The 144,179-nt window shown below is 41.3% G+C and overlaps 1 long non-coding RNA gene and 1 pseudogene across 1 annotated transcript; one reads left to right on the forward strand and one right to left on the reverse strand.

Annotated features, from left to right (window-relative positions):
- Positions 1–26,497: 26,497 nt before the first annotated feature.
- LOC120638247 lies at positions 26,498–97,099 on the reverse strand. The gene is made up of 5 exons (XR_005659808.1): positions 96,889–97,099; positions 83,383–83,454; positions 66,473–66,583; positions 27,971–28,135; positions 26,498–26,785 (listed from the first exon to the last, which is right to left on the reverse strand). It is a non-coding gene; the product is annotated as an uncharacterized LOC120638247 (long non-coding RNA).
- A 45,483-nt stretch (positions 97,100–142,582) lies between these two features.
- Positions 142,583–142,709, forward strand: LOC114810982 (annotated as a pseudogene).
- Positions 142,710–144,179: the final 1,470 nt, after the last annotated feature.

Consider the following 144,179-nt stretch of genomic DNA (forward strand, 5'->3'; position numbering starts at 1 on the left):
CCAAAAGTATAACTGCAGACCCTAATGAATGGGCTAATTTGAATTTTATACAGAGGCTTTACATTTGGTGGTTGACAATGACAAGAGATTCTTGGGAAAAAGATACCAAATATGTCATTATTTCATTTTTTTTGTGGGGAGTTAAACCAATTATTCCAAATCCATTATAAAAGCAACAGCCAATGAAGCTTTTAGTCTCCTCCTATTCCTGGTGGGTTCAGACCAACTCATGGCATTATCAACGCTGCCCATATACGGTTGAATTGGTAGTCCAAGCCCAAGTCTATCTGGTCTTAATCTCCTTCAGAGTCTTACACATCTTCAAAGCCTGCTAAAATAACATGTTCTCCAAGTGGCCATCCCCAACTAATTGCTCATATCCCCACTCTATTTCCTTTCTCTATTGCATCACTCAGGCATTTTAGTCCACAATTCCTAAACACTCAGGTACTTACCATGTCTTGCAAATGCACTTAGGCACATTTCCTTTAACTCTGTTGCTTCTCCCACTTGTAATTGATTTTAGTATCAGTCTGCCCTCTTAGGCTATAGGCTCTTTGAGGACAGAGATTGTGTCTTCTTCCTCTGTCATACTCTCCCAAGTGCTTAATAGAGAGAGCATTGCTCTGCTGAAACCACACTGTCAATAAATATGATTGATTGGTTTGTTTAGAACTTGTCTACAATAAACAAGTGTATTTCCCTTAATTTTCCACAGTTTTTTTTAATTTTTGCTACAATTCCACCCAAGACATGTCATGCTCTTGGTGCTTTACAAATGCCTGCAGTAGGCAGACCAAGCAGATGCCAGACTTTTCTTGGGGTACACACTATTAGCCCTCTTCAGCACAAGCCTCAGGCCCCAAGCACACCTCACTAACCTAACTCTGTTGCTTCTTTGGGTGACCTCAGTGCAATCCCAGAAAACAAAGTGACTGGCAGCAGAGTCAAGGGGAAGAAGTAGAGCGGAGCCTATCTCAAATTCAGATATCACCTGTCATTCACACATCCTCCTGGATCAATCAGGAAACATTCATGAGAAGCAATGCTACAGAGTAACCTTCTTGTCACCATAAATCCAAATAAGTGATCCCAAAGTGGCTTTAACTGGGGTGAATGTTCCAATTACCAAACCCCATTTCTTCTATTGAAAACAAGGTTATTAGGAAGGAGTCAAGATCTACTGACATGTTTTTCTTTTTCTCCTAGGCTGGGCAGCTCACCTTATTAGGATTGTGATTTAAACAAATTTCATCACTAGCCAAACCAGATCAAGAAACTAGTAGAAAAAAAGTGACTCCCCAGTCACACTCTTGTCATAGATTAGGAGCCTGAAAACTGAGAGACAACATACCCAGACCCTACCTCATTTGTACTTCCCATAAGTCCTTGTTCCAGCCTTAGTAGAGGAAGTGTGAATCACTAGTAGCAGAGTGTTGGGCCAGTTGTTCCTTTAAAATGAGGTCAGAAACCTTCAGCACAAGAGAAAAGCCAATGAGACTTCCCATCAGTACCTACTCCAGCTCAGGAAGTGTGATTTAAACACTAGCATGTGAGGCCTTCTCAATCTTCAGACTGATGGGAAGGATGTGGCTATGGCTGCAGCTGTAACTGATGATTCTGAGCTGTGAGGAGGCTGAAACTCTGCTCCTATAACGATGGCGCTACCTTCATCCTTTTAATAATGATGGTATTTCTTAAGTGCTTACTATGTGCCAATCACTCTTCTTGTTTTTACTGATCTATTAAAATGTTTTAGGACTGTAGTATTTTCACTGTGTCATCTCCCCTCTAGACTGTAAATTCATTGTGGGCAGAGAATGTATCAACCATCTCTATTGTATTGTACTCTTCCAAACAGTATAGTGCTCTGCACACAGAATGAGCTCAATAAATACCACTGATTGATTGAGTTCCCTGTGTGTCTGTTGCCAAACCCCTCTTAAACTGTAAAGTTCCTCTGGGGCCAGAATGGCAACTAATTCTTCCCAGAATTAAGTACAATGCTTCCACGTTGTAGGTGCTTAATGAATACTATTTCTACTACTACTATTATTACTTAGAGAGCAGAACTCTCTAGATTGAAAAGACTTTGACAAGGATATATCATCTTGGGGCGAGAATCCAGAAGAGCAGCACCAATGATCACTGGTGTAGAAATCTGACTTGTGATGAAAGTCTAAATAAAGAATTAGGTTCATTTTGTTAGAGAAACAGACAAATTTGATTGATTTAGCAATCAAAAATGTGCTCTAGATTACTCTGGGAAAGATAATGGACACTTTCTCCCTCTTGGAGCTCCTTGGGGGCAGGGATCATGTCTAGCTATTCTATTGTATTGTACTCTCCCTACACTTAGTATAGTGCTCTGCACATTTTAAAGGCTAAGTCAATGCCGTTAATTTAATGATTGAATTTTTTCCACTGTAGCTCCTCTAGAAAAGGCAAGGAGTTCTGGGTTTAAAACATAACCAAGAAAGAATGCAGAGATGAAATATTATAAAAAATAAAAGTTTTACTTCAGTTCAGCCAAACATGGAACAGTCTACCTTAAACATTGGTTATGCCATGGAGCACCAAATCACTTGCTGATTTTTTGTCTGTGTTTCGAGGCCAGTAGATTTTAAGTTGAATGCTTTGATTTGTGGTTAAAACCGATCTACTGCACGGATCCCAGAGGTGTATGTCTAGGCTATTCCTCCAGAGACCCAAGGAGGCTGGTGCTCTTGGGCTCTTTCCAGAGTTCTGGTATAGTAGTCCTCATGGCCTGAAGATCCAGTTTAGTGTGGAATCCTCTGAGCAACCATGGATTAACAAAACTGTAAAAGTGTTACCTGCCCACTTCACTAGTGCCTGGATCTCTTCCAGTTTTCCCAGAGTGCTCTGGTCCAGAATGACCTCCAACACCACCTATATTAGAGGGAACTGTAGGGATTATTCCCTGCTGAATGCAACTTGGAAGGTTTTTTGCCCTGAGGCCTCTAAACTACTAATTTCCAACTCCTGGTTGGGCATCTCTTAGAATTTTTCTCAGTGAAGATGTTAAAAAGTAAGTTCATCAGGCATGCAAAATGATTGATGCAGATAGAATGAATTCTTCTCCTCAGTCAAATAATAATGATAATAATAATAACTGTGGTATTAGTTTAGTGCTTTTTATATGCCCAGCACAGTACAAAGCACTGGAATAATAACAAGATCCTCAGGCCAGACACTGTCCTTATTGGGGCTCAATATCTAAGTGGGAGGGAAAACAGGTATTTAATATCCATTTTACAGGTGAAGAAACTGGAACACAGAAGTTAATGACTTAATGTCACTCAACAGGCAGGTGGCAAAGGCAGGATTGGAACCCAGGTCCACTGACTCCCAAGCCTATGTTGGTCTTCCTTAGGATAGGTTGCCAAATTTGTTTCACTTCTATTATGAATTTCTTCTGCCCCAGCCCTGTGCCTTGTAAATACTTAAAGATCTCCCAAGGATTCAAAGATTAAAGGTGAATTTACCAGCTCACTCAGGTCTAATCTGCTCCAGGGATGAGGTCTGAAAATTATTTTAGGTTGGCTATAGGCTGGCAGCAATTGGGCTATTGGCTAGGTGCAGTGCACAGCTGTAAAGTGTGAGGGACTTGGAAGGCATTGTGTCTCCCACACTAAGGGATTGAATGTGACTTTACATGGCTGAATAACTTGTTTGTCACTCATGTGAATAAAATGTGGAAGTAGATCGATGCTTCGCTCCATAATATGGGTTCTCTACTGAGCTCAGTAAATCTTCGTCGCACTACAATGATGTGAGACCATTCATGCCATTAGTTTCAATGAGACTGAATCTATACAGTGTGCAGTGTCCTGCTCTCTTTCCTCTCCATAACAAAGCCCGATAGTGCCAGCTGCCTCTTGAGTCTTGAAAGAGGGAGAAAAAGAGAGACTTTTATTTACCCTGTTTAGGATTGGTCAGTTTCACTCTATTATTTTTTGTTGCTTCCTCCCATATAAAAAATGCTTTGTTGGTATAAACTAGCACAGACACACACATACACACGGAGCAGCTCCCTTAACAAACAACCCTGAATGACTGGTCAGTCCATCATCCATGACAGCTAAATCTATAGGTTTATATCACTATCAGTGTCATTTTTTCTAAATCTATCACAAATTGGATTTCTTGGTGGTTGCTGCTGCTACTATCCAAATTTCCTGAGCATACACACTGGATGATCTGTGTGTGCATGTAGCAGTTGGGTTTTACGAGTGGAATATTATAATTATCCTTGTACAAGGTTGGCACCTGGATAAAAGCCACAGTTCCGCCAGCTATAGATAGTGATGAATTATCTCTCTAACGATATAACTCAGGTCTATTCCAAACCATTTTTATAGCCAGCAGCTTTAGTGCTATGTAATTTTCTGTAACTACATTATTAGCACTGCTGTGAATTGGATGGTGTCAGCACCTCTCATGAAACCTTATTTGTGAAGAGGTTGTTATAACTTGTTCCCAAAATTATACTCCAGACTGAAAATTAGTGAATCAAATCTCCCCCAGGATAGTGGTGTTTTGAAAAGAAATTCTTGGATAGGAGAGAAATCCATTTCTCTACTTTGAACATTAAGGTGGGTATCGGAACAAGGACTCCACTTAAAAGGGCAATCCATGGCTAATTCCCAAATTTTGTTTAGTCAGTAGTTTCTTTCTCTTCTCCCAGGAAAACTTTTATCAGAGCTTCTTGCAGCTGGACTGCCTTGGCGAAGGAGCTCAAGAGTAGTGAAATTGCTAAAAAGAGGGATGATGAGGAGAAGAAGCAATGGGAAAGCTGGATGATCAGGTTTAGGAAGGACAAAAGGAGAGGCATGAAGCTAAGGTGCTTAAGATTTGTGTACTCTGGCATGAACAAGCATGTGGGTGGTATGTATGTCTCTGAGCGGAGCCCTCCTGGTAACCCTCACCAGGAGCAAACATAGAGGACATTCTTTAACATTTTAAGCTACCTTTTTTTTTTAATTTTCCTACATGGGGAAGTCAATCAATGGTGTTTACTGAGTACCTAAGGTGAAAGCACTACAGTATTTAGAATCTGGAAGACTACAAGGGAAGAAGTAACATTTTCCCTGCCCTAAAAGAGCTTACAATCTAATGGATCTGGCATACACTACACTAGCCGTGAGAATGCATTCTATTGTTCCATGAAATTTTGTGCACTTAAACTGCTATAACTATGCTACAACCTAATCATTTTCAAGATGGTTTCAATTTACAATTGGCACTTTATTAGTAACTAGACAGGGAGATGGATTAAGGCAAATATGTTTTCATTTCATAGGACAGATAGGAGAGAAGATATATTTTAGTTTGTAACCAAATTTATTCTACCTACTTTTGTACGAAGGAGCTCTTTATACCCCTGTGCTTTCTTGCCTTAAAAGTTTAGAAGTGTTCCCCAAGAGACTTCATAATTTTATTGAGTCAATTATCTTCAAAGAATTTTTATGGGGCATAACAAAATTTCCAGCTCTGTAGAAGTCCTCCAACCTGGGAATGGGAGATTTTTGATATTTCCGTGACATATCCAAAATAAAGTTTTCCCATAAGCCAAGATGCAATGGTGCTTTGGACAATCAGAAGTAAAATTCAACATTTCTAAAGTGCCTGAACATTATTAACTTCTAGTAGCCTGCAACTAGCATTTTTTCAGTACATAAATTCTGAAATTTGTCCACATTGCACACTATGTATTTTCTCACTAGACCGTGGCAGCTGTGAGGGAACCATTAAAATCTAAGGGGTAATATCCTATGTACTTTTTTAAGATTACTATGCATTCCATGCTGCATGATAAATTATGTAAACACACCTTTGAAAATGCCAAAATTCTTCAGAAAGTTCTGAATAATGATTCATGTGGCTCCCCATACACTGTAAACTCATTAAGATCAGGGATTGTGTCTGCTAATTCTTTTGTATCTGGGCAACAAAGTGACAAAGAAAGGAGGGATAACCTACATTTCCCCAGAATATCAGAATCCCCCCAGGACTGTTCAGTAAGATCATGGTCACTCTAGGTATTGCAAATGTACTACAAGGGAAAGGCTCCACAAATAACTTACAATTTGGCTGTCCTGTAATCATAGTAACTTTACAGATTGCTCACATTTCCCTCAGAACATCCATCTTTCATGAGTTACATTAGATGATTTCACATCTGGTATCTGCCCTTGACACAGAGGGTTGAATATGGGAAATGTTCAAGACCAGGTAATGGGTAACTTACTTGGGTCTGCCTTTTTTGGGATTAGAAAGAGTTTCTAAAAACAACTAGTGGCAAACATTCCTCATGTTACTAATATAAATCTGTAAAGAGGGATGAGTTCCCATGGACCTTCAATGATGATACCCATAGAGAAACCCATCAAAGAAGACCCATGTAAAACTCATCTTTATGAGAACAAAATGAAAATGTGGCAGCAGGTCCCCAATTTCAGTTTCCATGGAAATAATTAAGATGGCCTAAACAGCAACAAGTGAATTGGAGAGTATATGACTCTTTGGTTAATTTGATCACAGTAGACAGCTTAACCGTTCATCTGACCAAAACAGAATCCTCTTTGATCACATCTACACAGGGCAATCATGTTCTGACCTTACAGACACATAAATGATTTCTTTTGCCTCATTTTGCTTTTCTGATTGGCAAAGAAGGAATGGAAGAAAAAATATTTAGGACCAATCAATGGTGTTCCTAGGAGTGCTAAATGATTGGAAAATGGCTCCTAGAAGTGTTCCATATGGCACTACAAGCAGGAAATTCAGCTCTTTTAGACCAGTTCAGGGAACAGAAAGCCAAGGGAGACCCTTTCCAGGTAGGGTGGTCCATATCACTTACATTTTGTGTCCTTTGAGCACAGGAAGAGAATGCCGTCTCCAGCAATTGAGAGAGCCATGATGATAGTAGAACTTATTTTGTTGTAGAGAAGCAGCATGGCTTAGTAGAAATAGCATGGGCTTGGGATTCGAAGGTCATGGGTTCTAATCCTGGCTCTGTCACTTATCAGCTGTGTGACTTTGGGCAAGTCATTTCACTTCTCTGAGCCTCAGTTGAAGACTGTGACCCCCACGTGGGACAACCTGATAAGCTTGTATCTATCCCAGCACTTAGAACAGTGCTTGGAACATAATAAGAGCTTAACAAATACCATTATTAATATTATTATTATTCCCTGCAAAAATGACTTTTTGGCATTGTGTCTTCACAGCTTAAATAACCTAGCTGTTTCAATCCTCTCCCAAGCTTCTCTTTATCTGAAACACTACACCGAGCAGGCGGCAATCAAATTTCACTTTGAAATGCTTGTGTCTCCTTAACTCCAAAGCTACTGTCTGCTTTGGTAGAGTATTTAAATACTGTCTCCCCAAGATGTGTTGATGTCAGTGGGAACTTTGCCTGAATAAAGACAGCCAAAAAAACTGAAAGTTCCCAAGGCAGAAAGGGAGCCCCATTTTCCTTGAAATGACTGAAATGAGAGCATTGGAAAGTCAATGGTCGTAGGTGGTTTGTTTGGCTCTGGAGAATTTCAGCTCCAACTTGCCCCTCCTTGTGTGACCTGGAACTTTCTTCGGAAATCTGGACACATCAACCAAATTTAGATCACTTTGTAATTTTTGGCCTTCGATGGTTATATATCAGTGGTGAGCATTTCTGAACATATGAAAAAACCTTAATCCTTGACTAAAGATGGCTCAGGACAATCATGCTTAGCTGTTTCATTCAGGCAGTCTACCTGGAACTAGCCCCATGAAACAACCAAGTCTGAATAACATTCATAAAACACTGGAAAAATATTTACTCATGCATATTGATTCCCCCGGGGTGTCCCTAAGCTACATGAGCAAATTCAGCTTTAAAAGCAGAGAAAAATTAAGTTGACTGTAAGGCTCCTTTATGACTGGAAACTATTACCAATATGTTTCATTTAAATAGCTCCCCAATGGCGAGCATGAAGCAGTTACCACATGTCAGAGTTTTAGTGGACAAAGGCTAGTTGGACTGACCATTTAATAGTGCTGCCACTTATAACAAAGTACTTCCTCCTGGATTTTGCAGAGAAGGGATGTTTACCAGTTTGCAACTGGCCCATATCAAGATTCTGACCTCTCTTTACTAGTGGACTGGCTATTTGATCTTTCTTTTCTCCCTGGTAGTCAATAGCTAGCAGACACATTATCAACATTTTTATGCTGGCTTGGAAAGAAAATAAACAGGTCTGGGAGGTCCACTGAGGTACATATATCTACTCACAGACACTGCTGTTCCACCCCTGTTTAACACATGCAGTCCAGCCGAGTGGTCACAGAGAGAGGACAGAGCTGAACAGTCAATTTTACCCATTAGGCCACTTTGCCGCTCTAGAAGACAGGAATTAGAGAGAAGATTAAATGGGTTGGTCACGGTTTCCTAGGTCTAATATGATTATCTCTTACCTCTCCCAGTGCTTGATATAGTGCTATCAGTTTGTATCTCCGTAGCATTACACATGGTAATTTGAAAAATCTTTCCTTACATATGCAGATTTTCACTAAGACTTAGAGAGCACTTGAGATGATAATGAGAGAAGGAAATACACCCATCAAATTTAGGATTTCTGAGGCATATTTTGCTTTAATAGCCCTGCAGGAAGCTGTCATCTCAAGTTGAAGTCATAACAAGGTAGCCTGATAAGTAGCAATTAAGCATTTAAAATAAAGAGATAGACAGTGATAGCTTGTGTAGCAGAGATATATTATTTGAAAACTACACTTTTTCTTCTGACCTGAAATAACCCCTTTACACTGGTCCCCCAGTTTTAGACTCCCTCCCTACCCACACTAGACAGACCACAGCAATCCTCACAATTCAAATTCCTTCTAAAATCCCACCTCCTCCAACAAACTTTCCCAATAGATTTTCCAACACTTAGAACCATATTATCCCTTCAGTTAACTCTAGTACATATGAGCTTACTTACAACTCCTCAGCACTCTTTTAGATAGTAGTAATACTATTTATTCGGTGCTTATTGTAAGTAGAGCACTGTATTAAGCACTGGGAGAGAATACACAGGTGTGAATTAGACATGGTCCCTTTCCCTCCCAGGTTCACAATACATATAGGCCTGGGAGTCAGAGGACGGGGGCTGTAATCAGGGCTCTAAAACCAGCTCTACCATTTTACTGCTGTGTGACTTTGGGCAAGTAATTTAACTTCTCTGGGACCTAAGTGCTTAACAAATACTACTATTATTATTATCATTATTCATTCATTCATTCAGTAGTATTTATTGAGCTCTTACTATGTGCAGAGCACTGTACTAAGCGCTTGGATTGTACAATTTGGCAACAGATAGAGACAATTCCTGCCCAATATCGGGCTCACCATCTAAAAGGGGAAGACAGCAAAGCAAAACAAAATAAAACAAAAGACACATTGTATTCATTTAATACTTGCTATGTACCAGGCACTATACTAAACCCTGGAGTTAATCAGGTTGGATACTGTCTCTGTCTCACATGGGGCTCACAATCTTAATCCCCATTTTTTACAGATGTGGTAACTGAGACAGAGAAGATAAGTGACTTGCCCAAGATCATACGTGGTTGATTAGAACCCAAGTCCTTCTGACTTATTTGTACATAGTTAATAATTTTGATCACTCAGCTTGTAAATGTGCTGTGTCTGTGTCTCTTCTATTAGAGTATAAGATCCTTGTGGGAATAGAAAGTGTCAACTCATTATTCTGCTCTTCCCAAGCACCTAGTACAGTGTAACTGCAACAAGTTGGTGCTCAGTAACATTTCTCCCACTATCACTACAATTATTTCTATTACTGCTGCTACTAAAATTACTTGAAAGTGCTGAATTATTAAATTCTAGTAAACCTTTGATATTGTCATTCTTAACATCTTAACAGGGATAATAGCAATTCACCTTTTGTGGCTTTTCATGTTTTGCTCTTTGTGAGGTGAAAGCTAATGCTTTGGAATTTGCCCTGAAGATTCCATCCAAGGCAACAGTTCAATGGGAAAAATACTCGAGAATCGTCTTTCTCCACATAAAATCCGTAGAAGCCACTGTCTTTCATCCCCATCCCCAGTTTGTCACTACCAAAGCATGGAGGAGAGCAGATGACATTCCCAGGCAATAAACTGTATGGAATCCACTGATAAGCATCAAAGGAAATACAATCTGCATAATAATATTGAAAATGCATTTCTCAACCAGAGGTTTTCAAATCCTTTACAGATTTTTTTTTCAAATGTCCCAAATCACCAATGACAATAATATCTTGAAATAATAATTATAATTAAAATAATAGGCTTTGAAATAATAAAAATAATATACTTTTATTCTCATAGCATTTTCATACTACTTATAAATATGGCATTTGTTAAACACACAATATTTGCCAGCCACTGTACTAAGCATTGGAGCAGATACAAGATCTTTAAGTCAGATGCAGTCCCTGTCCCAGATGAAGCTCACATAGCAAGAAGAACAGGTATTTAATCCCCATTTTAAAGATGAAGTAACTAAAGCACAGGAGAGTTAAGTGACTTATCCAGTGTCCTCTGATTCCCAGGCATGTGCTCTTTCCTCTAGGCCAAACTGCCTATTTCATTTATGACTTCACTACAGCCCTATGAGGTAGGGGAAGGCAGGTATTATTATCCTCACTTTGCAAATGAGGAAACAGAGGAGTAGAATGGCTAAGTAATTTATCCACTGTCAGATAGCCAGGCAGTGGCAGAACTGGGATTAGAACTTGGATCCCCTGACTCATGGACCCATCTTTTCTCACCATGCTGTTCTCTACACAGTACTCTTCCTTTACATAAACAGAAATGAAACCATGGCAGGGACATATGACTTAATTACCTATCCTTCATAGCTAGATTTTAGATGAGCTGGAAATTCAATTTAAGAATTCTGGCAATTAATTGTTGTGTTACAGCACCAGCTGCAGATGCCTTTCCCAATTGAATATTTGATTTTTATATTTGTTTTTCAGGAGACTTTTGCATTAATTGACATAGTTGGCCTTTTTTCTTTGGTGCAGACATTGAATTGTGAGTAGGGAATGAGTCTGTTTATTGTTGTTTTTTACTCTCCCAAGCACTTAGTAAAGTGCTCTGCACACAGTAAGCACTCAGTAAATATGATTGAATGATTGAATGAATGAAAATGCCTTGTCACATTTGGAGACACCATTCAACATATTGAAAAGAAGGGGGAAGGATAGGGGGAGGATACGTTGGAAGGGAGGAGAGAAGTGGGGAAGGAGAAGAGAAACAGAAATCAGAAATTAATTATTCTGAATTTCCATCCTGGGTCACCAAATGATTCTTAAGTCAATATCGAGGACAGACTAAAGTTATGTCTACATGGCAATACAATCTAGATTACTTATGGAAAAAGAAGCAGGTTGGCGTAGTGGATAGAGCATGTACCTGGGAGTCAGAAGGACCTGGGTTCTAATCCTGGCTCTGCCATGTGTCTGCTTTGTGCTTGGGAAGGTCACTTAACTTCTCACTTACCTTATCTGTACAGTGGGGATTAAGACTGTGAGCCTCACAACCTGATTAGCACGTATCTACCCTAGCATTGAGTATCGTGCGCGGCATACGGTAAGCACTTAAAAATACCATTAAAAAGAACAAGGTAAATCAGTTGGTATTTACATGACCAATATATTTTCACACTGAAAAAAGTCATTGGTGGGGGTTTCTAGAAGACCAAATTGAACTAAGTCTGTTTTCTTTAGCATCTCTTCCCTATTTCAAAAGACAGAATAAACAATTTCTCATTCCGGTCACAACTACATGAGGTGGTGTGTTTTGGGGAGCTCATTTTTTCAGAAGCCTGAAATAACTGGTTTGTTGGCTAGCAAACACTCAAGCTTGGTGCTGTTCCAGTGGTGAGCCAAACACCATCAGATCAAGGCTAGTTAGGAACCAGAAATCCTCATGTCAACATCTTAACCATACTCTAGAAACAGATAAGCACAACACATCGGGATTTTTCACTTCCACACCAGCCCCATTTCCCCATGCTCACAATGGGTCCCCAGGGATTAAGGCAATTGACACCAAAGCGATTGACTGTGCAGACGCCCAGGCCAAGCAGGAAACCCAGACCTAATGTCTTGTCTGCACTTTCTAACCAGCCAAAAGTGTTGAATTGTGAGAAAAAATATTCTTTCCAAATCACCTTTCTTTACCAGGCAAATGAAGCTGCTAGTGTCTGTGACACTGAACAGCATATGGGATTCCTGAATTTTCCTTTTTTGTTTTAAAACTGACATACAGTTTGCCTTGGGGAAAAGATGCATCCTTTGACAATTTATGAGAGGAGGATATACGACAGTATTCTAGCATAATATACCAAACTAGAGATGTTTCTGTTTTATTACTGCAGGGCCGTGATATGCAACATCGTAATGTCTGTAATACAAGAGCAAACTCATGTCAACATAACTCATTCTGCCATCAAAAGTTTTCAGCGCACAACCTGTGAATGCTGATTTATCATGGCCCCCAGACCTGAAGGAAGGCAGGTATTATGATCAGAGTGGTGGATCTAACTATGTCCAACAACACTAATTTATCTTCAGGAAGTTATGCTACCTGAAAATGACAGGTTGACGGACTTTATTTTCAGGTTGGGCATAACCTCAAGGTTTCTGAAATGGCACCTCTACACATTATCTGAACCTTACTCTAGAAATATATAAGTACTCATTCAGTGTCATGAGAGAGGAAGCTTAAGTTATACGGTCTTAGACAATACAGATCTCTTTTGGTTTGGATGCCAATATTATCACATGGACAGTGATTTTATAATAGTATGAACTACTGTGCACTTGGAATTTAGTTGAAGTTCTCAGCATTTATCCAATGGCTAATCTCTTTTGCACCTCTTCATGTGTCAGACAAATACAAAAGAAAATAAATTGAAGTCATGCTGTGTGCTTCCCCCCCTTTCCTTCTTTCCATAATAGGCCTCATTGTTTATTTTAATCTACTGTAATATGTGAACTCATCTGAAAGCCAGGTATGGAAGAAAGCAGTAATTTACTTGTAACTCAACCAGCTGCCTCAAGCAAATCTCAGAACTATATTTCAGTTCTTTTAGAGAACAACCAAGGCTTATTTTGAAAGAGTGTGTGCGCGTGTGTGTGTGTGTGTGAGAGAGAGAGAGAGAGAGAGAGAGAGAGAGAGAGAGTGAGAGAGAGAGAGAGAGAGAGAGAGAGAGAGAGAGAGGGAGAGAGAGGAGTGTGCACATGCCCTAGCTTTGGTAGATCTATTACGGGGATAATGAAATATCCCTCCTGTGCATGAATCATTTTAAATCTCAGCTGTGCTCTAAAATTCACCAATTTGGGGTGATTTTCCAAGGAATGACTGGAAATCTAATGAATAACTTTCCCAAATTCCAATATGTAATGAACACATGCTTCATAAAATATAATAAATTTATAAAACTGATTCCATGTTTGGGACATGTGTACCTTTCTAGAATTCACTAAAGTCAAAATCACATTTTTTTTGGTAGAATTGTAGCAATGCCCTACTTACTCTGAATCACATTCATGGGTGAAATCTCATCACCCATAGCTGGAATCAAATATGAGACCAACAAATGTGTGGTGATTAGATATTTATAATTCATCTTGCAGTGATAGTTACATAAGCAGCCCTTTATTTAAAGTGTTCATAGTAATAGAATTAAGCTAGCCATTGCACCAGAGGTCTATGTCTGGTGGTGCATCTGATTTCCTGGGCTATTTTGAATCTCATCTATCTCAATTTTTCTTTCTGCTTCTAGTTACTAGTTTTTGTTTCTCTGTACTTCAAATCAGTAGTACAAAATGGGTGACAGTAGAAATTATGAAATGTTTCATCACTAAAAGAAATTAGTAGTAAAGAGAGTAATTCATCTGTAGAAACATTGAGTATTTGTATCCATATAAGACTGCTCTAATGGGCAGAGATTGGAAAATAGAGACTGAGAAGGAAATAAAGAAATATAGAGGAAGATACAAACTTGGAAAAATATGAAAGACAAAATTGAAACATATATGGAAAAGTTCAACTGATATAATTTTTTCTTTTTTAAAAGTATTTTACAGTATTCTTTTGCACTTTATGCATTTGTATTTTATAATTTTCTTCCTCAGGATTTACTAGGAAATCCATGGAAAAAAGTGAGATATTTCTGGATAAAGAGTGGGAATTTGGGGGGGGGGGGAATCAGAAATGGACCCCTTGTTATTTCATTTCATGCCAAAAATACTGGACATTGAGTTGAAATGGGCTAAAAATAACTTAGCCTCCATCCCCAAGTCTTAAACTGACATCAGGAGAGGGAATTCCTGAGTCTCCTTAATAGGGGAGGGTTGGGGGAAAAGTGGAGATTCTTGGGACCCTACTTGAGTCCACAGATCTGAAAAAACCTAAACATCTTCCTGCCTCTCCTCTGATGAATCCAATATATTTGGGTATCTGAGGTACATTTGGTCCTAAACATTTATGTTAGTTGAGAGACAGTTATGTTTGATAAATAAAAAATTATGGGACAATTCGAATAGAAGATCAAGACATATTTTTGATAAGGCAGGAATTTTGGGGAAAGATGAATTTCAGCTGAAAAATGAAGGGCTTTAATATCACAAAAATCTGTCTGACCAATCTGTAAAATATTTAGTGGAAAAATTTATAAGGAAAAATGAGATTCTGAATGTGACTGATTTTGAATGTGACTGTGCTTTGAATGTTTCAAAAGAATAGTCTGATGTAAGAATAAAGTATTTTACTCATTTCATTGTTACTGTGCACATAGACTCATGGCATATATCTGTCTGGTTCACTAGACCTGCTCAAAAATTTTATTAAAAATAGGGAATAACTTTCAAAAAACTTATCCTTGTCATTAAACTAATGCCCTGGCGACCAAGAGGTATTTTTCTATTAATATAAGCCTCTGTTTTCCCTGACCCAGTGACATTCAAAGCTATATCCCAAAGGTTAAAAAAAAGAAAAGGAAGCGTGAAAAATGTTTTTATAGCATTAAAATGTCACAAGGATTCAGTTTCATTAACAAATAAGCTTCTTGTCGAAAAGCTCTTTCAATCTTTCGTACTTGGGTGGAGGTTAAAACATATTGGTCTAGACTTGGCATTAAACTATAGCTAGATATAATATTTCCACTTCAATTGTAAAAGAAAATTCATTGCACATTTTGAGTTATTTTCCTTCCAGTTTAGCAACTTTTTACATAACAAGGTTAGATCCATTATGTGGCTGTTATTGGGCTTAGCAATACCTTTTGTTTAGAGATATACAGTAGCTAACAATCTAGCCAGGAAAAGCTATGGATACTTCCTCCATTATCTCAACCCATCATCTCTCCCTTATGTGTTTTAGGAAACAGGTGATCAGTGGAAAGAACATTTATTGAAGCTGTTCCAGTTTAGAAAAAAGGGAGTCTTTTAAGGCTGTTAAACGTGTTGTGTTTTCTCTCCTAAAAATCATAATATATGTAAATAAATACATACATACATAAATAAAAGTAGGAGGGCAGGTGAAACTTTCTGCCAAACTAGTAGTAGAATTTGTATAGTAGTACTAATTGTAAGACTTGTAGTAGTAATAGTGATTAATAGTAATAGGAAGAAGAGGAGAAGAAGATGACAGAGGAAGAGGAGGAGGAGTGGTAGTAGTAGGAGGAGGAGGAGGAGTAAATTTGGGGAATCCTTGATCTACCTTCTTCACTATCTGATTAGGTCCGAAAACAGTTATGCACTTTAAAGACAACTGGTCTTTTCAGGGAACATCCTTGCAAACATGCTAAAATTCAAAATAGTGAAATAATAGTAATGGGAACAGTATTTTTCTAGCACTCTCTGACTGAGTGCAATACATTACATTATGCACTGAGGAAAGTGTAACAGAAGCATGAGAAACGTTCCTTTCTATAATAAGCTTTCATGCTAATGGAAGACAGTAAATCATCTACTTGAAGCCAGAAATCTTTACCTTTGGCTCTTGGTTTTTGCTTCAGTCCTGTCCAAATTACTCTTCTTTGATTACATTGGCTAAGTAGCCAGGAGACCAAAAATAGAGAGGGTAAGACAACAAAGTGATTCTTCCAGAGACTTAAATTTTCAAGACAAGTGGAATAGATTTTCTTTGTTTTGAACTGCTCCATTTATCTGCCTCACAGTTAGAAGAAAGGCATGCAAAAACCAAGCCCTCATTTCAGTGCACACAGTTTTTCTTAGTCTCATGAGCCAAATATATTGCATCTGCACCCTTATTTTCAACTTTTATATTTATTACCCCTCCACTTGTATGTCACAGTCAGTGATGGGGGTTAAGGAGAGATGGGCTACTCAAGTTTAGTCCGAATACCCCTCTGGTTCCTGGAACATCTTTGGGGAAAGCACATTCATTGCTGCAAAATACGTTACTGTTCCTTCATTTTCTTCTTATTTAATAACAGTAATAATGATAATAACAGTGGTGTTTGTTAAATGTTTATTATATGCTAAGCACTGTACTAAGCTCTGGAGTAAACACAGGATAATCAGGTCCCACATTGGGTTCACAAAGTAAGTAGGAGAGAGAAAAATCATTGAATCCCCATTTTGCAGCTGAGGGAATGGAGACACAGAGAGGTTAAGTGAGTTGCCCAAGATCACACAGCAGACAAGTGGCAGAGTTGGGATTAACTCAGTCCCACCTTTTAAGGCTCTGAAACAGTCCATTTATTACATGATAATAATGAGAAAATAATTTTGTCTTTATATTCCACCTTTATTCCCAAAGCATGCTCACATGCACTTCTTTTATCATCTCCGAAAAAACCCTCTAAAGTAGCACCAACTATGATTATCTTTATTTTCCAGTTGAGATAACTCAGGACAAAGAGTTTAGTGATTTGTTTGAGTCACTCAGGTGGAGGGTAGAATGTGGGTCTCCTGACTCCATGCTCAGTGTTACCTCCCTAAACCCAGTGCCTCTGGCATGTTCCATGGGTAAATCCACCTTTCATAGATGAGCAATTTATTACTAGAGAGTCATGTTCTTCCTTGGCTCATCTTCAGATCAACCTCAATCTCATGCCCCATATGCAGCACAAAGGTTGAATCAAAACGCTTGAGAATGTATGCATGATCTCCCAACTTCCTCTGTATAATATTTTTCTTGGGCCTTTCATTTTAGATCCTTGTTCCACATTGTTGTCTTTTTCCTTCAGGCTTCAGCAGATAAAGAGCCACATCAATATGCCACAGGTGAAAGGGAGGAATTGTTTAGGAATGGCCTTTGATTTTTCTGTCAAAAAATTGTCTCTGCCTTGAAAATGCAGCCCTATGACAAATGCCATGGCCCAATTTACTACATTAGCTAGTACAGTAAACTGGACAGAAATCAAGCAGAACACTCACTAGTGAATTGTAGGCAGAGAAAAGGAAAATTTTAGTCATTAATCCTAGAGAGCTGCTGATATCCAAATACATATTCAGCAATCGGTCAAAAACTGAAACATCACTGGACTCAGAGGAAGAAACAATAGAAGCAAATGCAAACAGCTAATGCGATTCATAACCTAAACTAGGTAAACATAGCAACTCGCATCTGTAACTTGCACAAATACACTCCAACTTCATGAACATATGGACTCTAAGCAAAACTCAAACTTCTTGAAGCAGCGTGGCTCAGTGGAAAGAGCACGGGCTTTGGAGTCAGAGGTCATGGGTTCAAATCCTGGCTCTGCCACGTCAGCTGTGTGACCTTAGGCAAGTCACTTGACTTCTCTGTGCCTCGGTTACCTCATCTGTAAAATGGGGATGAAGATTGTGAGCCTCATGTGGAACAACTTGATTACCCTGTATCTACCCCGACGTTTAGAACAGTCCACATAGTAACCGCTTAACAAATACCAACATTATTATTATTATGTATCTTGTGGGCCCCGTATCCATCACCTCAACTTCATTCTGCATCACCCTTGCATTTGTATTTCCATCCTTTATTCACCATTACCTCAGCCCCACAGCATGTATGTACATATCCATACTTTTTTATTTAGCTTAATTGTCTGTTTCCCCCTCTAGACTACAAACTCATTGTTGAGCAGGGAACAAGTCTACCAACTCTGTTATATTTTACTATCCATAGCATTTAGTAGAGAGCTCTGTATATAGTAAGTGCTCCAGAAATATGATTGATTGGTTGAATTGTCTCCAACCTATAAATTAGTTTATGTTATGAAGATGTTGCATTCTGGAACATAATGTTCTCTTCCGGAACTGTGTGTACGGGATATATTTTTCTATATTGCAAAGTACACTTTTTATGGTATTTACTATTTTATGGTATTAATCACTTAGTATGGGTGAGCACTGTTCTGAGCTCTGGGGTAGAAGCAAGATAATCAGGTTGGACACAGTCCACAGGAGGCTCACAGTCTAAATAGGAAGGAGAACAGGTATTAATTCCTCATTTCACATTTGTGGAAAGTGGGGCAAAGAGAAATTAAATGACATGCACAAGGTCACAGAGCAAGAAATTGGCAGAGCCAGGATTACAACCCAGGTCCTCTGACTCCCAGGCCCATGTTCTTTCCATCAGGTCATGCTGCTTCTCAGTGGAGCTTTCTGGAGTTTGGACATACTCAGTAGCTTCTCTGAAAAGGAAGTGGTTAAACTTCACCGTTGACTTTGTAACTCATTTGCATCATCTCTTTAATTGGTGAATGGGTGGTCCGACCCCCATCCTGGAGGCTGAGGGTTACTGATGGTGTATTTCTGGTTCCTCTCTACCCAGTTTCTATTTGCCTGGCAGAGTTAGGGATGGCAGAGTTCCTGTTCACCATCCGTTCTCAGAGATTGAACACCCGGCTCCCTTCCAAGCCAGTCCTACTTTCCCATCCAGATTTATGACAGTCATCAGTGCTTCGGATATGACTATTAACATTTGCTAAAGGGAACAAGACAATATTTATTTAACCCTCCAATGGCTGTGGCCCTTCGTTACCATTCAGCCCAACACGAATAGCTATGCAGGCATCACTAGCAATCTAAGAGTTAAGAGAAGCCTACTAAAAGTCGATATTTAATTTTCAATTGTAAAGAAGTTGCCTATTGTTAATTAATCTTGTTCTTTCCTTCTGGTGCATAAAATAGCAGGTTCAAGTTAGAAACAGGAAAGTGGCAGATCTGGTCAAGGTTCCCAGAGTATGAAATGTCACCCTCCAATGACGACTACATTAACCTAGAAGAGCTAAAAATAAACACTCAAACTCACTCTGAAAATGAAGGTTAAATCAGGACAGAAATCGCATTCTACAGATTGAGCTATGATGTATTTCAATTGTCATGTGGCAATAGATAATTCAGAAACAGAAATAAAAAATCCTTCAAACACATTTTAAGGTTGGAACAAATAGTCCCTTAATAACAAAATCAAATATAATCTTGATTTATTTAGAATCTCTACTATGGCCTTAATCATTTCATAGGCTTTTAAGTAGACTTCTTGTATAAAATCCAAGAAAAGATGCAATAATCAAAGCAGCTTATAGTAAAATGGTTTACATGTAATTGTGAAAAAGGAAACAGTACTTCCAAAATGCCCATAATCACTAAACTCCATCCTTTTCTGAATGGTCATGACATTTCTATGGTGATTCTAACCATGGCATCTGCCTGTTTGCACAGAACCCTTGTTACATCCTCCTTAAACTGAAATCAGAGACAAAGGGTGTGACCAAAGGAGATTTGGGAATGAAAGGGAAGATGCAATGCATTTTTTATACCAATTTTATGGTACATCAAAAAATCAGATCATTTCATGGTAGCACATATAAATAAAGCCTTTGAAACTTTTGTATTAGAAAGATAAAGTAATTGGTAACCACTGTCTGTAAACAGAGTGTTTGGCAAACTCAGGTAGGGCTTTTCTGCTAGTCACTGCTGCATACCTTACATTTGTTGAATGAGTTCCAAAACTGAAGTTTTCCCATGGGAAGGCAAAGAAACAATAGCAATTTCTTCTGAATGAAACTCACCTCAAAGCCAAAGAGTAAACATTCAATATAGGGGGCTGAGAGTTTGTATTTAACTGTAGAAGTGGATAATTACATAACCAACTACATACCTTGGAAGAGAATTCATAAAGCAGTGGATTTGAAATGACAAAAGCAGGGGAGTCAGACCCATAGAGGTAAGAATGAATAAACAATTACGTCTGTTTGTCTTTGAATGAAAATTGGGGGATTTTTCTGGATAGGCCCCTGAAATCTGATGTGTCCTGCTTCTGCTTTTATGAGGATTTGATGGAGGGCTTTTGATAAGCCACATCCTATTACAGGGAATAAAACAAACCCACAAAAATCCTCACTTATGGAATCCAAAGGATGGAATGTGCCTGCACCAGGATTACCTCATGATCCACATTTCCCTCTTAACATCAAACAGTGAATTACCTTATGGTTCTTGGGATGGACACAAAGAAACCCCCTTCATTGACCTTTGCAAGTGCATGGGAAATCTTTGACCACTTCCTAGAAAAGGCATTACAAGGCTGAATCTGAAATTTTCTTCACTTTTGCAGATAATAAGCAAAGATATAAAACAATAGGCAACGCTCTTTTGTATTTCCTCAGGGGACCATTGCTGATTTTCTTACTATATTGAAGTCACCGTTTCTTTTTCCTTATGTTGGTTTTCTAGAGGAGCCTAGCAGTGCAGTCCCAATTAGATAAAGAATATGAAATGATGGGATAACTGAGCTCTAGTTTGTTTCCCCACCCAACTTAGAATGCACCTAAACCAATCCAAACAGTTCATTGTCTAACCTGCTCGTAGTCTAACCTGTTCATAATCATTTCATAATCAAGTTCCCTCAGCAGCCTGTTCCAGATTATTACCCCCCTTTCAGGTGGAGTCTGTGTGAGGGACAACACTGCTGCTCCAGCAACTAGCTTTCAGTAGGAATGATGAGTTTTAATTGTGCTATTCATATAGGGCAAGTCACTTCACTTCTCTGGGCTTCTGTTTCCACATCTGTAAAGTGGGGATTTAATACCGTTTTTTACTTCGACTGTGAGCCCCATGTGGGACAGGGAATGTGTCAACCTAATTATCTTGTAACTCCATAGCTTAGTACAGTGTTTGACACATAGCAAGTGCTTAACAAATATTACTATTGTTGTTGTTGTTATTATTATTATTAGTCAAGCACTGCATTAATCAGTGGCTTGAATACAAGATTATCAGATCTAAGTTTACAGAGGATTATAATTTACCCTCCCCATCTTTAAAGCCAAGAGGCCTTCCCTGGCTAAATCCTCATTTCCTCTTTTCCCACTCCCTTCTGTGACAGCCTGACTTGCTCCCTTTATTCACTACCCCCGCTCCCCACAGCCCCGTGGCAATTATATACATATCCGTAATTTACTTATTTATATTAACATCTGTCTTCCACTCTAGACTGTAAGCTCACTGTGGGCAGAAAATGTCTATTATACTGTTGTGTTGTATTCTCCCAAGAGCTTAATAAAGTGCTTTGCATAAGGTAAGCACTTAAAAAATGAGATAGATGAAGACTGCATTTCTAGTGCTCTCACCCTCATTCCTATTTAAGCTCACAGAACCAGCAATGCCATTCTCACTACATTCTAGTTATAGACTACTAAGAAAAGAGGTAAACTCATTGTGTGCAGGGAATGTGTCTGTTATACTGTTGTTTGTACTCTCCCAAGCACTTAGAACAGTGCCCTGTACACAGTAAATGCTCAGTAATTACGGTTGATTGATTTCTCAGTTGGGTTTGCTGAGTGCAGCCTGATCAGTGAAGAAAATGATCCAGACCATGCAATATTAGTGATAACATACCTGGAACAATACAAACAAGGGTGTAGATGCAGTGCTGGGGTAGATGCAGATTAACCAAGTTGGACACAGTCCTTGTCCCACATGGGGCTCACAAACTTAATCCCTATTTTACAGATGAGGTAACTGATGAAGTAACTGACTTGCCCAAGGTCACACAGCAGACAAGTGGGAGGGAGGGAACTGGAACCCAGGTCCTTCTGACTCTCTGGCCTGCGGTCTATTCACTAGGTCACACTGTTTTCCTAGTGGAAGGAAGCATGGGCCTTGGAGTCAGGGGACCCGAGTTCTAATTTTGACTCCACAATGTACTTGCTGTGTGACCTAGGTGTTAACATACATTTTCTTTTGTTTCTGAAATTTCTTTATGTTTCATATATTTCTTCATTCAAGGGGTGGAGGGGGTGCTATGGCCTGACAAAGTTGCTGAACAAAAACAGCATGCCTGACCAGTAATTAGCATAATGAAGACTTAAGGAGGGCTTTACTGTTACTGTTCTGTTTTTGTTGTTGTTGTTTTATGGTATTTGCATAGCACTTACTATATGCTAAGTGTTTGAGTAGATTCAAGGTAATCAGATTGGACACAGTCCCTCTACCACGTGGGGCTCACAGTCTCAATCCCCATTTTACAGATGAGGTAACTGAGGCACAGAGAAGTTCAATGCCTACTTGCCCTAGGTCACACAGCAGGTACATAATGGAGCCAGAATTAGAACTCAGGGCCTCTGACTCCCAGGCCCCTAATTCCTTCCACTAGAAAAACAGAGTGGCCTAGTGAATAGAGCACAGGTTAAAGAGTCAGAAGGACCTGGGTTCCTGTTCCAGCTCTGCCACTTTGCTGTATGACAGTGGGCAAGTCAGTTACCTCACCGGTTACCTCATCTGTAAAACGGGGATTGTCTGTGTGCCCCATGTGGAACAAGGACTGTGTCCAACCTGGTTAACCTGCATCTATCCTGGCACGTAAAACAGTGCCTGGCACATAGTAAGCACTTAACAAATGACACAATCAATTATTAGGCCATGCTGCTTTAATGCATGAAAATCAGTGAACTCAGCACTTGAAAGAGTGCAATAGAGTAAATAAATATGATCCCTGCCCTCAAGGAATTTACAATCTAGCAAGGGAGGCAGACATTAAAATTAGAAATTACCAGAAAACTTTGTAGTCAACAACAGAATAATGGGGCATTTACCTACTGCATATGAAGTACTTTCAGAACATAGAGAAAGATGTGGTCATTTGACCAATCATTTAAATTGAATATTCAGTGAAAGAATTGGGGATTCTTTTCAAGAACCCTGAAGGGTTTAATAAATATTAATCGATTTCCAACAATGTCCATACTCCCCTCATGGGTTATAATTTAGGCAACCTTGGGTCCGGATTTTCTTTTCTAGGCTATTAGGCTACTACTCAGTACCCTAGTCCTTGGAAAACATCACTCTCAGGGAAAGTAATGGATTAAAGGCAAAAATTCAAGTTTTTCCTCTGCACAAGCTATATCACGAAAGACTCCTTCAATAGCTACCTAGCACTGTAGCCAAGAAAATATGTTAATGTTACATAATTACATTGTCCTGAGCTAGTGAACCCCATGTTGTTACCATGTAAATAAACAATATTTATCTAACACAGGGAACAATTCTGCTTTGTCAGGGAGAGTGAACAAGATGATCTAATAGGTCTTATCCATCTCTAATTTCTATTATTCCATGATGTGCACATCCTGTTACAAACAGCATTGCTAAAACTCCTTGAGATATGTACAGTAAGTGTAATTTAATACCATGGGAGAGTCAGCAGAGAGCCTGTTCAATTGCAGAGTGTCACGTTGCATGAAGCATCCGCAAAGAAAATGACAGAAAGTGTATTGCTCACACTCAGGTGGCTCCAAAGGAAGTAAATAATACACCTCTAATAATATATGTAGTATTCATGCAGAAAATGTAGCATGGGGCCCAGGGAAGCATGACTTGATGGGTCCCTCAGAGGCTTCGATGCTAACCTTTGGATCAATTACATAGAAAGGAGACAAGCCCAATGACCCAGGCCCAAGCTCTACTCCCAATGGATTAGATAAATTGAGGGCACTGACTTGCCTGCCTCACTTTGCTCTGCTGCTAAGGAATTTCACCTCCTGTCCAGAGCAACAGGAAAGAATGACAGACGAAAATGTTTCTTCCTATGGCCAGTGGAAAGGGCTGCAGAGTGTCTAACAAAATGTTTTTCAGTAAACCATAGGTATGATCAATAACTATCAATTTTGCACCCAGATACTGGCCTTGGGTTTTCCTTTATCAATTTTGCTTTGGAAGGGACAGTTTCTCTCACATTTGACCCCCTAGAGTCCTTGATGTTTGTTCTCTGGAGTCACAATAAACATATTTTTCTTCAGTTTCAGAGTTTGGTTTTTCCAGTTGATTTTTGAGAGGGCAAAGTTCTACAACACAGGGGCTTATTTGCAACTGGATTCCCACAGTTCCCCTGGGCCCAGTGTGAGAGAAAGAACTTATTCTCTGGGGAGACAAAGGGATTGGAAGAATAAGGCTATCACTGTCCTTTTTTCCAGAATGGGGCATTCCAAGCATTTTCCTCACAAACATTTGGAAATATTGTGGTGATATAATGACTATTTCCCTAATGAATGTGACTCTGAAACTGGAACAAAATCTGAAAATAGCTCAGTATTGCATAGGCTATAGGACCTACTGCATCTCTGTTGGTCAGTATATTTGGTCAGTCTTGCAATTTGCTCAGTTTTAACAATTCCCCTGGCATGTCATTCATCAGCACTCCAAGATTTACTGGTGTGTACCCGAGTCAGAGATTTGCAAGGGTTTTCACTGCTTTTAGCTCTGGGAAACAAACTGCCTCTCCAAAAACCATGATCTCCAAAAATGACCCTAGGAAGAGGATTCCCAGGGAACCTTTCTCCCTCATTCACCCTTATCTTACCTTTATGCTTACAGGAGTTGCTATATTTACTTCACTGATTGTAAGCAAGGATAGAAGCATGCCTGGAATACCTGGTACAGTCGTCAAAGAGCTCCAACCCTAGCAAAAGGGAGAGGGAGCAGGAGATTGAGACGTACCCCATAACTGTCCTGAATAATAGTGTGCCAAGCACTCTATGAATTCTGGGGCACTTATAAGATAATCAGGTCAAACACAGTCCTTGTCCACATGAGACAGGGACTCAGTGTCTAAATAGGAGGGAGAACAAGCATCAACTCCCCATTTTACAGACGAGAAAGCTGAGGCACAGAGAAATTTAGTAAATTGCTCAAGGTCACACAGCAACAAGTGGTAGAACTGGGACTAGAACCCAGATCCTTTGGCTCCCAGACCTGTGCTCTTTCCTCTAGGCTAAACTGCTATGGCCAGCAAATTCAGGAGATCAGTTCAATCCCCTTTGTTCTGGGGAAGGCCTTTTTCCCACAGACACCAGATCAGAAGAGACTCTAAAAGTTAGCACCCCAAAGAACTGGCACTTGGTAGTCAAGAACTTGGAGGACAGGAAGTCAGGACACTCTAGAACCATTGCTTTGTCTTCATTTTGTCTTCACTTTCAATATGACCTTGAAATTCCTTGTAGTTCAATTTCCCTATTTAATAATAATAATAATGATACTTGTTAAGTGCTTGGCACATAGTAAGCACTGGAGTTAGATACAAGTTTAATCAGGTTGGACACAGTCCCTGCCCCACATGGGGCTTACATCTCCCATTTTACAGATGAGGTAACTGAGGTCCAGAGAAGTTAAGTGACTTGCCCAAGGTCACACAGCAGACGTGTCAGAGCTGGGATTAGAGCCCAGATCCTTTTGACTCCCAGGCTCGTGCTCTATACACTAAGCCATGCTGCTTCTCCTGTCAGATAAGTCAACATTATATTTAAGTACAATCATAGACACTTGGAAGAATTTGACACAAAGAATTCCTAGCAAAATCTTTCTCCTGGGTCACCTCCATCTGGGCAGGTAAAGACTTTAAAAATATATGCTTGACTGCTTTCATATCCTGTCCACTCAAAAACTTCCTTAGAATTTCAGTTCAAGTAATTGCTCTCATTGGGTAGGTACAATTATAAAACCAGGGAGTGCAAGCAAAATGTCATAAAGACAGAAGAAAACTAATACACAATGAACGGAATAATTATCCAGATAAAGACTAGAAATCTGTCATCCCCTTAGCTTGGGCTGGCTTATCTACTCTCCAAGTATCCCCTCTGAAAAGTGTTTCATCTGAGATCCTATACACTGTGTGTTTCACTATTGGTCATGTACTGTGTTCTTTAAAAGGCACCAGATGTATTTCTCTACAGGTAGAGTTCACACTTAGTGAACTAATCCCCGCTCTGCCACTTGTCTGCTGTGTGACCTTGGGCAAGTCACTTAACTTCTCTGTGCCTCAGTTACCTCATCTGTAAATTGGGGATTAAGACTGTGAGCCACCCGTGGGACAACCTAATTATCTTGTAACTACCCCAGCACTTAGAATGGTGGGTGGCATATAGTAAGCGCTTAACAAATACCATTGTAATTATTGTTATTATTCAATATTTATGCATGAGTGGTTTTATTTTGATGTCTCAGTCCGCAAGGCAAATCATCCTTTTGCAATTTTCCATGCTTAAAAAAAAGTGATTGGTTGATATGTAGGCATAATGCTGAGGAATACAGTGATAAGCTGCAGCATTATGAATTAAATACCACATGGTTCAATATCTCTATCCAGGAGTCCAGGGTGTTAATCACAGCAAGGTTGGTCCGGTCATTCAAAACCTAAAAAGAAAGCAACCCTGGGCACCCTTGATGGACCTGGTAATGAAGAACACCTGCTGAGTGACCTGAAACAAAAGTAAAAATATGGGTGATTAAACACACTTGCCAAACAACTTTTAAGAGCAATTTAAAGTCAAACAAAACACTGCAGAAGCTTTGAACTGTAGGAAACAGATGCCTTCATTACTGTGACATGCATTTCCACCCAGCAGGTCTATGGCCTGAAATCCGGTCCCCTCACTCCACTGATGAAGAATCAATGTTCACTGCTGTTCGGGAGAAGCCAGTAATAATAATAATAACCCTTTTGTATATAATTTCCTAAACTGCGGTTGTTAGGCATTTCCTTTACATCGTCCTGTCTTTTCCTAAAACAATCTGCCTTGGGGATCCTAGTGTGGGTCAGTTCTCATATGTGGCTATTTATGCAAATATTTGCCCAAGGACCAGTCTTTTTTAAAATCCAATCATTGAACTACTATCATCTGTCCAGGATTTTATTAGCTGTTATCATCAATACTTCAATCATTTCCCAATCACTGGAACAGTTATGCTGATGGTTAGAATTCACTTAGTTCAGTCATGTTCTACATATTTCCATATAAATTAAACTGTAATTCCTTGTTGGTTAATGTACCACTATGTTCATTTCATGCTTCTCCCAATTTCCACCATCCTGGATTTCCTCACACACATAGACAAACACACACTCTGGCCCCGCACCCACTGCTCTCTGGTACACACTGTCTCTAATTATTTCCCACGGGAAAGAAGGGGTATTGATGGTTCACTACCTGGAAGAAGCATGAAAAAAAATCACCGTAAGGAAATAGAAAATACCTTAAATGTCTAGACCGTCAAGATCTGAGCAGAAATAATTGCCAGTGGCAGTTCTATGAGACGTTTAATAGAAATTCATCCATTTGGGGTAAAATCTATAAAGACCCACACAGGACCACATCCATTATTAACATATTCAAGAAATGTTTGATAACGGCTTCTAGGATTTGCCTTCAGAAAGTTGCAAAATTTGCCTTTCTGAAGGCCTTTACATAGAGAAGGAACTAAGAAGTACAGAAGATGTGGTTGTTTAAAAGAGCACACTGCAGGAGCTACTTGGGCTCACATTCAATAAAGTTCAGCATCTGTGCCCAAAGGTGACGTGCCAAGTCATTCTGGCTAGCACATTAGCCTCTGGCTTGGCTCAGGGCACTGACACCCACGCTAAGGCCCATGCTCGGCTCACACACTTTGTGCTGTACTTCTGGACTCCATACAGCTTAACCACCACTCCAATCTTCCACTGCTGTCTCTTCTCCTTCCTCTTCCTCCATCAGCTGATCTCCTTTTCCTGCCTTTCCAATGGTTTTCCATTAGGGTCAGGGATGGTGGCCAAATTTGGAACTGCTTCAACCCTTGAGGAGACAACAATTATATCAAGACACATAGCCTAATGAGAATCTGGTATACCCGCTTTACCAATGGAAAAAATAATCATAAAAAATAGTGATTTTGTTAAGTACCTACTATGTGCTAAACATGTGCTATGTACCAGGTAGAGACAAGATAATCAGGTCCCTTACCCACGTGGGGCACCCAGTCTGAAGAGCAGGGAGAAAGGGTACTGAATCACTATTTTGCAGTTAGGAAACTGAGGTACAGATTTGCTCAAGGATATACAGAAGACAAGCGGGGAAACCGGGGTTGGGACCCAGGTCCCTTGACTCCCAAGCCTGAACTCTTTTCACTAGATCAAGCGACTTCTCTATAAGGAAGCAATCAATCACTTGCATTTATGCTTATAATGAGAAAGTGGTCAGGTCTGTTGGGCTAGTCTGGAATAATCTTTATGCAATGGAGCCACCTCAATCCAGAAACAAAATTTCTCTAAAAGATTCATTTCAATTAGGTATAGCATTCATTCAGCACTTACTCTATGCTAAGCACTATGGTAGACACAGGATAACCAGATCCATCACAGTCCCTGTCTGATACACTGTTCACCAAAAAAAAGAGATATAGACAGTAGGCATCTTAACACCATTTTACACATGGGAAAATTGTTTGAGACCCAGGATGATTAAGTGACTTGCCCACAATCACATACAGCAAGCCAATGGCAGATCTGGGAAGGAAATTCTGCCTTCCAGTGAGTCAATCAGTTGTATTTTTTGAGAATTTACTGCATGTACTGAGTGTCTAGGAGATTAAAATAGAATAGAGTTGGTAGACATTCCCAGGTCCACTAGGCCATATTGCCTCCAGTTACAATCTCTTAGTTATACTTCAAGCCAATTAAATTTAGTTCATTAAGACCAAAGAGGGTAGACAGGATGTAACAGCCCTGCTTGTCTGTGAGAGGTCAGCCATGACTCCGGGACTGATGTATCCTGGGGGAATGGAGGGCTTAACGTGAAAACAGCACTCCTGCTCCATTGGACACAGTGCTGCAACTAGAAAATATTTCTTACCCAAAGCCCTTGACAACACACGCATTATGTGGAGCATGCAGCCTTACTGATAAATGTCACAGTCGAGGTCAGAGGCCTGGGCCCCTCTCCAGCTGGGAGCATTACTCCCTGCTGGCCAAACGGACCCCCACTGCTGCTGCCATCGCAGAATAATTTGTCATAACTGGAACGGTGGCTCCGAGACTTTCTCTGTACCACAGCCAAGTTCCAGCCCATTCCATATTACTTCTTTCACTGCTTAAACATTTCAGTATTTGCTCTCTATTTGATGTTTCATGAGTGATCTCACATTGGCATTCGAAAATTAAGGTATGAGGCCAGGAGTGAAGTTGAGAGTAGAGTCCCGGAAAAAATAGAAGTCTCTGCTGTTAATGTTCATAGAGATATGGAAATCATGCCCTTACAGATATGAACCCAGATAAGGCAAGACATAAAGGCAGGTTGCTGACAGAAGATCCTTTTATTCAGTGTTTTTTGGGAAACAATGTAGCCTAGCACAGAGTGCAGACCTGGAAGTCTGAAGATCTGGGTTCTAATTCTGGCTCGGCCTGCTGGGTAACTCTGGGCAAGTTGCTCAACTTTCCTGTGCTTCAGTTTTCTCATCTGTAAAATGGGGGTTCAATACCTGTTCTCCTTTGTACTTAGACTGTGAGCACCATGTGGAAGAGGAACTGTGTCCAGCTTGATTATCTTCTATCTATTCCAGTGCTTAGTACAATGCTTGGGATAAAATAAGAGCTTAGCACATACTGCAATTATTATTATTACCAAAATCATGAGGAGTTTTGAGCTAGTATATTCTCCAGGGTAAGTTTAACTATCTAGGGATCCAAGCCAAATATCCCTATCCCCTCTCCCTCTTTAGGTCATGCAATGGGACTATTTTCAGTCATGGCACAGGTATGGGTGTGGTAGTTGGTGGTAGTGCCGGCCCCTACGGACATTTTGAAGCTAGTGGACCGTAGGCTGCAGTCATAATTTTAGGATCCCTGGGTACCCACAAAAGGGTGGAAAATGGAGCAAAGGAACACAAAAGAGGCTACTATTGAACTCTTCTAAAGAAAGTTGTCACAAAGAAACGGAGACCATACACAGGGCAAAAAAAAAAAAATACACACAGAAATTGTCTTGCTGACCTTGTATATTTATGTCTTTAGTGGAATCCCTAGATAATAAAAACTGAGGTATTTGTGAAATACTCACTATGTGCCTAGTACTGTGCTAAGTCCTGGGGTAGACACAGTACAATAAGATCAGGCAAACATAGACCCTCGCTCACCCAGATCTTTGGAAGAACTCTGCTGTATTGCACTCTTCCATGCACTTAGTACAGTGCTCTGCACACACTAAGTGCTCAGTAAATACAGTTGATTGACCAGGGAAGAAAAAGCACAAAGAGTTGAGAAACCCCTGATTCAATATGAAGGTAACATTGCTAGTGGAATTCCAGACCCGCAGCCCACAGTTTAGGGCAGGTATTTTTAGTGGGCCATTGCTGCATGTTAATGCACAGGTTTATATCTGATATTTATGGTATGTAGTTCTGGGGCTGATCCCATATGTTGGCCTGGGAGGCAGGGGACTGGGGTTCTAATTTCTGCTCTGTCTCTTGTTGCTGTGTGACCTTGAACAAGTCATTTGATATTTCTGTACCTCAGTCTTCTCATCTGCAAAATTAGGATTAAATACCAGTTCTCTCTCCCTCTTAGACTATGAGCCCTATGTGGTAAAAGGACTGTGTCTGACCTGTTTAGCTCATGTTTACCTCAGCTCCTAGTGCTTGTCACATAGTAAGCACTTGACAAACACCACAACGATTATTTGAGTCACCCTTTGGGATGTGATTATGGATGAAACCCACTCTCACCCCTGGGTTTTACATTTAACCTGAAAGTTCAATGAAATTCCTCCTTGGGGTGTCATTCCCACATGCTCCTCCTTTCATAAACCTAGGTTTATCCCTGGCTTTCACCTCCTTTAATGTTTGACAGCAACACAAAAGTGCCTAAGGGTTGAAGCCAGGATACTTACCTTGAGCAAATAGAAATCATTCATAATCGTGGTTCTCTGGAATTTGCAGTGTCTATGGAACTTGCAGGTTTCCTGGGTTTGTGAACTATATTGACATATAAGTGTGAAGCTGAGCTAAATATCTGGAGGAATAGAATTACTTGAGGACAGTCCTAGGAAAATGGCTACAGATCTTGGATGCTCATCCCAAAGATCAGGAAAATAAAATGGCAGAAATTCACTTTTAGCTTTTGGTGTGATTTAAAGACACCTGCTATTTTCCAGCCTGGAATCCTCAGTCCATAAGCCATATTTCTGTTTTAATGCCTAATATTATGTCAGGGTCCTCCTTAAAGGGTATAACCCCTTTTGGGGGGGGGGGCAGTGAGGGAGGAGGGGCAAGGCGTAGGTGAAAGGTTCAGCTTCAGTTTATCATTGAAAAATCCTGTTGGATGATTTCTGCAGATGAAAACTGCCCAAGTTACTCTAATATTACAGTGCTCCTCATTTCTTCTGGATAGAAACTGCTTTTCAGAAAACAGAAAGGGATCACAGCAGAACTCCCACATCAAGTGTCAGCTCAGTCTGCAGTTCTGTTGGGAGAATTCCCTGTGATCCCACACAGCTAGGGAATCAGTGGCCCGAGAGTCCTGGTGCTGACTTCTGTACATTCATCCAGATCCAGAGGCCGCAATAAACTACCATCCAGTCTATAAGTTTCTCATTTGACAGGTTCTCTGCATTCATTGTATCCCTTGGGAAAATGTTCACTTTTCTTCTTGAATGAACATCTGCATTTTGTTACTTCTTGCCCTGGTTTCCCTCTTTCACCCTCTAACCCTCATTTCAACCTTCAGCTTTTCACTGCTATGCTAGGGTCACAACAAAAACCATTTCTAAACAAAACCTTGAAAATCACCCCATTGTAAAATAATAAAAACCAAGATGATATTTAGTCTTCCTTGTAACCCAAATAGCACTTAATCTATGTAAATGTTCTGTAAAAATTTATCTCAATACGGCTATAGCATAACCCCAATTTTTAACAAACATTGTCTAATAGAAGATGTAAATGGTAATGATCACTCGTCCAATGTTCACAAGAACACTATACATACTGAAGGGTGTATCTGCTGAGTAGGGCCTTATCGGTTAACTTTTTTAAAATAAGAAATAGTTCCTGAGTTTTTAAATATGTCCACTAAGCAATTTACAGGTACTATATTACATGCCATAATTGCCTGAACTAGCAGCAAACAACCCTGAAAATTCCTTATAGCCTGCTGACTCACAGTTAAGCTGTTTTTAGATTTTTTAAAAGCCCAACTTAATCATGATGTAGGGAAAATTTGATAAATGTGTTCTTACTCATATTTCCAAGTAGCAAGTGGTGAAAGTGATCTGGTTCCTACTTTTCTGAATAACTGTACTTTTTCTTGCCAAAAGGATCTCTAATCATCCTTGCCTACTTTTTACACAAAAATATAAGTTAATTTCCTTAAATCACTGGTCATGGGGCAAAGTCCTTTCCCTCAAACCTAGTTCAAAATGGAATCTCTCCCGGGTGCAATATTTATTATCATCAATAATAATAATAGTGGTTAAGCACTTACTATGTGCCAGGCACTGTACTAAGAGCTTGGATGGATACAAGCAAATCAGGTTGGACACTGTCCCTACCTTACATGGGGTTCACAGTCTCAATCCACATTTTACAGATGAGGTAATTAAGGAACAGAGAAGTGAAGTGACTTGCCCAAGGTCACACAGCAGACATGCGGCAGAACAGGGATTAGAACCCATGACCTGCTGAATCCCAGGCTCCATTCACTACGCCGTGCTGCTTCTCCAATTATTATTATTTAATCACTCAGGAATGGGCTAAATAGTGGCCTTAGCTGACCAATTCAAGATCACATAAACAGTTACAAAAGAGGAGTTAGCAGACCAATCATAGTCATTTCCAAGACCAAATCTCCTCTACAGTAGTGTAGCTGACTATAGTAAATGAGTGAAGAAGAATCCACTACATGTTTGGATTTCCTCTGATGGACAGGTGGGTTGATTTATTTCCTACTATCTCCTTCCTTTTCCCTAAATTTCCGAGCCATCACAATAACACGTGTACAGACCTGTGGCCATACATTGTGCATCTCCGACGTCTAAAGATTCTTTACATAGCTAAGGAAATGCTGCCAAACAGCAATCCATTCTCAATGCCTGTGCTCCAGATGTGGCCATAGGACATTCTCGTGTTATTCATCCACATAATATGTTTCTGTATATATTTTACCCATCTCATTTCCCTTGTATTTCCTGACCCAAAATACCCCTTCATGTTTCACTCTGCTACTTTGATCTGTGCTGAGATCCCTTTCTATTGATTCAGCATCTAATCTGCTTGAAAATCTGATTTGAAAATAGCCCTTCCTCATACTCTGTCCATTTTTCTTGTTTTCCTAATCCTTCATAAAGTACTTACTTTATCACAGCTATCCAACTACTTTTTTCCCTTTGAAATACAGTTTGCTTTCTCCCCTCTTCTTAATAATTACACCTGGAATTTAATGTAATTTCAGAAGTTAGCCCTAAACAAAATGTCTTAGGCAAATAAGACTGCAGCTTCAAACTAATAGGACAAAGGACATTTTAGCTTGAGTCTTGGCTCCACCTTTCTATCACCCTATTCACTGGGATAAATCATCAAACCCTTTCAAGTAACTGATACTCTCTATTTTCAAACTTTGCAAACCTCTCTCCACTACTCAAAATCCCCCAGTAGTTGCCCATTCCTCTCTTTATCCAACAGAAATGCTTATTTGCTTAAGAATACTAATCTCGCCTTCTTCCTTATCCACTCTAGCCTTCCATTACCCCCCAGCTCACACTCATCATTCCTCTGAACTAGGTTAGCCTACTCACTGGTACACATTCTTGTTACAGTGCTCTGCATGTGGTAGTAATAATAATTACGGCATTTGTTAAGTGCTTACTATGGGCGAAGCACTATTCCAAGTGCTGAGGTAGATGCATGGTAATCAGGTTGGACACAGTCCCTGTTCCATATGGGATTCACAGTCTTAATCCCCATTTTATAGATGAGGTAACCTAAGCACAGAAAAGTGAAGTTACTTGTCCAAGGTGACACAGCAGACAAGTGGGAGAGCCAGGATTAGAACCCACGTCCTCTAACTCCCAAGCCCCATGGTCTTGTCACTAGGCCATATTGCTTGATTGACTGATGTATATTGTTACCTATTCCACTATTGAAAAGGCCTTAAACTTGGCGACACTAGGGTGACTCATTATCAGTCTGCTGCTTCTGGAAAATGTGGCTTTTTTAGCATTTTTCACGGCATTTATGATTTGGCATTTTTATGGTATGGTACCAAGTACTGTTTAGGTAGCAATTTCTTGATTTAGATAGTAATTTCTTTGCCAGCAAGTGCATCTATGAGCCTAGGCAAAAAGTAAATGTAATTCATTTTAGCTCTGTTTTGTCTGTGGACATCTTGGATTGTCATTCATACTTGGTGTAAGATTTTGGTCTCCTCCAGGCTTATTCAATTTATGCTACATAGACTTTATTGACTACAAAACAGCTCGTACTCTTTGGCTATGAGAGTTGAACGAGTTAGTAGGCATAACATTTGTTTTATTGATCTGCTTAATCAGTGTCAACCACAAGCCTTATTTACATGAATTGGCAAGGGAAAATAGACATGTTTGAAGGAAGAATGGTAACTATTGCTGATTGATAAGTCAAAACAAAGCAACAACAAACAGGATGGGTGGGGGGAAAAAACTAAATACATACTGAAGCACAACTTCAAGCACTGTTGGGTAGCTGAGGAATGGTGGGAAATATCAAGGCAAACCAGTGAATACAGTTAGAAATGAAGGAATTCTTTGAGCAAATATGTAAGGCAGCCAGTGAACCTATGCGATAGAGTTGTGAACAATGCAAGCAGCATCCATTTGTCCCCCGAGTGGCTGGGGCCACAAATCAAAGGTCAGTTTCTGTGTACATAGGATGGGAAGGACTGATGGTCACACAACAGCCTTTAGAGATAACAAGCACCATCACAGGGTCAGATATGAAAAACAGTGATAGCGTGGTAAATCTGAGAGTAGTACTTGATCAGGACCTACTTCAGAGGGCTGCTCTGCTATTTCTGTCTATAAAATGCTTTGAGTTTACTTAAAAGGAAATTATTTTAAATAAGACATAAATGTAGATGTTTAGATTTAAAATGTTCTTTCATTTTCAGGTGCAAATGCTGAAAAAGAAAGTAAAGAAAGTTATCAATGTGTGTGTTTATAAATGGCTGTGTGAAGAACAAGATTAAATAAATGATGAACAAAAAGTCATAAACCCTGGAATTTAGTCTCATGTCTGTCCCTGATTGCTTGGTGTGTTAAAAGAACAACAACAACAACAAAAACATTTTAACTCTGTTCTGCCATTATCCTTTGAAGCAGTAAAGTAATACATTCAATATACTTACTATTCCTCTGGTGTCTTAAAAGAGTTAATGTACTTTCCAAATGAGTTCTATTTAGTCTTAGGGATTATTTTAAGGCAAAGGAAGGATCAACATTACAATATCTACAGTAAACAACAGGCAAAGCGACCCCTTACATCACTGTGTTTTAATTAGAATTTTTGAGATCATTTATCTTTGAAGTGAGGGAGGTGATAAAAGCATTTTGCTTTTAATTGGGCCATTTCCCTTTGAGAGAGTAGGGGGCTGACATATAAACAGTCTAGGATTTAAACCAGTTTGGTTCTGATGTGCTGATAATTTTGGGAACCACTAGCCCCAGGAGCAAAAAGAGGGGTTTGTCTTCCATACACTCCCTCCAGGTAATCCACATGCAGTTTGACCTTTCATGTAAATAGGTGGAGGAGAACTGGCAATGAAAATATTTATTAATGAGGATGAATGATCATCTGTAGGTGTTTTCTCTCTCTCTCCCAAATGAAGCTAAGAGTGAGGAATACTACATACTTTATAGAGAGCTGCTAAAATAACCTTTGAGAAAATTCCATCTTTAAGTGATGGCATTAGCTTTAAAATATTTTGCTGATATTTCAGAATCACTTCATCTAAGGATTCCATAAAGTTGTGCAAAAAATGACCACTCCTCTATCACAGCAGAGAAGAGCTGTCATTGTTGCTCCTGTGACAAAAATGATTAAACAAAAGGACAGATAAGTGATTATACTCCAAGTTGCACAATCACTTGAAGGCCACTGAAGAAACTCCTGAATATTGATTCTTGACCTTGCTTTAACATCCTGCCTAGCCCTCCTCCTGAATGTTAAAATGAAGAGGTACAGCATAATTTAGAAAAAAGGAAAAGACCTAATACATTTCACTCAAATACTCAGGAGCCTGCACAGGACAGCCTGCAGTCAATGGGACTGTTTTGCAGCTCTGTGTGGTCTAGCAGATTAGGGCCAACAAAGGTAATCTTAAAATAATCTTCTTTCAGTTCTGAGCTGTGAAGTTTTATGGCAACACACTTCACATCCTAGTAAATATGACACTCCTATTTTATCTTTCACCTGCTCTTCTATGAACCACCGTAAGCCACTGAGGGTGATTCTGGAATACCTATTTCAGGGTCTCCCTCATGTTATTGCAAATCATTCCTTCTTTATCTCTATGTCAGGCAGGCAACTGAATGATAAATGTATAATTAAAATGACCCCCAATCTAAGGAATTGCACCCCAGAAAGTCTAGAGGCATGCGTATGCAGTTCAGTTAATACTACTATACAAACAACTTCTGAAACCACAAACGCTGTTTATCAGGAGACCTCAGAGTGCTGATATTTACACCAACAGGCAAATTAAAGCTATCAGCTGCATTGGATCGTGGGAAAGAAGTTTTTATAATCTGATTTTTAAAAAAAGAATTTAATGTTTTCGGCCACATAGCAGATACTTCTGTTCTATGCATTTCAAAAGGGAGGAGAAAAAATATCTCTCACACTTCAAATTCATAGGAAATAATCAAAATATGTCTGTCATTATCATGAACTTTTCATTCATAAATCATTCATTGCCGGATGATATTAGGGCAGAAATCACCAAAACAGAAATGTTAATAGCAACTGGTGTTGATACAGAAAGTTGAAAGTATGCTCACATGGTAGGTTCATTTCTGCAGAGGAAATCCACTCAGTTTTTCCAGGTCAAACTCCCTGATTCAACAGATGGATGGTCATCAGGTGTTACTGAGTTTTCCTTTCCTGCTGCATTTCTTACTGAAGAATGCAACATGTATGTCCTAAAAAACCTTGTCCACACCCCAGGGGAATGTATTCCTAACGTTAACACTCCTAAAAAAGGGTTCAATATATTTCTTTAAAGCAACATGACTTTGTGGAAATTCTGGGAAAGAGTGAAACACCTGGTGCAGATTATATGGTTACAGATATATTGTTCTTCTGAAGGTCTAGAATCGATTGTGGCCCTTTGATCTCTGAGTGAAAGGAATTTTGTAACCAATGGATATACAATATTTCACTTAATAAAACAAATATACCCTGATGCTCTTTAACATTTCTATTTTGTTATGAACACTATGAAAGGATGAAACAGAAAATATTTTTCCTTGCCATTAATTGCAACCAATTCAATGCTCTTTTTTCAAAGGCCTTTTTTTAACAGCCTAAGGGAATGCATATGGTTTCTTTATAATTTAATGTAATTATGCCATAACCTGTAATATTCAGTGTAAAAGCTTTGCTTCCCTGCATGAAGAATTTTTACAATGTTATAAGTCCTGGAAATAATGATCAGGAAAAAAAATTCCAAAGAATATTCTGAATTCTTCTTTCTTTCAGGACAAAACAGAGATGATACTGCCCTCCTTTCCCCATCCAACCTTTCCCAGAAGACCTTGGTTTTTCTGAAACATGTGGATAAATGAGGCCAAAAATCTCCTCTAAGACCTGAATTATCCAGGTAATTTGCTGATGTTCTGACCTTGGTCACTAATGGCTTTATTTCTGAAACTACAGGGTTGGTGTAGTCATTATTTATTATATGCTGGCTCCTCTGTTTTACTTTAAGCATTTGATATTCACTGCTTCCTCAGCCCCACAACATTATTTACATGTCTGTAATTTATGTATATTAATATCTGTCTCCCCTTCTAGACTATAAACTTGTTGTGGGCCGGGAATCTGTCTAGCAAATCTGTTGCATTGTACTCCCAAGTGCTTAGTACAGTGCTCTGTACCCAGTAAATGAATACCATGTATTGATTGATTGATCGATTTACAGATCTGAGTTAAAATGACTTATTCAAGGTGAAAAGGCAAATTGGTGGCCAATTCATGATTAGAATTAATAGGCTTTTCGTTTCCAGGCTATTGGGGGAGTGTGTTCATGCCTGCATAGGTAAACAACACATAACCCCCAGGACTGCACATTTTCCTGTCTTCTTGGTTTGCCTACCCTTTCTCCTCCCCTTCCCTGTATCTCCTTCTCTCTCTCTTTTCCACCCTGGTGAACTTCAAAAGCTTTAGTGATTGCCACTAAATGCCTCTCCAAGAACATGGTCTCTCGGGACTTGAAAAGTGAGGCTGGCCGATTCACAAGGACAAGTTTTCTTACCTGATTTTTGGAAGTGACTGACCTGGAAACTCACAAAAGAAGCCCTTCTCTGCCAAGTTAGGCATTCTACCCTGATCTTCACAGCAGTGTAGTAAAAGCTTTACACTCCAGAGACTGCTTGAACCTGCTGTTTGGTTGAAATGGCAGCCATTTTTTTGCATAGATTCATTGGCTTCAGCCAGATTTTAATTCACAGTGGGTAATGGTAATGCATATATCACCAGAATTAGGGATAAACCTAAGGTTTCTTAAGTTTATCCCTAATTATGGGGACTTAAAATGTTCCCCAGTTAGTCAAGTTTCCAATGACCCATCCAAAATATCAGAGAAGGCACCATAATGAGGTAAAATGCCTCGATTGTCCTGAACCTATATTAAAGTTTTACTTGTAGATGTGAACTCTACTTCCAGCTCTGCAGCTGGTGTGTATAACCTTGGGCAACTCACTTAACTTATCTGTGCCTCAGTTTCCTCATCTGTGAAAAGAGGATCAAATGCCTGTATGTGGGATAGGACTGTGATCTGATTTTCCCATATCTATCCCAGTGCTTAGCCCAATGTGTGGCTCACTGTTAGCACTTTATAAGTACCATGATCATTATTAATGCTAATATTTCATTTATAAAATAATAAAATATGGTTTAACTGTGTCCATTCCCAATCTACAAGGGATTCAACTGTCCAACAAGCAAAGAGATTTCACTAAATGAGAAAAAATCCTCAGGATTCTCCTTTACTTTTTTATGGTGTTTGTTAAGCACTTACTCTCTGTCAAGCCCTGTACTAAGCACTGGGGTAGACACAAGATTCATTTATTCATTCATTCAATCATATTTAATGAGCCTTTACTGTGTGTAGAATACCATCCTAAGTGCTTGGGAAAGTACAATAAAACAATAAACAGTGACATTCCCTGCCCACAACCAACTTACAGTCTAGTAGGGAGAAGACAGACATCAATACAAAGACATAAAATTACAGATTTGTACATAAATCCTGAGGGGCTGGGAGGGGGGAAGAGCAAAGGAAGCTAGTCAGGGCAATGCAGAAGGGAGTAAGAGATGAGGAAAACTGGGACTTAGTCTGGGAAGGCCTCTTGGATGAGTTGTGCCTTCAATAAGGCCTTGAAGTGGGGGAGAGTAATTGTCTGTCGGAATTGAGGAGGGAGGGAGTTCCAGGGCCAGAGGCAGGATGTGGGCTAGGGGTTGGCAGTGAGACAGGTGAGATCGAGGCATAGGGAGAAGGTTAGCACTAGAGGAGCGAAATATGCAGACTGGGATTTAGAAGGAGAGAAATAGGATGAGGTAAGAAGGGACAAGGTGATGGAACTAGCTGCTTATTTTATTAAGAAATTTGACACCATCAGGTGTGAGCTCCCTAAAATTGCCCCTGTCCCTCCTCAGTCCCTCCCCCTTCCAGTCCCCTCTTCAACTCTCCCATCCTTCTCTGGAATATCTCTAGAGGAGATCTCCTGCCTCCTCTCAAAAGCCAGCCCCTCCAGGTGTGTATCCTACCCCATTCCTTCACACCTTATCAAAATTCTCACCCCCTCCCTTCTTCCTTCCCTAACAGCCAACTTCAACTGCTTTCTCTCCAATGGCTTCTTCCTTACTGTTTTCCAACATTCCCATGTTTTCCCTTTCCTAAAAAAAACTCCGTGACGCCATGACTCCCTCCAGTTATCACCCCATCTCCCTCTTACCATTCTTCTCCAAACTCCTTGAGCGAGTTGTCTACAGCCTCTGTCTCGAGTTCCTTTCTTCAAATTCTCTCCCTGATCTCTTCCAATTTGGCTTCTGTGCCCTTCACTCCACAGAAACCTCCCTCTCAGAAATAATCAGGTTGGACACAGTCCATGATCCATATGGGGCTCATTTTACAGCTGAGTTAACTGAGGCATAGAGAAGTTAAGTGACTTGCCCAGGGTCTCACACAGCAGACACACTGCAGTGCCGGGATTGGAAATCGAGTCCTTCTGACTCCCAGGCCCATGGACTTTCTCTTAGACCATGCTGCTTCTCTCCCTTTTTTTAATTTGCTGTTTTCTGCAATAAGACATTCATTTCACTTGCCTTGCTGTAAACCTCACAAACTTCAGTGGGGACCAGATCCATTTAACAGTCATCTGGACAAACCTTACATCCCTTTCTTCAGTAATAATGAAACCAGAATGCTTCTGTATAATCAGCGTGGTCATTGTTTAACCGGCAGACAATATGCGGCAGCAAAGTTTACATTGTCAACCTTGAGATGGTAGTGGCCTTTCCCTAATTTACACAGTCCAAAGCATAAGTTGGGAGGGGTATTATGATAGCCCTTTGAAGATCGGAAATGACTGAAAAAGTTAATCTTTAAATGGGAGGAAAAAAATTCAATAAATCTATTCCTGTTGTTATTTCTGAGGCAGCCAATGGAGGAAATAGGTCAAAGTAGTCTCTTTTGCAAATTAGAAATCAGGGCATTTATCCGTCTCAACCTTTCTACAACTTTGCAGGTTCACTGTGGGAAACTAGGTCTAATTAGAAGGGTGATAATGTGATTTGATAATCATCAATGATTACAGCACTTTAAGTGCATTGATTACCTCTCCCAAGTTACATAAAACACTTAAAGGCAAACCTTGATAGTGCACTAACTTCAGTACTGTTAAACCTATATAAACTCGGGGCTCCACTCTCAGTAGGATGTAAGACCTCGGAGTAACATGTTGGGAAACTCACATCATTAAATACTTTTAGATGAGGTGGGATGGGGATTATTAGAAGTGGAACCACATCCTGCGTGGTTTCTTTTGGGGTTGGGGAGATCCACTTCAGAGTTCAGCAATAAGCAACCATCGACAAACAGCAAGTCGATGGTATTTAGAGCACTGACCTAAGCCCTGGGGAGACAATGAGAGGTAGTAGATATTCAAAGGCACTTAAAAAAATGATACTATCCCTGCCTTCAAGGACCTAAGGAGCTAGAGGAATTTACAAACTAAGCATCGAAACTGAAGAGGGAGTTGCCTGGACTTTATGGTGGGGAAACTGAATGGTCACTGTATCTCTGCACTCCAGGCCACAATGATTCCAAATAGAATGAGGTGATTTGGGATATTTCTGTTCCAAAAGTGTTGTGATAGGGGAAAAACTTCATTGCTTTTAGAATAAAGAGAATGAAGTTTGGTTGTTTGGTTTTTTTCCCAGAGTCTATATTTGGTTAGGGATTATATTCCAAAATCATAAAATGCCAAGGCTAAATCACAAGAAGTGATCCCCTTTCTCCCTTCAGTCCTGGTTAAATGCAAGCCATCCAGCTAAAGGATGTGAAAAGGAGGTCTCTTCAATTCTTGAATCACTCAAGGGAAATAGATTCCTTTGGTGATGTGTCTTAAGTCAGACTGGTTATTTGTATATCTCTAGACTTTAAGCTCGTTGTGGGCAGGGAATGTGTCTACCAACTCTGTTATATTGTACTCTTACAAGCGCTAAGTATAGTGCTCGACAACACAGTAAGCACTCAATAAATACATTTGATTGATTTTTGCCAATCGAGAAATAAAATATTAAATAATTAAAGAAAATGTCTAATTCCTAAGTGGGAAACCACTTTCTCTATTTCCTACTGGGGTCCAGTAATAGAGGCAGTAATCAGGTAGCACTTCGTCAGAACAAGGTAATAAGGAAGTGATAAAGGAGTAGTGACAGAAGGTTTACCCACTTAAGGAGGATGATGAGTTCAGAAACTTTAACTAAAGGATGGGATATTCTGCACCCTTCCTCTCTCTCTCTGTCTCTCTCTCTCACTCTCTTTCTCTCTCTCTCTCTACACCTACTGGCATGCTGCATTCCAATCGTCTCATGAAGGTAGTTGCCTGCCCTCTTTTTAAAAGCTTCCCGAGTTGATACATTCTCACAACACATTCCCTAGTCTCTTCCCTAGTCCTCTTCCCTAGGAAGTTATTCCTAATGCCTAAATCCTTAAAGCCTTCCAACTGCTTTATCATGTAGACCAAGATGCACCCACAGCCTAGGATTAAATTCAATCCATACTATGCATACAAATAATAAAATTTAAACCTTAGAGTGAATGGGTGTGTGGAGGGTGTGCTATCAATGCCAGCTAATCACAAAGTCCAATTTGTAAATGATATGCAGTATGGGGAATTCATTATCACTACCGTTAAGCATATTTTTTATTATATCAAATTTTAAATAAAGGACCTAGGAAGTGTATCCCCTATTTCGCTGCTTCTTTATTTGTTCCTTCTCCACCTCTTTCTTTTTAGAATACCAGATGCCTTTGTGACCTTTGGATGTTCCTGCAAACTACCATCATTTTTTTTTTTTGACTACATTTAGATCTCCAAAGCTTCAAGCCAGCCCGAAATCTGGCAATTTGCCCTCTCTAGTCCTTCCTGAGCACCAGTTGCAGCCACCAATTTATGGAAAACAATGCTACATCATTTTTGAAGGCTACTTGGATTATTTTAGTTGCCTTTAAATTAAAATTTAGATGCAATGGATATTCACTGCTGGTTAAAAGGGAATTCAGGGCAGAGGACTCATTCTTTGGAGTCTCCAGTTTGCTGTGAAGAACAATAGAGGGGTAATTCATTGAATGGATCCTTCTGATTGAAAATTCCTGGAGGGCAAGGGACTCCATCATTTCTAGGGAAGCAGCATGGACTAGTGGATGGAGCATGGGCCAGGGAGTCAGAGGGACCCAGATTCTAATCCTGGCTCCGCCAGCTGCCTGCTGCGTGACCTCGGGCAAGTGACTTAACTTCTCTGTGTCTCAGTTGTCACATCTGTAAAATGGGTTTTAAGATTGTATGCCCCATGTGGGACAGCAATTGTGTCCAACCACTCAGCTTCTATCTATCCCAGAGCTTAGAAGAGTGTTTGACACATAGTAAGTACTTAACAAATATTATTATTACTATTGTTGCTATTATGGTATTATAGAAAAAGAATGTCTCTATTCCAGCAGGACAGTTTTGAAATTTGGGGCAAATGTTTCAACAGGTTTGCCTCTTCTAGTGGGCATTCATTATTTGATCCCTGGACTATGAAGGAGCCCTCTTTTCTGAAGGCAAGAAGAATAGTGATTACCCACCTCCAAACTCTACTGCCCCCATCCTTTTAAGTGGCAGCATGTGAAAAACCACTTGTTCCTGGAATTCCCATCCTGAGTGTTCCTTGGAAAATCTCTTAGTCACCCGGGTCTAAGTATTTCTACTCTGAGACAAAGTTTAAGATGGGAGCCAAACTGTATGTTGGTTGAGCTAGAAGATTGAATGAACTGTGATATTCTTCCCATATTTATTCCTCCCATTCTATGGAAAAGAGAGGGCCACCTTGATACTGGCCACGAATAAGAGATCCTATCCATGATCCAGATAGGCATGGAAAGTGAAACACTGCCAATTCATCTCTGTATTGCTTGGCTAGGAGTAGCTTAGTGTACCTGCTTCACACCAAAGTGGATTTTCACTTATTTGCATTTCACTTTAGTTTTCTGTATAAATAAGATGCACAGTTTCCGGTACTTACCAAGTCTCATTACACTTTCAGTTTCCTTGCAAAAATTTGACTACAAAGAAAGAATGTGTTTAAGGTTTTGAAGTTGACCTTGAAAGATTGTTCACAAATACATGAATGTCCTATCCTGAACATTAACACTTTCCTCATGACTCACACAGAAAGTTAAACAATAAAATAAGCACAGGCCTTATTAAGATTTTGTTTAACATGCGTGAAGAGCCTATTAATAATATTTTTCATTTTAATCATTGAACAATATTGTTCCTATTATTAGATAGGCAGAACTTTTTATTTTCATTTCCATCAGTAATTACATATTTGTGTTACATGCTGCATTTGGTAGATATAACACCTTTGAAAAACTGAATTAACCTTCCCTTGTTAAAGATTGTAGGCCAACTTTTGACATTCTACTTCATTAAAGGTAGTTTGATGTAAATTTCTAGAATTCATTTCTAAGGGCCTTAAAGCTTCAGAATCAGGCACTTAGGTATTATGCATTTGGATGAATTTGATATGTATTTAGTATTCATTAATTCACTGGTGAATATGAATTCTAACTTTCTACCACCGGTGCCAGGGCCTATCAATTATTACTAATTATAGTACTGCTGGCAATCATCAATTTGTACTTACATAGTGTTTTTCTTCTGAGGAATTGAGAATGCTTTTCCAACCCTAAAACATTACTTTTTAAACCAAGCAGTATAATGGAAGAATTAGAAAGTATAGTGATTTCACATAAAGACCGTATTTACTTCGAGCTGCTGTGAAAAACCCTAATGTTCCCCTTTAGTTTCTGTATATAGCAAAGAAAGAGTCCTTCTCAAGAGTCAGTTCGAAAACGTGCCAGTTTCAGTTCCAGTTAGTCACTCTTCTCCTTAGAATGAGGTACTTCAACGAGAGAAAAGAAGACTTTATGCTAAGAGGGGAATTCCTGTATTTATTACTGCTAAAATCTTTGCCAGATATGCAGCTAAAGAGTTAGGCTATAGTTTAAAATAACCTAGGACACTTGTTATACTTGCGAGATTTCTCAGATAGTTTGGCAGCCTTAAAGCAGTGATGGCCAGGGCCTTGGAAATGACTGTTGGCAACTACTTTGCCCTGCAAACCCATTACCCAGTGTTTTCAACTCCCTATCACATTGTGTCTTTACTTCCAAAAAAACCTGAATAAACTCAGTTTTCTTGTTATAAAGAATGTGCTTTGGAACACTTATGAGACTTAATAACATTTCTGCCTTGAAATGACAGAAGTAAAAATTTGTCAGGGAAGGAGAACAGTTCATGGGTCGAACCTGAGTTTGAGGCAGGAATCAATTTACTTCAGCAGATGCGCCCCGCACCCCAGGATCGTCCCCTCACTCAACCCCCAGGCGACTGTGGTTTGGAGGAGGACCTCAGCACTAGAGACTCCTGGGAACAGACTCTGGTGGCAGCAGTGACAACAACAGCCCCACCTGAAGCAGTATGGCCTAGTGGAAAGAGCACGAGCCTGGGAGTCAGAGGACCTGGGTTTTAATTCCAGCTCCACCACATGCCTGCTGAGTGACGCTGGGCAAGTCATTTAATTTCTCTGTGCTTAGGTTACCTCATCTGCAAAATGGGAGTTAAATCCTACTCTTTCCTACTTAGACTATAAGCTTCATATGGGACAGGAATTGTATCCAACCTAACTTATATCTACCCCAGTGCTTAGAAGAGTGCTTGGCACGTAGTGAGCATTTAACAAGTACCATAATCATTGTTAATTATTGTTAGTAAGATTAGGGATTGGGAGGAGATAGAGAAGCAGCAGTGGGGGAGGAGCTGGAACTATTATGCGTTGCCTATGTTTCTTCGTTCAGAACTGTAGCCTTGTGCATTTGAGTGTCTGTTGTTGGTTGTCCCCAGTTTGCACCTTCTCCACCCTTCTTTCTTTGGGTCTTCATTCTTCTCATTTTCTTTCTCAAAAACTTAGACCTTTGGTCTGCCCTCCCTAAAGCTTCACCCACCTGAACCCTGCCAGTCCCCACTTGTAATTTTTTGTAAAATACAGTCACCCCCACATCTTTCCTCCCTTCCCAATAATTGCATATAGGGAGCCTGGGGAAATCACCAAGGGCTTTCAAGGTTCATACAAGTTGGAAATGGTGAGGTGGCATCTTTTTCTGCTGCTCCTCCCTCCACACTCCCTTTGCAGCTTTCCCCTCCCCGGCTACCAATTTCCCTAATTCAGGCCTCCTCCCTGACCAGTCCAGGTCTCAGGAAGCCAGGATCTCAAGCTCAACTTCTCAAACATCCACAGTTCTTCAGCAGGGGAAAAAGACCTGTCAAAGAACCATCCTAGTCTATCTCACCTAACATTAGCCATTATTTGCCCTGGGCAGTAAAGAACTTGCAAAACAGAAGGGGTGGTAAACCTTCAGATTGAATCATAAATTATAAACTCAGGCCTCTTCTGCTTCTTAGTGGTTCCAATCTGAGATGGCAGAAATTTGGTCTTTTAATTTGTAGCAAAAACAATTACTATTATTATTATTATTGTATTTGTTAGATGTGTAATATCTGCCAAATGCCAAGCTAAATACTGAGGTAGATAGACTATGACTGGATCAGATGCAATCCTTCCCACATGGGTCTCAATGGTCTAAGGGAGAGGAAGAACATATATTTTAGTTCCATTTTTCCAAATGAGAAAACTAGGGTCCAAAGAAGTTAGCAGGAGAGTAACAGAGCTGGGATTAGAATCCAGGTCTCCTAAATCTCTGTCCTGTCTTCTTTCTACTTGGCCATGCTGTTTCTCACTTCTGTTCTGCAGACTCCATGTTCAGTGCTCTCAAATCCCACAGTACCATTTCAAGCCCATCTTGGTCCCACGGGGAAGCTGGGTTCCAAGACGTTCATTTGGACCTCTAAAGCCTCTACAGTAGCATAACAGAAGTGGTTGACATTTGTAATTTTCATCTCTTATAATGTATCAAAGATTATGGTGCCCTAAGTAATTCTCAATTGTTTTAGAAAACAGCAACACCAAATTCCTAAACTGAATGAATTTTCCTTGAGACCCAACAGTTGGCCAGGGACGAAATGGCCTTTTCACAGCATCCCTCATTTAGGTATCACTCTTAGGGAAGTTATTTCAGGCCTTTCCATCAGAAGATTTAGTAGGAGAGAAGTTTCCGATCCCTCGGCCAGGCTGTGCTTCATTTTGAACAGGGAGATGTGCTAGGGCTTGCAGCCTGGGCCCTTCCTGATGACTGAAATGGCTTCTCTTGGAGTCATTTCTAGAGGACAGAGTGGACAGAGAGATGTTTTGCAAAGAGAGAGCTCCCTATCCCAACCTGCTCTGCCAGGCCTCCCTACTCCAGTTTCTTCATTCATTCATTCATTCATTCAGAGTATCTCCCAATAGCTCAGTCACTGCCCGTTCACCAATCTTGGCTTGTCCAGAAGAAGAGCCAGGGTCCTCCCCAACCATGCCAAGGCTGGGGCTCTGCCACCTGGTGATCAGGCTGACCCCAAGCAAGCCCCGGCAGGAAGGAAGCCCTGTGGGCCGGTTGGTATCACATCCCCTCCTTCAGCTCCACCCTCTTCAGTAATCAAAGCCCATGATTTAGAAATAGAAAGACTCTAATTTATAAATGTGACTTCAAGCAACAGGTGATGAGGTCCAATGGTTACAAACCAGCAATCCGTGAATCTAGACCCTAATTCATTCATTCATTCAATTGTATTTATTGAGTGCTTACTGTGTGCAGAGCACTGTACTAAGCACTTGGAAAGTACGATTCCATCCTTGACTTATGGAGAGATGCACAGAATATGTAAACTCATCTTTTATTGTCTCTGTTTTCTCTTCTGAATAGTGTGAAATACTGTCCCATTCCCTTGTCCCACAACACATAATGGGAAAATGACCTTTTCCTCTCTCGCTCTCTCCTCCTCCTCGCCCTTTCGGAAACGTGGCTCTCTCCCGAAGACACGGTCTCCACCGCCGCTCTCTCCAGCAGAGGCCTCTCCTTCTCCCACTCCCCCAGACTCACCGGTAAGGGAGGAGGCGTCGGCTTCCTCCTCTCGCCCCGTTGCCGCTTCCGCACTATCCCTCCTCCCCCCCCCCCCCTCCTTCGAAGCCCATATCATTCGCCTCTACCACCCCTCGAGTTACTTGTCGCTGTCATCTACCGCCCTCCCGGTCCCACCTCCGACTTCTTCAACCACCTTGACCCCTTTCTCACCTTCCTTCTCTCCTTCTCTCTGCCCACTCTGAACCTTGGAGACTTCAACATCCATATGGATGTACCCGACGACTCCTCTGCCGCCCGCCTGCTATCCCTCCTCGACTGCCGAACTCCTCCTCCACCATACCGCGCCCACTCACCGACTCGGTCACACCCTCGATCTCGTCATCTCCTACCGCTGCACTATCTCCTCTCTCACCAACTCTGAAATCCCTCTCTCTGACCATAATAGCATCTCGCCTCACCTTGCCGCCCTGTCCTCTCTTCCCACTCTCGATGATCAGGTCTCCGCTCTCAACTCCACCCTCTCTACTCATCTTGACTCTCTCGCCCCCCTTTCCCTCCGCCGCTCTCGCTCCACTAACCCACAGCCCTGGATCACCTCCTCCGTCCGCCTCCTACGCTCCTATGCTCCAGCTGCTGAGCGCTGCTGGCGAAAGTCCAAGCACCAAGCCGACCTCACACACTTCAAATTTATCCTTTCCTGCCTTAACTCTTCCCTCTCCTCCGCCAGGCAAAGCTTCTTCTCCTCCCTCATCGACACCCATGCCCGTCACCCCTGCCGACTGTTCCGGACCTTTAACTCTCTCCTTAGGCCCCCTGTTCCTCCCCCTCCCCCATCTCTCACCCCCAGTGATCTGGCCACCTATTTCCTCACGAAAATCAACACGATCAGGTCTGAGCTCCCCAAAGTCACCCCTCCGCCTCTCCCCTCCCCCCCACCAACACCCCCCCACTTTCCCATCCTTCCCTGCAGTATCCTCAGAGGAGATCTCCCCCTCCTCGCAAGTGCCACCCCCTCCACCTGCGCCTCGGACCCCATTCCCTCTCACCTTATTAAAACCATCGCCCCTGCCCTCCTACCTTCCTTAACTTCTATTTTTAACCACTCAATCTCCAAGGGCTCCTTCCCCTCTGCCTTCAAACATGCCCACGTCTCCCCCATCCTAAAAAAACCTGCTCTTGACCCCACTTCCCCCTCCAGTTATCGCCCTATCTCCCTACTACCCTTCCTTTCCAAAATCCTAGAACGAGCCGTCTACAATCGATTCTTAGAATTCCTTAACTCCCATTCTCTCCTAGACCCCCTCCAATCTGGCTTCTGTCCCCTCCACTCTACCGAGACTGCTCTCTTTAAGGTCACCCATGACCTCCTTCTTGCCAAATCCAATGGCTCCTACTCCATTCTAATCCTCCTTGACCTCTCTGCTGCCTTTGACACTGTCGACCATCCCCTCCTCCTCCATACCTTATCTCACCTTGGCTTCACGGACTCTGTCCTCTCCTGGTTCTCCTCTTACCTATCTGGCCGGTCATTCTCGGTCTCCTTTGCTGGAGCCTCCTCCCCCTCCCATCCTTTAACTGTTGGAGTTCCTCAAGGGTCAGTTCTTGGCCCTCTTCTGTTCTCCATTTACACTCACTCCCTCAGTGAACTCATTCGCTCTCACGGCTTTGACTACCATCTCTACGCAGATGACACGCAGATCTACATCTCCGCCCCTGTCCTCTCCCCCTCCCTTCAGGCTCGCATCTCCTCCTGCCTCCAGGACGTCTCCACCTGGATGTCGGCCCGCCACCTAAAACTCAACATGAGCGAGACTGAGCTCCTCATCTTCCCTCCCAAACCCGGTCCTCTCCCAGACTTCTCTATCACCGTGGATGGCACGACCATCCTTCCCGTCTCTCAGGCCCGCAATCTCGATGTCATCCTTGACTAGTCTCTCTCGTTCACCCCACACATCCTATCCGTTACCAAGACCGGCCGGTTTCACCTCTACAATATCGCCAAGATCTGCCCTTTCCTCTCCACCCAAACGGCTACCTTACTGTTACGGGCTCTCGTTATATCCCGGCTAGACTACTGTGTCAGCCTTCTCTCTGACCTCCCTTCCTCCTCTCTCGCCCCGCTCCAGTCTATTCTTCACTCCGCTGCCAGGCTCATCTTCCTGCAGAAACCATCTGGGCATGTCACTCCCCTTCTTAAACAACTCCAGTGGTTGCCTATCAACCTCCGCTCCAAACAAAAACTCCTCACTCTAGGCTTCAAGGCTCTCCATCACCTTGCCCCTTCCTACCTCTCCTCCCTTCTCTCTTTCTACCGCCCACCCCGCATGCTCCGCTCCTCTGCCGCCCACCTCCTCACCGTCCCTCGGTCTCGCCTATCCCGCCGTCGACCCCTGGGTCACGTCCTCCCGCGGTCCCGGAACGCCCTCCCTCCTCACCTCCGCCAAACTGATTCTCTTTCCCTCTTCAAAACCCTACTTAAAACTCACCTCCTCCAAGAGGCGTTCCCAGACTGAGCTCCTCTTCTCCCTCTACTCCCTCTGCCATCCCCCCTTTACCTCTCCGCAGCTTAACCCTCTTTTTCCCCTTTTCCCTCTGCTCCTCCACCTCTCCCTTCCCATCCCCACAGCACTGTACTCGTCCGCTCAACTGTATATATTTTCGTTACCCTATTTATTTTGTTAATGAATTGTACATTGCCTTGATTCTATTTAGTTGCCATTGTTTTTACGAGATGTTCTTCCCCTTGACTCTATTCATTGCCATTGTTCTTGTCTGTCCGTCTCCCCCGATTAGACCGTAAGCCCGTCAAACGGCAGGGACTGTCTCTATCTGTTGCCGACTTGTTCATCCCAAGCGCTTAGTACAGTGCTCTGTACATAGTAAGCACTCAATAAATACTATTGAATGAATAATAATAATAATAATGGTATTTGTTAAGCACTTACTATGTGCCAGGCACTGTATTAAGTGCTAGGGTGGATACAAGCAAATCAGGTACAGTCCCTGTCCCATGTGAGGCTCACAGTCTCAATCCCCATTTTACAGATGAGGTAACAGGCACAGAGAAGTGAATTGACTTGCTCAAGGTCACACAGTAGACAAACGGTGGATCCAGGATTAGAACTAAGGCCCGTGCTCTATCCATTACACCATGATACTGTTTCTCATACCAAATGAGAAAAGACTGAGCTCTAGAGCATTTGTGTACATATCTTTACATTCTATTGTTTCTTATATTTATAATTTATTTTGTCTATCTTCTTCACTAAATTGTAAGCTCCTTGTAGGCAGGTATTAGGTATACTTATTACTGCCCTCTCCCAGGTGCATGCCATAGGCATTTAATAAGTTCCATTAATTGATTGATTGGCTGACTACTAAGCTTCATTAGTAGTAGTGACAAAAATTACTCTTGCTGTTATTACAACTGTCATTTAACAGATAGGTAATAGATAGGGAAGTAGGTTAGGGATGTCCTAATTTTTAGGCTGCTTGGCTTGAACCTACAGATAAATTGTGCAAAATGTGCAGGTGCATTCATATACTGACACATTTGCACATGCAAATGTGACCACTGACTTGATGAATGGGGTCCCTGAACAGTTACATGCATGCAAAGCAGTCTTCTGCACATTTATAATTGTAATACATTGGCATACTGTAGCTCCATTCTACAAAGGGCCTATACAAACATTTGGCCATCAGTTTCTCCCAACACTCCTGGCAACTAGGGAGAGGCTAGCTGCTATTCCTTGCAGGATTCAAGTCCTGTTCCTAAACAGCTTCATTCTTTTGCCAGGGGAAGGAAGCACCTTGCTGGGAAGAAAATTGAGGGTCAGGTTAGTAAACAAGGACTGAAAGGATGGTTCAGCAGCACAGTTTGTTCTGCATTCTCTCTCTTGCTCTAGACATGGGTGTGTAGGTAATGACACTGCCCATATTCCTAATCTATGCCTTGATGCCTTGGTTTTGGCAGATGAGAAAGATAGCCATCTGGTTAAAAGAGGTTGGACTGTAAGCTCCTTGTGGGCAGGGCATCTACCATATCTGTTATATTGTACTCTCCCAAGCACTTAATACAGTGCTCTGTGCCCAATAAGGGTTCAATAAATATGATTGACTGATGTCTCCTGTATTACTTGCCACTTGGAGGGTTCAAAATTTAAACTGGCTCTCTACAATTAGAACCAACTGCCTCTATGATTTTATTTCTCAGTTTAATCTGGTCTTCACATGTTACAACAAAGAAACTTAATCAAAGTCATTCCAGTCATCTATCCTTAAAATAAAAATCTGTTTTTTAACCAAACATCTCCCACTAGACTGTAAGCTCCCAAGTGCTCAGTTCAGTGTTTGACACACGTTAAGAGTTCAATAAATCCCAGTGATTAATTGATTAACTGGTTAGGTGACAAGTATTCAAAAGTTCCACTCTTTGAATGGAAAGCAACCTTAGGTACCCTTAAAAAGTCAGCTATCATAACAGAATCCTTCAAGTCCCCAAATTAATAATTCACTTATACCCTGAACCTGCGGTAAGGGCAGCCTCCGCTGATCTCTGTGAGTAGGAGTGTAGGAAGCAGAGTATCAGTTCTCCTCTCTGCCCAGCACAAGATGCTACAGAAACATTGCAAGGAGCAGTGACCTCCATCCCAGTGGCAAGTTAATAATAATTAATAATAATAATAATAATGGTATTTGTTAAGCACTTACTATGTGCCAAGCACAGTTCTAAGCCCAGTGGTAGCGTGGCTCAGTGGAAAGAGCACGGGCTTTGGAGTCAGAGGTCATGGGTTCGAATCCCGACTCTGCCGCTTGTCAGCTGTGTGACTGTGGGCAAGTCACTTCACTTCTCTGTGCCTCAGTTACCTCATCTGTCAAATGGGGATTAAGACAGTGAGCCCCACGTGGGACAATCTGATTCCCCCGTGTCTACCCCAGTGCTTAGAACAGTGCTCTGCACATAGTAAGTGCTTAACAAATACCAACATTATTATTATTATTATTACAAGGTAATCAGGTTGTCCCATGTGGGGCTGACAGTCTTAATCCCCATTTTGCAGATGAGGTAGCTGCGGCATAGAGAAGTTAAGTAAGTTGCCCAAAGTCACACAACTGACAAACGACGGAGCGGGGATTAGAACCCACAACTTCTGACTCCCAAGCCGGGGTTCTTTCGGCTAAGCCACGCTGCTTCTCATAATAAGTTCATAATAATGATTGAGGTACTTGTTAAATACTTACTATGTCCCGAGCACTATTCTAAATGCTGGATTAGATACAAGTTAATCAGATTGGACACAGTCCCTCTCCCACATGGGACTCACACTCTTAATTTCCATTTTACAGTGGAAGTAAAGTGACTTGCCCAAGGACACATCACAGGCATGTGGCAGAGCTGGGATTAGAACCCAGGTCCTTCTGACTCCCAGGCTCATGCTCTATCCACTAAGCCATGCTGTTTGTAGCTTTGTGGGCCAAACTTGGCCCTTTCCAGACGGACTCCTCAGTAGTGCTCTCTCTGCCCTCAGGGGCCACAGCAGAGAAAGAACATGATGAAAAGTCCTTGGCTGGGACCTGGCCTGGGATGCACAAGTGTTAAATCCACCAAAAGATCCCTATACAGACTGAAGGAACCCATGCTCTCCCTACATGGACAGAAGCACATGAGGAGAGTTGAGTTTGATATTATTACTGACATTATTACCACTGAAGCACTGCCAATGTGTAAATCATAAAGGAAGGCCCCGGGCCTATATGCAATGTGCAGGGCTAAGGAGAATTATATTTCAAATTCCAATAAATCCAATCTCCACACAGCAATCTCTGGTTTAATCCTCATAGATACGCAGTCAGCCTTTGCCCGTTTCTTGAAGATAATTCTGTCCCCATTCCCCACTATAAATTCCCTGGAGTTATTACTCTTTTCCACTTCCCACGATCAATAATCTGGCAGATCCCTTGGGAGTATGCAGTATCTGACACAATGCTCCCTCCCACATAACTAGAATCTTCCTTCGCATTGCACAATCCTTGAAACTCAGGCCGAGGGCTCCTCCTACCACCCCCAGGACACCCCATTTTTCTTGTTTACCCTCCCTGCCTTGGGGGCACCAGGTGTGATCACCATCTTCCTGGTGCAGGAGAACCTGGAGGTGGTTTCAGATCATTCTCATTCCCCAGCTGGAATCAGTTGCATAACAAGAGATGCTTGTCTCCCTAACTCAAGCTCTTCCTTACACCAGGAAGTAAGCATGGTGTCTCTGCTTTACCACAAACCCCATCACCTCAGATCTTGCAAGTTGTCCGTCAGAGGGCTGACTTGCTCTGCTTTAGGAGCCTCCCAAGTTATGCCTCTGACCCTTTTCTAGTAGAGCTACGTTGGGGTTCTGGGGTTCTGTGTCTTTCTGAACCCCAAACTTGCATCCCCACCCCCTTTCTCTCCCTCACCATTTCCCTGGCCTCCCAGTACCCCATTCAATTCCACATCCCGTAGTGGATAGAGCTCAGGCCTGGGAGTCAGAAGGTCATGGGTTCTAATCCTGGGTCTGCCACTTGTCTGCTGTGTCCTTGGGCAAATCACTCCACTTCTCTGTGTCTCATTTACCTCATCTGTAAAATGGGGATTGAGACTGTGAGCCACACATGGGACCAGGATTGTGTCCAACTTGATTTGCTTGTATCTACCACAGCTCTTAGTACAGTGCCTGGCCCACTAAGCCCTTCACAAATACCATCAGTACTATTATCATTATTTTCCTCTCTGCAACTTGAATGTATCAGAGCACAGCAGACCCCACAACTCAAGGCCTCCCTGCTGCCTTCCCTCACCATGGTTGTTAAATTTTGAGGCAGTTTAGGAGTGAGATCAGGAGAGAGCAGGTGGTGATGATGGAAGAAGGTGGCAGAGTGGAGAAGAGCCTCTTATCTCAGCACCCTCCACCACCTCCTAGCACTCTGATGGCTTACCCAGTCCTGTCTTGACCCCTGCCTTCTCTTCCCGAATTTGCAGCCCCAGGGAGAGAAGACTGCCAGGCAGAGAAGATGCCAGGACAGCCTCAGCTTCAGCAGGATCCAATGCTCTAGAGTCAAAAAGGAAATATGCAGCAAGGCTCAGTGGAAAGAGCCTGGGCTTTGGTGTCAGAGGTCATGGGTTCGACTCCCGGCTCTGCCACTTGTCAGCTGTGTGACTGTGGGCAAGTCACTTAACTTCTCTGTGCTTCAGTTCCCTCATCTGTAAAATGGGGATTAACTGTGAGCCTCACGTGGGACAACCTGATTACCTTGTATATACCCCAGTGCTTAGAACAGTGCTCGGCACATAGTAAGTGCTTAACAAATACCAACATCATTATTATTATTATTAAATATAAGTAAGCATTATAAAGGGAGATCCAGAACAGTGCAGACTGTAGGTTGAAGCTCCTCTGTAGACTGTAAGCTCCCTGTGGGCAGGAAACATGTCTACTAACTGTTGTATTGTACTCTCCCAAGCACTCACTTCAATCCTCTGCACACAGAAAGTGCTCAGTAAATGTCACTGATTGAATTTGGGGAAATGGACTGATTTCAGGGTGTAAACTCAGGGGGTAGGGAGAGTTCAAGAAACCTGCAGGAGTGGGGACTGCAGGGTTATGTTAGATGGGCAGGGTTACTTTCCAGACAAATTTGCTAAATTCAAATTCTAATTTAAGCAGAAATGTCATTCACTCTGCTGATATGGAACCCCTGGAGAAATAGGCAGAGCCCTAATGGAGGTAGATTTAACAGTCATGCTTTTTTTAATCTACAGGGTAAAGGACTCTTCTTCCACTACCATTTCTCCTATGGCTACATAGCATGTGAGAATTAGCAATTGGGGCTGACTGGCAACTCTGTTTCTGGCTATCTCGTGCTGGGGCTCCTCATCTGGGAGTTGACAAGGAGCCCAGAGGAGCTATCCACATGTCCTCTGACCATGACCTCTGGCCATGTTCAAGCCCAGGATCCACTTTCTCTTGCCATCATTATCATATCTGTTAAGCACTTACTATGTGTTAAGAACTGTATTAAGCTCTGAGGTAGATAAAAGTTGATCAGGTCAGACAATCCTTGTCCCACATGGGGCTCCCAGTTTATGTAGGAGGGAGAAGAGGCATGTATAAGCTTGAGAAGAGAATCAGAAACTTGACTATAGTTAGTTCCTCAGCCTACATCAACAGGGCTGAGAAATCAGATTGGTCACTTGAACACTCAATATGTAGTTTCTAGACTTTCTGAAACTGTTACAGTAATTTTTTTAATATATAATTGGACAGGGATAAGTGTGGGATAATCTTTTACATGGTGGGGAAAAAGTTGGAAGAACTAAGGAATCAAACCTGTAACTATGAGGCATCGGGTGAAAGTAAAGTCTTAAGAACAAACCAATGATAGTCTTACTCCCAGGAAAGCAGTGCAGTTCTGGCAGCCTTAAGGAAAAGGAAGTCACTGTATCCTTTATAAGAAGACACACTCATTCAGGAATTTTCCAATTCTGCTTCTGGTGAAGTTTCTGGAAGTCAGGCTTGATCTTATCAGTGTTCCATAACCAGGGTCATTCTCTCTCTCCAATAATAATAACTATGATATTTGTTAATCACTTACTATGTGCCAAGCATTGTGTTAAGCATTGGGGTAGATACATGGTTCAGTGGAAAGAGCACGGGCTTGGGAGTCAGATGTCATGGGTTCTAATCCCAGCTCTGCCACTTGTCAGCTGTGTGACTTTGGGTAAGTCACTTCACTTCTCTATGCCTCAGTTACCTCACCTGTAAAATGAGGATTAAGACTGTGAGCCACACGTGGGACAACCTGATCACCTTGTATTCCCCCAGCGCTTAGAACAGTGCTTCACACATAGTAAGTGCTTAACAAATCCCATAATCATCAAGATAACCAGGTGCATACAGTCCCTGTTTCACATAGAGCCTAGCCTACGTAGGAGGGAGAAGAGGTCTTTAATCCTCACTTTACTGATCAGGAAACTGAGGCAGAGATAAGTTAAATAAGTTGCCCTAGGTCACAGAGTAGGCAAATGGCAGAACTAGAATTAGAACCCAACTCTGACTCTCAGGCCTGTGCTCTTTCTACTAGGTCATGGAAATCTGAGGTAGGGACAGCCTTCACTGTTCCTGCTTTGTTTAAATGACTATCCTTAGTCTTTTGGCCAGAGATTCCTAACATATTCCCAGTGGTAAATCTCCTTCTTAATTTTCTTTGCAGGAATCTGCCCAAGTTGTGCATTAGTCTCAACTCATGCTATGTATTTAGACTAAGAATCTATTTATTGCTTCCAAGTCATCGTTTATTGATTGTTATCTATTTCCTCCTCTTTGCTAACTGTTTGAAATCTTACCCTCTTACCCAATTTGTTGGTCAGTCAACAATATATGTTGCCCATCTCCTGGGTGCCAAGAAGAGTTACAAAAGATGTAGAACATAAAAATTCCTGATGCTGAGAAAATGACAGAGGAAGAGAGAAGGTATAGAAGACATGAAGGAGAGAGAAAGGGATAGAGAGAGGAGTGGCAAAGAGAAAGGAGGGAGAGGAGAGATGAAATAGGAGAGGAAAGAAGAGAGGTCAATAAGGATGCCATGCCCTCCTTTTTTAGTTTCTACTGCACTCTAGGAGCTTGTCTCAAGTACTTTTCCAAAATGATTGAACACTGTGTTATGCTCCTGAGCCACACACTGAGGATTCATGCACAAGGGAGAATGATCCTACTTATGGAGGGAAGACTCAGCAAGCAGCTGGGGCCAAAAAAATCCCAGGATGGGATGGGGCAAGTGGAGAATTGTGCTTTTCATCTCCTTCAGCAAGGGTTATGCCCTATGTGGGGGTGGGTGACAGTTTAGCGCCTGAAGACAGTTTTCAGATGTAGAAATTTTCATGCCCACACAAAATGAGCTCAGAGTCGCAGGATGCACAAGCAGGGTGAATCATTTGGATACCTGAGTGCCCCACTCCCTCCTCCTCCTTTCAACTGCCTCATCTTAGCTCTTTTTGGGGGAAAAAAGCAGCAGTGCCCAGGAATAGCAAGAGGTGGGTGGGAAAGTTGTGACTCCAAATTGGCAATGGGAAAGGTGATGCCATAGAGATTTGTGCTAAGAGTAGTGAACATTAAAAGTAGAGGAGATGTATCCTCCTCCTTCCATAATTTTTCTAGGGTGTCTACCCTAGATGTTACTTGTCCAGACCCTGTAATATGAGGATTCTCCCTCACCCATCTTCTTATTCACTCTCTTCTCCAGCCTGCAACACCCTCCCTCCCAAATCTGCCAGACCAGAACTCTCCCCATCTTCACAACCCTCCTAAAATCCCACCCATCCAACAAGCCTTTCAGTGGTATTTATTGAGCACTTACTATATGCACAGCAGTATAATAGGTTTTGTGAGAATACAGTACAATACAGTTGGTAGGCAAGATCCCATTCCCATCACACCAAAATCATTATCAGCCCAACAGCCACCTCTAATGATAATAATAAGCATAATAATTGTTGTATTTGTTAAATGCTTACTACATGCCAAGCACTGAACTAAGCGTTGAGGTAGATATGAAATAATTAGGTCCCACATGGAGCTCACAGTCTAAGTAGAGGGAGAACAGGCTTTGAATCCTCATTTTGCAGATGAGGGAAATGGGGCACAGAGAAGTTAAGTGACTTGCCCAAGGTCACACAGCAGGAAAGTGGTAGAGTTGGTATTAGAACCCAGGTCCTCTGACTCCCAAGCTTGTGTTTTTTCCACTAGGTCATGTTGCTTCCCTCTAGCACTCATATCTAAATGCATCCTTAGTAATTGTGTATATGCATATATTTAGTTTTATTTATTCTCCTTCCACCATGCATAAATATTTTTAAGTTTTGTCTCTCCTATTACAGTGTACCCCTCAGGGTCACACCTGGAGAGTTTTCAATACTTTACCAGTCTCAACTACAGGTGGGAGAGTAAAACAGAGGCATATCCAGTCCATTCCTTGCTTGAGCAATAGCTATTCATTCATTCAATCATATTTTTTGAGCACTGTACTAAGCACTTGGAAAGTACAATTCAGCAATAAAGAGAGACAATCCCTGCCCACACTGGGCTTACAGTCTAGAAGGGGGGAGACAGATATCAAAAGAGATAAACAGGCATCAATAGAAATAAATAGAATTATAGACATACACACACCAAAAAAGTAAACCAGCAATAATATAAATAAATAAGTATAGATATGTACATATATACACAAGTGCTTTGGGGCAGGGAGAGGTGGTTGAGCAAAGAGAGCAAGTAGGGGCTGTATATATTTTCATTACCCTATTTATTTTGTTAATGAAATGTATATCGCCTTGATTCTATTTAGTTGCCATTGTTTTTACGAGACGTTCTTCCCCTTGACTCTATTTATTGCCATTGTTCTTGTCTGTCTCCCCCGATTAGACTGTAAACCTGTCAAACGGCAGGGACTGTCTCTATCTGTTGCCGACTTGTTCATTCCAAGCGCTTAGTACAGTGCTTTGCACATAGTAAGCGCTCAATAAATACTATTGAATGAATGAATGAATGAACTGGGAGGTAAGGGGGAGCTGAGGAAAAGTGGGGCTTAGTCTGGGAAGGACTCCTGGATGAGGTGAGCTTTGAAGGGGTTAAGTGTGATTGTTTGGCAGATTTGAGTAGAGAGGGCATTCCTGGCCAGGGGTAGAACATGGACCAGGGGTCGAAGGTGGAACAGGTGAGAATGAGGCACAGTGAGAAAGTTAGCACCAGAAGAGCAGAGTTTGTGGGCTGGGATGCAGAAGGAGAGAAGGGAAGTGAGGTAAGAGGGGGCAAGATGATGGAGAGCTTTGAAGCAAATAGTGAGGAATTTTTTCTTGATATGGAGGTTGACAGGAAGCTAATGGAGATTTTTGAGGAGGAGGGTGACATGCCCAGAACATTTCTGTAGAAAGATAATCTGGGCAGCACAGTGAAGTATGGACTGAAGTGGGGAGAGACAGGAGGTTGGGAGATCAGAAAGAAGGCTGAAGCAGTAATCCAGTCAGGATAGGATGAGTGAAAATGTGGCTAGCGAGTGGAAGACAACCTGCTACAAATCAAAACTCACCTATGCTGGGCAGCAGTGGCACAGGAGAGAGTCGAGGGCGGAGACCCAAGTTTACTGTGCAGGAAGGAGGTACTTCCATATTTATCCCAAAGAAACTCTATGGATACACTACCAGAACGATTGTAGATGGAAGTGGTTTGTTCTGGGAGAGATGTGTCGATATCATCGCTATGGGACGGACACAACTCGACAGCATAAGACAAGACAAGAGTACAGTGTAAGCTCTTTGTGGATAGGGAACATGTCTTGTGCTTCTGTGATACTTTTCCAGACCACCACTCTCCCCATCTTCAAAGCCCTACTCACATCATATCATCTCCAAGAGGCTTTCCCTTAGCCCTCATTTACCCCTATTTGTTCTCCTTTCTTCATCACCTATGACCCTGGATCTGCACCTCTTAAGCACGTGATAGTCAACCCACGCCAGTTCCCTAGCACTTCTGTACATATCTTTATACTCTGCCAATACCCAATCTGTAATTTATTTTAATATCTGTCTCCCCCTCTAGAGACTAAGTTTTTTGTGGGCAGGGATCATGTTTGCAATTGCAGTAATCACTGCATATTTGATTGAATTAACTTAATGTGTTGCATCCAGTGGGTGCTCAATAAATACTTTGACTACTTCCATGCACCAGACTGACGCTGCCACCTATCACCCAAATAAGCCTTTAGTTGATCCATTTTTTTTTTTTACTTGCTCTGACTGCCCCTCCCCTAAACCTTTCAGACACAAATTTTCTTGCCATCTCTTCATCTTTCAAACATCCACCCCCGCATTCTCTGAGCATTCCCTGAGGCCCAACCTCATGCCCACTCCTGCCACCATGGCTCCCCTGGGTCTTCTTCCACACCTGGTTGGCCACACACCCTATAACCCCAAATTTATCCCCTGAGGCTTTAGGAACCAGTTTCACCACAGGCACTCCTGTTCTTCCCTGCTGCATGGATTTCTCAAATAATGATAATAATAATAGTAATATTGGTTAAGCACTTATTATGTGCCAAACACTGCTCTTAGCACTGAAGTAGGTACAGGTTAATCAGGCTGGACACAATCCCTGACCCACATGGGCCTCATACTCTAAGCAGAAGGAAGAGCAGGTATTGAATCCCCATTTTACATCTGAGGAAATTGAGGTACAGAGAAGTTAAATGACTTGCCCAAGGTCTCACAGCAGGCAAGTGTGTAGCCAGGATTAGAACTTAGATTAGAAGTCTTCTGACACCTAGGCCTGTGCTTTTTCTACTAGGCTAAGCGTGGGACCCTGGAGTCATGGATGGTGGGAAACTTGGGAAGAGGCTGTTGCCTTATATTCTAAATCCTGTCCTCCTCATGACTTTTCTGTCACTGTAGACAGCATAATCAACCTCCTTGTCTCACAAGTCCATAGCCTTTGTGTTATCCTCGGCTCAACTCTCTCATTCACTCTGCATAGTCATTCTGTCACCAAATCCTGTCTTTTTAACCTTCTCAACATTGCTAAAATCTACTCTTTCCTCTCCAAACTGCTATCATATCAATCCAAGCATTTATCCTATCTAGTCTTGACTACCGCATCAGCCTCTTTGCTGAACTTCCATGTCTCCTGTCTCTCTCCACTCCAGTCCCTACTTTACTCTGTTGCCTGGATCAATTTTCTACAAAAATGTTCAGGCCGTATTTCCCCCACTTCTCAAGAGACTCGAGTGGTTGCCCATCCACCTTTCCATCAAACAGAAACTCCATACCATCGACTTTAAAGCACTCCATCACCTTGCCCCATCCTACCTTAGCTCCCTAATTTCCTACTACAATCCAGCCCACATACTTTGCTCTTGCAACACTAACCTACTCACTGTACCTCGATCTCATTTTTCTTGCCGCCAATGTTTTGCCCAGTTTCTGAGTCTGGCCTGGAACACCCTTCCTTTTCACATTTAACAAACTATCACTCTTCCCACTTTCAAGGCCTCAGTGAAGGCACATCTCCTCCAAGAAGCCTTCCCTGACTAGGTGTGCCAAGGTGGACCTGGGCACTGGCTACCCAAAGGTCAAAATGCCATTGGTGACGTAACCTCTCTGGCCAGAGGAGGCAGGACGGGAAGATAGGTGTCCCTCACCTCCGTGCCCACCCAATAAGGTATGGAAGGGAAGGGAGCAGAAGGGGGCGGAGATTGAACAGGAAGGAAGTGGGGACCACCCAAACCAAGGTAATAAATACCTGTTGCCTCTGGTGCTCGGGTCTCTCTCTCTGGGAAGATCACAGCGGTAGCAACGGCCACCCACGTGTCTCTCCCTGTCCCGAGCACCAGACGCCATTCTGCCACCAGGTACAACGCACAGAGACAGGGGTCGTGGGACGGGTGAGTGTAACACATAACTGGGTTAAATACATAAGTGGGTAATGTATGAGTGTAACGCATATGTGAGCTTAGTGTATAAGCGGGCAATGTATAAGTGAGTATAATGCACATGTGAGTTTAGTGCGTAAGTGGGTAGTGTACAAGCGAGTGTAACGCGCAAGTGAGTTTAACGCACGAGTGTGTAACGCATAAGTAAATCTAAAGCCTAAATGGGGTCGGCGCATAAGTAGATTGAATGCTTAAGTGGATTCCTCCCAAGTGGGTGCGCAAATGGTGGGAACTAGCCGCCTCACCACGTTGTTAGTAAACCATTAACGAGCTCTTCCTGGGCGGGCCCTGGTCCGCTCACACTCGAGTAACATACTAGTGTAATCCTCCCATCAGGGAAGCTTTAACACCAAATTCCTCCCAAAGGGGAAGCTTTAACACCATACTTCCCCCAAAAAGGGAAGGCCGACTGTCGCGTCTAAATAATTAATTAATTCAATCTGCCCCGTGGAATAAATTCTATACAAAACTCAGGTTTTCCATCTCCAGCCTCTCTCTCTCTCCCGCGCCGATTCCGAAAGAACCTGTCCCCGGCAACGGGTGACACTAGGCCCTTATTTTCTCTTCTCCCACTCCCTGCTGCATCACCTTTGTACTTGAGTTTTAACCTTTTATTTGCCCCTTCCTCAGCTCTACAGCACTTATGTACATATCTGAAAAATATTTATTTATATTAATGCCTGTCTCCCCTCTAGACTTCAAGCTCATCATAGGCAGGAACCTGTCTACCAATTCAGTTATATGGTACTCTCTCAAGTGCTTAATACAGTGCTCTGCACACAGTAAGCACTCAATAAATATGATTGACTCCCCACCCCTCATAGATCCTATCGCTGTGCTGCCAAAGAGCTTTAAGGGGTTGCAGGAGAAGGGCTTTACACAGCAGAGAAAGAAGAAAGATCAAAGCAGAAATGCAGAGATAAAGATGAAACGGGTAATAACTTGAGAAGCACTGTGGATGGGAGTGGGAGTCAGAGGGATATGGGTTCTAATTCTGATCTGCCACCTGATTGCTGTGTGACCATGGGCAGTTACTCAACCTCTTTGTGCTCCTTTTACCTCATCTGTGAAATGGGGATTAAGACTGTGAGCCCCATGTGAAACAGGGACTGTTTCCAACCTCATTAGTTTGCAACTAATGCTTAGTTGCTTAGTACAGCGCCTGGTACATATTAAATGCTTAACAAATACCATAAAAAAAGGTAATGAACCCTCAAACCAGCTCCCCACCTATCCATTGAATGAAACCCCAGGCCAGAATTTCCAGAAGGAGAAAGGGTGTGTCTATTGTTTGACAATATATCCAGGTCAGTTGGCACCTTTCTATTTTGCTGGAATGAGGAGGTAAAACTCACAGCGAGAAAATTGAATAATGGAAAGGAAATGTGAAGCGAAAGAGTGTTTCTTAATGTTTTTCAAAGAAGCAGCATCACCTAATGGATAGAGCATGGGACTCGGAGTCAGAGAACCTGGAACTCTAATCCTGGCTCCATCACTCCCCTGAGGTGGGACTTTGGTCAAGTTATTTTTCTCTGTGCCTTGTTTTTCTAATATGTCAAATGGAAATTGCACACCTCTTCTCCCTCCTACTTAGTTTGTGATTCCCATGTGGGGCAGGGACTGTGTCCAACCTGATTTACTGGTACCTACCTTGGTGTCTAGAGAGGTGTTTGGCACATAATAAGTGCTTAACAAATACCACAATCTCAGGTGCCAGGAAAAACAATTCCTAGGTATCTCTAGGAGCTATGGAAGTCAAGTTGTTGGAAGATAGCTTTCAGGAAAAAAAGAGGAGAAAGTAGATGCAAAGTTTGGAGAACATGCCTCTGTAGTGAGGACTGTGAGCTCTATCAGTGTAGCTTTGCAAATGAGGAATTTTTATTCCATTGCCTCACTCTTGCTCAGTGACAATTCAGTGGGCATTTTTAGTCTTTCCATGGGAAATGAAGCTTTTCCAGTTAGACAGCATCCTTCCCACATCTTCCCCCTCCCACCTGTCATCCACCCAACAATCCCTTCTCACTCCCACTATCTAGTTTCAATACGCAAATTTGTGGCAGGCTAGCGGGTAGACGTTTCGTGTATATTCTATGAATGCTTCTATTTCTGCATCCTCTTTCATTGTTTCAACAGTATTTTTGAAGAGTAAGCCAGGCTCCCATTGTGGAGATTTTTTTGTCTTTTTAAATGACCAAAATTTCACTCCTGCACTGGACACTCTACACTAGCTTTTAAGGGTTTTTTTGGTTTGTTTGTTTAAATTATGGGATTTGTTAAGTGCTTACTTTGGGCCAGGCATTGTACTGAGCACTGGAGTAGATACAAGATAACTGGTTAGACACAATCCATGTCCCACATGGGGCAAACATGAGTCCCCATTTTACAGATGAGATAACTGAAGCACAAGGAAGTCAAGTGATTTGCCCAAGGTCACACAGCAGACAAGTGGCAGAGCTGGATTAGAACCTAGGTCTTCTGACTCTCAGGCCTGTGCTCTATTAGGCCACACTGCTTCTCATGCTGCTTTGAGGACTTACTATGAGACACCCCATAGCTACTCTGTGTAATGTAAATTAACTTAAAACACATCTTCAGCCACTGTCAAAGAAGCTTTAATGACTTTAATATCTGGGCATGGCAGATATATATTGTTATAATTCTTTTCACATAATACACACTTTTGACTGAAAATCATGGTAATGCTACAAACACACACACACAAACACACAGTCCCAATTAACCACTACAGGATAATTTGCTGCTATTAGCATTCTGCATGAATAGCATCCACTTAAGTTCATCTTTCCCACAATTCTTCCCTACCTTCCTTCCCTTAAAATCTCTGTTTCAGACCAGTTCCAACCCCTTCTTCCTCTTCTATCCCCATATTCCTAGAGCTCCTTTCTTTGACTTCAATCAATTAATCAATGGCATTTACTGAGTGCTTACTATGTGCAGAGCACTGTACTAAGCACATGGGATAGTGCAATACAACAGAGCTCACAGACACAGTCCTTGCCCACCAGGGGACTGCTAATAAGAAGGCAGTCAATCTCTGCATTTCATAATCAAGGTGCTGTGACTGGAGGCCCCTCCAAGTTCATTTCCTATCAGCCAAAGAAAGTCTTACAAGCAGGTGGGCCATTTTAAATTCCTGCCCTCAATGCCCTGACTTTGAACTTGGCTGACCATAAGTTGAAAGGTTTTTCTTTCATCATCCATATCCTCCACCTTCTTCCTCACAATCCGTTGTTTCCAGTCATAGCAGAAAAGGAAGCTTCATTTGTTCAAGTCTCTTATAATACTGAAGGGTTTCAGGATTGGGCCTATCAACTTGATTTGCATTGTTCTTAAGCTTAGAGGCATTTTTTTCATAGACTGGGAAAATGGAGCTTTGTCACCTGAGGAGCCAGAGAGAGAGACTTAGCCAATGTCTTTGTTCCTTATGCAAATGGACAGGGTCCAATAACCTGTTCAGCTTTGCATATAAACAGCTGATTTAAAATGTTCTGCCCATTACCCTGATAAGCTATGTCTGGATCCAGGGGTACCATGGACAGGCGTGTGCAGGGGCTCACTCTCCTGAACTCACCTGGATAATGAAAGGAAAGAAAATAAAAATATCAGATTTTTATTCCCGGGTCATCCAAGGACACATTTCACAGACCCTCTTCTTCACTCTCAGCAAGCTAGCTCCCAAATCCTAAAAAGAACAAAAAAATGGCTTTCAGTTCTTCAATTGTCCCAGTGAAACTAGAAACTAGACTGTAAGTTCCTTCCCAGCAGGAATACAATGGACCAACTCTTTTGCACAGTATTCTCCCTAGCATTTAGTATGGGGCTCCACACATGGTAACCACTCAGTGTTATTATTGTGATATTTATTAAGTGTTTTCTATGTGTCAAGCACTACACTAAGCTCTGGGGTAGATACAAGATAATAAGGGTACTTGATAAGCACTTACTACTTACCAAGCACTGTTCTTAGCATTGGGGGAGATACTGTGGGCAAGTCACTTAACTTCTCTGTACCTCAGTTACCTCATCTGTAAAATGGGGATTAAGACTGTGAACCTCATGTGGGGCAACCTGATTACCCTGTATCTACCCCAGCGCTTAGAACAGTGCTCTGCACATAGTAAGCGCTTAACAAATACCTATATATATATATGTATATATATCTTAATCAGGTTGGACACAGTCTTTGTCACACATGGGGCTCACAATCTTAATTTTACCCCATTTTACAGATGAGGTAACTGAGGCCCAGAGAAGTGTACCCAAGGTCACACAGCAGACATGTGGTGGAGCCAGGATTATAACCCAGGTCCTTTTGCCTCCCAGGCCCATGCTCTATCTACTAAGCCATGCTACTTCTAGAATCCGGTGCCACTTGGGCGCCAGGCTACGTAGGGAGGAGATCAGGCTTTGAATCCTATTTTGCAGAAGAGGGAACTGAGGTGCAGGGAAATGAAGTGATTTATCAAAATTCTCAGAGCAGACAAGTGGCAGAACTGGGGTTAGAACTCAGGTCCTCTGGCTTCCAGACCCATGCTGTTTCCACTTGGCCATGCTGCTTCTCATAAACACAATCGATTGACTGATTGATTTACCATGTCAGGATGGGAAAGTGATTTCTCTCCTGTGGACCACTCTGAATCACAATGAATATGGTTGGCAGCCTGGTGCTCCTCTTTCTGTCCCGATCCCCATTCCCCTTCCTCCCCTCTCCTCTCCACACACATACATTTCCCCACATCTCAGCCTTGGGGGAAGCAACGTGGCTCAGTGGCAAGAGCCCGGGCTTGGAAGTCAGAGGTCGTGGGTTCTAATCCCAGCTCCACCACTTGCCTGCTGTGTGACCTTGGGCAAGTCAATTAACTTCTCGGTGCCTCAGTTACTTCATCTGTAAAATGGGGATTAAGACTGTGAGCCTCACGTGGAACAACCTGATTACTTTGCATCGACCCAGTGCTTAGAACAGTGCTTAGCACATAGTAAGCACTTAACAAATACCACAGTTATTATCATTATTACTTAGGGGTTCATAGTGCTCTGCAACTTCAGAGAGCAATGTGCTGCCCTGAGAAGGAAAATGGTGTTTGGGAGCGGGGCTGCCATGGAGGCAGAAGGCAGGAGGCAGGCCTTTCCACCTGAGAACAGTCCAGCCAGGCGATAGAAGGCGTGGAAATGCCAGACCTGGCCCCTGCCTTCCTAATTAGCCGTACTGCTGGGAGAGCCCCCAAATCCCTGTCAGAGGTAGGCTACTCTCAGAAGACTGAAGGTGCAGGTAGGGGGGATATTTGGCTAGTGGAGTGAGGAGAGAATGAGGGATGGAAGGAGGCAAAGGGGTTGCAGAAGAAAATAAGAAATGGAAAATCACAGGCTTTAAGAAAAGCAAAATGCCTTTAAATCTAACTCCACAAAAAGTACCAACTCATTTATATTATATATAGACATTTCAAATGGGAAGTCTTGCAGATGGTAGCACCCCTAAAATAGAGCACGTAGCAATGCAGTTGTAAAAATAATGATGCCTTGGGCTAACAAAGCATCTTTTCTTCCAGGTTCTCAGTCTAGTGAGAAGTTTGGAGTTTTTTGCTAATCAGGTCAGACACAGTCTCTGTCCATCATTAGAGTTTACAGTCTTAATCCCTGTTTTACAGATGAGGTAACGGAGGCACAGACAAGTTAAGAGACTTGCAAGGCCACATAGAAGACAAGTGGCAGAGCTGGGATTAGAAGCCAGGTCCATTAGACCACACTGCTTCTCATGTTGGTGAGACAGGAAAAAAAGCTGACCAATTTTGTGTAAATGAGGTACGTTTTTATGGTATTTGTTAAATGCTTACTACGTGCCAGGCACTATCCTAAGCACTGAGTTAGAAACAAGATAATCAGGTCAGTCACAGTCCCTGTTCCTCCTAGGCCTCATGGTCTTGATCCCCATTTCACAGATGAGGTAACTGAGACACAGAAAAGTGAAGTGACTTGCCCAAGGCCACAAAGAAGACAAGGGGTGGAGCAGGGATTAGAACTGAGCTCCTTCTGACTCCCAGGCCCGTACGCTATCAACTAGGCCAAACTGCTTCTGCTTTGTCACCTAGAGAGGCTTCTTTCTCTTTCCCAAAGCTCTCGGGGGGCCAGCGGGGGAGTTCTAGAGATGGCGGGGTATTTTCTCTTTATCAGGCCTCTTCCTGCTTCCGTTTCAAAGGCTTCATCCCAAGATCCTTTTGTTCCCTTCACAGGAAGGGGAAGGCAGGAGTAAAGGCTAAGCGAGGCTGAAGGCGCAGTCCTACTTTCACCTCAACTGAACACATTTCGTGAAGCAGAGGTAGCAGCCTGAATTTATCAGCGAAACTACTTGCTACAATGGAGCTATGAAACGACAGTGTATTAAGCTGCAGTGCCATCTAGCCCCCAAGCGTGGAACAAGCTCTGAAATGAGAAGATTTTCTAGGTGTTGACAGGACAGAGGGTCGGGTAGCTTGGGGGGTCCCACAATCTCAAAATTGTCTCAAAATGGTTTAGCCAAACAGAGCCACAGAGCCACGGTTTTGGGACACCGGTGGATGGCCCAGAAGTGGAGAGAAACAAAGACTCTGTTACATCATTGAGCCCGGGTTTCTACATTGTTCCCTGAAGACCAGAAGGGAAGGAAAAGGCGGAGAGAAACGAATATGGCCATTGCTTAACCCCGAGGCCCCAAGCAGGTGGTCCTATGTGTTGATTGGCTACTGCCCTTTGCATTATATCCTGTGAACAGACAAAAGGAAACCTGTTTCTGTCTGTTCCCTCAATACCCTCCACAACCTTCCTTTTACTCCCCACAAGCCCCCTCCTGACAATTCTGCAGTCTCTCTCTAGAGAGGGGAAAAGGGACGGAGAGGGTGCCGGGAGACAGGGGAGCAGGGGAGAGGAAGTGAAAGAGAGAGAGGGAAACTTCTTTCCACTATCTGTTTCCAGGGGGCCCAGCTGTGCAGGAGGGAAAAGAAATGATGACCATTGCTCTGGAATGCAGGAAATGTTGTGATGCATTTTCATTTCAGTCACTTGAATGCAGAATTGTTGGGGCCCATAAAACATCTTCCAATTCAGTCTATTCGCTGAGTCAGTTGATCTATTTGAAAAAGAGAAAGTCAGGGACTCCCAGGCCAGGGTCAGGGTAGTGGTAGGTGTTCCAACTGATAAAATGCTTCTCTCGAACCCTGCCTTTGGGATGAGCATTAACAGACAAAGAGGCATTTTGTTTGTGATGATGATGATGATGATGATGATGGTATTTGTGAAGTGCTTACTACGTGCCAAGTACTGCTCTAAGCGCTGGGGTAGATATAAGGTTATCAGGTTGTCCGACATGGGGCTCACAGTCTTAATCCCCCTCCTACAGATGAAGTTAATTGAAGCACAGAGAAGTTAAATGACTTGCCCGAAGTCACACAGCTGACAAGTGGGGGATCAAAATTTGAACCTGTGACCTCTAACTCCCAAGCCAATGCTCTATCCACTATGCCATGCTGCTTCCCAATAATGGTATTTGTGAAGCGCTTACTATGTGCCAAACACTGTTCTAAGCACTGGGGTAGATACAAGGTAATTAGGTTGTCTCATGTTGGGCTCATAGTCTTAATCCCCATTTTACAGATGAGGTAACTGAGGCATAGAGAAGTCAAGTGGCCTGCCCGAGGTCACACAGCAGACAAGAGGTGGACCTGGGACTAGAACCCACGTCCTCTGACTCCCAAGCCTGTGTTCTTTCCGCTAAGCCACGCTGACAATTATGCAATTGCCATGTACACCTATTGCATCTTTTGCCTCTTGGATCATTATGCTTTGGTTCCTACAAACAGAACCAGGGAATCAGGAAAGAGTCCCTCCAGTGACCAAGTAGATGAGGTCATTTCCATGACTTGAGGTATCTATCCAGGACTAAAGGCTGATCTGGCTGAAGTCAACTGGGGTCTGGAAGCTAGAAGAAATCAAATTAGTCGTAAGTGCTTCACATCTCCTTCATCTTACATACCCGGAAAGTCAAGTCAACTGGCTAGGGGTGGGAAACCCTAGCAGTTTTATAGCTTTTTATTCACACTTACTCTCTCCTGGAAGTTTATATCTTCTACAGACTGTTAACCAGTGCTAGAATTATAGGGGGGAGGGGGTCTGCGTGTTAAGGGCAGGGAGTTGGTGAGAGACAGAAAGAGAGAAGAGAGAGGCAAGTAATAATAATAATAATGGTATTTCTTAAATGCTTACTATGTGCCAAGCACCGTTCTAAGCACTGGGGTAGATACAGCATAATCAGGTTATCCCATGTGGGCTCACACTTTTAATCCCCATTCTTCAGATGAGGTAACTGAGGCACAGAGAAGATAAGTGATTTGTCCAGGATCACATAGACAAGTGGTGGAGGCGGGTTTAGAACACACATCTCTGACTCCCAAACCTCTGCTCTTGCCACTAAGCCACATAAGTGATGCCAATGGCAAATGTAATTAGTAGTAGAAGTTGAAGTTATGATACCCTCTTGAACGTTGTAGTGGTGGAACCAAGGTTTAGCTCTGCTGGTCATAACTACTGTGGAAAAAGAAGAATGCAGAAAAAAGGGCAAAAAACAAGCCAGGAACCACAAGATCACAACATGGTCCTAAGATTGCTAATAATCACAAACTCCTTCCTCAACCACTGGGAGATTGATTCTTGTCTTCAAATGCCAAGCAGGATTTCCAGTGAAGAATGGGAAATGTGGGGATAAATCAACTGAGACTCTCTTATTAAGCACCTTTCCTCTGCCTAGTAAAAAAAAAAAAAAATCCCCCCACGAATATTTTTCTTTTTCATAAAAGTAGGTATCTCCAGCTTCCCACCATCATGCCAATCATTGTTTTACTTTTTGGGAGCAGAATGAGAGCAATTATAAGGAGTCTGAACCAAATGGCATCCTCCATGTCTAACAAGCCAGCATGCTGACATAGATAAAACTTGTTCAATACAATTATGTCTAGTGCTAAAACCAAGGCTAATCTTTACTCTGTACCCCAAGTGCCAAGACCAGTGCTCAGTTAATTCTCCAAAATGATAAGTACCAAGGGAAGTGGAGGTGGGGAAAGGGAAACAGCAAAGTTGACATCCTTGAGTCAAATGAATTTTGGCTTTATCATCCTAAATTTTCCCCAGAATGGAAATTTCCAGACTCCATTTTTCTGGGTTGATTTTCTTAGACGCCTCCTCATTCCTCCATCTGACATGTCCTTCCATTTAATTTCTGCACTTCTACCCCACCTCTTCCTCTTTCACCATCTCTATTGTCTTCCTCATGCGCTCCATCATCTCTGCCCTTCTCATACCCTTCACCATCTTTGCCTTGCTCCCTAATCTCTATCCTCCTCCCCATCTCTTCCATTATCTCCACCCCCTCTACCCTTCTCCCCATATCCTCTATCAACTCTGCCCTTCTCCTCCATCTCTACCCTTCCCTCTGCCCTCTTCCACCAGATTTGCTAAGCTCTAACAATGCTGTCCTTCTCTCCCATCTCTGCCCTTCTCCACCTACTCTCCTCCACCTCTCCAGGAGCACATTCCCAAAGTGTTAAAAAACAGTGTGAGTGTAGTTGTAGACAGTGTGGAAAAGAGCAAGCTGCACTATATACTGAGATTTCACTAGAGCACTGCTCTTGGGCACAGTTAGAAAAGTGTTTTGTCGCTCATGGAATTTCCTTGTCTTTGTTTTCCCACTGCCCCTCACTCCAAGAAAATGGCACTCAATGGCTTAATTTTCTGTGGCCTAGGCAAAAGAAAAATCCACAGTTATGACAATCTTCTCCAGGAGCTAAGAGAGAATCCCATGGAACAGTCAAAGTCATGGGAACCAAGCAGCTTTATTGTCTTTGTCTATTGTCCATGACATTGCATAATGTAAACACAATGAGTTTCAATATCAGTTACTTAGCTTGCTGGGTTCATTATTTATTTTCCACAGAATAGGGCATCTCTGAATCATATTGGAAATTACCAACATTTTTAGGACTATTAATTCATTTGCCCCAGCCTGCTTCCTCCACACCTACAAAATGTGGCTGTCAGTAAATACCTAGGTAATCAGCAGGGCAAGCCTTAGCTAACTTAAACTTTCTTCTGTAAGGTGCTACAGAAAACCATCTTTGCCCTCTAAATTATTTTAAAAGATGAAGCAGTGGAATTCGCCATTAGGGTTATCCTCATTTAATATATATCCATGATTGAGTTGCAAGGATTAGAATAAGTGCTTTGGGCCCTATTTGCCAAGTCAGATCTTGTGAGTACAGGACTAATAAGATGTTCTGGGCCGATGGATTTTTTTTCCAACTATTTTCAAGGCTGTCTTTAAATGGTGGTAAAATCAGCTGACTTCCTGGAAGAACTTTCTTTGCTATCTGATAATGGATTTAACAGGATATAAATGGATGGGTTTAATTGCTGCTGGCATTTGAAGAAAAAACATCAGTGAATTTATAGAATATACTGGCTCATTTAGAATGGGTCTTCTTTCCTGTGACATTATTTAAAATTAAGTTGGTTCCAAAATGGTTATATTCTATGATCCATATAACCATTTCCACATATCCTGTTTAAATCAGTACCTTGTAACCTTATCAGATTTCCTCTCATGTCACAACCTCAATTTTTTAACCATACATCTAAGAAGTGATTTTATTTTTCAGAGACACTCTCTGACTTGCACATATAGGTGGGAAAAGCCAACAAAACAACATTAAGGTGGCAGAGGATGAAGACTAAACAGCTCAGCCAATCACAAGGAGATGTCACATATTGCTTTGCCTTCTCTAGTTCTGATGGATGGATTTTGAAAATGGGCCATTGGGGTAGAGAATGTTTGAAGAATGTCAGTCTTTTCAAGGCCTTGGGCATTTTTCTCATTCATTTCTTGTCCTCGGTAACTCTATAGGAATACTCCCACAGCCTGAGAAGCTAACCTTTTGTTTCTTAGTTCCTCAACTCTAAAATAGTGAACAATAATTCTTACCTCACATGAGGGCTTGGAAGTTTATTCAGCTAAGCTTAGGAAAGCCCTAAGAGGGGCTCAGTAAAGCACTGCTGAATTGTGACTCACAATTACAATTCACATTTTATTTGGTGTTTAAGCTTCTTTTTCTGATTTTTTAACCTATAAAACATATTATTAAGAAGAGAAAATATATAACTGGAAATGTAAGAAAATATAACTGGAAATGAATAAATCAATATAGCTTGTGTGAAAATTCCTGAATTTTCCTTTTATCTTTTATTCCTTTATGCCCACCAACAACAGATTCTCAAGGAGAAAATAACATGAGAGGAATGAAACCAAGATGGATCTTGCTTTAAAAACAGGCAATTATCCAGAAGGGCAGTCTTAGGAGTGTTCTCCCAAACTAGACCAAATAGCCATAGTTCTCAGTATTACGTGAAAATGTATTCTCTGGAGTTTTAAAGAAAGTTGTGATGACTTGCTATCATTGTGATTTTCCTTTCAATTGGTGCTTTCCATATAGTTTAGGTCCTGCTGAATCAAGATGTGAAAATGGGAAATGTCAGCTGAAACAGCAAACTCCTCAATTACATGTTTTTACTTTTACTTGCAGAGGGGCTGGATGGATCAGTCAGTTGCATTTACTGAGCACTTACTGTGTGCAGAGCTCTGTACTAAGAGTTTGGGAGAGTTCAGTACAATGGAGTGGTAGACATGATCCCTGCACAAGCCAAAGAGTTTGTTCTGAGCCAGTCTGAGTGGGAGCTGAGTCTCTGGACCTTGTCCCCTTGGGCCTTGGTGTAGCTGAACAGAGAGCGTAATTAATTCCTACCTTTACATTTTTCCCAGTGCTTAGTACAGTTCTAGGCATACAGTAAGAACTAAATAAATACTGTCAGTACTATTAAGAAGCCCCCAGATGCCAAAGAAGTCATGAAATCCTAGGGTAGGGAGGAAGAAGATGTGGCTTTTTTTCTCCACTGAGGGCCTTGGGTCTTTGTATTCATTTGTTCATTCAATCGTATTAATTGAGCACTTACTGTGTGCAGAACATTGTACTAAGCGCTTGGGAGAGTACTATACAACAACAAACAGACACATTCCCTGCCCACAATGAGTTTACAGTCTAGAGGTGGGGAGACAGATCTCAATGCTGCCCTTTGAACTCTAAGGGCCACAGTTTCATGGAGACTCAAGATGTCAGTAAGAAGAGTTTGAGGTCCCTCCCTCAGCATTTATGTACATATGTACTATCAGTTATTCAGTTGATGTATTTATTGTGACCACCCCATTTGAAAACATTTCCATATTTGCCTCCCATTGTTAGAATGCAAGCTTCTTGAGGGCAGGGCACAGGTCTCACAATTCTGTTGTACCCTGCATTGTACCCAGTGGGTGCTCAAAAAATGTTTTCCACTATTACTACTATTATGATTACTACCTCTTCTACTAGTACTACTATTTATTTGCAGAATCCAAATACAGTGTGCCAATAAATGTTCAATAAATACTGTTGCTAAGGATATTTTGATTACCTGACATTTTCAAATGAAAATGACATGCTTAGGAGAGCTTGAGAAACACCAAATGCTTCATATTCTGAATATCTAACTGAACCAAGTGGAATCTCCCTATCTTCTAATTTTCCCATTCTCATTTTTCTAATGTCTTTAACACTGGGGGCAAGGTAGAATACTGTAAAATGTCCTTGTAGGCAGGCAGAAATGTGAAGGAAGCCTTGTGGCCTAGAGGGAAGACCATGAAGGTGGGAGTCTGGACATCTGGGTTCTAGGCTCTGTTTTTCCACAGGCTTGTTGTGTGACATTGGGAAAGTCACTCCACCTTTCTAGGCCTCAGTTTCCTCATCTGTATAGTGGTATTAGAACCGCCTCCTCTCTGTCTCTCTCTCTTAGAGGTTGAGTCCTGTTTGGGAGAGTGATTATGCCCAATTTGATTAACCTGTACCTACCCTAGAGCTTAACCACAGGAAGCAATTAATAAATGCCTAAATTATTGAAAACACTTTCAAATCAAACCCAGGATTGAGTCAATTTCTACATATGTTGCCTGAACAGATAAAGGAGATTCTCTAGTGATTGCTGAATCTCCACAGTTAGACTGTAAACTCCTTGAGGGTAGGGATTGTGTCTGCCAGCTGTATTGTATTCTTCCAAGCACCCAATCCATACCACTGATTGACTGAATAGTGTCTGTCCCATAGCTAATCTTATTATTAGGAAATTGGAGCTAAAGTTGACAAACCCAGAGCAGAACCCCCTTAGCTGTCCAGACTATGTTCCTTTACCAGGTTTCCAAGGACAATTATGATGACATCATTATTGAAAGATTTAAAGTTTTTGTTCAGACAGAGCAATCTCCAGTAATCATCCATGCATATAACCTTAACCATCTACAGGTCCCTCAATCTCTGTCATTTAACAAGATCTCAAAAACCTGTTCAGGCCAATTCAATGGAGATAACCCAAGAGAGAAGAAAAGTCATCGGCAATTTCATCAAGAAGATCTCTCCTCTATTCCAGCAATCGAGTCCAATGATTAAAAAATGTAGCCCCAGCAGCTATATTTTCATTTCGAAACTGGTTGCAAAGTGGAATAGAGTAAATTGTTTTTATATCCCTATAGCCAGAGGTGCATAACTGAAGGCGATGCAGCAATCTGGACATTTTTGGCTAAAACTCTTTCCTCATCACCTAGAATGTGTAACCATTTTGTTCTATATTTTTATCTCCCTGAGATAAGACAGCCATGTAGCACCAGTACTGTGAAATCCCCCAGAATATACACGAAGGGCTACATGAACCCAGTTCATTTAAAACACCCCCCCATGATTGATTTTGGAAATGACAGTCAATAATTCTGGGGCTTTTTATTCTTGTAGAAAGGGAGAAGACACTGGCTTCTTTGTTTAGAGGCTTTCTCAGTCTTCCCTTTCTGTTTTTCTGATTACTCACCTGGCTCCCTCTTGACCACATTTGGGTCACAATATTTTACTGTGCTGTGCTGTATTGTCCTTTGCTGGGAGCAACTATGACTTAAAAAAAGAAAGCAAAATGATGGAGGATAGAAAAAAATTCCAGGATATCAATCCATCAAAGGTATTTATTGAGCATTTGCTATGTGCAGAGCATTGTACTAAGTGCTTAGGAGAGTCACCTACCTGAAAAAAGCAGGTGAGATGTGCAGATATATCAGTTTGGAATCTGGCACTCTGCAGAGTGCCAAGATAAGTAAAAGATAACCATCTCTCCCATAGCTCAGGAGACACATATGGGAATAAAATCTCAGATCTCTGGAGTTCTGCTCCTTCATACCTTCATCTGAAAGATGTGACAGAAGCCACATACATTGAAACCATCAGCTTCTCTAGGATAGCCTTGTTCACCATGAGTCCTGGGGACATAGCTACCACCAAGGACTTACTGAACAACAAGGAGGCCTGGCCCTTAAATACCTTACATTTTATTAGTGTGCAAATGTACAATTTAAACTTCATCTGTGTGCACTTACCAACTCAAAGCACCTAGATACTACAAGTGATAGCATCTGTCAACATATAGTCAGCTCTGTTCATATTTATTGAGTAGCCACAGGATGCGTAGACCTATAGTAGACACATTAGATGGAGCGATAGAAAGATCAACAGATAGCTATAAATAAAACAGATTCATCCGTCAGTGAAAGAGGGAAAACAAAGTGGAATAAGGTTAGAAGAGGAGAAAGGAGGATAACAAAAAGGGTAAAAGTCACTGGGTTTGTGCTCCAAGAGGATGTTGAGTGTGGGCACTAAACAGGCAAATGCAAAACAAATGCAAATGAGAGAAACCTACAGAAGCCAACACACATTTTTGTTTCCTTGCAGGCATAGATCATTCATTCTTTGTGGAACTGTGATGGGTAACTGCAGCAGGCATAAGCAGCGTGGCTCAGTGGAAAGAGCCCGGGCTTTGGGTCAGGTCTCATGAGTTTGAATCCCAGCTCTGCCACTTGTCAGCTGTGTGACTGTGGGCAAGTCACTTAATTTCTCTGTGCCTCAGTCCCCTCATCTGTAAAAGGGGGATTAAGACTGTGAGCCCCACGTGGGACAACCTGATTCTCCTGTGTCTACCCCAGCGCTTAGAACAGTGTTCTGCACATAGTAAGTGCTTAACAAATACCAACATTATTATTATTATTATTATTATTATTATTGCTTTTCATACTTAAACCAGCCTAGAGGAATTAGTGTTGTCTTTACTTCTCCCCAGCTAACATAGTCTGGGCATTTCCATCTGCTCTGTCTGTAATTTCATCCATGGTCTAACTCCTATAAGTAAGAACCGTGCATTTGAAAATTAGAAAATATATCTTTATGAATGGTAAAACCCTTAGAGCACATTCTGGAGAAAGCAAATCTACCTAAAGGAGAAGGACAACTGGGCCAAGTCAGAACGACTCGTTTTTTGTTTTTTGGTGGTTTTTTTTCAGTCTGGATAGAACCAGAGTTGCTTTTGTTTTAGCATTTTTATCATACAGTACAAAATGCCTTGTGAAGCTACATTTAAAAAGCAATTCGAAATGTCAAATTTGATGGTCTCCTAGGACTATGTTCTTTAACTAGATGGTTTTAGATGACAGACTCAGTACAGAATGATATGGACGCTGGTCCTCACTGGATACACGAAGAGGGAAGGACCAGGTCCTAGACCTTTGTTCTGCATTCATAGATCCTATAAAAGGGCTCAACACTATGTGAAAGAGGGCAGGACCAGAGCCTAGACCTTTTTTCTGCATTCATAGACCTTAAATTTTCATATAAGCCGACTTGGGTTCTGGCATTTTCTAAGGAAATCTGGCTGTATTGAGAAGTTCATCCAGATCCTGATGTTATTTACGACGGCATGGTCAGACATGTCAGAATTGAAAGGCGCATCATCTGATCCTTTCCTCATCACCAATGGGGTAAATTAGAGTTGTGTAATAGTTTTGTTCTATTCATTCAATGTCAGAATGACAGGAAGCAACAGTGACCAATACCCTAACGTTAGAATAGGATTTCCAGTCCTCTGGGAACCTCTCCCACTCAAAAGACTCCTAGCATCTTGGAATATTTAAGACATTTTTAGGAGTTGCTTATCATGAAATGATTTTACCGTAGAGGTTCATTAGCTAAAAACATGCAGATAATTATGATCCATGTCCCAGAGTCTGAGGAAAACAGAATTCTCACATCCACTGATCTTCATTGGTAACCTAGAAATGAATTCTATCATTCTATGTGGGTGATATGGTGTTCAATGATGCACTGAAAGACCAAGAAATAGAAAAAAACCCAATCTACCCTTGGGAAGGCTGTTCTTGCAATACTGGATAAGATGGCAACATTTTCCCAGAGTGATTCTTGGCTGTCTGTAGAATGTTGCATAACCTGGTCTTCTTCAGGCTAATTATTCATATAATGCCTATTTGCTGATTGTCAAAAGTACACAACCATCTGCACATCTTATTAGGTGTGTGATTTAGAAGAGTTACTAGGGTACAGGGACTTGTCTGGTCAAGTGCCAAGGCAAGACAGATTCAGAGAATGCATCCTTGGTTAGAATGGGACTCTTTCTTCTTAGCTCTCTCCAGTGACTACCCCAACCTCAGCTGCTAGCTTGGCTGGTCTAAGGTAGAGGACCCCAATGGGAAGAAATTCTGGTTTGGGATAAAGAACCATCAAGGTAAGGGGAATCACCTTTTGCAAGAGGGCCTACAACTGGAGCCCTGAGGTCCAGTACCATGGCATGTTGTCAAAAGAAAGCTGGCTGGAGGAAGCCAAGTGTAATCAACTCAGCTAAGGTGAGTTTGGGAATGAGAGAAAATAAGGCTGGATGAATCCAGGTACCAGAGGAAACAAAGGATGTGCAGGATGGTGGGATGGCATAAGGACCAGTTTTTTCTCCTAGCTCTACCTTATCTTGGCCCCATTTGCCCTCTATCCTGTATTGGCAAAGTCTTTCATATAAGGCTATCTCCCCTGGAGGGTTCAGTTGGCAGGAGTGGGGATAGCTGTACCTGCTCAGAAGGTCTAGATCTATTTGCATTCTGGACTTGGAGCAAAAGCTGGGAAAAGAGATATGGAGCACATATCTGGGCTCTGGGAGTGAATATGTGTGTGCACTGGCTATGCTAATCAGGAATAACACTATATGGCTCCCTAAAACCTATGATAATAATTGTGGTGTTTGTTAAGCTCTTGCTATGTGCCAACCTCTGTATTAAGCACTGGGGTAGATACAAGTTAATTAGGTCAGACCCAATCCGGGTACCACATAGGCTCTTCTGCTTTCTCCCAAAGAATTATTCCCCCGTGCCTTCCTAGAGTATCAGTTTGGCATGATGAATGTTGTTCTCTGAGTCTTCATTGTTGAGTCCTATAATAATAATAATATAATTTGTTAAGCAGTTTCTGTGTGCCAAGCATAATACAAAGCACTTGGGTAGATATAGGAAAATCAGGTCCCATATGGGGCTCATAGTCTTAATAAGAGGAAGAACAGGTATTACAACCCCATTTTTAGATGAGGCAACTGAGGCACAGAGAAGTTAAATGATTTGTCCAAGGTCATATAGCAGGTAGATGGTAAAGTCTGCATTAGAACCCAGGTCCATGAGAAGCTGGGTGGCCTAGTGAATAGAATACAGGCCTAAGAGTCAGAAGGACCTGGATTCTAATTCTGGCTCTGACACTTATGTGCTGTGTGGCCCTGGGCAAGTCCCTCAGCGTCTTTTTTCCTCAGTTACCTCATCTATAAAATTGGGAATAAGATTGACTGAGTCTCATGTGGGACACAGATTGTGTCCAAAGTGATTAACTCTTTTAGTGCCTGGAACATAGTAAACGCTTAACAAATACTTTAAAAAAAAAAGTCCTCTGACTCCCAGGCCTGTGCTCATTCCACTTGGCCATGCTGCTTACCCTTACAATTCTGGCCATATTTCCACATCCATCTCACTATTCCCCATCTCCTCCAGGGAGCTTCATTCACAGAGAAGGATTCCCTAGGTCAAAACCTGAGCTTTGTATTTAAATCATTTTTTAAATGGTATTTGCTATGCTCTTACTAGGTGACAGGCACTGTGTCAAGCACTTGAGGTAGATTCAAACTAATCAGGTTGAACACATCTGGCTCACAGCCTTAATCCCCATTTTACAGATGAGGTAACCTGAGGCACAGAGAAGTTAAGTGACTTGTCCAAGGTCACCCAGCAGACAAGTGATGAAGCTAGGATTAGAACCCAGGTTCTTCTGACTTCCAGGCCCATGCTCTATCCACTAGGCCATGCTGCTTCTCAGTTAGGGCCAAGGGAATGTTGGGTTTAGAATTGACTATATTCATCCCATTCCCACTGTTACTATCAATGAATACCTGAACTAATGGTGAATTGTGTAACACTCAGTCCTTCAGTACTGTTTGTAATAAAAGTATGTGGCAGAGGCTCAGAGATGCCTAAAAGGGGCAACACAGCAAAGAGCAGAAAATAGAAGAGTTCCTGTGTGACCTTGGGCAAAAATCACTCTTGTGCCTCAATTTCCTCATCTATATGATGGAGATAATATATCTGGTCTTATTAAGGTCACATCTTCTCCAAGAGGCCTTCCCCAGTTAAGCCCTCTTTTTAACTTTCCCTCCTGCGTCATCTATGAATTTGGATCTGTGACCTCTGTGACCTATTGATTCATTCGTTCATTCAATCGTATTTATTAAGCACTTACTGTGTGCACTATATTTAATCGTATTTATTAAGCACTATGTGTGCTCTTGGGAAAGTTCAAAACAACAATAGAGAGTGACAATCCCTGCCCACAACGAGCTCACTGTCTAGAGGATGAGCTCACACTCAACCCCACATTACTTATGTACATATCTTTAAACTATAAATGCTAATTATTTATTCATATTAGTGTCTGTCTCCCCCTCTAGATTGTAAGCTCATTATGGACAGGGAAAATGTCTGCTAATTCTGTTCTGTACTCTCCCAAGTATTTAGTACGGTGTTTTGCACATAGCAAGTGCTCAATAAATGCCATTAATTGACTAATCTTCTTATCCTCTCGTTCTCTTATGTGGGAAAAATATGGTTTAGCCTGATTATCTTATACCTATCCTAGCACTTGGAACACAGTAAATGCTTAAGAAATTCCACCATTATTCAATACTTTAAGAAAAAATGATCTCACTAAAGCTTAAACAAGTGGCATTTTATAAAACAGTGAAATAATTTATTCTATTTTCAAAAATAGGGCCCTTTCATGTGAGTGTGCTAAATCTTTCATCTGGAACACAGGGCCAAATTGGGATGGAGTGCTGTGGGGCAGGAGGGTGGTTGAGGGGCATGGCAACAAGGGAGAGGAGACAGAGTTTAGGAGAGGTAAAAAGAAGCAGGAGTTAGAAAGGGGGAAGCAGGAGGAAAGAAAGGAGGGAAGAGAGGGAGAAAGAGCAGGAAAGGGAGATGATGATAGAGAGGAGGAAAGGTGAGTTGAAAAGAAAAAGGATGGAGAGAAAGAGATGAGGAGAGAAGCAGAGAGAGGGGAAGCAGGAAGGTGAGAGGGAAGAAGGAAAAGGGGAGGAGGAGAACGGACAGTAATGGGGGCGAGGAAGGGAAAGGGGAGGAAAGGGACCTGCTCTAGTCTATTACTAAAATGACCAGTTGGTGGTCTTCTGTTATATCTTGTAAATTACAGAAGAATTTTTGAAAAACCATGGGCAACAGGGAATGTTGTCATTCACATTCATTTCCTTCCAGACGATATTATTCCCTTCACTGCTCATCACCACCACCCCTTCCCCCCAAACCCCCTATCCCCACATTCAGGAAGATTTCATTGTTTGAGAGTCTGTGAAGACTTCCCCCCACCCCCTTTTAAGCTTAGAAATCACCAAGTAGGAACTTGTTTCATTAAGACACTAGAACTAAACTTGGAATGTCCCACGCTTCTAATTCTTTCTGAGGGTGTGACTCTGAATCCAAACCAGGAAAGACAATTTCTCTTTCAGCAGAGTCGGCTCCAGAAGGAATGGAAAAGCAAAAACAAAAATCAATCCATTTGTGCTAGACACAATCCCTGATCAAAAATATTCCCCACGGCAACTTTCATGCATAACCAATAGAAACAGAACATAGTCCTCCAATATAGTCATTCTTCACTTGCACCCGGCAGTTGAACAGGAAAAAACTTTTTTTTCCCCCCACAACAGAACTTTGATCCACCTAATGTCATAAGACAGATTGGGGACAAACAACGAATCTCTGCATGACTTCTTGTTCCCACAGAAGATGTCCAATCCAGGTATTCACACGGTGGAACTTTTGGCATGCTTTCCCCCTGGTTTTGTACTCCTAAACAACCATTTGCAATTAGGCTTTTGAAAATGATGGGTTAAGTTTGTTTTGCATTGATCATAGCCTTAGGCTCAAAGGTTCATTTTCATAGGCAAAATAAGGAATGGGTTTACCTTTGTTTTGCTTTGTTTCTTCGGAAGAGAAATCACTTAGCAGGAGACCCTGCGGCAGACCTGATGCAGTACCTGCGTGAATAGAAAGAAAGTAATGAATGAATTCCTGTGGTCTGGATCAGTCAATAAAACAAAAAGTCCTTCTGGTGACTGTGGTTTATAAGCTTAACAATATGCAGTCTGTCCTTTGCTCATGTTGACCTTTGCTAAGTCTCACATAAACTAAATATGATTTCTCAAAGGTGTATCTAAATGCTTGTTGGAAAGCTATGAAGCATATTGTCCTGGAGGGGAGAAGTCATAAAACGTTTCATTATGTGTTTACCGAAACGTGCTGTTGTATCAGTGGTGATTCTTAGTCCCATGTGCTACAAATGGGCCATAATTCTGGAACTGTCAGGCAAAATTATTTCTGGTTGTGCTTAGGAACAATACCCACACCTGTAACTTTCTCCAGTTCCTCAGATGGATAAAAGAAAGGATCCCTGAAACCCCTCCAGCCAGGTATAATTTCTCTGGGCTAAGTGTTCTCAGAAGACAGCAAAGGGATATGGAAATTGCCCAGAAAGATAGCAAGGCATATTTACGTTTGCAATGCGTGCAGTGTGTTTATTTGCATAAATGAGCTGAGTCGGAATCAGAACATCCTGACATTCTTCCTGTGTTAGTTTTTCTGATTATTTCACAAGGAAGATGGCATACTTGCTCTTTAGGGTGCTGAGTGAGGCATATTTTCCCACAGGTCAATTTTACTTAAAAGAAAAGTTGTTCACTTCATTAGAACGCCATGCTCCGTCTCCTGTGTGCAGAGTCCAGAGGCAGGAAGAGAAGAGAAACTCACATACAACAATTTTTCTTGTGCAATCAGAATACTTCAAGAAGATTGCCAATCAGTGGTATTTATTAGGCATTCACTGTGGACAGAGCACTGTATTATATGTTTGGGAGAGTACAGTAGAATCTTAGGGCAGGATAGACAAAGCATCCCAGGTATTCCAGAAAAATCTGTCACAGCTGAGGTATCTGTTTTCCAGATTCCAGAACTGCTGAGAGTGAACACACAGGGCTGTGAGATGCTCATTCATTCATTCATTCATTCATTCATTCATTCATTCAATCACATTTACTGAGGACTTACTGTGTGCAGAACACTGTACAAAGCACTTGGAAACTACAATTCAGCAATAGAGACAATCCCTGCCTACAGTGGGCTTACAGTCTAGATGGGGGGTGGAGACAGACATCAAAACAAGTAAACAGGCATCAATATAAATAAATAGATTTATAGATATATACATATATACTTATATACATAAGTGCTGTGGGGCAGGGTGGGGAGAAGAGCAAAGGGAGCAAGTCAAAGTGACGTGGAAGGGAGGGGAAGCTGAGGAAAAGTGGACTTAGTCTGAGAAGACCTCTTGGAGGAGATGCTCAAAGGGTCCTTTGCCTTTTAATAACATCACACTAGTCAATTAGAATAGTCAACCAATCTATTCCTTCCCCTTCCTCTAGAACAACCAAAAAAGCAGGTAGAGGATTGTCTGTGGAGATAGCCATAGGTGAGAAAGACAAAGACCAGCATCTAGATATCTCCCAACCTTATGGTAGTAGCATGGGAGAGAGTAATTTAACTTTTCCCTCCTCACTATCACAATCCCATTATGGTAAACATGAACTCTGGCCCCATTTGAAGCCATGATCCCTGACCTCCTGATGACCATTCACCATCAGATAAATCCTTTCCTAAGACTGGAATCAAACATTTAAGTGAAAGGAGGAAAGGGGACAAACATTTAGTTGAATGATAGTGAGTTTTGACATTTTATGGGAAGCACCATAGTATAGTGGATAGAGCACAGGCCTGGGAGTCAGAAGGTCATGCATTCTAATTCCTCCTCCACCACTTGTCTAATGTGTGACCTAGGACAAGTCACTTAACTTCTCTGAGCCTCAGTTACCTGATCTGTAAAATGGGGATTGAGACTGTGAGCCCCACATGGGACAGGGACTGTGTCCAATCCAATTTCCTTGTACCCACCCCAGTGTCTGGCATATAGTAAGTGCTTAACAAATACCAAAATTATTATTATTATTATTAAATATTTGCTGAATTCTCATGTTCCCAATAGTCTCAGAGAACATTCAAGCAAAAAATGGATAAATGACCAACTTAGTAACCATGTCAAGAAACCTGCATTTAGTTTATTCTTAGAACATCACAGGATCCTGAACAAACATCAAAGGATTGCTTCTGGCATCTCTCTCATTTCTGTTTACTTGGACTATCTGGGTAAATAGCATTAAAAGAGCATGTTTTAAAACTGAGAGGAAAATCAGAACAGAATAAACAGAACTCTTGGATTGTATATATATCTACAGAGGTATATCTAAACACATATACATATACCTGTTTTCCTTCATATTTAGAATGCGAACCCTGGTTGGGACAGGTTCTGTGCCCGAGATCTGGGTACTATATATCTACTCTAGTACTTAGAACAGCGCTTGGCACATTGTAAGTGCTTAAAAAATACAATTTTTATTATACATCCATATGTTCAAATTCACAGATATTATTACTGATGGGGAGATTCTATCTATGTATATGTCTCTGAGAGAGGAAATCTCCCACGTGGTAACCTCCAAAGTTTAATAGGGGAATTTTACTGCCCCTTGCTCAATCAAGGTGAGCACCTAGTCTCTAAACTGCACTGCGGGAACTGTCAACAGATACTTCTATTTCTCCATCAGGAGCTCAGAATGGGAAGAGGGATAATGAAGAGGGAAAGGGACCCCATTCATCATCATCATCATCATTATCATCATCATAAGGAAATAGTGTGATTGCTGAAAGGGGAATTTTAAGAGAGAAAATGAAACAGAAAAGTAATAAGGGTACTATTAAGGGCATCATATATGAGCTATAGGTGATTCTCCATCACAAACCTCCATCAATAGTTAGTTCTAAACATGGTGGATAAATGCAAAATGAGTTGGGCTATGTATTGATTTAAAAAAAATGGTAGTTGTTGAGCACTTACTATGTGCCAGGCACTGAACTAAGCACTGGGGTAGATATAAGCTAATCAGGTTGGACTCAGTCCATGTCCCACATGGGGTTCACAGTCTTAATCCCCATTTTACAGATGAGGTAACTGAGGGACAGAGAAGTTAAGCAACTTACCCACGGTCACACAGCAGACAGATGGCAGACCTGGGATTAGAACCCAGATCCTTCTGACTCCCAGGCCCATGCTCTATCCACTAGGTCATGATGGTTTGATTTGAAGCCACTGCTAGACTAAAACCAAACTGGGCTTCCCTTGCAAAAGGGCCTCCCATTATTTCATCTGCTAAGGTCTTACTGATTATTGGATATTTGACAAACTTTATTAAAAACTATTTCCTTAGTTTTATAATAACAAGGAAACTTTAACAAAAGATGAGCACTTTATGTTTCGTAAAAGTTTTTTGTTGTTGTTGTTGTTATATTTTTAAAGGCTATGAAAAGATGATTTGGCTAGAAAAGAAAAATGAAAATTCTACCTGACTAAAATACTGAAAGGAGACAAAGGATGTATTGTGTTAATAGATATTAATCTATGTGTACCCTACAATAAAATGTTTAGATAATGGAAAACATGCTCAGATCTGAGACAACAGAGTTTTTGTTTAGCAGAGAAAGTAAAATAAATCGGAATTTGCATTTTTGAATGACTCATTTGATACTAAAACTTGCAATATTACCAGTATTTGATACAGACACTGTAGGTGCTAGAGTATGTTTATGCTGGGCATCTGGCCAATGTGGGAGAATTAGAAATATAATAAAAGAATCAATTTACCAAGTGGGGTTCTTTGAAAATCTGGAAGCCTTATAACACCTCATTGAAAGGGCAGACATGTTTTCTTACATGGAATGTAATTACACAATCACTCTGACAAGAGACAACATTCAACAATCTGGGTGATGTTTCCTAAACTGAAGCTCAGTACCCTAGTTCCCCTTCAGTGATACCCAAGGCTGCAGACCAAAGAAAGAGGTATCTCCCTAGGAGGAACTTAGATGCATTTTATTGAGCACTACCCACAAAGGAATCTGTCCTCCCACAGTGCCACCTCAAAATTGGGAGGAGAAATGCCACAATTACACACTGAAGAAGTATGATTAAATTGGAAGCTGGCAAGCCTATTTAGAAAACCTCAGACCATAGGATGATTTAATAAATTGAAGAATTCAGAGAGTTCTAAAGTATACTCTCCCTTCATCAAGACAATACCTATTCCCATTGCAGAGAGCTGGATCTCAGTTTTGGGTCAGTTGAAGAAATAGGAAAGGGGAGAAGTCAAAATAACGCCAGTGAAAGCACCTATGCCAGCATTTCTGGTTTAACTAGAAACTCACCTTGCAGAGAAAATGTTTATTTCTGAGATTTCTAGAAAGAAAAAATGGAAATCAAGGTGGCTCAGGTAATTTGGACAACATTAAGATAACCATTCCAAACTCTGGGTATTTATCCAAACTGATCCAAAAGTTCAAGGTGTTTTAAGTTGAGGAGTTGCTGCATTCAAATCTTCACTTCTGGTTAAATCAGTGATTTGTGTTGATAAACACAAGAGAGGTGGGTCATAGCTGCCTGAAATAAGTTTGGGTGCAAAAAGGCAACATGCTAAATTGAAGTATTCAGCCCTAGATCAGAGATTTGTGAAATCTTGGTCCTTTCCCTTACTCTGCTTGTCTGGTTCCTTTGATTTTAAGGCCTCAATTTATCCTTCTGCAAAATGGAAAATGGAAGGACTTGTCACAGCTGTCCCAATGGCCCGTTACTTTCTTGTACTTCTTATTCTTCATCACAAAAATGGGACTCTGTTCCTCAATGTCTGTTTAATCTCCTAACTTGTGAGAATTAATGAGAGTCACTGGACGTGAGAGATGTTAGATCAGCCTAAAGTTATAGCCCATAAAGAAATAGTGATGCTATTCCCTGTGATACACATTTTCTTTCGAGTCCACTTTGAAATGTCCAGACTTGAACTGATGCATAAAAATGCTACCAAATTGTTGTAAAGCAACAACATTTGTAGTTTTCCAAAGTAAATGCAGCTACCCTGATCTCTTCATCTGTCACCCCTTGTATCCCTTACCACTGCTTATCAGAGTGTCTCACCAAAAACGGGCATCACATTGCCTGAATTTTGAACATCCTACAATTAGAAACTCAGGCAGGAGCCCATCGAGGTGTGTCAAACAGGAGTCTTCCCCAGCCAGATCATTAGGATTTCTCCAAAGCGTGTCTCAGCTGGAAGTGACTTGTTGCCTATCTCAAAGCTAGCAGAGAAAACAAAAGTCTAAAAAAATTACTGTAAATGATTATCCAGGGGATAGTCAGCTTTGAGGACAGAGTGGAATTTAAGAGGTGGGGTTGTATTGCTCACAAAATAAATGCTTCATTTGGATGGTAGAGGTTATTTCTTTCATTAAGATTAAGATCCAAAGCCTTGTAAGTATTAGTAGTGTATAAAGAATGACTTTTGTCCTGTCCCTGGCTGACAGCATTAAGGCTAAAATTCACAACCAGATCTAGGGTTGCAGATGGTGTTGCCTTTGATATTTCAAAAAAATCCATATTCCCCAGCCCCAGGTTAGGTCTGGGATGAATTATTAGTACACCCAGAGTAGTCTGCTCTCCAGCCACTTCAGCAGCAACTGGGAATGACATCGGTTGTGGTAATATCTGGAAAAGATGGGTGGTTTCAGGAAGAGGCTTGAAATAATAATAACCTAAATAATAATAATAATATTTGTTAAACACTTACTATGTGGCAAGCATTGTACCAAAAGCTGAGGTAGATACAAGATAATGATATTGGACACAGCCCCTGCCCCACATGGGGCTCACAACTTAAGGGATCAAGAGAACAGGCATTTAATCCCCATTTCCCAGATGAGGAAACTGGGTCATAGAGAAGTAAAGTGACTTACCCAAGGTCACACAGCAGGAAAATAGCAGTGCTGGGATTAGAACCTAGGTTCCCCAACTCTCAGTCCTGTGCTCTTCCCACCAAGCCATGCTGATTCTCAGCGGATGTGATGTGAGCGACAAGCTATGAACTGGTAGTAACTATAAACTGTAAAGGGGCAGAAACCTGGGCTGAGATTGGTGGGAATATCAAGTGGTTAAAGCATGGAAATCCAAGTGCAGATGCAATGCAGAAGAGAGATGGAAGTAAGGGGAAAAAATGGCTTAATTGGGTAAGGTGCCTTGGAGATGTGATTTTTATAAGGCTTTGAGGGTAAGGAGAGTGGTGCTCTGCTGAATATAAAGAGGAGGGAGTTCTAGGCCAAAGGGAGAACAGGGGCAAGGGATTGGCAGTGAGATGAATGAGACTGAGGTACAGTGAATAAAAGTGTTTTTTTAATCTCCTTAGGACTGCAGGGCAACTAAATATTTGGTGAGTTCAAACAAAAGGCCCACTTGCAGGAAGTGAAACTGATTAAATGAGGGTAGTTTATAGACAATCACTTATATAGTGGTTAGTGTATTTAATGACTTAGATTTGGAGAGCATAGTTCTCTACTTGCAAGTCTTCACTACGAAAGACATAGACTTTCCCTGAGATGATTAAACAGTGGAGCATGATGTCCAAAGTTTCAAGATCTGAGCATGGGTCTGGATGGAGGGCAGAGATTGAGCCTATTAACTCTATTGAATTCTCTCAATCACACAGTACAGCTTAGCCCCGTGCTCTGCATGCAGTAAGTGCTCAATCGATACTACTAACTAATTGAGGATGGCTTCCAAACCCAGCTCCATCGCTGGTCTACTGTCTGGCAATGGGCAAGTCAATTAAAATTTCTATGCCTGGGTTTTCCTACCAATAAAATTGAGATAAAATACCTGCACCCCTATCTTATATCAGGCAGAGACTATGTTTGATCTAATGATAGGGTCTAAGCACAGTGCTTGGCATATAGTAAGCCCTTAATAAGTACCATAGTAAATACCATAATAAATCAAGTGTGTGGAAAACTGTTGCCACCTGTATGTTTATCTATATTTTGTTTGAACAGGTTAAATCCTGGTTTAAAGTGCCTAGTACAGTGCCAGATTCCTAGGTAATCCTCAATAAATAATCATAGATGGTAAATACAAAACTGGGTTTGATTGTCTGTCCTACATTTTCATCTCCTACCATCCTGGAGGGAGGGAAAAGGAATGGAAACGAGAATTTCTGAGACTTTCCCCCAACCCTGTCTTCTGGCATTAAAATGGATTTCTCCTAAAACCTTCCTTGTTGTTTGTTAATGGTATTTGTTAAGCACTTCAATAAACCAAGCACTGTATTAAATGCTGGGGTAGGTAAAAGATCAGACTCAGACCCTGCCCGACCTGGGAGCTCCAAGTATGAGAGGGTATTCACAGCCTAATATGAGGCAAAAAGGACTGACAAGTAGGTTCATTTATCTTAGTTAAGTCCAGTGAGACCTTGGGAAGCAATGCAAGGACCTCAGTTAGTTGTTTTAGGAAATCTATGAAATTGCTAATGCTAAGAATTTCCCTACAGAAAAAAAAAAAGTTAAAATCCACAGACTGCTGTGAAAGTAGACAGTGACACTGGGTCATTCCTGACCGAATGCTACCGCATGACTGGTGCTTTTGTATGGTGCTTAGGTTTCATAGTGAAAACTCTGGCAAGGCTCCTTCCCTGAATCATTGCTGTATATGCTATGATAGGAATTTGTGCTAGCAGTTATTCCACAGGGAATCTGACAACATCAACTGAACTGGAGAAAATAGCCAAGAACGAACAGCATGTATGGGAACTCGGCAGCAGCCCCACCCAACCTGACAACTGAAGCGGCAGCAGCAGCTGCGCCCGAAGGCACAGTGAGTCTTCGCCACAGCTGTGGCAGTGCTTTCCAATCAGATGGGGCTGCAAACAATCCAGATCCTTCGGGGACAAAATGCGGCTAAGTCCCCAAGAAATACTCTTGAGTCGGACTCCATCACACTGTGGAACCTTACACCACTAACTACCCCGACAAGCCTGGCTGGGAATTTTGGTATGACCCACAAATATTGGAGTGGGTAGCCTGGAGATAGATCCCAAAGTTCAGGTAGGAAGGCAATATAGCATGATCAGGTGGGCCTGACCATCCAATCTTTTGAGCATCAGCTATCAAGCCCACAAATTCTCCAGTCAATCAGGAAGCTCGCCTAAGGAAGCTCTGTCCCAGTCCAGATGCTTCCACCAGCACCATTCATTGGCTTAATTAATTGCTAAAAACACTAATTCACCATCTCCCTTCATTGGGTTGAAAATCAAGTTAGGAATAATTAAGGCAGGGAGGTTCCAAATGAGAAACAGTATGGCCTAGTGGACTGCACACAGGCCTGCATTCTAATCCCAGTTCTGCCACTTGCCTGTAGCATGACCTTGGCAAGTTACTGAACTGTTCTGTGTCTCAGTTTCCTCATCTGTAAAATGGGGATTAAGACTGTGAACCCTATGAGGGACAGGGACTGTGTCATTGAACTGGAGAAAATAGTCAAGAACAAAAAGCACATATGGGAACTTGGTAGCGGCCCTGCCCAACCTGACAAGAAAAGCAGCAGCAGCTGCGGCCAAAGACACCATGAGTCCAGAGGCACATGGGGCTCACAGTCTTAATCCCCATTTTACAGATGAGGAAACTGAGGCACAGACAAATTCAATGACTTGCCCAAGGTCATACTACAGGCAAGTGGCAGAACTGGGATTAGTACACAGGTGTTCTGCTTCCAGGCCTGTGTGCATGCCACTAGGCCATACTGTTTCACTTTTGGAAGCTCCCTGACTTTATTGTTCCTAACTTTATTTTCAACCGAATCAAAGGAGATGGTGAATTAGTGAGGCACAGTGTCCTTGTATCTACCGCAGCACATAGAACAGTTCCTGGCACATAATAAATGCTAAGTGCTTAAAAATACCACAATTATCATTATTATTATTACTATAATACCTGTTCTCTCTCACTGTTAGGCTGAGAGGTCTACATGGGACAGGAACTATATCCAATCTGCTTCTATTGTATCTACCCCAATGCTAGGTAGAGCTAATAATAATAATAATTCTGGTATTTGTTAAGTGCTTACTGTGTGCCAAGCACTGAACTGTACGCTGGGAAGGATACAAGCAAATTGGGTTGGACAGGGTCCCTGTCCCACATGGGGCTCAAAGTCTCAATCCCATTTTACAAATGAGGGAACAGAGGCCCAGAGAAGTGAAGTGACTTGCCCAAGGTCACACAGCAGACAAGTGGTAGAGCTGGACACAAATACCACAATTATTAGTAAAGGATTCTCCTTCCTTTTTTGTTGGTCACCTATTGAAAATGATTAATGAAGATATGACATTGTCCAAATAGTGCCAAGTTAACCGGATGATGATTACAGAGTGGACATGATGAAAACAACCATGGGGTGATCACTGGCAGAAGCCTAGACCACAGGACTTCAGGGGAATCATGCAGGATCCTAATGAAAATCAGGTAGTGGGTCTAAAAGACATTTTCCAGAGTGTAGGATTCCTCTGTGGCCTAATGATTTTTGAAAACAATTTACAAGGCTGGCAGGGTTCCCCAGTATCCTCAGGTTGAACTGAGACCTTGGTACTAAGGCACAGGTGGTGTGGAATGTGGCATATTTTGTTCCAGAAGTGTATGCTTCCTTAATATGCCATGAGAGGAATGAGGAAGAAAATTCTCTTTTCATGAGGCTGCCTTTTCTGAGTTAATGGGTCTAGAAAGGAATGTACTTTTTGGCCATTCCCAGTCCTTTTAGGACTGTGCTTCTATATACTCAGAACTTGCATCCCAAGGTGACTTTCTTAAAGAGAGTGCAATTTTCTAAGCAAAAAAGTAATAAATTAATATTTAAGTGGTTACTAAGTACCAAGCACAGGGATAAGTATAATCTAAGCAGAGTGGATACAGTCCCTATGCCACATGGGGCTTATAGTCTAAGGGGGAATGGGAAATGTGTTAAATCCCCATTTTACAGATGTGGAAACTGAGGCACAGAAAAGTTGACTTAGTTCCCCAAATTCACCCAACAGGCAAGGGGCAGAGCCGGGATTAAGCAGTGTTTAAACCCATATAGGAAATGTATGCAGTCTTCTGAAAGGCATTTTAAGCAGCACAATCAATCATATTTATTGCCCACCTACTGTGTGCAGAGCACTGTACTCAGCACTTGGGATAGTGCAACATAACAGAGTTGGTAGACAAGCTGCTTGTTTAGAAGGAATTTACAATCTAGAGGAAATATAGTAAATGCCATCATTTCCATGGTTTTAGTTCCTAAAGAAATTTGACAACTTTGGAAAAATTTCAAAAATAGCCATATGCTCTCTTGTCCGTTTCGCCGTACCGAACATTTTTTAACAGGGCTGTATGCCTACTAAAAAGAAGTTTGTGGATTGCATATTTGAAACTTGGGTTCTCATTCTGGCTCTGTCCCTGACTCACTGGACTTCAGTCTCTCTTGACTGTTTTCCCAGTGGGGATGAAGATGCCTGCCCACCACTCTCACATCTCCTCACAGAGATGATGTCCAAGGACTCTGTAAAACAGAAGTGATATACAAATTCAATATACTATTGTTCATAGCTGGTGAGCGATTTCTGTCATGAGGAATAATAATTTTGTAGCCAATTTTCAGATTATTATTAGCTTCATTTCTCAGGAGAAGAAAAGCCATCTGTAAGAAGCTAGACACATATTTAGTAGAAATGCCTTCAAGACCTCCTCTTGGAACACAGCACATGATGGGCCTGGAGGCTTCTCTGTGGAATGGCCCACTTATATGCAACTGACATTAGAAAGTGCCGCCTCCTCTTTCTAACAAACTATCGAAAACTTTCCCCTCCCCCTCAGGTGAATACTTTCAGATCCCACAGAATAGGTTGGGAGGAAAAACATATGCTTTAATTCTCTGTCACAGATTTATTCTGTGCATTAGAGTGTGTCCATTTCTTAGTTGGTTAATGAGCCCTTCTTTTAGACAATTCACCTGAAAAACACAAAAATCATAACCTGAAATTAAAAAAGCCTTTGCTAACTGCTAGATCCCCACCACAGCTAGCCTGGTGTGGCTAAATGACCTCTGGAGCTCAATAGGAAAACTTGTTAAGTGGTTCCATATTGACTTTTCTGAATAAAATGAAATATATCATTTGTAAACATCTGTGATTTCCAGTGGAAACCAAAAAAAAAATCCAAGTAGAGTGGAAAGAAAGTGGATAGAATAACTTCTGGGGGAGGGTTTAGGATCTCAGTCGAGACTTTATTAAGACTCACGGCTCATCTAGGCTATTTTCCTTAGGGACTGTACGTAGCACTCCAGATGGAATCCAACAAATACCTCATTTAGTAATAATATAGTCTCCTTTTGATATTCTATCCCCCCGCTTATGCAATCTCACTTTTCTTTTTTTCACCTCAGCCATACGCCAGGCAATGAGTTGCAAGGATTTTTCTTTTAAAATAAAAACAACCTATTTCCTACTTTATTTTCTTGCTCTGAAGAAATGGAGACATAAACTTTTCTGTATGTCTAATGTAAATGGACAAATATGAAACAAAATTTTACATAATTTCCACATTGTTGTGCTAAAATATGCTCTTCCAGAAAAAAATAATTGCAATCCTAGTAGCCAGGTTTTCAAGGCAAAAACAACACCCTCTCCATCATTCATTTTGAAGAATGGAATGCTATGTTCAAAATTAATTCTTTGATTTTTTAAAAAACCATGCACTGGGTTTGGAGTTTTTCTGAACAGATTTCATTTGGTGTACCTTACTGAGTTAGCATATGGTTTGTCAACTGTAAACATAGCAGTACTTCTCATACTGTTTTATTTACAAATTTAGAGTCAGGCCACCATTCATTCTTGTCATTTGTTTAATATTAAGGACCTGAACAATCTTCATTATAAAGGACCCCATAACACTTCTCTCAGAAGCATTGGATTAGGCCTAGGATCAGCAGTGCAATTAAACAGCTTCACTTAGTCTGCCCCGACTGCAGAATCCTCAAAGGAGAGGTATGGCTAGCACCTCTAGTATTGGATACCCTTCTTCTCCCCAACAGTCCACCTCCTCTTAATTGCCCTTGATTTCTAGCCTTGTCTTGGGGTGTCTGGGGGTTTTGAATAATAACTGTGGTATTTACTAAGCACTTCGTATCTGCCAAGCACTGTTCTAAGTACTGGGGCAGATACAAGGTAATCAGGTTGGACACAGTCCCTGTCCCACATGAGGCCCATAATCTTGATCCTCATTTTACTAATGAGGTAACTGAGGCACAGAGAAGTTAAGTTACTTGCCCAAGGTCACATAGCAGGCATGTGGCAGGTGGTCAGGATTAGAACCCATGTCCTCTGACTCCCAGGACTGTGCTCTTTGCACTAGGCCATGCTGAATTCTCTGCTTTGTATTTGAAGATGCTTGTATATGCAATTACCTGCTCTTCCTTACCTTCACATCATTCCAAACTGAGGAGTAGTGTGTGTTAAGAGTAACTGAAAAGAAGTGTGCAGAGAGAATGTGCTCAGTTGGGCACCCTTCAGAGAAAAGACACTCACTCGGGGAACTGGGCTGTGCCCCATCTGGGCTGCATCCAGATGTATTTCTCTTCTGGCCCATGATCTTCACTAGGTTATGGCAAGTTTGGCTGGAAATGACCATTAAGTCAGGAGACAGAAATGACTTCTAGGCAGCTTTTCAAACCAGAAAAAGTGATTAGTGAGCTAAGAAGCAGCCTGGCCTAGTGGAAAGAGCAGAAGCATGGGAGTTGGAGGGACCTGGATTCTAATCCTGTGCCTACCACTTGACTTGCCCAAGGTCAACGCAGCAGACACTTCACTTCTCTGAACCTCAGTTAGTAATCTATAAAGTGGGGATTAAGACTATGAGCCCCATGTGGGATAGGAACTGTGTCCAACCTGATTAACTTGTATCTATCCCAATGCTTAGCGCACTTAACAGATACCATATGAAAAAACAAAAAACACCTAAGATGTCTCATTGCACGTGCACATAAAATAAAGTTGGATGAGCTTCTGACTGCCTAAGCTTTCCTGCTCACCTTGCTGAACACCCCTGTAAGGAGCTCTTGCTCTTTGATTGGTAGTCTCCCTGACAATGTCCCACCGGGTTTAGATGAAGAACTTGGTGAATGTCCATCACTTGTTAGAGGATCATGTACGTCGGGGAGATTAACAGGTGCTATCAGATACCTCAACTTCTTTCAGTCATACTGTCTGGCAACCGAGATGATAATTCTGATGATTCAGGTAAAAAAAATCTCCTTGAAAAACCTGGATAAAGGATGAAAATTTTCCAGGGGCAAAATGACAGCAACAGCTTAGCAAAGAAGCATACTAGTTCAGGAGTAACAGCTCCCCCATCTCCATCACACCACTATCTCTTTGCCGGGCACTGTCCTGCCCCATCCACCTTACCTGTACAACTGGACTCTCCATGCTTTGGGCATGTGATAGGAGATGCCTGGCTTCTCGCTGCATATGCATCCTGAGCAGTCCAGTTTACTGCCTGATCATGTTGTGATCAAGAAAACAAGGGCTTAGTAATGTGGACAAGCTAAATGATGGTTGGGGCAGCAGCTCTGAGCCAGAGCTGGGCACTTATAAAGAGCAACTCATTGCCACTAGCAAGCCTGAACATTCCAGTCTCTTCCGGTAACCTGGCGACTGGAGAGTTTGGACTCTGCTCTGGATAATTGCTTCAATTCCATGCTTCTCTTTGGCTGGGAAGATCTGGCCAGATATTACAGTCTTGGCATCACCAGAAGAGGTTTAAGACCTGTTTCAAAAGGCTTCATTACTTGTGCTGGTCTCCGTGACTCCAGTCTTTTCCCTTCTGATATATCACAAACTTGCATTGTATTCTGAAAGGCAAATCTAAACTCTTCAGGAGACCTTTTATGAAGGTAAAGATTTCAAAAGGTACACGTATACACACAAGCATGCCACTCATTTTAAAGCAAAGCAAAAAATTAATATTTGAAACAAAGAGGCCTTTCTTCACTATAAGAAGTATAATTTATTCAGGAGAGATGGGAAAATAGTGCATGAAAATCTAGTTTCCCTTCCTATATTTCTACTGACTTTTGTCCCTTGATACATATGGATCTAAAGAGCATGTTCATTTCCAAGGCTCTAGGTTAAATATTTACTTTGGGCTTCCCATAAATAAGAAAGGACCTACTGCTTTTTTTTCCAAAGGGGGGAAAGAATTCTCTTTTGTTATACACTATGGCCCTAGGAACTGTGACTGTAAACTGGTTAACACTTTGCAGAAAGTAGAAAAGCAAAACCAGAATCCCGAAACATGAAAGAGACCATAAACTCACTCTCAAGTGCCCGATAGCTGCAAATTTGCTGTGCTGGAGCAGCAGTGAATATTAATTACTTCTCCAGCAGAACTTTGAAAGCATAAAAAGTAATTGCCAAAATGATTTCTGTGAGACCGACACACCAGCTGGGTCAATGACTTTGCGAGCGAGAGCCCCTCCATTATAGAGAACTTTGTGAAAGGGAAAAGCCTAAGATGGACTGTAATTCTGAACCCCGTCCAAGAAACTTGAGATCTTGTTCTTGAGAAGAAAAGCACCTTTGTAGCGCCTGAGTCCGCTCATGGATTGGTTTTCGTGGATGTAAATTTCGTCCTAAAGTTTACATTAGGGTCCCTGAGAACAGTACACATTGGGCCTGACCTAAACTTAGAGAGGTGACAAGTTGTTCATTTGAGGAAGCAGCATCGGCAGCTCTCTAAGTTGTTTGATGGCTAGGTGAGACTATTTCCAAAGAAGAAAACTGCACCCTAGTGGCCTGAAAGGGTTAAAGCACCTCTTTGTAAAGGACAATGTCTCATCCCATTAGGTAAAAGGTCAACCAAGTATTCTGACATACACCCAATATTCACCATTCCACTTAAAGTCTGTGAAAAATTCATTAATTTTTTTCCCAGTTGTTTTTACCTGAATAAAAAAGGCCCAATTCTTTTACAAATGTATTGGTTGGAATGCCAAGAACCTTTTCATGAGAATGAATAATCAGTTCTCTTCTGGCACTGCAAGGTGATAAGACTGAGCTGCGTCAACTATCATAGCTATGCAGATGATTACCAAATCTACATCTGACCTTTCTCCTTCACGATCTCTCCTGCCTTCAGGACATTACCTGGATGTCCCACCAACACCTTAAACTAAGAGTGTCCAAAACAGAACTACTCATCTTCCATGCAAACCCTGTCCACCCCATCTTTCCCATCACTGTAGAAAACACCACTATCCTCCTTACCTCACAAGTCCATAACGTTGGCATTGTCTTCGACTAATCTCTCTCATTCAACCCTCATATTCAATCTGTCACCAAATCACATAGGTTCTATCTTCACAATCTGCCCTTTCCTCTCCATCCAAACTGCTACTATGCTAATCTAAGCACTTATTCTATCCCACCTTGACTACTGTATCAGCCTCCTTTCTGACCTCCCTGCTGTTGTCTCCTCACTCCAGTCCCTGCTTCACTCTGCTGCAGGGATCATTTTTTTTTTTTTAAAAAATGTTCAGTTCCTATCTTCCCACTCTTCAAAAACCTACAGTAGGTAACCATCCACCTTCACATCAAACAGAAGCTCCTTACCATTGATAGACTTTGAAGAACTCAACCATTTTACTTCCTCCTATCTTACCTTACTGATCTTCTACAGCCCAGCCTGCATACTTCCACACTTCTCTCCTTTAGCATCAGCTTACTCACTGTGCTCTCATCTCATCTGTTTTCTCACTGACCCCTTACCCACATTCTCCCTCTAGCCTGGAACTCTCTCTCCCTCCATATGCCAGACCACCACTCTCCCCACCTTCAAAGCCTTTTTAAAGTCACATCTGTGTCATCTTTGTACTTGGATCTGTGATCTGAGGACATTTACTATTCACCTCACCTTCAACTCCACAGCACTTATGTATATATCTATAAATCATATATTATAAATTATGTATTTATCAATCATATTTATTGAACACTTATTGTGTGTAGAACACTCTACTGAGCACTCAGGAGAGCACAATATAACAAAAGACACATTCCCTGCCCACAACATGCTTACAGAGCTTACTATGCTTACAGAGAAGCAGCGTGGTGCAGTGGAAAGAGCATGGGCTTTGGAGTCAGGGCTCATGAGTTCGAATCCCAGCTCTGCCACTTGTCAGCTGTGTGACTGTGGGCAAGTCACTTAACTTCTCTGTGCCTCAGTTCCCTCATCTGTAAAATGGGGATTAAGACTGTGAGCCCCACGTGGGACAACCTGATTCCCCTGTGTTTACCCCAGCGCTTAGAAGAGGGTTCTGCACATAGTAAACGCTTAACAAATACCAACATTATTATTATTATTACAGGCCAGAGGTGAAGACAGACAATATAAACTATAGATATCTACTTAAGGTCGGCGTGGCTTGAGGGTAGTGAATGAAAGAAGCAAATCAAGACAATGCAGAAGGGAGTGGGAGAACAGGAAGTGAGGCTTCAGTCAGGGAAGAGCTCTTGGAGGAGATTTGCCCTCAATAAGGCTTTGAAGGAAGGGAGAGTAGCTTTCTGTCAGATATGAAGAGGGAGAGTGTCCCAGGACAGAAACAGTACATGGGCATGTCTGTTTCCCTATCAAGCCTGTAATCTCATTGCAGGCAGGGAACATGTCTACCAACTCCGTTATATTCTCCTAAGCACTTAGTACAGTGCATGCAGTAAGCATTCAATAAATGCCATTGATGATGATGATGAGGAAGAGCATCATCTGAATGAACTGTGGTCTGTCAAGACCACAACTGGTGTGGACTACCTAGGTGGATGGAGAGGATTCTTTGATAGAGCAAGGGTATATCAATTGGATCAAACATTTGGTAAAAAAAAAAAACCACAAAAAAACTATTCCTAACATAAATTTTTAGAAGTGACATATTTTTCTTCCAGAGACAGATGCATGAGCTAATGTAATTTGAGTAAGAGTTATATGATTTTAGGCACTAGAGGATTATCCTTTGAAAAGGGGTAATCCAAAGATGCTCAGCTCCAAAGACATCAATAGACAATCATCATATAACAAAATACGCTTTTATGGGCAACTTTGTTAGGCCCACAAGTCTCTATTTCAAAATATGTGCTACTATATAAAGAAAATAGTTTCCTTGAATTTTGCTTTAAAGGATGATAGTTTTGCCACCCTGGTCTGATATCCATCGTAGTTCTTATTTTTCTAGAGAACTAAAATGTTTGATTTCTTGTGTGACCTCCTTCAAATCATTCACATTGTCTTTGCCTCTTCTTCACCTATGAAATAGTGTTGTTTTTCTCATTTGAGGATGATGCTACACTATGCATATATAAAGATAATCACATGTTGCATTGGTGTGTTCACCATATGTAGCATGTAATTTTATAATTGTCCTTTGGAATCTTTTTGGAATCTTGTATTGCTTGAGGAGAGCAACACATTCTCTAATTTCTGTATGCCTTTCTGGCTTGTCTGCTTCTGTTCTCTCCCTCAGTCCACTGCTACTCTATATAACTTGAGTCTGAAACTTGCCCCATCCTTAAAATGTTTTTCTACACTCCTCAATTACATATTCCACATTTCAACTCTCTATAGAGCAGGTGCTTGGGTATCCTGCTCACATCCATTCTCTTCTCATGAAACTAGATTTCAATAAACATTTTCCCCTGCTTGTAGACTTATAATCATCATTTTTGGTGATTCTCTCTTGCCAATTGATGTGAAATTTAGCTCATAGACTGCTGAAACTGCCCCAGAAACCATATGATCCTTCTGAGATCCTTCTCTAATAATCAAAGAGAAAGTTGGGTACTCTTGCACTGTTATATATTTTAATTTCATATTAATCTTTGATGCCTTGTAATTGCAAAATGTTATTTCCTAAAGGACATCTTTTATTTGTCAGTGATTTTAGTATGTTTGCCCATAGTGTGTACACTCCTGAAGAGCAGTGGTAATCATCAATGGTATTTGAATGCTTACTATATGCAGATCACTGTCATAAATGCTAGGATCATGCATCTGACTTCTGTTGTGCTCTTCCAAGTGCTCAGAAAAATGTTTCACACTCATTAGATGCTCAATAAATACCATGACGATGAGGAGAATGGTGATGATGATGATGAGCAATAGTTAATCGGTACATTTGAATCTAGCCCAGCAACTGAGAATTGATAACCTAAAACTTAAATATTACAGTGAGGTGGACTAGCTTGGAAAAGAGGAAAAAAGAACAGAGATGAAAACAATTTTGACAGCTAGAAAGCAGTAGAAATTAAAGAAGGAAGTCAACTCCAAATGATAGAAAGCAAGAGAAGGAAATGAGAAAGAAGTGTCTTTGATTAAAAGAGCATTTCTTTTCACTTTTCTGTTCTCCAAACTGGGAAGGGTAGAACTGAGGAAGAGAAAGAGTAATTTAAATAAAAATCTTTTACTAGATTCTTTTGGATGAGGTTTGCAGTATACTTCAGTTCTCTTGTTGGAAGAAGAGTTAGGATGACGCTTTTCCTTTATCCCAGCCAGTTCACCCAGCCCTATTTATTATGCAAGTTGATTCATCCCACAGGCAAAAAAGTTGATTTTCTTTCCCTTCTCCCCCACCCCTATATACATAGTTCAGCAAGAGCACTGCAGAGTCCTATAGAACACTTACCAAGCATGTGAAATGCATCGTGGAGGCAAGGAATAAGCATTTGCATATGTTTATTTGGCAACTGTAGCATCCATTAAGAAGACACACAGGCAGTTATTCAATTTGCCTATGCAAAATTCATGGGTTTCTTTCCTAATAAGATTTCAAAATTGTTAACATCAGAGAAAAAAGTGGTCAGTGTTTTTAGGACAGAAAGTTGTGCCCCAAAATGAAAACAGAATTTTCCCCTTTTCATGAAATAATGGATAAGATGGTAACTTAACTCAAAAAAATTATCTTATCTCACCCATTTCTCCCTGTGTTAGAAGGACTGTGTTCTTATTAGATCATTCTTTGAAAAAAATACACAATTTGTCATTTATTCTGGCAGATATTGATGCAGCACTTATTTAAGCAAAATGGAAGCTTTGACCAATGAGAATAATTTGGAAGAAAGTTCAGTAATTAATTTTAAGTTAAAACTTCACTGACAAAAACTACACATTAATCAACAGATTCAAAGGCAAATACGTGTTGGTATCAACAACTGTGTCAGTTATAGCCAGGTGTAAATCAAAGGCTGCTTCTAGAGTAAGGAAACTTCCAAAGCCATTCAGGCATTATTATGCTTAAACAGGCTAATTCCAAATTATAAATCCCTTTTGAGATGCATTTTGACTGCACATACAGCATAAATAATCCATGCAGTGAATAACTAGATGGAACAGTTGAGATTCTCTTCAGGATGATAAAATATTTTTTTCCAACTTAGAAAATAATTTAATCATGGGAAATATTATTTGATAGCTGCAGAGGCACTTTGCAGTTGAGCTAGCAGATGGTTACAAATAACTGTCAAGCTGAAGACATCTAGTACATTAAAGGCTCCCTGGAATAAACAATATTATGAGGCCGTTTCTGAGATCAGACAAACTTCTCTGGGAGTACAATTCAATTAAAACTCTAATATTCTTGTAAATGTCTCTTTAGGACAATTTAGGGGCAGTGAAGCTTGGGAAAAGCTTATCTAAGTATTCTGCCCAAAATGAAGGCTGATTATCTAGCCAAATACTGTTCTAAAATGCAGAGACTGCTTCCTCATAAGCTCCTTCTAGGCAGGGACCATGTCTTGTACTTCTGTTACACTTTACCAAGTGCCTATCACTGTGCACTGCCCTCAGGGGATAGTTAATAAAACCCATTATGGCCAGATACCATCTTATCCCTCCATGATTACTGAATCAGTCTCCTTGCTGACCTCTCTTCCTCCTGTCTCTCCCTACTCATCTATACTTCACTGAGCTGCCCAGATCATTTTTGAACAAAAACGTTCAGGCCATGTTTTCCCACTCTTCAAGAAACTCCAGTGGTTGCCCATCCATCTCCACATCAAACAGAAACTCCTCACCATTGGCTTTAAAGCACTCGACCTCCTTCCCCTCTCCTACCTCAACTCATTTCTCTTCTACTGCAACCCAGACCACAAACTTTGCTCTTGATGCTAACCTTCTCAATGTACCTCGATCCCATCAAACTTTCCACCGACCTCTAGCCCACATCATGCCTCTGGCCTGGAACATCCTCCCTCCTCATATCTGACAGACAATCTCTCCCCCTCTTCAAAGTCATACTGAATGAAGGCACATCTACTCCAAGAAGCCTTCCCTGAATAAGCCCTTATTTCCTCTTCTCCCACTCACTTCTGTCACCTTGGCTTACTCCCTTAATTCATCCCCTCTCCCAGATCCAGAGCATTTATGTCCATATATGTAATTTATTTATTTATATTAGTGTCTGCCTCCCCCTCTAGTCCATATATGTAATTTATTTATTTATATTAGTGTCTGCCTCCCCCTCTAGACTGTAAGCTTGCTGTGGGCAGGGAATGTGTTTATCGTCGTATTCTCCCAAGTGCTTAGTACAGTGCTCTGCACACAGTAATCACTCAATAAATAGGATTGACTGAGGAAGGAAAAGCAATATATCAGACCAACAACACAACCTTCCAGTTGTGTTGAAAGGTTGGAAGGTTTCATCTTCAAAATCAAAGGGCATTTTTAATAAATGGCTTGACTTAAGTGGATAGAGCATAGGCCTGGGAGTCAAAAGGACCTGGGTTCTAATCCCAGCTCCACCATTTGTTGGCTGTGTGACCATGGTCAAGTCACTTCACTTCTCTGTGGCTCAGTTCCCTCAACTGTAAAACGGGGATTAAGACTCTGAGCCCGATGTGGGACAAGGGTCTGTGTCCATCCCGATTTGCCTGTATCCATTCTAGCCCTTAGTACAGTGCCTGGCACATAGTAAGTGCTTAAATACCAAATTATTATCATAATTATCATTATTAACAATTATAAATTATAAATGACAATCACAGTTTATGTCTTTAATGATTCTTGTTGTAGTGGGGATGAGAGTAAGAGCTGTTGATGTGATTGCCCTTGTCTTTGGTCAAGAAGTCCAGGAACTGAGCCCAACCAGAATCATTCCATTCCATTCATTCATTCAATCGTATTTATTGAGTGCTTACTGTATGCAGAGCACTGTACTAAGCGCTTGGAATGTACAATTTGGCAACAGATGGATTCAGATTCCAGAATGGGCCTGGTTTAGGTAAAGGACCTGGAATACTCTAAGTAGCTGAGTCTCCTTGGGTTCAACCTTTAATGTCCATCTGTAGATAATTTATTCTTTGCACATACAAAATTGATGGACTAAGCCACAAAACTCCTATTTACTGACACAGAGTCCTGAAGTGCTGAGCAACACTCAAAGAATGTCAGATCCACAGAAACATCAATCTAATATGGACAGTAGATGCCTGGTAGCAAAAGACTGACTTATCCCAGGACTCCCATACACAGCTGAAGCAAGTTACTAGCCTCTGGGACAGATCTTAACTCTTCCAGGCCCACTGAGGACAATCAGTTAAGCCCTTTGCTTCATTTAGGGTGCCTAGGTCAGTGCTTCCCAGGTGCTTTTTTTTTGTTCCAAAGCTCATTGGATGCATAAGGAGTTCATAGAGTCAGTGTTCACAGATCAGTGCTCTGCAGGTAGGAACAGTCCTGACTTAATGCTTACAAGCAAAACAGAGCCAGCCCACTAAAATTAAACATGGCAACACCTAGCATTACCACTGAACACTGGGAGCCAGGTCATAACAGGGCAGAGTGGCATACCTGTTGGGAACCTCGGTGCTGGATGGTCTCCAAAGGCCTGAAAGAATGTTTGTCCTTTCCAAAAAGGGTATAGTTTGCGTCCTGCTCTTCAGCAAAATCTGCTCTTCTAACCCATTACCTTGAGGTTCTCAAAGTTTATTTCGATCTGTCCATCACAAACTATTACATAAGCTATGCAGAATAGGCTGTGCTACTCTTGGGCAAATTACTATTTACATCTTTATTTCCAGCCATTCATCCTTTCGGGACCGACACTTCCTATTCTCTTCTCCTTACATGTTATATACTAAAAGAGAGCACACTGTAAGATCTAGTCTAAACAAACAAACCTAGACAAACTTCTCGTTCAGAACTTTTACTGTTTGAAGAAGCAGTGTATCAGTCACCATGGGCTGTAGCCTGGTGAGAATTCCACAGCAGAGTGTGAGTCATCAGTGACCTGCAGGCTTTCATGTCGGGTTATTACTGCCACCTAGTTTTCAGTGCTTTCCCTTGTTGCTTTTCATCACCCCAGAGATGATATGAGGTCCAAGGTGGCAAATATCCCACACTTGAAAGCAAGGATCTGATTTGGAAGAACAAATAACTCTTTAATTGGGCTCCGACCATAATGTTGATGACATAGGGAGAAAACTAAGAGCATTTTTTACTGCATTTTTAGGGGTGGGAGTCACTTCCAATAGCCCATCAAACAGTATAATTCATGACCCAATTCTGTGCTGATGACCACAACAGGGAACAGGGGCTTTTGTGATTTTTTCAAGGGCAGAGATTTCTGCTCCTGACTCTCAGAAGTTCACATGTTGCAAGGAGAGAGAGAGAGGGAGTGGGGGAGGGAGGGTGTGACTTAGAATTAGGTTGTTTAAAAAAAATGAGACAGGCCACATTAAAACAGGTCAGGAGGCCACAGATGGTCCTCAACCCCCTTTTTTTTCTTTAATTGTTCTTGAAAGAGGAGATTCCATTTCAGCTGAAATACTAGGCCTCTGGGTTTGCAAAACATATTGTGCACCCCCCACGGTGTTCAGGTTAAGTTCAAACTATTTTATGCAGCTACAGTAGGAGTCAAATAAAATAGACTTTTCCCAGCTTCAGAAGGGTTTTCTTTTAGTTTTTTTTCTTTTCCCCCCTAAGAGATTTGTTTCTGGTCATAAATTCTCAATCAGGAGCCCGCGAGCTCGGATGTACACTTTAGTAAACACTGTAGTTAAAAACATGTTGAACGTCTGAAGAAAGGGCCTCTAACAATGGGATCCTGTCCCCCTTTGCCTAACTGGAGTCCATTTTCTTTGATTCGTTAACCTTGTTGGCCGTTTGTATGAAATTGTTTCCATTCTTTGGGTCCATCAAACCTGCATTCAAAGTGCTTCATTAGCATCTCTCCACCGATCAATATCCATTCTGCAATCTAACAGTCGTTTCTGTAAGGCTGTCCTGGTTTCTCGATCTGTTTCACATCTACAACTCCTTGACAAAGTTCCTTTTAAAATTTACTTCTTTTGTTTCTCCCTGGTTCTCTGGAAAGATCTTTAGCGTCCGATGTACTCCAGGATGACTCCTGAACAAAAATCCTGTCTAGCCTAGATAGTAAATCTAGGCTGTATTCAATTGGGTTAAATAAGTGCTTCATGCCTATTGTAAAAGCCTCTAAAAAAGATCTTACGTCTTTAAGAGTTTCCTACAATAAATTAAAGACATCACAGCCATTGCAAAAAAAAAAAAGTGACTGGATCCAGCACAGGGGAGGCAGTGTACACCCCTAGTGATGCCATACTTCTAATTCCAAAACACACCCACAGATAAGAAAGCCTAAACCAACAACAACATTCAGTGGGCGCATGAGTTTATTTCCTCAGGAATTCGGCCTTGGCTTTTACAGCTGAAAAACAGCCAAATTTTTTAAAAAAATTAAATTAAAAAGAAAGAGAAGGATGACAACAAGAGAATGAACAAATGAACAAATGATTAATAGAAAAAAAATTAACCACACAGAACCCTACATCCCAAATGTTTCAGCTATGGCTTCGTAATATGGGGTACAGGGAAACATTATTGGTTCACAGACTCTGAATAAATCTATCCCATTGTTGGAGCCTTTAAGGAAAATGAAATAAAAATCTACCTGAACTTTTTTAAGCACATTGTACACCTCTGGTTCACTCCAAAAAGAAAATACATCAATACTTCTGATCAGTTATTCCTATTATCCCAAGAGAAGTGTAGGGGAGGCAAGAGGGAAAGCAAAGGGGAGATGGGAAGGGAACACGTAGAAGGACTCAGGGAAGTCTGAATGAAATATCCTTATTCAAAGAGGAATCTGAATTCCTGAGAAATTTCTTGGAAAGTGTTGAGTTATAAGTTCTTCATTGATCTAGGGCGAAGGGTGACTATTCTCTGCTGTTAGGAGGTGGCCTAAAAAACTCAGTTAGTGGCGCTCCCACCGTTAATTAATCAATGGTATTAATTGTGCACTTTGTGCATAACACTGCATTATGAGCTTGAAATAATACAATACAATAAAGTTGGTAGAAATGGAGAATTTTTGTTTGAAAACAGTGCTCTATGCAACTGCCTTCTCTGCCCTGAGTATAAGAACCTATCAAAGCAAGATGATAGCAGAATTTCTGCAAGCACATTTCAGCCACTAGGCTCCAAGTCCACTCTCAGAATGCCACTGCACAGAGCTTCACACCTTCATTACACTCACACAAGTTTTATCATGTCACCAACAGATGTAATCTCCCTGGATGAGGCATGGGGATGGGGTGCATTCTCTCACCTCTAACCTCAGTCCATCAGGGTGTCCTTCACAGACAGACTGTGCAGGTGGAAGAGTCTGGTAAAATGATTACAAATAATTCCTGGATTTTAAATATTACCATTTCCCCAAGAAGCTCAAAGTACTAGTAAAATAACTGAGTACAGTGTTCTGCACACAGGAAGGGCTCAATAATATACTTAATGACTGATTAATAATCCATTACCCCAATCTATTATAATGCTGCCTATTGCTTAGTCTAAACATTCATTTTAAAGGAATACCAAAGTTTTGTATATTAATGATAGAAATAGAAATAATCTCATTTTCACTTAAGCAAAAGCAGAATTAGCAGCTACTACTTATTTTAATATTTTTCCCCAAAAAATTCATTTGTTTGCATCCATATGAACAGAATTGGCCACCAAAGGGGTCTACTTCAAGGAATAATGGGAGGCAGGCATCCCTAGAGCTCTTAAAGGAAGATTGCCAGACTTGTCCATCCAAGGTCTCTGACACAACCCGAGTGTAAGATTGGATCTGAAAAGATCCAAAATGGTGGCTTTCTGAGCCATTAGTTCTTAGGAGCCTGCCCCCCCCCCCCATAATCCCTGCTCTCTTTTCACCTCATATTCCAAATGAGAAGTTGGCATGCCATTTTACCCTGGGATCATTTTGTCCTTCAAGCATCCTGACTGGCTCAAGAGGTCATGCCATGGAGATAGTTGCTCAGAAGTGCTCTCTGCTACTTCCATTTCATATTGGTAGACTTCCCAACCAGTGGTCATCAGTTTCAACCAATCAAGAATGTTGTTCACCCATCTGGGGAGTATTAGTCTCTCACTGGTCATGGATAGTTGCCAATTTGGAAGGTTTGGGTATAGTCATTAAACAGTGGATAGCAGTTCCCTAAAGACTGATAATAAGCCATTCCTGGCTGGTAAGGGATGGGGCTGGAATTGCTTGCAAAGCAGTCTCTCGGGCAATGAGTTTTTGAAAGGTTTGAATTCCAGAGGGAACAAAGTCCAGGGTGGAATTAGTGAACCTCACATATGCTTTGTCCCCACAAATGCCTGTTTACTTCTGAGTATTAGACTTGTCCCTTGCAGATTATAATAGCTGTTTAAAGAAAGAAACTCATCTCAGAACATACACTTGCCCCATGAAAATCTAGCAAGTGTCTACATGTTCTCTATGAAGCACAACAAACTTCTGTTGTTTTTCTTAGTTCACTCAGTAAGTTTGTGATAGTTTCGGGATTGGCCCAATGTCCAATTTCACTGTTCTGCCTCTCCCAGTTTTCAGTGATGAGGAAAGAGGCTGAGATCACTGGGTGGGGTTCTAGGAGATGAATGAGGAAAGAGCATGGTAAAAGAATCCACATCATTTGGGTTCATCTTGGACTTCAAGGGGAATGAGCAGTTCACAGATTCCCACGTAGGCCAATCCAAACTTCAAAAAGAAATACACAGCCGAGTATCTCTATTGCCTGATGCCATGATGATGAATTTCAAGCTGTGCCAGGTGAGTTCTAGGTGACCTGGCACCCCCAGTTAGACAAAAAGGGTAGACCAGACAGCAGCTCCATTTTCTTGTGGACCACATCTTAACCTTCAACTAGCCCAGAGAAGTGCCTGAGACCAGCCCTTGTAGACATTCTGGGGAGAGGGGAGAGTAGTAGGTGTAATAGTATTTGTTAAGCATCTCTGTGTCCTGTGCACTATACTACTCCCTCCCCCAAAAAAAGACATGGGTAAAAATTAGACACAATCCCTTTCCCTAAGGATGATGACTGTAGGGAAAGAGCTGTAAAGGCAACAAAGGAAGAAATAAATTAGATCATTATTATTATTTTGTGCTTCTGCAGCAGCCTTCACATCCAAACTACAGAATAACTGCATTAGTTATTGCATTCATCAAGCCAAGGTGCGGTAACAGTAAACTTTTTAAACAATTTCTACTAACTTGTAAAGTTTGATAAACTAAATCTAATAGACAACTATGGTTGATGTCTAATAGCCCATAAATCCAAAACCACAGGTTAAATTCCAATTTGTATTACTGTCAATCTATGGAAAACTCCTTTTAGGAGGTTAAAGATCATCAGACAATGTATGTAATTTCATAATCTGCCCAATTCTCACCCCATCAATGCTTTCATGACTTCAAAGGATGCTCAACTGGTAATGGACACATGGGGGCAAGGAGGATGGTGAGGACTGGTCCCAGGATGATAACTGACACTGTAAGTGCCTGATTAAGTTGAGCTTTCTTTCAGACCCAGAAACTATAGAGTAAGCAGAGACGTACAATATGGACACTACAATGCTGCTCTGCTCCTGGGATCAAGTAAGGCTGTGCCCACTTAGACATGCAACCCCAGTAACACTATCATCGGGAGTCCTGGAGAAGTATGTAAACCTTGCCTGGATCACTATCCATGGGGATCGAATGGTTCTTTGTGGAGTGCAAGAAAGACGATGGTGTACAAGTTAGTATGCTCATGTTCTGTGTCTGAAAATGATGCTGCTGAAACTGTTGTTGCCAATGGGGATGAGGATGCTGAAAAAACAGAATAATGAAGACATCCAATCTGAGACTCTCATACAAAAATTCCTGGGCCTAACGTTAATCTTGCTCCTTGCCTATCCCCTAATCTGAAAAAAACCCTAGACATAACCCTAACCTTTTCTCTAACCTTAAACCTAGCAGACTGATCTGGTGTATTAGTGACATGCTTTGGTGATGATTGAACTTTGACTCTCTTTTTTTTTTTTTAAGTAGTTCTGATTTTCTGCCCAGGGTCAGGACCTCTAGATACAGTTTCACTTTTAATAAGATTCTTCTTAGGATGCAGTCTTTTCTTTTAGGCTCAGACTAATTTATTTTTTGGACCCAAGGATTCTTATGGTTTACATGCCTCCTTTAAATGACAATTACTTTCTATGTCTCCTATACACTTGGATCTGTAGCTACTAAGCATTTGATATTCAACCCACAACACCCATGTACATATCCATAATTTTAATGTCGGTCTCCCTCTCTAGATTGTAAGCTCTCTGTGGACAGGGAATATGTCTATCAACTCTGTTCTATTATACCCTTCCAAGTGCTTAATATAGTGCTCTGCATGCAGAAAGTGCTCAACAAATGCCATTGATGGATTGCTTGATTGATCTCATTCAGCAGTGGAGTGACACCTTTTTAGGTTGTGAGCCCCCAAGGTACAAGGACCATGTCTAATTTCCACCTGTGTATTCTTTTCCAGGGTTCAATTCAGTTCTGTGCATACAAGTATTAAATAAAAACTATTACAACTACTTGACAGAAGCCCAAAGCTTACCTTGGAATTCTTCCCTCATCCCTTTGCCCAGCAGCTGGTGCAAGGCTCTGTCCACAGGGGGCGCTCAATTAGTATTGGTGACAGACAACAGTCTGGTTTACCCCAACATCAAGATCAAAGATGCCTAAAAGGGACTTACCTCGTTCAACATTGGCCATTTGGAGTTCATTCAGCTCCTCCCAGCTGGATGTTGCTCTTTGCATACTTCACAGCAGGAATTTCAGGAGGTTACTTCCCTCCACTTCCTCCTCATTGCATAATTTTTTTTCTGGGGAAAATTGCAGATCTGAGAAGCTGGCTATCCCATACTTAACCAAATAAAACTTGAGGGAACAGCCCTAATATGGAAAATGACTGGTCAAAGCTTAAACCTTATTTAACATGGCTTTTTCCATAGCTACCCTCTCTCTCAGCATGCCAGTTTACAGAGGGAAGAGTAGGCAAACCACAGAATCTTTGGTTTCTGGTAGAGATCTCAGAAGTGGAAAACATCCAATTTGATTTTTTCAATCTAGGTGGAATTTACAACACTGAAAAGAGGGGGAGGTGGGGAGACTATATCCACAGTTTTTAAGTTGGAAAATATGCATGTTTGACATAGAGGTGCAAATGAAGTTAGAAACTCAGAATAGCTCTAACAGCTCCTTTCTGAACTCCAGCCACACAAATTGAAATGAAAAAAAAATCTGGAAACCCATCATTTTTTCTTCAGTGTGGAGATGATAAAATAAAACTTGAGTCAAGGAAATGTCCTAATTTTAACCTTCTGCTGGGGCCTTCATATCAACCATATGATTCATAGCTTCATAGCTACAGCTTCAGTAGTACATGAATTTAATCTGAAGCTCCTAGTTCTTCCTATTAGAAATTTTTTTATTATCTTTAAATCCAATACCTACTATATAAAAGAGGTGCAAATTCACCATCTGTGAATCATCAGGCATCAGCCTTCGAGCATTGTTGAGACTTGAATGAGGGGTGTGCAGATTTCCAAAGATTTGGGTGGGTTTTTTTAAGCTCCTAAAAGGTTCTCATTTCACAATCAGCAGGCATAAAAAGAAATTATGTGTGTATGTGTATGTTTGTGCAAAAGACAAGGCTACATGTTAATTTAAACCAAAAAAATTAGCACCTGCACATTATGTGAATAGACCTATAACAGGAAAAAAAGTTACTTTTCATTTCTGATGACAGATACCGATTTTCATGTATATGAACTTTTTAAAAATTGTTTTAATCATTTTATGTATCACTGAAGAGACATGCAAGACTTGCAAAAGAAGGTAAAGAAACCTTACAAGCTCAACAGTGGATCCTAAATTTAGGACCTAAATTTGAATCCTATCTCTGTCAAAAAACATGCTAGTGACCCTGGAAGAGTTGCTCGCACTTTCAAGATGCCAGTTCCTAATATGTAAAATATACTCAAGGATTTGTGGGAGAAGATAAGAATGCAAACAATATTCATCACTGGAATTGTATGTCTGTGCTGGGCCTTATACAAAGAAGATATTGTTCCTGCCCTCCAGGAGGTTAACTATTAAATGACGATAAATTGCAATACATTATGAGTATATAATGGACCATAGAATTGCAAAATAACATGAATAACAAGGCACGCCTCCATTCCTTGTGCATTTTCCTGTGACTACATTATTACTGCACACTTCGAATTGTCTCTGCTAACTATAATTCTTTTAGTCAGAACTTGTGAGGAGCCATACTGGAGTAGCCAACAGGGTCAAAGCAATTTTTATCTGGTGAGATCCCTGTCCTCTTTGGAAATGGAACTGCAATAATGATAAACAGAGCCTTTCAGGATCATCTCCGAGAATGGAGACATCTCAGCCATATTTCTATCAGAGCTCTTTCTTCCTCATTCCTGCCACACTAAGAGCACACTAGGGCACTGGCCCCATCAGAAGAATGCACCCTCCTTCTTCCTCCTTGCAAATGGAGTCCAAATTTCTTCCTAGTAGGAAGGAATCAAAAATGACAGTAGTGTCACAAATGGGGTTCTGACCTTACATAATTCACTCAGAAGGATATGCACAGCCAGCACAACAGAATTCTGATTTCTGACCCAAATGGGCCCATATGTTTCAAATGATGACACAATTTATCTTAAGTTTTTTTTTTTTACCAGGTGAACTCTTCCATTTCCTCCATCAAAATATGCACCCTAGGGGGTTCTAGAGAGCGAAAAATGAATAATATGAAGAAAGCAGGGATTTAAAGTTTTAATCAGCCCCACACTGGGTGGTCAGTCCAGAATCTTTGCCTTCAAACAGCTGCCTGCTCCAGGGTTCCTCTCCTGTGAATATGGACTGGATGTAATGTACAGGTAAAATGTTCAAGAGAATTGTTTTGACTGTTGAAGGAAGGATGGGTTTCTCTCCCCTGATATGTGCAGCTCAGTTCTTGCTGGGACAAGGGCATGGGTGAACATGCTTGGATAAGCCATCAATGCTAGGAATTTCAAACAGCCTTCTGCCTGAGATGATAGTTTCCTGATTCTCAGCCCATCGTAGAATACACTGTGGCTTGGGATTTGAACAATCTGAGTAGCTACTAGGAAAGATTTTCCCCTTGCTTTAAAAAAAAAATCTGTGACCTAATTTCAGAACACCTCTCTGTGGGGAATCTAGTCCATGTTATTAATTGTGTGAACCTGGTGTGGCAAGTTACCAGTCAAAATATTTTGCTGGTGATGAGAAAGGTGGGAAATCTTCTAAAATTTGTAACAAATGAAAAAACAATAAACATGTTCCACAACTACTGGGCTCAACTGTTCACATCTAGGGTTGATACAAAAAGGTCTAAAAGAGAAAAGTATGAAAATCCTCATTTTGTAAAGGAAAAGTCAAGAAGAAACTGCATGGTGGTTTTTTTCCCCTTTTTGGTGACCAGGATGACTCCCCTTGGTGATTACAACTATTTGCAAATCACAAAAAGAGACAAATAATTTGATAGGTTTGAGGAATTAAGAGAAATTTATCTTCACTGATAAGAAGTTCATGAGAAGTTCATCAATAAATGATGAACAATGATGCAAAAAACATCAAACTTCAAACATCCTGAGAGTCACTAGCAAGTCATAGAACCCTTTCAGAAAGATCACAGATAGCAATTGCTACTAAATTTCCAATTGCAGTGCTTGGGATCATTAGGCAGGTAACATTTTTATGAGTACAGTAAAACTATTGCTACTTCACGGCTAGGTAACTGACGCACAGACAACCAAAAAGTTAATTAATGTGGCATGAAATACAATCCCTAACTGCTTCCTTCAGTTCCCTGCTCCAAAAGCTAGACTGCCTTTTCTCAAAAGGATCGGAATGAAAACCTATGAAACTAGCCTGTGGTCTTAATTCCTATGATATTCAGGAATGAAGCATCTTTTGTGATAGTATCTGGGATCCTAAGATATAAAATCTAAAACTACCAACAACAGCATGAAGACCAATACCCAAGAGTTAATAAAATTCGATTCTCACTCCATCACACAAAACCATCTCATCATAGCTAATGGTAATATACGTAACTAATAGTCTTGAAATTTACCAGAAAGAAAAATTATGCCATTTGTCAAGAATGCATCTTCAAAAAACAGAGGTCAGCTGTTCAATGCGTACTTGCTAACCACAAGGTGGTAGTGATGTAGCCATTATCTGAGTCATAGACTGGACATGGTAATATCAGACTAGCCAAACTGGTGGAAAATTCACAACCTCTTCCAGATATGTGCACTCTTTCACTCTTTCTTTGTCACTCTTTGTTCCATTCATACCATCTCAGAATAAATCTAATGGCCAACTATGCAGCCCACTTTAAGACACTGTGGCCTCAGTTTGCTTACTTTCGAATAGAATTAACATTTGTTTTGTCTTCAAACTCACCTCCCCTTTAAAGATCTGAGTGCTACATACAGACCTGCCATTCCTTTTGGCAACCATCTTAAGTAGTTACCAGTGGGATAAAATCAAATGTAGCTGGGCTTTTACTCACTCTAGGTTTCTTGAGGACAAGCTTTTTCCTTTTTATAGCTGATTACTGCTCTGACTTTAGGTTTCACAATGGAATCAGGAAATGCAGTCATTTTTTTCCAAATGAAAATGTGCACAACAAAGGAAATTTTTTTTAAAAAAAATTAGGCTTGGTTATGTGGCAATGCAATTTATTTGCATTCCCTGTCACTCATTACTCTTTCTAAAACATATCCTTTACTTGTGAATCTATACGTGCAGTAGGGCAAGGACCTTGTCTATTTTTAAACTCATACATTTTTACTCAGAGGAGTAGACTCACTATAACATTTACTAGCTGGCTATTCGATAAAATATAAGCTCAGCTGAGTATTTAAAGTAACCCTAGTTCTACCAGGGTTGAGTCTTATTATTTTTAAAAATTCTACAGATACCAATTTCAATGCTTTATATACAAAGACTGCTTTATAAATACTGATGAATGAATGAATAAATGAATGGATGACTGTAGAAGGAAGAGCTGAGGCATCTTTCTGTCTCAGTGGTATTGATAAACAATATCCCTTTGATTCCTCTCTCTCTTTTAACTCCTATGGACTGTCAATCACCAAATTCTGTTGGTTCTTCACCCACAATATCTTCAGAATTTGCCCTTTTCCCTATAATCCAACAACCACTGCTTCAGCATCCTCACTGACCTTCTTGTCTCCAGTTTCTCCCTTTTCCAGTCCATTCTTCAAATGACTGCCTGGATCATTTTCTAGAACACTACAGCTCACGTTGCTTCCCACTCCTCAAGAACCTCTAACTGTTGCTATTTCTTCTTCTCGTCAATCAGAAACTCCTGAGCATTAACATTAGGTATCTCATCAGCTCTCTCTTCCTACTACTTATCTAATCTTCTTTCCCACTTCACTCCAACTTGCATGATTCTTTCCTCTCCCAAGCTCTCCCACTTACCGTGCTTTCTTGCCTCTTCTTCCAGGAATCCCTTGCTCGTGCCCTTCCCTCCTCAAATCAGTCATATTTACTGAGCCCTTACTGTATGTAGAACACTGTAGAACTCCACTCCCCATTCACTCCTGGCAGACCACTGGTCCCCCACTTTCATGGATCTTCAAAAATCATATCTAGGAGGCCTGAGCTTATTAATCTCTCAGCTCACCTCCTTCCATTCCTTCAATTGCCACTTCAATAATTCCATGTCTCCTCAGCATCTGGATATTCCCCCTTTTCTCATCTCACATACTGAACATATCTTTATACTCTACTACCTCCTATCTGAAATTTACTTTAGTGCCCTTCTTCCCTGATGGATTGTAAATTTCTTGAGATCAGGGATCATGTCTGCTAATTGTACTGTGCTCTGCAAGTGATTAACTCCCTAAATGAATAACCATAACAATGAAGTTATTCCTCCTACCCAAGTCAAATTGCATTCACTGACTTTAAGATAGCCAGTATCTTTGTGAGAAAAATAAATCAAGGGTAGTAGCTAAAAGTGCATGAATTTTTTTTTGCAATTTTTCAAATCTATGTTTCCTATTGAATTTATATTTTTTTTATCAACTTCATTATCGCCATTATTATCTACCAGTATTTGCTGTGCCAGACACTTCTTTTAACTAAGGTACTTCTTTAGAAACCGCATATTTTCTCAAATATTCTAGGACCAGCCTCTCCCAGAAGTCTTGCACTTTGTCTAAAGACCGGGGTATTTTTTAGGCATTTGGAGACACCAGCTTATAAAATATCCACCTATGCCTAGACCTGGGCTAAGTATTTAAGGCCTAAAGCGTTTCCTTTGGAATGGCATTTCACTCTCTCATGTCACTAGGTTATTAGTAAAGCACTCCTTCCAGGTGTTTAAAAAAAAAGTCTTGAGGGAACAGAGTAAAAGTTCTTCTGTCCCCCCTCAGGACCATGGGCTATTAAAAAGGAAGAAAGTGATCTAAGTTCAGAAAAATCAAATGGGACTCTAGTCTAATTAAGAAGGATCTAGCTCAAGCCATGCATGAACAGTTTGAGCTATGTCTTGCCTCGTCTCCTCATTACCTCACCCACATTTCCCTTTCATTATAAACTTGCAGCAAATCATGACACTGACATTACATACAGAAGTAAGGAAAGAGCAGAGAGAGAGCAAGAAAGGGCAAACTTGAAATGATAGAGGTTGGCCTGGATTATGGATTTCTGCCAACAGAGCTCAGCGGAAGATCTTTGTCAAGTGACAGGTTAGAAGGCTTTGGTCCAAGAGCAGTCATTTACTGTTGGCGAGATCAGAGATGGATCTGGGTCTGGTGAGAACAATGTCCAAGTTGTGTCCCTGTTGGTAGGTAACTTACACAAGGTGGAGATGGAGATCAGTGGAGATCAGTAGAACTGTCAACACAGATGTTGACTTTCCCCAGGATCAGTAGTGGTGACGGAATTGAGAAGGAGAAGAAGATGAAAAGGGCACCAAATTCACCCCCAAATGATCAAAAACAACAGGGTTCCTCCATGTCTACCACGCTTCATAAATCAGAGTTTAAGGTGGGCAGGCAACCAAACAAAAAAAGATAGCTACAGCCATTAGAAAGAATCCTATGTAAACCTTGCCACCTCTAAGTGAGTCCTCTGAACCAACATGGGCCTTTTGTGCCCGAATCTTATTATAATTTGCCAGCTGCTCAGTGGCCTTTGTGAATTTAATTGGTGGCCTCAATTTCGTTGGCAGTGGGCAGGTGTCCACAGCTCAAAACCCGCCATCACAATTGGCATCTTTGTTGACTCCAACAGGAGAAAACCAGGGCTGAAAGGACTAGGGAATGGGGAGGGAGGGAAAATAAACTGTCCTGCCACTCCTGGACGAGACCCCAGTAGTTCAGAATGCAATGAGTTTGTGTGGCCTTGGGATTGGACAGCAGGCTTTAAAGGCCTATTCTTCTTTCCACCAACTGTGTAGCCTGGGCCATAATCACTGAGCTTCTCAATTTCCTCGGCTACAAAATAAGGCTCATGCTTCATCACAAGAACTGGTAAATTAACTGATTAATGTTCCTGAAACATGACTCAATGCTGCTATTAGAGAGGGCCAGGCCTCAGCCCACCAACTAGAAGCAACAGTAGAAGACTTCATTTTCAGGACTGGCATCATTCAATTAAGAAAAGCTGGCAAAAGCAGATCCAACCATTCAATGGGAGAGTCCAGGGTAATGGTTGGCTTGGTCATTCAACTTCTTCAATATGCCCTCAGGCTGATAAAAGGAATGAAGGAAAATGTTGATTTTAAAAAGCAAGAATCATTACTGAAAATGTCGCTTCTGTGACTGGAGAAAAAAAGCAAAAGCTTCAGCTTGGTTTTGCCATTTAAGAACCCCCCAACAATTGCTGGACTTCACAATCAGAAAGTTTTTTTCTAGGAGCATTCTAACCCTTGTAATTAGAGTCTACTTCCTGTACGTGCCCAATTTAACCCCAAACTCAGGTCCCAGTGGCCTTGGTTTTCCATCATGCCATTGCTTTTGTTCTGTAGGGACCATAACCTAGAATTAACATGCAAGCACACTTCCCAGCTAAAAATATTACATTACATTTCTGAATACATTGATCATGACAAAATAAGCTTAGTAACAACACAGTTTTATTTTCATTAGAAGATCCTGATGCCTTAATAATGATGGCATTTGTTAAGTGTTTACTATGTGTCAGGCACTGTACTAAGCACTGGAGTAGATACAAGCAAATCGTGTTGGACACAGTCCAGGTCCTATTTGGGGCTCACAGTCTTCATCCCCATTTTACAGATGAAATAAATGAAGCCCAGAGAAGAAGTGACTTGCCCAAGGTCACACAGCAGAGAAGTGGCAGAGCGGGGATTAGAACCCAGGTTCTTCTGACTTCCAGGTCTGTGCTCTATCCATATGCTACTCTACCTTAGTGAGAGCTACAGCAACCTTTACAGGAATCATCTCTTTGAGCTGTCCAGGGGAAAAGCAGATAGGTAGAGAAGCGGCATGGCATAATGGATAGAGCAAGGGCCTGAATGTCAGAAGGACATGGGTTATAATCTCTCCCTTGCCACATGTTTTCTGTATGACCTTGGGCAGGTCACTTCACTGTGCCTTAGCTATAAAAAAGAGATTGAAATGGTGGGCTCCACATGGGACAGAGACTATGTCCACCCCAATTTGCTTGTATTCACCCCAGTGCTTAGTACAGTGCCTGGCACATAGTATGCTCTAACGAAATACTACAATTATGATTATTAGGTAAATACTTTCTCTTCTGCTACTTATTTGGGGATTTTAGAACATGTTGGCATTTGGGGGGGGGGGGGCGCACAGAAAGTTTTCTAGTTACTTCATTGAGAATTGATAACGTGTTGCTTTACAGCATGGCACCCAGAAAGGATGAAGTTTCAGATGCTGTGATAATTTAAGGCTAAACCTCTCTTTAACTGCAGCATGCTGTTGCTCTGACAACAACAATAACCAGTCACTGTACCCAGTGACTTTCCCTTTCAGAATACATCCATTTGTCCTGAATCACAGTAAGTGGACAAATGTCTTTCCCCCATTTCCCTAGTTAAGCCAATGAAAATTGAGGCTTAAAGTTGCTCAGGGACTTTCTTACAGACTTGTAAGGAGTTACTACAAGTCTCTGCATGGGACAAGAGGAGTATTTTAACATTTTCCACTCCCTTAGAGGATTCATTCACACCCAAGGCTTCAACTATCATCTCTATGTGGATGGTTCCCAAATCTACATCTCCAGCCCTCTTATCTCTCCTTCTCTGCAGTCTTGTATTTCTTCCTGACTTCAGGACATCTCTAAGTGGATGTCCTGCCAATACCTCAAACTAAATATGTCCAAAACATAACTCCTCATATACCTATCCAAACTCTGTCCCTCCAGCAACTCTATCATCACTGTAGACAGCACCACCATCCTCCCTGTCTCATAAGCCCATAACTTTGGCAATACCCTTGACTCATTTCTCATTTAACCCACATATTCAATCTGTCACCAATTCAACCTTCACATTCCACTCATGCTCTGAGGTCAAGACATTTATATACTTTGTGCACATGGTCATATAAGTGACTTCTGAGGCTGGTACCAAGCTACTTTCACTCATGAGCTTCTTTAGGGAGAGAGACACTTTGACTTTGCATTTCAGACCTGTGAGGATGGAGGACCTGGATTTATTTGTCCACTGTGGAGGAACGAGAGCCCAGATTTTCAGTCCCAGACTCAGTGATGAATAGAAAGGTAGGTACAGACATAAAGAGCACAGGAATTAGTTTAAGTGAGTGGTAAGTCTTCCCTGTAATCCCAAACTACTATCTGTTGTGCCAAAGCAGTATTAGGGGAGCAATCAGGCTAACTATGTCACTTATGACTTTCTCTGGCCAAAATAAACCTACACAGCAGTATGGCTTAGTGACTAGATTACAGGCCTGTGAGTTAGAAGGACCTGAGTTCTAATTCTGGCTTCACCACATGTCTGCATATGATCACTTTGGGCAAGTCACTTAACTTCTCTGGGTCTCAGTCACCTCATCTGTAAAAAGGAGATTAAGAGTATGATCCCCATTTGGGGCAGGGACTATGTCCAATCTGATTAATTTATATCTATCCCAGCATTTAGAACAGTGCTTAGCACATAGTAAGTACTTAACAAGTATCATAATTATTGTTATTGTTATCATTATTATTACCTACTCCAGGCTCCCAGGACTAGAATGTCTGTACTATGAGCTCTACTCTGGTAGTGGACCTGGTTATATGGATAGTACTATCAATCCATCAATCATATTTATTAAGCACTGACAGTGGCAGCAAATTAAACTTAGCACTTGGGAGAGTGCAACAGATGGTAGACATGCTCCCTGGCCTCAACCCACCAGGTTCATCAGTGCCCTTTAGCCTTTAAGCTCTCACTGCAAAGTTCGGGATGAATGGCGTCATGGCCCAAGGAGTGCTGGGTCTGTTGATGTTCCATTAAATCTACCTTTGGAATTCTTCACATTCTCTTATACTACCTTGGGTGCTGGTATTCCTCAATCTGGGTGGCACCTCTAGATTGTAAATTCGTTGTGGGCAGGGAATGTGTCTGTTACATTCTCCCAAGCTCTTAGTACAGTGCTATGCACCCAGTAAGTGCTCAATAAATACAACTGATTGATTCATTTCCTGCCTCTTTCCAAGGAAATCCATATCCCAGGTGTCCAGGTAGGAAGAGGAGATAGATTATTCTGCCAAAATTGTCATTCCACCACCTGCAAGTGGCAACAAATAATGGCTGACTGCTCTAAAACCAGACCACCAGAAAGGTTCTGAGTGTAAGCTACCTAAGCCATCTCAGAAGCTGAAGGCTGTGTTTCTGCCATGTCCTTGCGGGACAGGTAATGTCCATGTCCAAGGACAGCCATGTCCTTGACACAGTGAGAACTCAATAAATATTTTAAGTTTTATTAGGAAACAAAGTGTTTTCACATCAGACATAATGCAAAGAACCAGAGATCATGGGTCTACCTCTTCTGTTAGCACCTGGTAGCTGTTTGCTAATCCCCATGCATTATCCAGCTGACTTCATTCTCAAATGCCAGAGGAATTAGGCTGGCAGCATAGACCTTGGGGAACAAACTAGGAGAGGACTTATGGAGAGGACTTATCTGTCTTGGTTAATAGTCATTTTCCAACTATTCTCTTCTGACCGCCTTATAGGAGCTACATGGTTTAGTGTGTAGAGCAAATGTCTGGAAGTCAGGAGAACCTGGGTTCTCTTCCCAAATCTGCCTCTTGTCTGCTGTGTGACCTTGGGAAAATCACAACTTCCCTGTGCCTCAGTTACCTCATCCGCAAAATGGGGATTAAGATGGTGAGCCTCGTGTGGGACAGGGACTATCTGCTTATACCCACCCCAGCACTTAGTATAGTGCCTGGCACATAGAAAGCACTTAACAAATGCCACAGTAATTATTATTATTACACCACCACCTCCTATCACCATAAAAGGGAATTGAATTTATTTCATTACAGTAAGTAGTCACATTGATCTGGTCAGACTCAGCTAATGATTTTATGGGATGGGCACCACTCCCCCAACCATCTTCTCCTCTAATCTCTCTGCCTATTCTTCCCTCTTAAACCACCCTAATGTATAGAGAGGAAGTACTTAATTTAAGGAACAAACACAGAAATTTTCTTAAAACGCAAGTGGGTAGGAAGTGAGGAGCAGCATGGCCTAGTGGAAAGGGTATGGGCCTGGGAGTCAGAGGACCTGGATTCTAATCCCAGCTCTGCCACTTGACTGTTGTGTGACCTAGGCCAAGTCATTTAACTTCTCTGTGCCTCAGTTTCTTCATCTGCAAAATGGGATTTCAATACCAGTTCTTCATCTTACTTAGTCCCTGTCCCACATGGGGCTCACAGTTTGTGTCTGACCTGATTAACTTGTGTGTACCCCAGTGCTTAGAACAGTGTTTGATACATAGGAAATACTAAACACAATAGTAATAGAACAGGAATGATGAAGGGAAGGAAGAAGGGAAGAAGAGGAGAAGAGAACACAGCAGTCCAGAGGGAACTCCTCACCACTGGATTGAAAACACTCCACCTCCTGGCTCCCTCCTACCTCACCCCACTACTCTCCTTCTACAGCCCAGCCTTCACACTTCACTCCTCTAATGATAACCTTCTCTCTGTGCCTTGATCTCAACCATCTTGCCACGAAACCCTGGCCCATGCCCTGCCTCTGGCCTGGACTGCACTCCCTCCTCAAATCTGACAGACGATTACTCTCCCCTTCTTCAAAGCCTTGTTGAAGGCACATCTCTTGTGGGAAGCCTTCCCAGGATAAGCTCCCCGTTTCCTCTTCTCCCACTCCCTTCTGTGTCACCCTGACTTGCTCCTTTTCTTCCTCCCTCATTCCAGCCCACAGCACTTTATGTACATATCTGTAATATATTTATTTATACATATCTGTAAGCTCTTCGTGTCCAGGGAATGTCTATTACTGTATTGTACTCTCCCAGGTGCTTAGTATAGTGTTCTGCACACAGTAAACGCTCGATAAGTACAATTGACTCATAATAATAATGATAGTATTTGTTAAGCACTTACTATGTTCCAAGCACTGTTCTAAGTGCTTGGGTAGATATAAGGTTATGAGGTTGTCCCACGTGGAGCTCACAGTCTTAATCCCCATTTTACAAATGAGGTAACTGAGGCACAGAGAAGTTAAGTGACTTGACCTAAGTCACACAGCAGACAAGTGGCCGATCTGGGGTTTAGAACCCATAGTCTCTGACTCCCAAGCCCATGCTCTTTCCACTAAGCCACATTGCTTCTCTACAATGAATGAATTCATAGTTCATTCTGAATGAATGAACTAAGACCTGGGTTGAGGCAAAAAATGAATTTGAAAATCATGAGCCACCCGGGGCTCACCAGTGCAGGGAGAGGAAGGAGGAGTGGTATGACCTGTGTGGATATAAAGGATTGTACCATTACAGGTGTCCTGGTGCTCCAGAAGTCAACCATCATATGTTCACAGTGACATTGGAACCTGGGCTAAATTTGGCCTCCTGTGGGATGTTATTCCTAGGCGACAGTCCTTTGGGGTGTGGGGGGAAAGGGGAGGTGGTAGAAGCACAAAATAGAGTATTTATAAACATAATATACAGGACAAACATTTACATCTACATGAATGTCATATGAGAAGCAGGGTGAACTAATGGATAGAGTACAAGACTGATACACCAAATACCTGGTTTCTAATCCTAGCTTTAACAACTGGCCAGCTTAGTGATCTGGGGAAGCAACTTAATTTCTCTGGGCCTCCATTTTCTCATCTGTGAAATGTGGATTAAATATCTTTTTTCCCTCCCCCTTAGACTGTGACCCTACATAGGGTCGAGATTATGTCTCATCTGATTATCCTGTATTTGCACCAGGGTTTAGGACAGGGCTTGCTGATAAAACTTGTTTAAAATACCACTAGTTTTCTTCTTATTAATAATAATAATATTCCTGCTAATGCCCTGGTAAAAGATACTGAGGTACCTCTTCCCTTCTCCAGCTCTTCCATCCCTAATGTCCCTTAGGAAATGAATGACTCAGAGGTTTGCTTCTGGTAATCTAGGCCAGACCATGACCTGCCTTACTGTTATGCATCTCTAAACTCTAATCTCCTTTCCCTGATCCTTGCATCACTCTCCCCTGTTAACTTGAGTCTTTATTCCTTACTCATTTAGGTCCTCACCACACCTTGCATTATTTTAAAAAATGAACATTTCAAAGAACGTCTTCACGTGAATACTTGGCCTTAATCAGTTTTTCATGCAAAAAACTCTCCTTTTCCCAACATTGAGATACTTTTTTAATTTTTTTACAATGTTACAAACATTTCAGCATCAATTAACAAACACCAGTCCAACATCTTTCAGGACTCTCTATAATGGCTAAAAGACAAAGATTCAAAGCTCTGGTGTGAAATTAAAACCAATAGAGGCGCCTAATTTAACTATTTGCATGAAATGGTTTATGTCCAGGTAATGAAGCTTGATTATAGGTTAGGAGCAAAACAATCTAGGCAGGTGGAAAACTACCCTTGTGTGGAGAAGCAGCGTGGCTCAGTGGAAAGAGCACGGGCTTTGGAGTCAGGGCTCATGAGTTCGAATCCCAGCTCTGCCACTTGTCGGCTGTGTGACTGTGGGCAAGTCACTTAACTTCTCTGTGCCTCAGTTCCCTCATCTGTAAAATGGGGATTAAGACTGTGAGCCCCACGTGGCACAACCTGATTCCCCTATGTCTACCCCAGCGCTTAGAACAGTGCTTGGCACATAGTAAGCGCTTAACAAATACCAACATTATTATTATTATTATTAAATGCACAGATGGTTAGCAATCATTTAAGGAAGTATTTCATTTCTGTTAACTCAACCTAGTCATTAAAGTATAAAATATATATTTTAAACTGAGTCAATTTATCTGCTTTGGGCTTGTAAACAATAGATGATTTCATTCATGACATTTGTCCCTAAAGGAGCATCATGGCAAAATGGATCAACCTTGGGGAAGCAGTGTAGCTCAGTGGAAAGAGCACAGGCCTGGGAGTCAGAGGTCATGGGTTCTAATCCCGGCTCCGCCACTTGTCAGATGAGTGACTTTGGGTGAGCCCCTTCACTTCTCTGTGCCTCAGTTACCTCCATCTGTAAAATGGGGATTAAGACTCTGAGCCCAATGTGGGACAACCTGATTACCTTGCAACCCCCAGCACTTAAAATAGTGCTTGGCACATAGTAAGGACTTAAATGCCATAATTATTATTATTATTGAAATACTCAACCTCCTCTTGGCTATCCAGTAAAATTTTAGAAATTGCCCCAAAATGTAAGGTGTTGCAAAGGGAGGTACTAATACATATATTCTTACAAGAGGAACATGAAATTAAGGAAATCTGAAACACTGGTTAACTGATGATCCTTTGGTTACTCCAAGTTCCACATTATGCACCTGGGATCCATTCACGAGATTAGCACTCTCTTGTGACCGCAATATCCCCACATGAAGCTTAAACAAGGGCACTGTAGCTAGTGAAAGGAAGAAAAACATGTGTGCAATTCAGTCTCAAGAAGGGCCACATTACCACTGGGAAATGGCCTCAACAGCTAAATCCTTTCTTTTAGAATAGATCACTCCATCAATGATATTTATTGAGTGCTTAGCATGTGCAGAGTGATCTTTCAAAAGTAGTATCCTTTTTTGATCCTTGGATATCTTGTTGATCTTTTTACATGGAGCAAGCCAATTGTTCAGATATCCATTTTTCCTTGGACAATGCGGACTCAACTATTTTCGTACTCGTGGTACAAAAGTAATGGTAGCTTGAAAGAAACACAGAATCAAGGGCCTTGTTAGCAAACAAAAATTAGAATTTTTCCACTAGAAGCTTGTAACTGAAGTACACTAGCTGTCAGTTATGTGGGTCATTTTTTTCCCCTTGGTATTCCCTTTGTTCTTGTGCATGCTTTCTATCTGAAATGAAAGATTGTTTGACTGACAACTGGAGCCTTAGGAATTTTGGTAGGTCTATTGCTTCCATCACTTCTCTCTACAACTGAGAAGCAGCGTGGTGCAGTGGAAAGAGCATGGGCTTTGGAGTCAGGGCTCATGAGTTCGAATCCCAGCTCTGCCACTTGTCAGCTGTGTGACTGTGGGCAAGTCACTTAACTTCTCTGTGCCTCAGTTCCCTCATCTGTAAAATGGGGATTAAGACTGTGAGCCCCACGTGGGACAACCTGATTCTCCTGTGTTTACCCCAGCGCTTAGAACAGTGCTCTGCACATAGTAAGTGCTTAACAAATACCAACATTATTTACAACTGCCTGGATTATGTGGTCTACCTTGTCAGAGTAACAGTTTTTTTCCCATCTCACAAGCCCGTAACCTCAGTGTGGTCCTTGACTCTGCTCTCTCATTCACCCCACATATCCAATCCATCACCAAAACCTGCCAGCCTCATCTTCATAACATCACCAAGATCTGCCCTTTCCTCTCCATCCAAACTGCTACCTTGCTGGTACAATCTCTCATAATATCCCGACTGGACTACTGCATCATCCTCCTTTAGGATCTCCCATCCTCCTGTCTCTCCCCGCTTCAGTCTATACTTCACTTTGCTGCCTGGATTATCTTTATGCAGAAACGCTCTGGGCACGTCACTCCCCTCCTCAAAAATCTCCAGTGGTTGCCTATCAATCAATGCATGAAGCAAAAACTCCTCACTATTGGCTTCAAAGCTCTCCATCACCTTGCCCCCTCCTATCTCATCTCCCTTCTCTCCTCCAGCCCCCACACTCTGCTCCTCTGCTGCTAACCTCCTCACTGTGCCTCTTTCCCACCTGTCCCACCGTCGACCCCTAGCCCACATCCTACCTCTGACCTTGAATGCCCTCCCTCCTCACATCCGCCAGACTAGCTCTCTTCCCCTCTTCAAGGCCCTACTGAGAGCTCACCTCCTCCAGGAGGCCTTCCCAGACTGAATCCTCCCTTTCCCTCTGCTCCTCCTCCCTTCCCCAGTGCCCCTACTCCCTCCCTCTGCTCTAGCCCCTTCCCCTCCCCACAGCATTTATAAATATTTGTACATATTTATTGCTCTATTTATTTTACTAATAATGTGCATTTGTCTATGGTTCTATTTATTTTGTTGATAATGATGCCTGTCTACTTGTTTTGTTTTGTTGTCTGTCTCCCCCTTCTAGATTGTGAGTCCGTTGTTGGGTAGGGATTGTCTCTATCTGTTGTCGAATTGTACTTCCCAAGCACTTAGTACAGTGCTCTGCACACAGTAAGTGCTCAATAAATACAATTGAATGAATGAATGAATAGAATGGGCTGAAAAAAGTTAAATTTCCATCTGTCAGACTAATATTCTGACTTCTGAATTGCTGGAAACAGCTCCCACAATCTCTAGCTTTAAAAACACTCCTTTCACCAGCTCAAGAAATCTTAAGAGTATGAATTTGGAACTTGTATTTGGGTTTGTTATATGAGATTTAGGCCAAATTATTTTCCATGGAAAAATATCTCTCAGCAAAGTGTTTGGATCTATGAGGGAGTGACCTTTTAAATGAAAATTCTATGTTGGTTTCTATCATGTCATTAGAGTCCTATGAATAATTAAACCACCTGCCTCCACATACATAGTCTAATGTGCAGTTTTATATTTTGTTCTGAAGTGGTCACATTTTGACCTCAAAATGCTTGATTTAAACAGGGATATGGAATAGAAAGTCACTTTGCTAATTCTCATGATGCATATGATGGTGACATTTCTATGGGTGGACAATGCTTTCTTTTAAACGATAACTGGCATTACAAACACCTTTACCTATCCTGCAACTGAAACCCTTTTTCAGGTTTTTTAACTTCTCTTGTTTCTGTATTTTCCTAGGGACTGAAGTAAAAATGTTTTGATTAAGGCACATAAATGAGTGTTCTAATCGTGTCACCTCTGATTGATGTCCAACTCCTGAATGCAGCACTGAGAAATTCTGTTGTGATATCCCAAGTTTAGGAAAACAACCTCTTTGTTGAAACCTACACTCAAAACTGAATGACAGATACTGCCTTAAGACCCTGGCATGGTAGCTTCAACACAGCTGTTAGAATGGGCAGCCATCTGGCTAGTATTAGAGGTGATTCTAATTGCACAGTCAACCCAACTGGCTCTGCTAGAGGGGGTTCCAAAGACTTGAATGGGGCTGCGAGAGTTTTGAAGGAAGCTTAAGAGTTGGGGAAACATGTCATTATTTTTTCTGCTTCCACCCTTATGCAAGCTATTAACAGGTGTTCAAGTACATGTCCATGGAGAACTTCAAATTGTGTCAAAGCTATTTTGGGGTGAAATCACCGTTCCACTTTCTACATTCCTTATCACTGGCTTTGAGGGATTCAATCAGCTCTCTCCTCATATCTTAACTCAATGATTTCCTACTACAATCCAGTCTTTAAACTTTACTCCTCTAATGCCAGCAGTTTCCCTATACCTTAATCTTATTTTCCTCACTGACAACCCTTTGCCCACAATGCATCTCTCCTTTTCCCTTCATATATGATAGACTGCCACTCTCCTGACCTTCAAAGCCCTACTTACATTACATGTCCTCCAAGAGGCCTTCCCTAAGCCCTCATTTCCCTCACTCTCTCTCCCTTCTGTGTTGCCTATTCACTTGGATCTGAACACCTTAAACAATTGATTTTCTCCCCAACCTCAGCCCCACAGCATTGATGAAGATAACCTTATATGTTGCCATTTTCCCTATCTATAATTCATTATAATACTGTCAGTCAATCAGTGGTATTTGAGTGCTTACTGTGTGCAGAGCATTCTACTGTTACGGAGAGTATAACACAACAGTTAACAGACACAATCCCTCCCCACAACGAGCTTACATTCTAGAAGGGGAGACAGATGTTAATACAAATAATTTATAATATATAATTTATAGATATGTACATAAATTTTGTAGGTTGGGGGTGAGAAGAATATCAAATCCCAGAGGTCACAGATCCAAGTGTAAAGACAAGCAGAAGGAAACGGAGCTGGGAAAAAAGATGGCTTAGTCAGGGAAGACCTCTTAAAGGAAATGTGACCTTAATAAGGATTTAAAGGTGGGGAAAGTAGTTGTCTAGGGCATAGGGAAGAGAACAGAGATCCAGACTAAAGGGTGGATGTGGGTTAGGGATCAGCGGCAAGATGATGAGATCGGGGCACAGTAACTGGTGTTAGAAGAAAGAGGTCTGCAGGTTGGACTGTAGCAGGAGATCATTAAGATAAGGTAGGAGGGGGAAAGCTCACAAAGTGCTTTAAAGCCAATGGTTTGCAGTTTCTGTTTGATGTGAAGTTGGATGGGCAAACCACTGGAGGTTCTGGAGGAGTGGGGAGACATGGACTGATTTTTTTTTTAGGAAAATGATCCATATAGCAGAGTGAAATATTGACATGGGGAGATAGACAGGGAAGTCAGCAAGAAGTCAACAGAATAGGATAAGTACTTGGATCAGCTTAGTATCCTTATCTTCCCACCCAGACCTTGTCTTCCCCGTGATTTTCCCATCACTATAGACAGCACCACCATCCTTCCCTTTTCTCAAGGCAGTAACCTTGGCTTAATCCTTGACTCTTCTCTATCATTTAACCCACATATTCAGCCTATCACTAAATCCTGTCAGTTCAACCTTCACCACATCACAAAAATGTGCCTTTTCTTCTCCATCCATCCACAGTAATCTAAGCACTTATCCTATCCTGCCTTGATACTGCCTTAATATAAACCCCTATGAAGACTCTGATAATAAATCACTTATCCTAGTCCTTCTTGATTACTTTATTAGTCTCCTTGCTAACCTCCTGCCTTCTGTTTCTCCCCTCTCTAGTCCATATTTCACCCTGATGCCTGGATCATTTTTCTACAAAAATGTTCAGTCCATATTTTCCCATGCCTCAAGAACTCGGTGGCTCAGTGGAAAGAGCAAGGGCTTGGGAGTCAGAGGTCATGGGTTAAAATCCCAACTCTGCCACTTGTCAGCTGTGTGACTGTGGGAAAGTCACTCAACTTCTCTGTGCCTCAGTTCCCTCATCTGTAAAATGGGGATTAAGACTGTGAGCCTCTCGTGGGACAACCTGATTACCCTGTATCTACCCCAGTGCTTAGAACAGTGTTCTGCACATAGTAAGCACTTAATAAATACCAACATTATTATTATTAGTACTCATATATAACAGACAATAGCGCCCTCCACTTTTAAAGTCTTATTGAAGGCACATTTCCTCTAAGAGGCCTTCCATGACTAAGCTCTCATTTCCTCTTTTCCTACTCCTTTCTGCATCGCTCTGATTTGCTTCCTTTATTAACCCTTTTCTCAGCCCCACAGCACTTATGTACATATTTGTAATTTATAATGCTAGTCATAATGATGATATTTGTTAAGTGCTTATTATGTACCAAGCACTGTTCTAAGCACTGGGGTAGTTACAAGCACTGGGGTAGTTACAAGCACTGGGGTAGTTACAAGGTAATCAAGTTGTCCCACTTGGGGCTCGGAATATTAATCCCATTTTACAGATGAGATAACTGAGGCACAGAGAAGTTAAGTGAATTGCCCCAAATCACATAGCTGCTAAGTGCGGAGCTGGGATTAGAACCCATGACCTCTGACTCCCAAGGCTTTGCTCTTTCCACTAAGCCACACTGTTTCTCCAATTTATACTATCTCTTATTTATATTAATGTCTGTCTCCCCCTCTAGACTGTGAGCTCACTGTGTTTACCAACTGTGTTGTACTCTCCCAAGCACTTAGTACAGTGCTCTTCATATAGTAAGCGCCCAATAAATACAACTGATTGATTGAATTTGGATGGAGAGGAAAGGGTGGATTTTAGTGATGTTGTGAAGTTAGAAAAGACAGGATTTGGTGAAAGACTGAATATGTGGGTTGTTTGAGAGAGGTGAATCAAGAGCACTGAGGTTACTGGCTTGTGAGATAGGGAGAATAGTGGTATTTTCTGTAGTGATAGGCAAGTCATGAGGAGGACAAGGTTTGGATGAGAAGACAAGGCATAATGTCTTGGACATACTTAATTTGAGATGTTGGCTGGACATCCAGGTAGATTTGTCTTGAAGGCAGGAGGAAATGTGAAACTACAGAGAAGCAGGTCAGGTCTGGAGATACAGATTTGGGAATCATCTGCCTAAAAATAGTTGTTGAAGCCATGGGAGTGAATGACTTCTCCATGGGAGTGGGTGTAGATGGAACCTAGAGGCACCCCCATTGTCAGAGTATGGGAGGCAGGGGAGGAGCCCACAAAAGTGACTGAGAATGAGTGGTCAGAGAGATAAGAGGAGAACCAAGAGAGGACAGTTTTAGTGAAGCCAAGGTTGGATAAAATCTCAAGGAGGGTGGGATGGTCCATAGTGTAGAAGAAGACAGATGAGAGATGTAGGAAGATTAGGATAGAGTAGAGCCTGTCAAACTTGGTGAGGAGGAGGTCAGTGGTTACCTATGAAAGGGATGTTTCCCTGGAATTAAGTGGGGGAACCAGATTGGAGGGGATCAAGGAAAGAATTAGAGATTAGGAAGTGGAGACAGCAGGTGTAAACAAGTCTTAAGAAATCTGGAGAGGAATGGAAGGAGGAAGATGGGATGATAACTTGAGGAAGTCATGGGATCCAGGAAGGGCCTCTCTCCCTCTCTAGCCTATAAACTCCTTGAGGGCAGGGACTGTAAGGATCAACTCTATTGCACTGTACTCATCCAAGCACTAAGTGCTTAGTACAGTGCTCTGCACACAGTAAGCATTCAATAAATACAATTGAATGAATTTAGTACAGTTGTCTGCAAACAGTAAGTGCTTGATGAATGCCATTGATTGATTGCATGATTCACACTAATTTCTCCCCAAAAGAATCCTGATGGGCAGGGAAACTGCTTTGGGGTCTTGCTATCCAAGTGAAGCAAATATTCTAACTGCATTAGGTTTCACAGAAGCTCTACCTAGACCAGCACAAAGCCTTTCCTCACAGATGCCATTAAATCAATCAGAATGCAGCCTTCTGGGGCTTGTTTTTGTCAGGGAAATTTTGTAATCATTTGTACAAACTCAATTAATGGTATTTATTGAGTAAAATTTAAAACTTCTACCTCTTGATATTAATGAATCCTCATCAACACCTTTTTCATATGGAGACAGAAAGAGAAACAGAGAGAGTGTGTGTATGCATTTGTGTGTGTGTGTGTATGTGTTTAGCCTGTGAGCCCGTTATTGGGCAGGGATTGTCTCTATTTGTTCCTGAATTGTACATTCCAAGCGCTTAGTACAGTGCTCTGCACAGAGTAAGCACTCAATAAATACTAGTGAATGAATGAATGAATTGAAAGCGCTGTAGTAAGCACTTGGGAGACTACAACAGAGTTGGTCGACACTATCCCTGCCCTCAAGAAGCTTACTCTACTCAGTTCTACTGTTTATACAGATCTCTGTTTCTGATGGATAAATGGTTTTACTTAAAACCCCAAATGTAAAACCCATTCAAAGGATGTCTGCCACCAAGAACAGCTATTATTCCCACTTGAATCATTCAGAAGAAGCTTCCATTTAACTAAAATTCCTTACAGGGCAAGTTTGCAGTCCAACACCTAAGTCTTCTTTTCCATTAACGAAGCACAAACCATGAGTTCTGTCTCTTTCAGTCATAGAAATGCTGATGTAACCCACAGACCTGAATGACAGAGTATTTCATTCTGCAACCCCTCTGCTGCCCCAGGTGGTCTCCTAGTCAGGGCCAGCACTGAGATGGAAGTAGAATTGGTGATAGGATTTGGGAGAGGAGGCAAGGCACCTGATGGCATCAGCTGTCACTCATGGCAGAGGGGATACATAACAGGCCTGGGTGTTAGAAGGACATATGTTCTAATCCCAGCTCCACCACTTGTCTGCTGTGTGATCTGGGACAAGTCACTTCACTTCTCTAGGCCTCAGTTACTACAGTCTGTAAAATGAGGATTAAGACAATTAGCTCCCCAGGGAACAGGGACTGTGTCCAACCCCAGTGCTTAGAACAGTGCCTGTCACATAGTAAGAGCTTAACAAATACCACAGTTATTTAATTATAAATATTCAAGATGTATATTCAAGGTTTAAACCTGTAGGGAAATGGAATTTCCCTTTCACATTGGTGAAAGTCTAAAGAGAAGCAGTATGACACAGTAGCAAGACGATGCATCTGGAAGACAGGGGTTCTGAGTTCTATACCCAGACCTGCCACTTGACTTTGTGACAGTGCAAGTCGTAACTTATCTGTGCCCTGATTTTATTCAACTGTAAAATTGGAATTCATGATCTGTTCACCATGCTATTTAGTCTGTGAGTCTTATGTGGATCAACTGCTATATCTGATCTGATTATCTTGTATATACCTCAGTGCTTAGTACAGTACTTGGCACAGAGGAAGTGCTTACCAAGTACCACAATTATTATTACTAATAGGAAGTAGGTGATGGACTAGGCTATATATAGAAACTCTTTTGAATACATCTCATAACAATGAAATAGAGACCTCTATAAAGATTCTGATAAATCACAAATCTCATGATTGGAGGTGCTGTTCAAAGAAAATGGGAGACATGTATCTGACATTTCCAAGTACTGGCCCATGATGTGGTTTTCCACTGAAATCATTTTAAAGATAGCAATAATTGTAAAGGTTCTGACATTTTTGTACATCTCTAATGTCCCATAAATCTCATTCAACCTCTCCAAATCTCCTGATACTATAAAATTTACTGGAAATCCCATAAGAATGGGTTTGCAGGATATTGCAGAACAGCCCTTTCTGGCCACAGCTGGGATCATAGAGTGTAAATTCATTTTTTAAAAAAGACAGGTAAGCATCCTTTCAGCCTAAAAAGATTTGAGGAGCTTCAAGCACAGATTCAGACCACCCACTTTCAAGGAGTGATAAAGGGAAAACTGTTCAGTCAGTTACTTTATTCTGCTTTTAGCCTTTCCTCTTGTGCACATATCATGAAATCCAAATGAAGGAATTATAAGGGCATTTGTGAGTGATTTTACAGACTCTTAGCAATGCCAAAAGGAATTCCTGTTAGTAATAAAGAATTTTCATTTGAACAAATGTTATAGGTTTACATCCAAAATTCTACATTTTTAGGAGGTCCATTCATTTTAAATTATTTGGGATGAACATCACAAAGTTAGGAACCAATGGTCGGTAAATATTGCAACTTTTCAGAGCTTGCTGTAGAATATCTTCTTCAGATAAGAGAAGCATGGCTTAGTGGAAAGAGCATGGGCCTGGAAGTCAGAGGACCTGGGTTTTTGTCTCGGCTATGCTACTTGTCTGCTGTGTGACCTAGGACAAGTCACTTGACTTCTGTGGCTCAGTTACCTCTTCTGTAAAATGGGGACATGGACTGTGCCCAACCTGACCAGCTTGCATCTACCCCGGTACTTAGTACAGTGTCTGGCAGGTAGTAAGTGCTTTACAAATACTACCCAAAAAAGCAACTTCTGGGATTGCCAGTGACTATAATAAAATATGCCATTAAGTCAATCAGCTTCAGTGTAAGTGTTGCCAATATGCCTGAAATTCTCTTTTACCTAATTTTTAAACATTTTTTCTCCACCTTTTAAAAAGCATTACATAGATTTTAGCCTGCTTAAAGGGGTCATTTGGAATGAGATTAAAATAACCCTATTTAAGAGATTCATTAGGAGATTATTTTATAGAAAATATAAACATCAGATCATTTGTATTTTAAGTTCTCAGAATACTACAGTCAAATGGATAATGTATATGGAGTTAATGAGCTAAGAAGATAAAAAGTAGATAGGATAGACAGAGTAGATATATGGATGGGGAGATAAAATATATAGGTAGCATACAAATAAAATAAGCAGTAGATAAGTAGGTAGATAGGCAGATACAATAAAAGGATTATTAGATGACAAAGTAATAATAATGACTGTGGTATTTATAAGTGCCTATGTGCCATGCACTGTTCTAAGCACTTGGTACAAGTAAAGTGCCTTTCCTTTAGGTGCTGCTATCGATATGCATTTAAATACAGAAGTGGCCTACAGTTTGGGCAGTCATAACTAGCTTATTACATTCTAGCTCTATTCATTATACGCCTGCCCTCTCTACATCAGAGATCTTTAAGCAGTATCTTCCAATCAAAACCCACACACCATATTGGGAAAATTTCCTCCTGACATACTTACTCTCTGGGTTGATAGCAAATCTACTGTAGAAATAACTCTGAAGTGGCAAGCTCCCTTGAAAATCTCCCAAAATAAATAGACCTCATTTAAGGGGGATTTCTCCTCTAGCCCTTCACAGAAACCATATGTTATTGTGTATAGTGGACACTAATCAATCATAGTTATTGAGAGCTCGCTAGATCCAGACCATTGTACTAAGTGCTTGGGAAAGTGCAATATAACCAAGTTGCTAGAATTGGACCTTGCCCATAAGCTTTTATGCTAAAATAAAATATTTTCTTCTTTAAGATCATGATTGTCAGGTAGGGTTAAGGATATGGACAGCCCTCTCATAAATAATGGCTTCCTATTTAACAAGAACTTAATTAGCAAGCTCTGTAAGTGGTTGAAGAGCAACATATCATTTCAATGGGATCCAGGGTACACTGTACAAATTCCCCAACCATGTAGCCCAAGAACACATCCACCTTGTACACACCTGGGTTACATGGTGTGTGCGCATCTATCAATAGATGTATAAATAGGTGATCCATCTCATACCTCATTCTGGAAAGGAAAGAGTAATGGTTTGTGCATCTTGTTCATTTGAAATGTAAAGTTCATCTTAAAACAGAGTGGATGAGGGTGAAGGATTCAGATTCATCAGTGGTATCATTCATAAGCCTAACACTGTACCATTCTTCAAGTTTTAAAACTTGCCCTCATGGCAGCCCAGAGATTTATTGAAGCCCAGCATGTGTTCATTTATTTTCTTCCAAACTGATTTGGAAAGGCAGTTGGCATCTGCCCTGAAAAAAAAAGTTTGCTTATTTGGCAAACTTTGTTTAAAAATCTGTTTCTTCCAAGGATTTGTCTGGATTTTTTTTTTATCCCACCTCCATTTCCCCATCTGTTGGCCTCGCTTTATCACAGTTTCCCACCTATGTTGCCAAAAATATATAAACTTGGCATGTCTGTTCTAATTTCTTTGTGACTTGTAACTGTAACATTAAACTGACATTTGCACTGATAGAAAGAGGTCCTTGTAACTTTAATTAGACTCCTCTGCTCCATTTGTTCTTGGGCAGTTGCAAGTGTAAAGTAATGCTTGTAAATGGAAATGATAAGGGATAGTCTTTATTGAGAAGTTGGATGAGAAGCCAGAAGTTCTACCATAATTCCTCACATTAACTACTGGTAGGGTGGAAAAAAATGTCTTAGTTCTTTGTTTAAGTCAATCTGTATAGAAAAATGCAAGGACTTTTACACCCTTTGTATCTTCCTTCCTTCAAGCAGGCCAACAACATGCTCATTCTAATTCAGACAATGTTCTACCAATATCATTTACAAAAATAAGGGGACTCTAGCCTTCCATTCCAACTCTAGACCACAGCTGCAATTTTAGTGCAACTGGCAGTTCACAATTATTTCTCAAGGAATGAAGTGTGGGTGGGGGTGGGGGCTATGTTAAAGAAAGAGGGAGATAGAGAGTGAGGAGGAAAAGAAAAATAAAGGGAGACAAAAAGAAAGAGTGAGAAGGGAGAAATAAAAATAGAGGGAGTGAAAATGCATGTGGGAGAAAGAGAGAGAGAGAGAATGAGTCAGAAAATGGATGATGCTGTTTCAGTTGCTTGTTCTTACTTCATCAGGTTCTCTGAGATAGTTAAGGTGGATCAAGTCTTCTTTCATGGGTTCAGTAGTTGACCTTCCAAAATTTATAGAAATATTTTCTTGAAAAAACACAAAGAAATTGATATCTATTTTACAGCGAGAAACTAAGTTGTCTTTGTCCTGGGGTGACAGAAAGAAACAAAATTGGGTGGATTCACATTCATGCAACAGCAGTTCATCAAAGGTGGATTTCATTTTGTGGGTCATGATTTATCCAGAGCAACTGTTTAAAAGGTCTTCAACTGTCCAGAGAATTGTGGCACCCTCTCTGCTTTGCCTGTAAAGATGCATTCTTAAAAAACAATCAGGTAAAGGCCAACTGGTCACTTGCTGTGAAATGTGGCAGCTTAGTAAAAATAGCTGTATGTTCTTGGGACAAACTTATTGGCAGATGGAAAGTATTTCTTGGAATTTCCTGACTTAAGAGTGTTAGCTTTGAGCTCATTATTCAGGTAATATGGAGGCAGGTGGGTAAATGGGGTGTGACGAACTCTTTCTCCAGTTGAATACAGGAAAGCTGAAAAATGTTAGGGCGCAGCTCTGTAAACTGGATGTTTATTCCTTTCTCCCTGATAGGTTTTCAGCCAGTCTAACTGAAAACTACTGCTCTTGGACCTAGGATGCTCATAAGTGCTGAGACCAACTTTTACTCCTCTGCCAGCTGTCTTGCCAAAGTGCCTGGACTGGTTGGGGCCAGAAAAGATCTGAAATGTTTTTCTTAAATCAGTCAAACATGCTGACATCGAAGGGTGGGCTTGGAGGCAAGACAAAATCCCTGATTAGCACTTAAAATTAGATCTGGATCCCAGTGGAATTTCTACTGCAAAAGTTTCCTCTACATAGATATAATCCATTTACTTCCACCTATTGTGGTAGAGCAATAGGATTGCAAGTTTTAGTGAGGTCTGATAATAATAATAATGATAATAATATAATAATGGAATTTATTAAGTGCTTACAATGCGTCAAGCGCTATTCTAAGCACTGTCAGTCAGTCAACAGTACGACTGAACACTATGTGCAGAGCAATGGTCTAAGCAATAGAGTAGTTACAAGATAAACAGATTGGATGCAGTTCCTGTCTGGCATGGGGCTCTCAGTCTTAACCCCCATTTTACAGTTGAGGTAACTGACCACAGAGAAGTAAAGTGACTTGCCCAAGGTCACCCAGTAGACAAGCTGCAGATCCGGAATTAGAACCCAGGTCCTTCTGACTCCCAGACCCATGCTGCTTCCCTATCCCCCAGAGGGATTAAATCTAGAAATGGATCCCACCTACAACCATGCTCAACTTTTTTCTTATTAAGTGTGGCTTAGACCAGACCACTGCAGCAACTCTCTTCCAAAGGGGGAAGCTGTGACAATATCTGGACTCACGGCTGCATTTTATACAAGTTCAGATTCACATAAAAAAGAAAAAACACAAAGTGTTTCTAACTCTAGCTGTATTTTTGGTTCTGGATAATAATTCTCCATTCCCCTTTCTGATTCTAATTCTGAAGTCCGGTCTGCACTGACAAACTTCCCAGATAATTCATTTGATTTTATCTGGGAGATATAAAATCAATAGTTCAACATAATATAGTTGCAAATAAAGATTATTTTTCCCCAACATTTGCTTCCCTTGGTGATTAGTCTCAGTTTTATTGCAAATATTATTTTGATATAAAATCTATGACTGTCTCAGAAATGGAGGGTTCTAAGAAAAATAGCTAGTATTTTAATGTAACCACTGTGCAACCACAATACCAAGCAGAAATGATCTTGACAAATGTCTGTATTATTGATTCAGTGTCTATAACTTTATTATTACTCATTTTAAAGTTGAATCTTTTAAATTTAAAGTTAAATAAATCACAAAGTATGAACCATAAGAAATAAAATATACACTTGGGATTATCCTCAATTTCTGCTCACATTCTTGCATAAAGTCAAGGAGAAAACATAATTTTCAGGTATGTTCTTTCAGTAAAGACAACCTTTACCTCACACTGGAAAGTTTGGCTTTTTAGAAAATGGACTATTCTCTGGGACTTATAATGGCATGACAATTGACCAGACAGAATAACATAAAACTAACGGATTTTTAACAGAAGGAAAAGCTCAGTGTCAACTTTGAAAATACAGTGCGCTTAGAAGGCAATGAGAACAATATCCTGGTAAAGTTAAGAATGTTTTAATATGTGCATAATCTTTTTCTCTAGAGTAAAAGAAGAAGGAAGCATACACATGTGTATCACATTAATGCCCTCACAATGCCTCTATTGGGAAGGTGAAACATACCATTATCCTCATCCTGGGGAACTGGAGGCAGGAGCCACATTGTACCCATATCAAAGTGATGCTTGACGATTATCCAGTGACTTGGGTCAGTATAGCCAAACTAAACAATCAATCAATGAAGACTGCTGATTGAACACAATGTATGTAGAGCTCTGTACTAAGCACATGACATTTGGGTGAGTAAATTAGATTTAGTAAACATGATCACAGTCAAGACATTTACAGTCTAGTAAAGGAGGCAAAGAATCTGGCTCCAGCACTGTGCTAAGCACTGGGGTAGCTACAAAATAATCAGACTGGACACATTCGCTGTCCCACATACGGATTAGTTTAGGTAGGAGGGAGCAAAGTATTGAATTAGCTGCTACCTAGGAGTTGCTGCCTCTTTTCTGGACTACTCCCTTTCAGTCTGCTTGGATTCTAGTGGACAAGACATGGGTCTCATAGCCAGGGTACATGAGTCCTAATTCTGACTCTGTCACTTGCCTGCTGGGAGAGCTTGAGCACAGAGAAGTTATGTAACTTGCCCTAGGTCACACAGCAGGCAAATGACAGAGCCGGGAATAGAATTCAGGTCCCCTGACTCCCAGAAACATTTTCTTTCCACTAAGTGCTTGGTACAGTGCTCTGCACACAGTAAGTGCTCATTAAGTATGATCGATTGATGGATAGGCCATGCTGTTTCCTCAGATTAGATGAAGCAATACAAGGGAAAAAAACGCAGAAATCTAAAACACTGTTTCTTCAACTGTTTTAGTGGCTTAGGCACAAATATAATCACCACTGGGAGTTCAAGCCAGAGAAGATGATTCACTGAACGAGGAAGAACATGGAAATCTCTGAGGTTCTGACTAAGATAAAATCTTGGGATCTGCCCTATTCTAGAAAGTTTCATCACTACAGACATTCCCAAGAAGAATGTAATTGGTGTAAACCTACAGTCAGTTTGGAAATATTTTTCTGCTCTATACTTATATTACCCATCTCAGGGTCGCAACTGGAGAGTTTCCAGTACTTTACCAGTCTCAGCTATGGGAGGGAGAGTCAAGTAGGGGCATATCCTATCCATAACTAGCTTGGGCAGTGGCTAGCAAATGAAAGGCAATCTGCTACAAATCAAAACAAACCTGTGCTGGGCAGCAGTGGCATGGGAGAGTTGAGAGTAAAGACTCAAATTTACTGCATAGGAGGAGGCAGTGGTAAACCACTTCTGTATTTTTACTATGAAAACTCTCTGGTTACACTACCAGAACAATTGCAGATGGAGGTGGGGCATTCTGGGACAGATGTGTCTATGGTTTTGCTATGGGTCAGACACAACTCGCCAGCATAAGATACTTATTTTAATTGCCTGACAAGATCTGTTTTTTTAGCCAGCTTTCTAGTATATGTTTGTCTAATTTAGCATGGAAGGGCTGAATGCTGCTGAAAAGTATTATGTCTTTTGGAAAACCTTCTGTTCAACTTGAAAGTCATCCTCTAAGGCCTACACCAGGACCCAGTGGGTGATGTGATGATGTGAAATGGCATAAATTCTTTCCATGTGAACCAAGGCCTCACTCTCAAGTCAACAATATTTTCTAAACCTGAAAACTAATAATTGTGGTATTTGTTAAACACTATGTGCCAAGCACTACTAAGCACAGAAGTAGATGCAATACAATCTGACCCGGTCCCTACCCCATATGGGGCTCAACGTGTAAGGGGAAGGGAGAATAGGCATCGAATCCCCATTTTACAGATAAGGACACTGAAGCGCAGAATAAAGCATCCTGCACAAGGTCAAAAAGCATGCAAATGGCAGAGTCAGGATTAGAACCCAGGTCCCCTGACTCACAGGCCTATGAACTTTCAACTAGGCCATGCTGCTTCTCAAAGCCACATGTTGCAGGTACACTCTTAGATAGATATAGCCTTGTCTACACTAGGAAATCCCTGATTTTGGCTTACTGCTTAAATTTGGGTTGTCTTTGTGCTCATCTGAGTCAAGAAAGGATTTATCATTTAAAAATGATCTTCAAAATATGGCACCATGTAGACATGATCATCATCTTTGTCAGACTTAAAGTTGAAAAATCCACAACAGAGTAAATTTTGAATCATGGGCCTGATCAGCACAGGATCTTTCTTACACCCTTCCCCAATCCTGCACCCACAACTTCAGCTGTGTTTTCCATTCTAAGTCCTTTTACCCTCCATGAAAAGATTTCCAGGGAGTAAGTTTCATCCTGATACTGGGGAAATGGATTGAGTTAATCTGGTATTTATTGAGTCCTTACTGTGCGCAGAGCACTATACTCAGAATTTTGGAGAATATAATACAACAGATTTGGTAGACATTCTTTACCCACAACAAACCTATAGTCTAGAAGGAGAGATGTTAATATAAATTATGGATAGGTGCAGAAAATTTATCCATGTGAATTAACACTCCATTCTTCAGTCAATATTATCATTTAAATCTGAAATCTAATAATATTGATATTTGTTAAGCACTTATGTGCCAAACACTCTACTAAGCAAGGAAATAGATACAATACAGTCAGATTGGACACAGTCCATATCTCACATGGGGTTCACAGTCTAAGGGGGAAGGAGAACATTTGAGTCCCCATTTTACAGATGAGGTCACTGAGGAAACTGAGGGCCTAAAAGTGGGGTGAGTACCAAATTGTGTGTATATTTTGACACAGGAGAGAGAGAATAGGGGGAAAGAAAGTTTAATCAGGAAAGACCACTTGGAGGAGATGTAAAGTTTTAACAGATGACATTCCCCTGATTGACTGATTAACAGCTGCTATCCAGGAATTGTTGCCTCTTTTCTGGGCTACTCCCTTTCAGCCTGCTTGGATTCTAATGGAAAGAGCAGGGGTCTAGGAGCAAGGGGACCGGACCCTGCCACTTGCCTGCTGTTTGACCTTGAGCAAATCACTTAACTTTTCTGTAACTCTTGGTTCTCCTCTTAGGATTGCACCTGGAGAGTTTCCAGTCTCAGCTAAGGGAGGGAGAATCAAGCAGAGGCATACCCATTCCATTCCTAGCTTGAGCAGTGGCTAGTGAGTGGAAGGCAATCTGCTACAAGTCAAGTGCTAAGCAACAGCACCCTGGGAGAGAGTCAAGAGAGGAGACTCAAGTTTACTGCAAGGAAAAAGGCAACAGTGAACCACTTCCGTATTTTTACCAAGAAAACTCTAAGGATACATTACCAGAATGATTGCAGGTGGAGGTGGGGCATTCTGGGAGAGATGTGCCCATCGAGTCGCTACGAGTTGGAAATGATTCGACAGCATAAGACAAGATCTCTTAGTTTCTTTATCTGTTAAATGAGGATTAAATATCTGTTATTCTTACTTAGACTGTGAGCTCCATGTGGGACAGAGAGTGGGTCTGATCTAAGTACCTATTATCTACTCCAGAGCTTAGTATAGAGCTTGGCACATGTTAAGTGCATAACAAATATTATTATTATCATCATTATCCCCTGATACCCTACTCTGGTTTCTGTAAGGTGGGAGGAGAGGGCTGGGAATTGAAAATACCCAATGTGTTCTCTTGCAATACAGTAAACCCACTGACAAGACAGCATGTGGGTCAGGTAATGGTATGTGATTACAAATATATCCCACCTGCTTACATGGGGCCCCTTCACATACATTGGTGTGGTCTTGAGGAGAAGATTTATCTTATGCAGATTTGGATCCCAAGACTAATTTTCCACTAGAAAAATCATCATTTTTCCAGGTTGGCCTGATATTGACTTCTAATGGTATATATTTTCAATACCATGTACAGTGATGAATAATCTTTAAAGGCTACCTGCCACTCCACCTCTTCTGGGAGATCTTCCTCAAAAGATTCATGACATCTCAGGCATGTAGGGCTGACACCCACTCTTTTTCATATCCTCAGACCACTTGTGTATATGAATCATTTGTCTTTACGTACACTTTTTATGAATTTGTTTTAACATTTAACAGTTTAGATAGGGTATTGTCCTGATGTTTTTCTACGTTTCCTGATTTATACTTACTCTTCCTCAGACTGTTCAGTCAGTCAACTGTATTTATTAAGCACTTACTGGGTGCCGAGAACTGTACTAAACACTTGGGAAACTTGAATATAACAGACACTTTCAATGCACACAGTGAGCTTGTAGTCTAGAGTTTACAGTCTCTAGCTTAAAGTCTACAGTCTTGTTCATTATCTGTAAGCAATTTTGTCTGTTTTCCTATTCAATATTAAGCTAGTTAAGGGGCAGGGATCTTGCATCTTGCTATTGCTGAACTCCCACAAGTTTTTAGTTAAATGTCCAGTACTCAGTAGAAGTTATATAAATACCACTGATTAATCATTGAGGGAAACCAATGAGCTAGTCATATACATAATAATAATAATTGTAGTATTTGATAAGTGTTTACTATGTGCCAGACACTGTACTATGAGCTGGGGTGGAAACAAGCATATAAGGTTGGACACAGTCCCTGTCCCACATGGGGCTCACAATTTTAATTTCCATTTTACAGATGAAGGAACTGAGACTCAGATAACTGAAG

This window comes from Ornithorhynchus anatinus, chromosome 3, assembly GCF_004115215.2.
Source record: "Ornithorhynchus anatinus isolate Pmale09 chromosome 3, mOrnAna1.pri.v4, whole genome shotgun sequence".
Classification (NCBI taxonomy): Eukaryota; Metazoa; Chordata; class Mammalia; order Monotremata; family Ornithorhynchidae; genus Ornithorhynchus; species Ornithorhynchus anatinus.